At 42.3% G+C, this 144,179-nt stretch overlaps 2 long non-coding RNA genes across 22 annotated transcripts; one reads left to right on the top strand and one right to left on the bottom strand.

The window, feature by feature from the left end:
- The first annotated feature begins 29,847 nt into the window (after positions 1-29,847).
- Positions 29,848-135,049, top strand: LOC132374897 (uncharacterized). Of its 21 annotated transcripts, none has more exons than XR_009505804.1 (13): positions 29,848-30,310; positions 42,465-42,508; positions 44,184-44,218; positions 44,617-44,719; positions 51,100-51,600; positions 54,713-54,885; positions 71,797-72,200; positions 73,096-73,199; positions 83,887-83,977; positions 117,846-118,098; positions 118,351-118,503; positions 119,028-119,152; positions 130,962-135,049. It is a non-coding gene; the product is annotated as an uncharacterized LOC132374897 (long non-coding RNA). The 21 variants fall into 21 exon arrangements; XR_009505809.1 differs by having other exon boundaries at positions 134,035-135,036; XR_009505810.1 differs by lacking the exon at positions 130,962-135,049 and adding an exon at positions 122,266-123,209.
- LOC132374931 (uncharacterized) lies at positions 117,939-131,235 on the bottom strand. Its single transcript, XR_009505831.1, has 3 exons — positions 131,131-131,235; positions 119,939-120,053; positions 117,939-118,036 (listed from the first exon to the last, which is right to left on the bottom strand). It is a non-coding gene; the product is annotated as an uncharacterized LOC132374931 (long non-coding RNA).
- Positions 135,050-144,179: the final 9,130 nt, after the last annotated feature.

Raw genomic sequence — 144,179 nt, 5'->3', positions numbered from 1 at the left:
TAAAACCCGCATCACTATCAAAATGACAAAGCAGTTACCATTTATTAAGATCCCCCACATGCTGGACAAGGTGTCACATACATTTCAAGTTTAATCCCCCTGACAACTCTGTTGGGGGGTGTGCCCCAACTGACAGGCGAGGAAACGGGTCCCACAAGGGGAAGCCCACACACGGTAGCATCAACCAGGGCTTGGTCTTGGAAGCCTGTCTTCTTGGATAATGACCCTGTAAGGGAGGACGTAGGTTGAGGGAAGTGAACTAGTGTCTTCAGATCTCCTCGAAGAATAGAGAATGTTTCCATCAAGCTGCATGATTGGCATCCTCAGGAGAAGAGTGTCACGAGATAAAGTTGTAAGCCAGTGACTTGCTCAGGCTCCTAACTGGAGAGACACTGTAAAAGAAGGGCTCGGCGAGACAGCAAGAATTTAAGTGGTCCAGCACTGACTGGGGTGAGGACGATCTGCTCCTAAAGGGAAACTGTTGTGAATATACCTTCTGCAGGGGCAGGGAAGTCGCGAGCCACCCTGAATAACAATTAATAAATAACTTTTATTTTGCATCATCATACACATATCATCTCTGTCTCTTCTCCCAGCAATTCTGGGTTGTTCTATGATTATCTCCATCTAGCAGATGAAGAAGCTGAGGCTTAAGTAACCTGCCAGGGACACACAGTCAGAGACTGGTAGAGCTGAGATTCCAATTCAGGTCGTTCCAGAGCCACCTTTCCTCACGCTTCCCAGAGTGTCCTGCATCTCTCTCACCTAGTCTGATGGGTGAGAAGTCCTTCAGGACGGGCTGGCTCCCTTTGCTCAGGCTCTGCATTCGTGGGCATCACCAGGGGGGAATGGGTGGCTCTAGCAAATTGACAACACCAGCCTTAATGACAAACCCACACTCCCTGTAAATGAACATATTGGTTTTCTGTTTGCCCATCCACCTCCTGTGTGTTTGGTTGGCATGAGCCTCCAGATGTGAACCAACTCTGGTGACCTGAAAAAAACAAAAAACCAAGTTCTAGACCTGTCAAGCTAAGACAGGCCCTGTTGTTTTCAACAAGGTTCTGCCTCTGGGAGTTGGAGTGGTGGTGGGACAGAGGCTACCTAAAGAACTAGTTAAGGCTTGGAATGTGGAATCAGAGCTCCTTGCTGTGTGTCCTGGGGTTAGTTATTTAACTTCTCTGAACTTCATTTTCTGATCTACCTCGCAGAATAAAGGTATGTGAAATAATTCAGTGAACTAAAGTGCTTTGTGGTCTTCCCTGAGTTATCACTGCCAGCTGTGTGTGCCTGCCTGGCCACTTGCCCTGGGACCCTTCAGGGCGGGAATTGCAGTGGGGCCATGCTCTACCTAGATTATTTTTCCGCCTCCTTACTACTCAGTGTGAATGTCACTTCTTTCGGGCTCTGGGAGGGCAGGCTCGACACCTCTCTCTAGGCAGAGACTCCTTCAGGGCTTGTCACTGCGTGGGGATTGTCCAGCACCCATCCTGCTCTGCAAGCTCCTTGTCTATACCCTCGTCAACTTGGAAAGGATGGGCCCCAGTGGCCCTTCGGTAAGTGTTTAAAAGGGGATACCCTGGGCAGTCAGGAAGCTAGATGAGAACTGCTGACTGGGCCATGGGAAGGGACTCAGCAATTTGTCTACCTTGTGGTTAAAGTTCATCTTCACTGCCCTGTATGGCCACAGGCCCCTCTGGAAACAGCCTGATTTATCCTTGGTGGAATATCATTCTGCAAGCTGTTCTCTCCTGTGGTTTCCAGAGGGGAGGACAGTATCTCTCCCTCAGGCCAGGAGCTCCAGGGTAGAGGCTATGCTCCCCCCGCCCCTGCCCCCATCAGACCACCCACCTGGGCAAGTCCGTTTCTGGGGCTCAGCAGGTGACAGAGGCCAGGCTGGCTGACTTGACTTGAGCAATGACTTGCCTCTGGGTAAGACAGTGATCTGACTGAGCTTTTTGTTTTGTGTTTTGTTTTGTTTTGCCCTCTTGTCCAAGAACCTGAGGGTTGTTTTGCAACCCCTTGGCTCCTTTCCTCTGGCCAGAGAAACAAGGGAGACTTCCTCTGTCCTGGGCCCACGCTGACTTGGAGAGCAGGAAGGAGCAGAGGGTGGGGGGTTGCTGCAGAGGTCAGGGGCTGGGCTGCCTCCAAGGACTGTCTCCAGAGGCTGGCCGAGTGGGTTCATCCTCTTGCAGGGCCTACAGAATAACTCCTTTCTGGGCTGGACAAGGAGGTGAGTGGTTCTGGACTCTTCCGCAGCACCAGTAGAACCCTCTCCAAGCATAGGAAATGTCCGGCCTGGCCACTGCCTGGAGCCTGAGATGAGCTGACCAGAGAAGCCCCCTCCCACAGCTCAGGACAAAGCCCAGAGGCACACAGGGAATCCCCTACACTGCCAGTCACAGGCTTCTCTGCACTCAGCTACTTCCAAACAGACATGCCCAGAAGAAGTCAGATGATGGCTTGAAACAAACTCCATCAGCCATTTCAGACCTCTGGGCACCAGGTGCTTTTTCTGGGCTGCAAAGGACATACCTTGCCTGGAGCAACACCTGTCTTTCCCAACCCCCAGCCCCTCCCAGCCAGGGCAGCTCAAGGACCAAAACAGAGGCCAGGCTCCCCCTGCTGATGAGCCTGGGCACCCACACCACGTTTGGTGACATCAAATATCACCTCTGTACTGGATCCTATCTGGGATATAGAAACACATAACAGTTTGTGCCTCTCTCCATCTTCTTTTCTTCCAGGGGACCAGAAGTGATTTACTTCTGTTCATTCTCCCAAATGCAGGATTCACCTCACTATAGTGTGGAAGGAAAGATGAGGCTCAGAGAGTTTAAGTGACTCTCCCAGGATCACACAGCAAGTTGGGGCTGGCACCGGAATTGGCCTCCTCCACTGCAGACCAGTGGGGAGGCAGACGTGCCCACTGACTGTCACAAGGACCACCAGACTTCCGCAGGGAGACATCGCTGTGTCTTCTCATCTCCATTGACCAAGGCCTCCTTCTCCTCACCTTACCTCCTTATCTCCTTGGCCAGGCAGTGGCTAACTCTGGACTGCTGACACAGTTGAGCTACCTGTGACCCATATGAACACCAGCCCCTCAGACTCTGTGGTAGGAACAGTCCTCAGATGACGTGGAAAGTGCCCATCCTGTGGAATAAGTGCCTAGTGGGTAGAGGGTCCTGCTGTAGAAATCAGGAGCCCAGGAGAAGGGGCCTGCAACACCCTTCCATTGGGGAGCTCCTACTTACGGGGGAGATAGGCCAGATGAGTCTACCAAGAAGTAACATCCCTGCCCCAAGCAGGGAGCAGCGCTGAATTTACACGATGGAGGCTAGAGGACTCCTGAAGCTGAGGCCAAGCTGGTGTCTCCGGCAGGGAGTGGGTGCCCAGGCCTAGATCGTTACCTCCTTATCAGGAATCCCCTATATCACTCTCCTCCACACTCAACATCTCCAGGATTATACACGGCACTTGTGTGTCCTTCTAGTAGGGGGTCCCTCTTTCTCTCTTCTGGAGAACACATGGATTGAGACAGTGTCCATGTCTTTCTCTTCTTGGGTCTGGGCCACCTTGGCCTCAGTTCTCCTGGGAACCCCTGGACTTCAGGCTGAAATCAGCGCTCATGACTGACTGCAGCTCACAAAGTAGCTTTCCCTTTTCAGGGTCATTGACCAGGGGTGAGGGGCTCTCTCCGCTTCTGTCTGGTCCTGGCTCTCTGCCCTCGAGGCCAGGGCAATATGAGAAGGATTCCCAAGCCAGTCCCAAACTGGTCCCATGTTATTTGTTGAAGCATCTCTCCAGCCTCCCAGCATCTTGCTAGGTTGATTCGGTGGTAACTCCTGAAGTCAATGAGCCACAGTCTCCAAAGCGCCGTCTCTTCACCTAGGAGAGGGCTTCCTTCATCATGCCCCCTCCTTGCTCATTTCCCTGTGTGGCCAAGATCCCTTAGCAACAGGTTCCATCACTAGGTGGTGGGAAGCCCCTACTTACTTACATGATGATTACAGGATAAGGATTTAGAGCCAGATGGACCAGGATCTGAATCCCAGTTCAACCAGTTACCTTGGGCAATCTGCGTAGCCGCTCAACCTCAGTTTCCACATCTGTCAGTCCATATAATAGTTCATATCACATGGGGTTGTACAGGAATGAAAGGGAATGATGCAGTGACTCCAAGGGACATGAACACTGGGCTGAGAACAAGTGAAGGTAAAGGATCAACATGGTATATCTTGCTGGAGTGTAAATTTTACTAGAAGCATTTAGGGAAATATATTTTGAAGTAAACTATAGTAAAATGTAAAATTTGAACAAATTTTAAAGAAGGAAGAGAAGACTGAAAGAAGTGTTTTTATTTATAGTCACTTGCTCTGGGTTATACTCTAAACTTGGGGGTCAGGGATTATCTGGCCAAGGGTCACTCTCACTGCCTTAGAGAGTCTTTTGATAGAAGAGTATGAAACTGATGTGTGTGAGGAGCTGGTTCCTGCCCAGCAAGCCCCCTTCAGTGGAGCTGTCTTAGCTTTTTCACAGGCTTTTGCACATCTGGGATCTTTCCTTGAATTAAGTCCCGGCTCTCCTGGGCTTCAGCCACCAGTACCAGGACAAGAAACAGAGCTGGGGCTCCAGTGAGGGGCTGGGGCAGGTGTTGTCTTACAAAATTACTAGCAGTATCAGAAAGGTGAGTGGGGAGAATCTCTTTTCACAGATTCCAGGGTGGTAGGCATGGGGGTAAGGCAAGTCCCTACAACTTACTCTAGTACTTGGAGGCCCAGCTCAAAGCCCTGGTAAGCTGCAGGCTGACTCTGAGAGTTTGGTTGGGGATAATGCTCAGACACTGGCTACAGGAGCTCTGGCCACATTTTAGAGGATAAAAGCTACTGCCACACATTCCAGAATACTGGAAATGGGGAGGAGGAAAAAGGGAGGTTGTGCATAGTATGTTCCAGGCTCTGGTCTAGATGATTGGCATAGGAGGTTTCAGTTAAAACAACAATTTGTGTACAATGAGATAGCATCATCCCCATGTCCAGAGAAGTCATGAGACTTCTGGTAGAAGCTACTAGTGGTTCCCAATAATTTTCTACTACGTTATCAACGTTTTAGCCTAGAAAGAAGACTAAATTTCCCAGCCTACCTGTGTGGTTAGATGTGGTCATGTGACTGAGTTCTGGCCAGTGAGAAGTAAGTGGAGTGTCATGTGGTAGTTTCTAGGACTCTTCCTTAAGACACAGCCGGTGTTTATTCTGTCTCTTCTTCCTTGTTCCTCCCTCTATTTTGCTGTTTGGTAGGCGGGTGCCACCTTGAACCATGAGGATGAGGGCCACCCACTAGGAACAGCAGAATAGTGAGCTGCAAGGAGACTGGGACATCATACCAGCCCCAAACTCCTACCTCTGGGCTTTTATGTAAAAGGAAAATAAACTTCTACCTTGTTAAAGTCATTGTTGTTGTGGATTTTCTGATACCTTCACTTGTACCTCATCCTGATTAGATACCTAACCTAGTAAGTGATGGAGTGGGGGATTTGAATCTGAGTCAATGAGATCTTAAACCCACGCTTTCCCACCACAATGTGATGTTTCTGGGGGCCCTACATGTGCTCCTGCTGTACCTCCATCAGCTCTTAGGTGTGAAGCATTACTCAGAATTGTGATGGGGTGGGAATTGGAGGAGGGGAGCTTGTCTAATGCAACTCTTCATACTCATTCATTCCAAAGACTGCTCAGGGGTCTTTGATGGATACAGGGGCAACTTGGGGGCCAAAGCCCAGGACCCTGAGAGGGTGGTGGAGATGACGCCTCCCCTGAGATCCAGGAAGCCCCAGCTTTCTGCCACAGGACTTGCCACACAGCCGCCCCTTGCGGCAGATGAAGGCTGCACTCAGGTAGCCCTGGGTCCCCCAGTGTGCTCTGATAGACTCTGGTCTACTGGAACACTTCTAATGAAACTTTGCTAAGGAAAGCTGCTGAAACAGGTGAGCAATGCTCCAGGAGCATCCTCTTTCTACAGGGGAATTTTGCAGGACCTTTGTGAGCCCAGCAAAATGTCAGGTAGGCAAGGAAGGACTCCCTTCTGGTAAGCAGGTATATTTTCTCCTACCTGATCTCATAAGGGGTGTTTACCAGCTTCAGGGCTGAGTAGGAGTTTGAGTTAAAAGGGCTGTAAGATCCTACTGGTAAACTCTCAGAACCTGCACATCACAGAGGAGAGTCTGAGCTAGGACTCACAACAGCTGGCTATGTATCTGGGAAGGTGCTATTCACAAACAGACAAGACACATTTAACTGGCTGATTGATCTTGAGGAAGTCTCCTATCATGTCACTCTCCTTGTTTGTGCAATGGGGATGATAATCACTATCTCTCAAGGTTATTGCAACATTTAATGAGATACTGAATATGAAATGATTCCAAAATCTGTAAAGCATCTACAAATGTGAAAGATTATGATTCTGCATTTGTATAGTAGAAATAAAAATACTGTTGACACGTTCTGCCCAACCAGACTCCCTTTCTCATGCATGGCATATAGCAAGTGTTCAATAAATGTTAAATAGATAACATGTACTGAAGTTTGATTTTAGGGAACCTGACCCAAGTGTTCTACTTTATAAAGTTCCTGTGAGGATTAAATGATATAATATAGGTAAAGAAATTAATCCCATGCCTGGCATATAGCAGATGTTCAATGAATATTATAGATGGTTATCCAAGAGACTTCAGCATCAGAAACCTCTTAGTGTGATAGTAAAGGGTAGAAATCTGGTGAGTTTGTCAGTGGATTGAATTTTACCTGCTAAGGGAATGAGATGAACAGAGAGGGGCAGCTGAGTTTTCTTGGTTCTCTCAGCTTTGGGCAGTGAGGGTTCTTATATAGCTGATGAAAAAGAAATCCAGTCATATATACAGTTACCAACAGAGGATGCCATTTCTTTTTTTTTTTTTTTTTTTAGTATTAGTTGTTTTGTTTGTTTGTTTGTTTTTTTATACTGCAGGTTCTTATTAGGCATCAATTTTATACACATCAGTGTATACATGTCAATCCCAATCGCCCAATTCAGCATACCACCATCCCCACCCCACTGCAGTTTTCCCCCCTTGGTGTCCATATGTCTGTTCTCTACATCTGTGTCTCAACTTCTGCCCTGCAAACCGGCTCATCTGTACCATTTTTCTAGGTTCCATATACATGCGTTAATATACGATATTTGTTTTTCTCTTTCTGACTTACTTCACTCTGTATGACAGTCTCTAGATCCATCCACGTCTCAACAAATGACTCAATTTCGTTCCTTTTTATGGCTGAGTAATATTCCATTGTATGTATGTACCACATCTTCTTTATCCATTCGTCTGTTGATGGGCATTTAGGTTGCTTCCATGACCTGGCTATTGTAAATAGTGCTGCAATGAACATTCGGGTGCATGTGTCTTTTTGAATTACGGTTTTCTCTGGGTATATGCCCAGTAGTGGGATTGCTGGGTCATATGGTAATTCTATTTTTAGTTTTTGAAGGAACCTCCATATTGTTCTCCATAGTGGCTGTATCAATTTACATTCCCACCAACAGTGCAAGAGGGTTCCCTTTTCTCCACACCCTCTCCAGCATTTGTTGTTTGTAGATTTTCTGTTGATGCCCATTCTAACTGGTGTGAGGTGATACCTCATTGTAGTTTTGATTTGCATTTCTCTAATAATTAGTGATGTTGAGCAGCTTTTCATCTGCTTCGTGGCCGTCTGTAGGTCTTCTTTGGAGAAATGTCTATTTAGGTCTTCTGCCCATTTTTGGATTGGGTTGTTTGTTTCTTTAATATTGAGCTGAATGAGCTGTTTATATATTTTGGAGATTAATCCTTTGTCCATTGATTCGTTTGCAAATATTTTCTCCCATTCTGAGGGTTGTCTTTTCATCTTGTTTATGGTTTCCTTTGCTGTGCAAAAGCTTTGAAGTTTCATTAGGTCCCATTTGTTTATATTTGTTTTTATTTCCATTACTCTAGGAGGTGGATCAGAAAAAATCTTGCTGTGATTTATGTCAAAGAGTGTTCTTCTTATGTTTTCCTCTAAGAGTTTTATAGTGTCCAGTCTTACTTTTAGGTCTCTAATCCATTTTACGTTTATTTTTGTGTATGGTGTTAGGGAGTATTCTAATTTCATTCTTTTACATGTAGCTGTCCAGTTTTCCCAGCACCACTTATTGAAGAGACTGTCTTTTCTCCATTGTATATCTTTGCCTCCTTTGTCATAGATTAGTTGACCATAGGTGCGTGGGTTTATCTCTGGGCTTTCTATCTTGTTCCATTGATCTATGTTTCTGTTTTTGTGCCAGTACCATACTGTCTTGATTACTGTAGCTTTGTAGTATAGTCTGAAGTCAGGGAGTCTGATTCCTCCAGCTCCGTTTTTTTCCCTCAAGACTGCTTTGGCTATTTGGGGTCTTTTGTGTCTCCATACAAATTTTAAGATGATTTGTTCTAGCTCCATAAAAAATGCCATTGGTAATTTGATAGTGATTGCATTGAATCTGTAGATTGCTTTGGGTAGTATAGTCATTTTCACAATGTTGATTCTTTCAATCCAAGAACATGGTATATCTCTCCATCTGTTGGTATCATCTTTAATTTCTTTCATCAGTGTCTTATAGTTTTCTGCATACAGGTCTTTTGTCTCCCTAGGTAGGTTTATTCCTAGGTATTTTATTCTTTTTGTTGAAACAGTAAATGGGAGTGTTTCCGTAATTTCTCTTTCAGATTTTTCATCATTAGTGTATAGGAATGCAAGAGATTTCTGTGCATTAATTTTGTATCCTGCAACTTTACCATATTCATTCATTAGCTCTAGCAGTTTTCTGGTGGCAGTTTTAGGATTCTCTATGTATAGTATCATGTCATCTGCAAACAGTGACAGTTTTACTGTTTCTTTTCCAATTTGTATTCCTTTTATTTCTTTTTCTTCTCTGATTGCCGTGACTAGGACTTCCAGAACTATGTTGAATAATAGTGGTGAGAGTGGATCCTTGTCTCGTTCCTGATCTTAGAGGAAATGCTTTCAGTTTTTCACCGTTGACAATGATGTTTGCTGTCGGTTTGTCATATATGGCCTTCATTATGTTGATGTAGGTTCCCTCTATGCCCACTTTCTGGAGAGTTTTTATCATAAATGGGTGTTGAATTTTGTCAAAAGCTTTTTCTGCATCTATTGAGATGATCATATGGTTTTTATTCTTCAATTTGTTAATATGGTGTATCACATTGATTGATTTGCGTATATTGAAGAATCCTTGCATCTCTGGGATAAATCCCACTTGATCGTGGTGTATGATCCTTTTAATGTGTTGTTGGATTCTGTTTGCTAGTATTTTGTTGAGGATTTTTGCATCTATATTCATCAGTGATATTAGTGTGTAATTTTCTTTTTTTGTAGTATCTTTGTCTGGTTTTGGTATCAGGGTGATGGTGGCCTCATAGAATGAGTTTGGGAGTGTTCCTTCCTCTGCAATTTTTTGGAAGAGTTTGAGAAGGATGGGCATTAGCTCTTCTCTAAATGTTTGATAGAATTCACCTGTGAAGCCATCTGGTCCTGGACTTTTGTTTGTTGGAAGATTTTTAATCACAGTTTCAATTTCATTACTTGTGATTGGTCTGTTCATATTTTCTGCTTCTTCCTGGTTCAGTCTTGGAAGGTTATACCTTTCTAAGAATTTGTCCATTTCTTCCAGGTTGTCCATTTTATTGGCATAAAGTTGCTTGTAGTAGTCTCTTAGGATGCTTTGTATTTCTGTGGTGTCTGTTGTAACTTCTCCTTTTTCATTTCTGATTTTATTGATTTGAGTCCTCTCCTTCTTTTTCTTGATGAGTCTGGCTAATGGTTTATCAATTTTGTTTATCTTCTCAAAGTACCAGCTTTTAGTTTTATTGATCTTTGCTATTGTTTTCTTTGTTTCTATTTCATTTATTTCTGCTCTGATCTTTATGATTTCTTTCCTTCTGCTAACTTTGGGTTTTGTTTGTTCTTTCTCTAGTCTCTCGTTGTTTTTCTGGGGTTTTTTCTTGTTCCTTCATCTGGTATATAGCTCTCTGCCTTTTCATCTTGTCTATCTTTCTGTAAATGTGGTTTTTGTTCCACAAGCTGCAGGATTGTAGTTTTTCTTGCTTCTGATGTCTGCCCTCTCGAGGATGCCATTTCTATACAAATAAGTGAGTTCTTTTCCTCTGCTAATCTGAACCAGGTTTCATCAAGGCAGCCCAGGTTGGTAGGTAAGATCAGTTATGTGGCAGAGCCAACTTAGGAAAGTGCCTTAAGACCTGCATAGATAATAGGAGAAGGCAGAACAGGGAGAACACTTGAGTCAAGATGATGGGGAAGCTTTCCAGGAAGTGAGGCTTGAGTTGGACACTCAGGAACCTATGGAGTGAAGGGAGATAGCATTTCCAAGGGAATTCTTAGGCTAGGTGATCAGATCCTGGATAGAGCAATGGCAGTGAGGGTGGCTAAGGGAGGCACATGAAGGACACCAAAGAGGGAAAGAGGACTGGGATTCCAGCCAAGGGGTATTAGGAGAACAGTGGACCTACTGACACAGGGCAGAAATCAGAAGGGACATGGTTTTTATGGATCACCGACAGCACTTTCTCCAATTGGTTTGACTGTCTGTTATATATGACTTCTTCTGCAGTGACCTCACCCTACATAGCACTTTTCCATCAAGGTATAATTCTGCAGGATTCCTGCTCTGTGCAGATTCCAGAAACAAGTGCAATATTGAGATGTTATTAGCAAAAAGATTCCATTGGTTCTTTCCATTCTGAGTAGAGAAGGCAAGAAATTCCCCATAGCTTTCCCTTGCCTCTGAACCAGTGATTATGTTTCGGTCACAGTTGAATTAGGAGAGAGAAATCACATAGTCATTTGAAAACAGAAGGTTTGATATAAAAATTAACTATTTTCAGGGAATTAACTACACAGTGGGAATAAAAGAGAATGTTAAAAAATTTCCTAAGGCTGATGGAGAGTACAAAAGAAGGAACACACTTGGAAGGGGAGAGGATCTCCTCAAGGTTGGGTTTCAGCCTTTGTTAGGGAAGGTGTGGTTGCAGCCTACTGGATGGCAGAGAAACTCTCTGGGTTGTCTTTGGACAGAACTGGTCCATAGTCAGAGATCCAAGGCTGGTGGGCAGACAGCTGCAGGCTTGGGCTGCCAGCTGGAAGCTTCCTGCTGGGTGCCCACAAAATTCCCCAGGAAGCTGTTTTGGGGGGATGCTGCTGAACTCATGGTGAAGCCACCTAGCGCTGCCACAGAACTCATTGAGAAACCTCTTTGGGAGGAAGCTGCATGCTGGACTTTCCAGGGAACTGGTTGAGTCACCCTTGCCTTTCATCAGGAATCCACCCACGAGGGTGCAGCTAAACTTGCCACTGGGAAACCAGATGGGACACCCACAAAACTAGCCATTGAGACGCCATCAGCAGAAGTGCTGCTGAAACTTGCTAGGAGTTAGCTCCACCAGACTTCAGTCCTGGGGGCAAGTCAGAAGCAAAGTGCAAAGGAACCAGGAAGATGTTCTTTTTCTCCTGTCCCTCCAGCGCCCTCTACTGATAAAGCATAACATGTGCCAGGGAGAAGATGTTCCAGACATCTATAAAGGGTGCATTTGGAGCTGAAAGGTAATAAATTGATAACTGGTACAGGATGTTTGTGGGCTCATTTGGAGGGTTGGGGGATTTTTCATAAAACCTTTTTGAAAAATATAGTTTTAGGAAATATTCCTATCAGCTGAGAAATGAATGAAAATGAAGAACCCAAAAGACAATATAGTGTAAAAGGCAAAGAAAAATTAAATCAATAGAACTAATGACTATGTAAGCTAAATAATTGTGATTAATATGATATAAAACTCAAGATAAATGAGGTGAAAATAATTCTTACAATTATATATAATAAAGACTTCATAATTATGAACTGGGATTTTTATATCACAAATTACCTTGACAAAAACTGGATGGTAACAAAGGAGAGTGGTTCAATTTTTCATCTATCATAAGAGATGCCAATAGCTATGGTTTTATTCTTGACATTAATAAATTAAAGAGATTTTAAAAATAAGAAGTATCCATCCACAAGTAATCATAGTAAATATGAATGTTTTTGTAAGACACACTTAAAGCAAAATGTTTCTCATTGGGTAAAAAATAAGAGGTTAGGCAAAATATATGAAGTAAATGAAAATATTTTTTAAAAAACCAGAAGAAGTAGAATTTAAGGCAAAAAAGCAGGGAGTGGGAAATAGAACACATAAAAATATCCATCATTTGTATATAATAGTTAAGGCATTAAATAATATTATATTAAAATCTATAATATATTAAAATTCAGAAATTAATAACATCACAAATGGTATGGAAGAAGAGAAATTTTAAAACACTGCTTTTGGTTTTTGGAAGATTGAGTGAGGAATAAACTGAGATAGATACGGCATCTTCTGCTAGTGACAAATTTGGTAATTTAGGTCAACCATCCCACTGAGAATAACTAGAACTGTACAAAAGAATAAAACACCTGCTTGAAAGCATAGGAACACTAATAAATTTCTAAAGAATCATGGGCCAAGATCTGGAAGAAAACGTATCTGCTGAGAGGTGAGCCCTGCATTTGGGCCACTTTTGCCCAATCAAGAAAACGCAGATGAGAAGCTAAGTTTTTTTTTTTTTTTAATTTTTATTGTAGTATAGTTGCATTACAATGTTGTATTAGTTTCTACTGTACAGCAAAGTGAATCAGCTATATGTATACATATATCCCCTCTTTTTTGGATTTCCTTCCCATTTAGGTCACCACAGAACACTGAGTAGGGTTCCCTGTGCTACACAGTAGGTTTTCATTAGTTATCTATTTTATACATAGTATCAATAGTGTGTGTATGTCAATCTGAATCTCCCACTCTGCCTTTTCCCTTTTAACAGCTTCATGGGGCTGGGGGACAGAAGTTGAAGTCTAGAATCCACCAAGGATGTGGGCCTTGGTAATGTTACCTCCCCCCACACCCCAACACACACACACACACACACACACACACACACACACTTTGAGTTGGAATCCAAAAGTGCTGCATCATAGGTGTAAGTCTTCTAGCTCTTGTACACTACCGCCCAGTTCCAAGTCATCTGGGTGACCCAGAAACATTTCAATTTCTGAAACTGAATTATAGTTTTTCCAGACTCCTAGGTTTCCTCGGTTTGGAAGAAGCAAATAAACTGGGAGCAGGAAAGGAGAACTGAAGTAAACTGCTCAAGAACAGGCTGGTCTTTCACTGAATACACTGCCTCAGCACTCCAAGGCTAGGGGTGGGGAATCAGGATAAAGAGAGTTCTCCTGAAGCTCAGAAAGCCAGGCGTTAGAGTGCAGAGCAAAGAAAACTCTGTAGGGATGCAAAAGCTAGTGGCCATTTAAAAAAACAAAGTGATATATTCCCACAGTTCAAAAAGGTATCAGCTGGACTGTAAAGCACAAAGAAATTTCTGGAAACTCACTGGTACCTGCTGAAGGGAAGGCTCTGATTCTGCCTTCAAATCACTTGAAACCAGTGGTGAGCTGAATCAAACTAAAGCTACAACAAGCCCAGACCTACTTCAATTACATCTCAGATTAACTCAGTCCACCACTTTAATAGCCTGACAGAGGAAGGGGCATGCCATTTTCTAAGTATATATTTTATTTATTTAAGGCTACTGTTCTTTTACACAAAACGTCGGGCATTTAAAAAGAATTATGAGCCTTTCAAAGAAGAAAAAATATGTGACACATCATCAGGAGACAAAACAGTCAATAGAAGCAGATCCAAAGATGGCCCAAGTGTTGGAATTATGAGATAGGAATTTTTAAATAACTATTTTAAGTATTTTAAAGGGTCTAGTGGAAAATGTGGAAATTATACATAAGCACATGAGGAATTTCAGCAGGGAGATAAAAACTATAGAAAAGAGCCCAAAGAAAATCCTAGAAATAATAAATATTATATCAGAGATGAAGAATTCATGTGATGGGCTTATCAGCAGACTGGAAACATTGGAAGAAACGAGCATGTGAATTTGAAGACAGGTCAATGGAAGTGGAACAGAATGGAACACAACAGAGTTCTGAAATAGACACCCACACATATGGTCAAATAATGTCCCACATAGGATACAAAAAACACTAACAATGAAAGAAATTCTTCTTTTCTGAAGTTTTAATCAAAATGAAATATGATTTACTCAAAATTAAAGACTGCTATTCATCAAAAGACTCAAGATTATAAATAGTCAAAACCACATACTGGTAGAAAACAGTTGTAATACACATATCTGAAAATGGACTTTTGTCCATAGTATATTAAAAATTCCCATAACTCAGTAATAAAACCAAACAATTCAATAAAAATATGGATGACAAACTCAGACACTTTACAAAAGAAGACATATAAATGGATAATAAACACATGAAAAAGTGCTCAGCATCATTAGTCAGCAAGGAAAAGCAAAACCACAATGAGATATCATTACACGCCCACCAGAATGTTTACAATTTGAAAAACTGAAAACAACATGTATTGGCAAGTATTTGGCATAATTGGAATGCTCATACATTGCTCTTAGATGTGCAACATGATACAACTACTTTGGGAAGCTGTTCGGTAGTGTCTTATGAAATTAAACATATATCTCCCCAATGACCCTGTAATTCCACATCTATGTATTTATCTAAATGTTGTGGACTAAATGCTTTGTGTCCCTCCCAAATTCATGTGTTGAAATCCTAGTCTCCAAATCATGGTATTAGGAAGTGGAGGCTTTGGGATGTGATTGAGTCATGAGGGTGGAAGTTTTTTTGCAGAGAGCTGAAAACTACATAAAGTGAAATAGCTTATTTTTAAAAGATTCAAATATAAATTATAAAACTAAAAAAATAAAATAACTGAAAGTAAAACTCAAAAAAAGAATTTAACAGCAGATTAGATGCAGCTGAAGAATTAGTGAGTTGTAAGATAGATCAGAAGAAAATATCCAGAATAAAGGATAGAGAGGCAAAAAAGCTGAGATAAAACAGAAGATAATGTAAGAGACATAGAGAACATAGTGAGTGAGAAGTTTTAACATATATTTAAGTGGATATTTAGAGGGAAAAGAGAAAAGGAATGGGGGAAAATATATGAAGAGATAATGAATGTGAAACTTCCAAAAATAGCTGAAAGATATGATCCATAGATTCAAGAAGCCCAATAAATATCAAGAAGGGTAAATAAAAGGAATTTCACTATTAGATATATGTCAGAGTAAATTGCTGAAAAGCAAAAAGAAAGAAATAATCTTGAAAGCATCCAAAGAAGTAAGAAATAGAATGGCAGTCATAGTCTCAACAGGAACATGGAAGCTAGAAGAACAATGGAATTATGTACTCAGTGTTCTAAAGAAAATAACTGCTAACATAGAATTCTATTCTCAGCAAAAATATGCTCAAGAATAAATATGAAATAAAGACATTTTCAGATAAAGAGAAAATGAGAAGATATTTCACTGGCATGCTTGTAAACTAAAGAAAATACTAATGGACATTTTTGAGACAGAAGGAGAATAATCCGAGATGGACACTCAGAGATTGTGAAAGGATTTAAAAGCAACAAAAAGTCTAAATTAATTGGTAAATCGAAACTAATATTGTATATATAAGACAACAACAACAATTTTTTAGGGTATAAAATATAGAGATAATTAAAATTCATTAAGTTGTGAAGGGGTTTAAGGGAGTTAAATTGTTATCCATACATTACTGGGAAGAGGATAAATGCACCAACTAACTTCAAGATGTAATATTGTAATTTCTAAGAATTATAAAAGAGCATATAACTTCTAAACTAATGGAAGAAAAATGAAATAATACAAATGTTAAATCCAAAAGAAGGGAAAAAGGAACATAGAATATATGGGACAGAAATAAAGCACATTGTAAAATGGTAAATATAAATCCACATACATATATAATTATATTACATGTAAGGGGTGTGTTGGACTAAATTTTAAAATAACAATTTTCTGTTTATAAGTACATCTAAAACATAAGAATATAGTAAAATTGAAAGAAAAAGAATGGATCAAATATACTAGGCAAACACTAACCTCTCCAAAACTTGTGTCATTGTATTAACATCAAACAAAATAAATTTTAAAGCAAATATATTTCTAGAGATAAAGAAGAATGCTTCATAATGATAAACTGTTTAATTCACTGGGAATATATAGTAATTCTAAGTTTTTGTGTTTATCTTATTTATTCATGGTCTCAAAATATATAAAGCCAAAATTGACTGAACTTGTGGTCAGTATACATACATATGTGCTGTCCACTGAGAGGGCCTAGAAGCAAGGATGTTCAAGAACATGATATGATGTGATGAGAATGGCACTTCACCTGTGTGTTCTACCTTCCCCAAGTCCATAGCCCCTGTCTAACTGAGGTAGGAGATATATAGGCCTCTGGGCAGAGCAGCTGGAGTTTGTCAAGCGGAGTAAAATTGGAGCTTTGTTTTCCCTGACACTCCAAGGACAAAGTTAATGGCAGGAGCTGAACTCTGCTGGAGTAAAGAGATAAGATGACCACTCCTGAGGTCAAGGAGAACTCCCCGACTGCACAGGTGCAGAAACGCTCCTTGGGGGTCAAAAAGGACAGGGCGTCACCCAATAATAGGTGATGCCAAGCCTCCCACAGGCCTCTGTGCTGGAATCCATCTTGGCAAAAAGATGTGCATGCATGTTGGGGAGTGTCTTAGAACAGGTTAGATGTGGGAAAAGAAATGAGATTATTGGCCAAAGGTAAACAAAGACCTGGAAGAACTGCCCTATATAAATGATTTAACCGCCTCTTTACTGTACTCCTCCTCATTAGGGAGAACACCCACATCCTTTCTCTCCGGGTGTGTATCTCTGCCTTGCTTCTGTCTTAAATAAACTGTTCCTCTGTGTGCTCTTCCACATGTTGTGCTGTATCTCTAATAATAAACTTTTTGCCTGTTTTTACAGTTTTTGCCTCCTTGTGAAATTCATTTTTCAAATTTGCCTCTAGCCTCTAGCCCTTGGTAGACTAGCAGCTAGGATTCCTGGTTTTTCACCCAGGCTAGCCAGGTTCAATTCCTGGGCAGGAAACTAAGATCTTGCTTCGAGCCACCACTCACTGCTGTCTCTCCAAGATCATAACCATGAGAAAAACAGCAGACATACCCAAATTGAAGGACGTGCTAAAAAATACCTGGCCAGTACTCCTCAAAACTATTAAGGTCATCACACACAAAAAAGTCTGAGAAACTAAATATCATAAATCAGAGAAGGCTAAGGAGACAACTAAAACAGAAAAGTAACTTTAAGGAAAAATCAGACGTCCAAATAAAGTACAGAATTTACTTAATTTTTTAAAATACAGGACTTCCCTGGTGGCACAGTGGTTAAGAAGCCACCTGCCAGTGCAGGGGACACGGGTTTGATCCCTGGTCTGGGAAGATCCCACATGCCGCGGAGCAACTAAGCCCGTACACCACAACTACTGAGCCTGCGCTCTAGAGCCTGTGCGCCACAACTGCTGAAGCCTGCATGCCTAGAGCCCGTGTTCCACAAGAAGAGAAGCCACCACAGTGAGAAGCCTGAGTGCCACAACGAAGAGTAGCCCCTGCTCGCCACAACTAGAGATAGCCCATGTGCAGCAATGAAGACCCAACGCAGCCAAAATAAATAAATAAGTAAACAAACAAACAAATAAATAAAATTTTTAAAAAATTAAAAAATAAAAATAACTGAACTGCAAGGAAAAATAGGTTAACCTACAATCATAATTGAAAATTTAAACATACCCTCTTTTGGTAAAAGATTTAGGCAAACAAAAAAAATCAGAAAGAATTATAAAATACTGAAGAATGCAATTAACAAACTTGATCTAATTGACGTATACAGGACATTACATCCAATAACAGAATGTACATTGTTTCAAACATCCACAAAGCATTTACAAAAATTAACTATACCCTGAGCCATAAAGCAAGGATTGAAATCACACAGAGAATGTTTCTAACCACAATGCAATTAAGCCAAGAATTACTAACAACAACAACAACAACAAAACATAAGAAAATTCCATATTTTTAGAAAATAAGAACTACAATTCTAAAAAAAACTTTTGGAGCAAAGAAGAAATCATAACGGAAATTAGAAAATATTTTTAAGTGAGGCATAACAAAAAACTATACATCAAAATCTGTGAGGTCAGAGTTGCCCAGAACCTGAGGTGTGTGCTCAGGAGCTGCCAGCCCACTGGGAAAAACAAAAACAAAAACAAAAGCAAACCAAACTTGTGGGATGGAGCTAAACAAGGTTTAGAGGGGTATTAACAATGTATGTTTTATATAAGAAGGGCTGAAAATTAATGATCTTGTATCCAGCTCAAGAAGTTATAGAATAGTTAAATAAACCTAAAGTGGAAGAAACTGATAAAGAGCTGAAAATTATAAAATAGAAAACATAAATAAGGATAGTCAACAAGGCCAAAATTTGGCTCTTTGTAAAGGCTAATAAAATTAATAAACCTCTGGCAAAACTAAGCAAGATTAAAAAGGGAAGTGACACAAAATAATACAAATCAGCAGTGTAAAGGGCACATCATTACAGATCATAAAATCACTAAAAAGATAAGAAGATATTACATTTGAAAATTTAGGTGAAATGAGTAAATTCCTTGATAAAATACAACTTACCACAACTGACATAGAAAGAAATAAGAATGATGACTAGTTCTATAACTAACAGAAAAATTAAAATTCTGTAAAGAAAAATTTTTCCTCAAAAAAGTACAAGTGGCTTAACAGGCAAATACTACCAAATGCCAAACTTTCTTAATTTCTCCCAAGGAAGAGAAAATGGGAAACTCATCCCAACTCATTTTATGAGGCTAGCATGATCTTGCTAGTATGACCTAGCAAGATACTATGAGAAAATAAAATTACAAGAACACAGAAGCAAAAGTCCTAAAGAAACTACCAATAAATTCACCCTGCAACATGTGTTAAGAACCCTCCTGCCCAGGCTGGTATATTGCAGTGATGTGAACTCAGCTAAACAGTAGAAATTGATCAGTATAATGCACCACAGTTACAGAGTAGAGAGGAAACAAAAAGTATGATCATCTCAGTAGATTAGAAAATGCATTTGATAGAATTTAGTATCTATTATTTGAAAAAAAAGTTTTGACAAACTAGGAAAATAGGGAAACATCTTTAATCTCATAAGGGTGTCTACAAAATATCATTCTCAATAGTGAAATGCTGAAAGATTTAAGATTGTGAGCACAACCATGATGCCCTATACGACCACTTCTATTTCCACTGATTTTTAAAAATTAATAAATTTTATTTTTTAGAATAATTTTATTTTTTATTGAAGTATAGTTGATTTACAATATTATATTAGTTTCAGGTGTACAACAGTGATTCAATATTTTTTATAGATTATACTCCATTTAAAGTTATTGTAAAAAATTTGCAATATTCCCTGTGCTGTACACGATATCCTTGTATCTTATTTGTTTTATACATAGTAGTTTGAGAACAATTTTAGATTTACAGAAAAAGTAAGCTAACAGTACAAAAGAATCCTCATATCCCCTCTCCTGCCACAGTTTTCCCTATTATTAATATCTTGCATTTGCATGATACATTTGTTATAATTCAAGATATATTACTATTGATAATATTGATAATATTGGTATATTACTATTAACTAAAGTACATAGTTTGTATTAATAGTTCAGTTCTATGGGTTTTGACAAATGTGTAATGTCATGTATCCACTGTTACAGTATTGTACAGAATAGTTTTGCCCCCTAAAACTCCTCTGTGCTTCACTTATTCATCCTTCCCCCTCTTCCTCCTGAATCCCTGGCAACCATTAATCTTTTAACTGTCTCTATAGTTTTGCCTTTTCCAGAATGTCATATAATTGGAATTATACTGTATTTAGCATTTCAGACTGTTTTTAGGCTTATTTCATTTAGTAATATAAACTTAAGTTTCCTTCATGTCTTTTTGTAGCTTGATAGCTCAATTCTGTTTATCCCATTTTATGGATGTACACTGTACCACAGCTTATTGATTCACCTATTGAAGGACAACTTGACTGCTTCCAGTTTGGGGCAGTTATGAATAAAGCTGCTGTAAACATTCAGGTTTTTAACATCCAGGTGTTAAGTTTTCACCTTAATTGGGTAAACACCTAAGAGCATGATTGGTATTTTAAGCCTGTTTTCTTTGTAAGAAACTACCAAACTCTCTCCACAGTGACTGTACTGTTTTGCATTCTCACCAGCAATGAGAGTTCTTTTAGCTCCGCAACCTCACCAGCATTTCATATTGTCAATTATTTTTTTGTTTATGTTGGTTTAGCCATTCTAATATGCATGTATTGTTATCTTTTGGGGGGAACCACTTCATATCTTTACTTTTATTATTTTTTAAAAAAATTTTATTTTATATTGGAGTATAGTTGATCGACAATGGTGTGTTGGTTGTACAACAAAGTGATTCAGTTATACATAAACACGTCTCTATTCTTTTTCAAATTCTTTTCCCATTTAGGTTACTACAGAATACTGAGCAGTGTTCCCTGTGCTATACAGTAGGTCCTTGTTGGTTGTGTATTTTGAATATAGCAGTGTGTACCTGTCAATCCCAAACTCCCAATCTATCCCTCCTCCCCACCTCTCCCCCCTAGTAACCATAAGTTCTTCTCTATGTCTGTGAGTCTGTTTCTGTTTTGTAAACAAATTCATTTGTATAATTTTTTTAAGATTCCACATATGAGCAATATCATATGATATTTGTCTCTCTCTGTCTGACTTACTTCACTTAGTGTGATAATCTCTAGGTCCATCCATGTTGTTGCAAATGGCATTATTTCATTCTTTTTAATGGCTGAATAATATTTCATTGTATATGTGTACCACATCTTCTTTATCCATTCATCTGTTGATGGACATTTAGGTTGCTTCCATGTCTTGTCTATTGTAAACTGTGCTGCAATGAACATTGGGGTGCATGCATCCTTTTGAACCATGTTTATCTCCAGATATATGCACAGGACTGGGAATACTGGATCATATGGTAACTCTTTCTTTAGTTTTTTAAGGAGCTTCCATAATGTTTTCCATAGTGGCTGTACCAATTTACATTCCCGCCAACAGTGTAGGAGGTCCTCTTTTCTCTACACCCTCTCCAGAACTTATTGTTTGTAGATTTTCTGACGATGGCCATTCTGACTGGTGTGAGGTGACATCGCATTGTAGTTTTGATTTGCATTTCGCTAATAATTAGTGATGTTGACCATCTTTTCATGTGTTTTACAGTCTGTTGGACTGTAAACTTTATGTAAGGAATCTTGGAAACAGTTGTAACAAGACTGAATTGGAACGAGCTTTAGGCTATTATGGAACACTCTGAAGTGTGTGGGTTGCTAAAAACCCTCCCGGCTTCCCTCTTGTTGAATGTGAAGATCCCCGAATTGCAGCCGATGCTGTCCGAGAACTAGATGCGAGAACACTATGTGGCTGCCGAGTAAGAGTGGACCTGTGGAATGGGGAAAAGAGAAGTCGAAATTGTGACTGCCTCCTTCTTGGGGTCGTCGCCCTCGAGATGATTATCGGAGGAGGAGTCCTCCACCTCCCACACATCTCCAAGACAGAGAAGCTTCTCTGTCAGCCAGAGCAGGTCCCTTTCTAGATATAGGAGAAGAGAGAGATCACTGTCCCAGGAGAGAAATCACAAGCCGTCCCGATCTTTCTCTAGGTCTCCTAGCCAATCTAGGTGAAATGAAAGGAAATAGAAGACCACTTTGCAAGAGGAGTGGTGTACAGGCAATAGCTTCATTTGACAGGAGTATGTACAGAAAATTCAAGTTTTGTTTGAGACTTCCGAAGCTTGGTGCACTTTTTAAATGTTTTAGCTGTTCACATTTGTTTGTCTCTTGGGACAGTGACACATAAAGGTGTCATTCTCTATGGTTTGAAATGGGTCCTATGAGGCATGTAATGTGAAGAATTGTTACCTTAAAATGTTCCCTAAGCAAAATTGAATTTGCTTTGAATTTTTGGTCTTGCCTAGACTGATAATAAAACTCTAACTCCTGCCCAGCTAAAGTGTGATGTTTACTATTATGGAAACAACACTGGCAAACATTGAAAAGGCTTTCAGTAGCTGGGATATGGTAGGCAGCTGTAGTTAAGCAAGCAGTCTTTAAAAGGTGCTGTGAACACAAGCCAGCAGGTAAAAATGAAAGCTGCACCCTTACCCTAGATTAGAGGTTTAAAAATTCCACTAGTCTTCACACCGGACAAGAGGTTGTCCAGTGAGTTTAGAATCTAAGAAGTTTCAAGGAAGTTAATTTACCTTTGATTTAGGTCATAAGTCCCCTGTGTGATTGCTGTACATGAATACATAGCTCTTTGTAATATTTTTTGGAAATTTGAGATTATCAAGATACCAATGTCCTGCCACATTAAGAGTATATTGTAGAGCTGAACTTTGAGTTACTGTGCAATTTTTTTTTCACGCTGTCATTTGTAATATGTTTTGTGAGAATCCTTGGGATTAAAGTTTTGGTTCCAAAAGAAAAAAAGAAAAGAAAAGAATCTGCCTGCCAATGCAGGGGACACGGGTTCAAGCCCTGGTCCGGGAAGATCCCACGTGCTGCAGATCAACTAAGCCCGTGGGCCACAACTACTGAGCCTGCGCTCTAGATCCTGGGAGCCAGAACTACTGAGCCCCCGTGCCACAAATACAGAAGCCCGCACGCAACGAAGACCCAATGCAGCAAAAAAAAAAAAAAAAAAAAAAAGACGATACTGGCCAGGTGATCAAGGGTAAAATCGTTTGTCATAAGTCCCGTTGATGGTGTGTATCCTTGATGTGACCTGAGGAGAATGGCATTTTTATCTCTGTCTGGATCTTCCACCCCAAACCCCACAACTCCAGACCAACCATAAGAAAACATCAGAAAACAAATAGACAAACAAATTGAGGGACAAAATACCTGACCAGTCCTCCTCAAAACTTTCAAGGTATCAAAACCCAGGGATGTCTGAGAAATGTCACAGCCCAGAGGAGACTGGGACAGAAAAAGGATGTTAGGGGAAAACTAGGGAAATTCTAATAAAGTGTGGACTTTAGTTAATAACAATGTATCCATCTTGGTTCCTTAGTTGGATAAACATGTCGTACTAAGGTACTAACGTGTTGGAAATAGGGGTACTGGGTCAGGGCCCACGGCACTCTGTACACTCTGTACAGATCTTGGCAACTTTTTTGTAACTCTGAGCTATTCTAAAATCAAGTGAGTACTAAACAGAGATAAGAATGTTATTTCCCTGATTTGAACATGCCTGGGTTTCTTTTCATGGTCACATTTTTGCTATCTGGATGTGTCTTGGAATCAGTAGCAAAGGAGAGTTGCCAGCCCCTGGGAAGATGTGGGTGGTTTGCAGGTGGCTTGCTCTGGAGCTGAAGACCACGGTGGGAGGTCTGCAGCCTCGGGCTGCACTTAGAACCATGGGAGGGGATGGGCCAGCTCAGTTAGGGATGGAACCTATAAATAAAACTTTTTTCTTTTCCATTATTGCTTATCACAGGATATTGAATATAGTTCCCTGTGCTAGACAGTAGGACATTGTAGTTTATCCATCCTATATTTAATAGTTTGCATCTGCTAACCCCAAACTCCCAATCCAACCCTCCCTCACTCTTTCTCCCCCTTGGCAACCACAAGTCTGTTCTCTATGTCTGTGAGTCTGTTTTTGTTTCGTAGACGAGTTCATTTGTGTCGTATTTTAGATTTCACATATAAGTGAGATCATATGATATTTGTCTTTCTCTTCTGACTTACTTCACTTAGTATGATAATCTCTAGGTCCATCCGCGTTGCTGCAAATAGCATTATTTCATTCTTTTTATGGCTGAATAATATTCCATTGTATATATGTACCACATCTTCTTTATCCATTCATCCATCAGTGGACATTTAGGTAGCTTCCATGTCTTGGCTATTGTAAATAGTGCTGCAATGAACATTGGGGTGCATGTATCTTTTCTTTCTTTTTTCTTTCTTTCTTTCTTCCTTCCTTTCTTTCTTCCTTCCTTCCTTTCTTTCTTTCTTTCTTTCTTTCTTTCTTTCTTTCTTTCTCTTTCTCTCTTTCTTCTTTTTTTGTCACACGGCATGTGAGATCTTAGTTCCCTGACCAGAGATGGAACCCATGCCCCCTGCACTGGAAGTGTGGAGTCTTAACCACTGGACCACCAGGGAAATCCCAGGGGTGTATGTATAGTTTTGAATTAGAGTTTTCTCCGGATCTATGCCCAGGAGTGGAATTGCGGGACCCTATGGCAGCTGTATCTGTTCCTGCACGTCTCACATCAACCACCTGCACTCCAGTCCTTGCTCTCAACGTCATCTTCGGGGAACCCAACCTGCGACAGGGACCTTGACAAGAAGAAATGGCTCAGGGAAAAGTTACCTGCACAGGGAGGAGATAGAGGCCATCACCCCTGGGGTGCGGTGGGGAGAGTGGGCACAGAGATTTGTCATTTCACCCCCGATACTCATCTCAGCCCTCCTGGCTGCCCCACTCTAGGTCACCTCGGGATACAGAGGTGACCCGGTTAGAATCCCTGCCTGTGCAGGAATCTGGGGGCACCAGCGGGTCTGAATAATATTAGTGCAGGGTCTCCCCCGCGGCACTGGGGTTATTCGGGGCGGGTCATCCTCTGCTGAGGGCCCCTCCTGGGCACTGTGTGGGGTTTAGCAGCATCCCTGGCCTCACCCATTTGATTCCAGGGGCCCCTCCCCCCCAGTTGAGACAACCACAGATTTTCCCCACACATCACAGAAGAACTGGGTGAGGCGGGGGCGGGATGGCCCTGGGCAAGGACAGCTGTGTTGAAGCAACCAGCCTGGCCCAGGGCAAGGTCTGCCCCAATCCCGTCAGCGCCTGCATTTAGAACTGCCCCTTTCGTCTCCCACCTCCCCTGCCCTGCAGTGGTCTCCGAGACATCATCCCCATGTAATAAATCACACCTTCTCAGTTTACTGTTTGCTGCCCTCGCTAGAACGTGAGCTCTTTGAGGACAGGGATGCTGTTATGTCCCAGCACCTAGAAGAGTGTCTGCTGTGTAGTAGATGCTTCATAAATACTTGCTGAATAAAGGAGTTGAATAAAGGGATGAGTGGATGAATGAATGAAGGTTACAATGGAAGGAGGGGGGAGATTCCCTTTGTGGCTCTCGGGGGTTGGGAGATCAAGTGAAAGATCCGTCCTAAATAGGCTGACCAGCCTTCTGGGGTTCCCCGGGACTGAGGGTTTCCCCAGAGTTCCAGCACGCAAACCTGAGCGGTCCTGGGCAAACTGGGGGCGGGTGTTAGTCACCCTGTCTAAACACAGTAACAATTCCAGCTGCAATAGCAATGGCCAGTGACCTCTACGGTCTTATTGACCATGCACAGTTCTTTACCTGGCGGGGAAGGGTGGGCCGGGATTGGAATTCTGGTGATCCAGGGCGGGTGAGGGCACCCTCCGGGCTTTAGTAGGGGAGTCCAGGAAGGTTCTGGAGGAAGTGACAGTGACACAGGAGGGAGGGAGGAGTCTAAGGAAGAACGTCCCACATGACATCGTGTGCCAATGGCCCTGGGCCCAAGGTCACACCTGACCAGGGCTTGCTTTTTTTTTTTTCCTAATTTACTTTTCCCCACATGGATATGCAATTGTCCTAATGCCATTTATTGAAAACTCCTTAATTTCCCCACTTTCTGTCATATCAAGTTCTCATATATCTGTTTCTGGACCTTTATTCTATACCATAGAGCTATACGTCCCATCCTTGCACCACTAGGGCTGTTTCATCACTATAACTTTATTTTTTATTCATTTATTTTTTTTGGCCGTGCCGTGCGGCATGTAGGATCTTATTTCCCTGATCAGGGATTGAACCCGTGCCCCCTGCAGTGGAAGCTCGGAGTCTTAATCACTGGACCTCCAGGGAAGTCCCCAGGGCTTGCTTTGACATCCATCGAATGGTGGCAGATGGGCACGGGGAGCAGCTGTGAGCCATCCTGTGTAGAAATGCAGGGTGGAGGGGAGGACAGATGGAGCGGGAGGGGAAGAAACGGAGGAGGGAGGGAGGAAGGGCGGGCGAGAGACAGACAGAGCATGAAAGCTGAAAATAGCTCCTAGTGCCGGGAGCCTTGGAGTCGGAGCCTGGGAGCCAGGGTGACTGGCTCTCCTCCCTGGTGTGTGTGTGGGGGGGTGGCTCTGGGCTTCTCAGGCTGGGAATGGGGTGCACAGAGCAGGGACGGAGCAGGGACCCTTCTTTTTGGGACCTCGTGGGCCATCCTCAGCTCACAAAGCTGAGCCACTCCTGGCCCTATGAGTGGGGGGCTTGTCCTCCCTGTCCCCTGGATCATAGCCCCTCACACACAGCTTCCCCGTGTGTGTTCCCAGCAACCAAGAGAATCTGTTTTTAAAAGATTTGACTGTATGACATAAATCACAGCAAGATCCTTTTTGACCCAACTCCTAGAGAAATGGAAATAAAAACACAAATAAACAAATGGGACCTAATGAAACTTAAAAGCTTTTGCACAGCAAAGGAAACCATAAACAAGACCAAAAGACAACCCTCAGAATGGGAGAAAATATTTGCAAATGAAGCAACTGACAAAGGATTAATCTCCAAGATTTACAAGCAGCTCATGCAGCTCAATAACAAAAAAACAAACAACCCAATCCAAAAATGGGCAGAAGACCTAAATAGACATTTCTCCAAAGAAGATATACAGATGGCCTACAGACACATGAAAGAATGCTCAACATCATTAATCATTAGAGAAATGCAAATCAAAACTACAATGAGATATCATCTCACACCGGTCAGAATGGCCATCATCAAAAAATCTAGAAACAATAAATGCTGGAGAGGGTGTGGAGGAAAGGGAACTCTCTTGCACTGTTGGTGGGAATGTAAATTGATACAGCCACTATGGAGAACAGTATGGAGGTTCCTTAAAAAACTACAAATAGAACTACCATACGATCCAGCAATCCCACTACTGGGCATATACCCTGAGAAAACCATAGTTCAAAAAGAGTCATGTACCAAAATGTTCATCGCAGCTCTATTTACAATAGCCAGGACATGGAAGCAACCTAAATGTCCACCGACAGATGAATGGATAAAGAAGATGTGGCACATATATACAATGGAATATTACTCAGCCATAAAAAGAAATGAAATGGAGGTATTCGTAATGAGGTGGATGGAGTTAGAGTCTGTCATACAGAGTGAAGTAAGTCAGAAAGAGAAAAACAAATACACTATGCTAACACATATATACGGAATCTAAGGGAAAAAAAAGCCATGAAGAACCTAGTGGCAAGACGGGAATAAAGACACAGACCTACTAGAGAATGGACTTGAGGATATGGGGAGGGGGTGGGGCGAGATGTGACAGGGTGAGAGAGTGTCATGGACATATATACACTACCAAATGTAAAATAGATAGCTAGTGGGAAGCAGCCGCATAGCACAGGGAGATCAGCTCGGTGCTTTGTGACCACCTAGAGGGGTGGGATAGGGAGGGTGGGAGGGAGGGAGATGCAAGAGGGAAGAGATATGGGAACATATTGTATATGTATAACTGATTAACTTTGTTATAAAGCAGAAGCTAACACACCATTGTAAGGCAATTATACTTCAATAAAGATGTTTAAAAAAAAAAAAAGATTTGGGGGAGGGGGGTAAACATACAAACAAGAGCAGAATGGATACTTTTTCAGAATGTGAATGGCTCTGTGTAAGCCCACCCCCAGGATAACCACAGTCCTGACCTCTAACACCCTTGACGAGTCAGCCTTGGTCTGGGCTTGCGGACCCACGGAAACTTCCTCATCCCCTCCTTCAGATCCCATCTCTCCCTCGGCATCTTTGTGAGAAGCACCCGGGGAAGTGGGACTGCTAGGCTGTACTGCTGCTAGAACTCCACCTGGGCTCCACCAGGCTCCAGCGCCCCGCCCTGTGCGCCTCTCTGACCCTGAGGCACCTCAACTGGTAGGAGCCGCATCCCCTTCCCTCCTGGGACTTGTGACACTTAAGGGAGACACCGAAAGGACAAGCCTTTGGCTCCCTGGCTGGCAAAGAGCAGGTACTCAATTGTCATAAGTGTCCGTATCAGTGAGGGTTCTCCAGACAAACAGAATCCATAGGGTGTGTGTGTGTATATACACACACACGTACATATGTACACGCATACAAAAATATACAGCTGTGTATATATGCAGTATGCATACATACATATACACATATAGTATATACAATACACACATACATACATACACACATATAAAATGCATAGTTTGTACATATACAGTATGTAAACATACGTATAACATATGCAATATACACACCTAGGTACATATATATCATACATATATACACACATACAAAGATATTTAGGTGTGTATATAGACAGTATATATACATACACATATAATATATGCAATACATACACGTACATACATATAGACACACATATACACCTACATATAAAAGCATATAGCATAAAAATATATATGTACTGTATATATAAATTCATCATATATATACATATATCATATATATAAGATATATACACATACATATATACAATGTATACACACACATACACACCTATATGTAAATATGCGCATGTACATACACATATAATACATACGCAAGTGTGTATATAATAGTATATACATATATACATATAATACCTAGAAACATATACACATACAGGTATACAAGATATATACACACCTATATATAAATATACACTGTATACATACATACATACAGTGTACATATACTGTATATATACACACCCATATATCAATATATGGGTGTGTGTATATATACAGCATGTTCACATTTATAATATGTATACTATATATATATATACACATACATACATGTATACAATATATACACACAAATATATAGGCTTGTATGTATACTGTATATAGTACTTACACATATACTACAAACGCACGCACATATAAACATATGTGTATACATATATATAATATGTATACACACATATACAAATTAATAGGCTTGTATATAGTCAGTATTTTTACATATATAGTTTTGTTTTAAGGGGTTGACTCATGTGACCGTGAGGCAGGCAAGTCAGGGCAGGACTCTGGGCTGGAGACACAGGGAAGAGCTGATGTCCCAAGGCCATTGGAGGGACAGTTCCCTCTTTCTAGGGAAATTCATTTTTCTCTCCAGTCCTTCAACTGATGGACGAGGCCCACCCACGCCGCGGGCATTGACAATCTCCTTTAGGCAAGGTGGACCAATTTCAGTGTTCATCTCTTCTGAAAAATACCTTCCTGGCCACATCTGGAATAATGTTTGTGGTTGCCGGGGCCCCACGCAGTGCGCACATGAGATTAACCATCCCCGTGGCGATGATGACACTTTATTTTCTCTCCTGACCATTGTCACTACTATTCCAATTAAAATGACAGCGCCATGAGGGCAGGGCATTTCCTTTTTTGCCAGTACTGAGCGTCCAGGGTCTGGTGCCTAGCATAGGCTAAATAAATACACGGCATTTTTGTGAACAGAAGCCGGGATTCCGGCTGTCATACTTAATGACGAATTATAGTCTTATTATTTGGGGGGTGGGGTGGTCACAGTACGTCAAGGCGGGAGTCGAACCCGCCACCCCAGGCCCCGAGGGGTCTCCCCGGGTCCCCACTTCGGGCCGGTGGGGGTGGCCGGGGGGAGCCAAAGACGTTCGTGCGTGCGTGCGTGAGAGCGGGCGAGTCCACGGGGACGGCGGCGCGTGCGCCGCGAGTGAGTGGTTCAGCCGGGCCTTGGCTCATTGTGCTCGCCTCACGCTGGCCCGAGTTGGCGGCAGCGCTGGAGGTCACGGGCCTGTGAGCACAAAGAGGGAGCCGGGGGCCAAACGGGAGCGCGGCGGCGGCGGCGGCGGCGGAGGGTGAGGCCCAGGCCAGACCCCCTCCCCTCAGCCTCCCGCCCGCCTGCCCCGCCGCCGCCGCCGGCGGCGCCCCGCCCCTCCCCCAACCGCCAGACTAGCCTGGTGCGGGGGCCGCGCGCGAAGACCTGGGGGAGAGGTTGGAGCTGAGGCTGGAGTCGCCCGTGGGGGCCGAGCCCGCCGTCTACCCATGGCTGCTGCTGGTCTACGTAAGTGCCGCCCGTCCCCTCTTCCCGGACCCCGCCCCTCTTCCCCCACGGCGCGCGCTGAGCCCACCGAGAAACGGAGCGACTCGAGTCGCCAGACCCTCTTTGGGGTCCCCCTTCCCGCCCCGCCGTGGTTCTCCACGGCCGTTTCCAGCCCCCGCGCGCAGGGTGGGCAGAGGGGAGCCGGGCCCGGCCGGGGGCGCAGACTCGGCCGCGGGGACCCCGCGCTTCCGAGGGGCGCCCGAGCCGGGCTGCCGTTGGCTCTGTAGGGCTGGGGACCCCGGTTTCCCCGGGCCTGGATTGCTGGCGGGCTTGCCCTTCCGTACTTTATGATCTGACATGTAGGGTTTCTTTTTCCTGGTAGTTTATCCTTAGCGCTGTCAATGTGCTTAGCTTTTTTATTTTTGAGGACACCCTTTCCTCCCTCTCTCCAGTTTTTTGTGTTTTTGTTTTGTTTTGTTTTAGTTAGGCATTTTGTCCCTCTGATCTTGAGTGGGTGGGCTGGCTGGACCCTTGGAGAGGAGGCGTTGTCTCCCCTAATTTGAGTGGGTGGGCTGGCAGGCCCCTTGGAACGGAGGCATTGTGTCCCGTAATTTGAGTGGGTGGGCTGGCTGGACCCTTGGAGAGGAGGCATCCTGTCCCCTGATCTTGAGTGGCCTTTGGAAAATGACACGCCGAACGGAAATTTACACAGGCGTCCGGTGATTCCAGAAATGCAGGGTGTCTGGGCAGGTGGACGCCCGGCCTCTCGTCCCCCATGGTGGCGTGGTGCGCGTGTTCTTGTCTCAGGGTTTACGCTTGGGCCCCGCAGCCCACCTTTGGGAGGGAAAGCGCAGCGGGCGCCTTGGGCCGGCGCCTTTGGGGCGCCCTTTCGTGCGCTCTGCTTGCGGGGGACCGGCCTCCAGGGGACCCGGCGGGGAAGCCTGCGCGACCCGCCCCTCGCGCGGGCTCCGTGTGTGTCAGTTTGTGGAAACCGTGTCGCGGCCGGGGGCGGGGGCGGGACGCTGGGACCACCTGGGAGCCGTTGTTGACTCTGGTCCCGGTTCTCCGCAGTTCTCCGAGGTCGGAGGGTTTCCAGCCCGCCACTGCGCACTGGCGCTTTCTATTTTTGCTCTTCCTGTGCCCAGAGGCGCGGCTGAGCCTGGGCTCTGGCTTTTCCGGTTGGGTAACTCTGGGTGGCCCGGGTGGGCGGCCTGAGCAGTGGGCAGGGCGGGGAGAGATCCCAGGGGTGGGAAACTGAAAGTGGGGAGAACCTTCAGAACTCCAGCTGATCCACTTGCCTCGCCTCCCCGGCCCTCTTACTGCACTTGTCATGTACGGGTTGTCTGGCCGGCGCATTTTTCAAAATGTAATAATTTGTTTATCCTTAGTAGCCGTGAAGCATAGTTCACTTGTAGTGCACAGTTGTAGGAGTTTTGACAGATGATTGCCGTCAGGTGGCAGAGCAATCGCGTCATCCCATTTGCTGCCCTTTGGCGCCAGCGCGCCTCTAGCCTCTTGGCCACTAATCTCCTCTCTGTCCCTAAGGTTTTGGCTTTTCCAGAAAGTCAGATAAACGGAACAACAGCATGTAGCTTTTTGATTCTGGCTGCTTTGGCTCAGCAAAACCTATGCGAGATTCATCCCTGGTTTGTTTGTTGTTGTTGTTGTTGTTGTTTTAAATATTTATTTATTTCGTTATTTACTTAGCTGTGCCGGGTCTTAGTTGCGGCACATGGGATCTTCATTGCCGCGTGCAGTATGTTTTAGTTGCGGCGTGCGGGATCTAGTTCCCTGAGCAGGGGTGGACCCCGGGCCCCCTGCATTTGGAGCACGGAGTCTTAGCCACTGGACCACCAGGGAAGTCCGTCATCCCTGTTGTTGCAGGTATGAGAAGTCACTCCTTTTTCTTGATGTGTTGTATTCCATTTTCCGTTTGTCCATTTGCCTGCGGGTGGCAGGACTTGTGGGATGTTTCCAGTTTTGAGGGGATCAGGAATAAAGCTGCTGTAAACATCCCAGGGCAGGTTTCCATGTGAACTTGGGTTTTTACCTGACTCGAGAAAATACCCAGGAGTGGGACTGGGGTCTGTGCTAAGTGTATGTTTAACAACCCTTCTGCATCTTAGAAATTGGTATTTTTGAGTATTGGAAGAGTTTAGAAATCCACTGTGACCCAGCACCCAGGCACTTGAAACGAAGTTGAAAGTTCATCTGGAGATGGTCACGTTGTCCCCATCACTGTCTTTTATTCGAGGCAGAGCAAGGCCACAGATTTGTAACCCTTGTAAGGGAGGCCTCGTGTGCCCAGGCCTTGGCAGGACCTGGCTTTCTAGTGGTGGGTGGTTCTGAAGTGGAGAGCGTCTTTCCCTTGCTGGCCGGACCTCGCTTGGCAGGGTGCGGGGTGTGCTGCCTGCCTGGCCGGGCGCTCTTTCTGCCGGTCAGCAGCCGTTCCTGGTGTGTCTGTCCTACTACCAGGCAGGCGGTCAGGGGCCCTAGTGAAGTGCTCAGCGAGCTGCAGCCTTCCTAAAGCTTTGCGGGTAACGTCTGTTACCCTCCCATTTCCCTGCTGAGGAATTTTGCTTTCTCATGGTAAGTGAGGGGGCAGTACTTTATAAGAGTTCATATTTTGTGATGACTTGATGCTGAATACATTAAGAAAATGGGCTCCTTCCAGAAGCTTAACTTCTGAGAAGGTCAGATTACTCATGTGACCGCACGTTTGAAATGAGTGAGCTTGTACACAGAAGTTCAGCTGAGGTGTAGTGCCCCGTATATGGGATCAGCTGAGTTCCCAGAGGGTGGGGCTGCCAGATTTTCCCTGGGGGAGGTGTGGGTGGCTTCTCTGAGGAGGGGACACCTGCAGGAGGAAGTGCAAACAGCCACAACCACCTGTACGCGGAAATGTCCAGCCTCCAAAATGGGCTTTTGCGCAATTGACAAATAGGAGGGCGGGGTGCAGGGCGAGTTTTGTTCCTTCCGTGACTGAGAGTTCCCAGATATCCACTTATAGCTCACGGTGGCATTTCTAAAGCAGGATGGCCCTTCTTTTGGTGGGAAAACCGGGTCTCAGCTCAGGAGGAAGCAGGTGGTATCTTCGGCTGCCTGATGGCAGGGCAGGAGCCAGCGAGGGTGTGCAGTGGTCCTTCCCCTCCGTGACTCACTGAGGCTGTGGGCGTGGAGCGGCCCCAGCGTGACTGTCCCCTCCTGCTTCTGGCTTCCTCCTGAGAGCCCATGAGTCTCTGATGAATGCCCGCTGAGCAGTCACGCCCTTCACTCGACTGTGAGTAGTAGCTGAAGTGGGCGGCCGAGTGAGCCATCCCTCCCTGTGACTCAAAAAATATTTTCTGATCTGACCTCTGCTGGTGTGAGTCCTGCCTAATCTGAGCTCAGGTGGAAGGCAGGTTAACCCTTTGACGACTTTCCGTGGGTGAAGTAGCCTCTTTAAAGAGGAAGGGATCACCGGAAAAGCCTGGTATTCCGTACGTATGTGGCTGTTAGCTTTCGTGCTTCGGTCCCTAACATCCAAATGCCCCTTGTATGCTCTGTTCCTGGTGGGAGGAGCCAGAGGCAGACGGCCCTTTGGATATTCACTAGGCAGGAGGTGGCAGAGCTGCAGGGGACCCGCCCCCAGTCTACCTCTAGGAGCTGCGTCCTTTTTTCCTTAATTAAATTAAACTTTTTATTTTGAGATGATCATAGATTCTTGCACAGACGTCAGAAATAAGTCAGATACATCCCACGTTCTCTTTACTCAGTTTCTCCCGATGGTGGCATCTTACAAAGCTACGCACCGATGTAATGATTTCATTGGCATTGGTACAATCAAGATACAGAGTGTTTGGTGTCCCTTTTGAATTCGGGGACCTGTAGGGTGCGACTGGCTGTGTCTGCGCATCCCTGGGTCCCGGGCCGGCGCACGTCTCCCAGGAAACCCCTCTCCTCCCTCTTTCTTTCTGCCGTGTCCTCCTCTCGTGGTCCTGGCGCTCTTCCCCAGTGCGTGCGCCTTGTCTCCCTGGCTGTGGGATGACAGTCCTGTTTCCTTCCTTCCATTCAGGGTGCTGCCTGGGGGCCTCTTTGGCATCTTCTCTGTCCCTTCAAGCTGTCCCTGCCGTTCCCACCAGCCGGGTCTCCTGCCGAGGCTGTTCACAGAGGACGTGCCGGGTGTCTGTGCGCGGTCCTCTGCAGCTCATGCGTGGCTCTGTAGTGCCTCCCTCACCGCCCGCCTTTCTCTTCCTTCCCGGACTCTCTCTCCCCACCCACGGCCGCTGTCGCGGTGCCTAGCCTGGGGCTCTGTTCCTCGGCGCACCCGTGTGGGACCGGGCCCTCTTCCTGTCCATGGCGCCTGGCAGGGCTGCCGAGTCACAGGTTCCCGTGAGCTGCAGTTGGGAGGTCGGTGGCTGTGTGCTTCACTGAGTATTGACCTTGGATGACGATGCCTCCTCATCTCTGAGGGGCTTCCGTTTGAATCCCCTCAGTTAGTCATGGGGTGCGTGGCCGATGCCCGGAAAGCGCGTCAGACTCACACCAGGTGCATGGGCAGCCGGTGTGTGAGAGAGGTTACCTCTGAGAACGCTGGTCCTTTGAAAACCTGACGCGTCTTTTCCCGGGTGGGGAAGGGGTTTTGCAGGCTGTGTGCTGGGGGGCGGGGGGCCGCCACGGTGTGGTGCCCACGGGGACGGCGGGAGTCGTGGGGCTCGGGGCGGGGAGCTCTCGGGAAGGATTTGCACATCGCGTGGTGGTGGTGACTCACGTTTCCCCTGGTGTGCAGGTGGCTCCCTGGCGTCTGCTCTGTGCTCACCCTGCGCGCTGAGTGAGGCTCCCACCGGGGAGCAGGTGCTGGGGCCGCAGGACACGCTGGGCCCACACCTGGTCTGGGACAGACACTCGGTGAAGGGGCGGGACAAGGGGAGGAGGAGCCACGCTGGGTCTTGTGGGTTTTGTGTCTTTTTAAATAACAGCTTTGTTGAGATCGCATTCACACACCAGAGAACTCAGCCATATGAAGTGTACAATTTAATGGCTTTTACTATATTCACAGAGCTGTGCAGCCATCACCTCTAATTCCAGAACATTCCATCAGCGCAAAGGGCCCGCAGTCCCCTGCCCCAGCCCCTGATACTAGGAACCTCCTCTCTGTGTCTGTGGATCTGCCTGTTCTGGACGTTTCCCATCAATGGAATCACACACTGTGTGTCCTTCTGTGTCTGGCTTCTCTCACTGAGCGTCGTGTTCTCAGGGTCCGTCCACGTTGTTGTGCGTGGCAGGGCTTCTCCCCTTTGTATGGCTGAGTGATGCTCCCGTGCATGTGGCCCAGGTCGTGGGGTCTCGAGGCCCCTGGAGAGGCATTCGTTTGGCTTGGTCCTGGGGTGGGGTGACGCCAGTTGCACTGATACGGTGCTAACAGGACCCCTTGCTGGAGTGGGAGACAGCTGGAAGGCTGAGGGTGCGGCTCGCCTTGGCCTTTGAGACCGTGGGGTGGAGGCCATGCTGCCGCTTGTCGCTCGGGGAGCGCCAGGCGAGTCCTTCTCCAGCTGTGCCCCCTTGGAAGGGCCTCCTCCGTCCCTGGGCTTTCCCTCCCTTCCCTTCCCGGCCTCGGCCTCGGCCTCAGGCCGGACTGCTCTGTGGCAGTAAAGCATTTTCTTTGGTGAGGGCGACAAAAGTTCTGGTGGTGAACTTTTGGTCGTCGTGTTCCCCCGTCCCACCAGGGTCACTCCACGACGGCCCCTCCACGCGGACCCCCGGCGTCAGGCGCTCAGCACTTGCAGCGGCTCCTTGGGTGGCTGGGCGGCCTGGGCTCTTACGGGTGGGCTAGTTTGGATTGAAGCAACTGAAATGGTCTTGTCACCCCTGGAGCCCCCGTGGCGCCCCGTCCTCCTGTGGACACACCCATGCCCGTCCTGCAGAAGGACGGCTGCCCGGACAGCAGGACGTCCCGGCCGGTCCTGGCTCTGCGCAGACTGGCTTCCGTGAGCTGCGGACCCAGGCGTGGAGCTCAGGCTCAGGGTCAGGTCTGGAAACGCTCCCGCAGGTGTGGCGGTAGGTGAGGTGGCACACGAGCCACGCGCGGCCCTCCTGGGAGCCACGTGATGAGTCAAAAGGAGGAGGCGAGGTACGTTTTCATAGCATTGTACGTAAGCGAGTACAGCTGAAATGCTACGTTTTCAACGTGCCATTTAAAGAGTTACTGAAGGGCACTTATACTTTGTGTGTGTGCGCGCGCACGCTCTTAGAAATCTGCGTGCATCTTGTGCTCACAGCACATGTCACTGGAGTGGGCCAGCGCACACCATTGCCCCTTGTCCAGGTGGCCAGGGGCCGCTGTGGGCACAGTGAGGCTCTAGACCCCTCTTCCTCGTGGGGGCTCCTTCCTTGGACCCTGGTCATCGGGGCCCCTGTGTGCACAGCGGGTCCCACCCACCCGGGTCAGGGCCACGGGCCCACCGTGTCCTGCACCTTGTCCATGCCCTGGGAGCCACGGGCCCGCTCCCTCTTCTCTCTTCCTCCTCTACCTGGACTTTGGCCTCATGGGGTCCCGGCAGCCCCTTCCTGTTTTCCCATGTTGACAGTTCCTTGCAGTGCCGGTCTCGCGGGCAGGGTTTTGCGACGCGGCTCGGTCCCGAGACCAGCCTGGTTTGTCGCCTGGCCCTGCGGGGAGAGGGCCGGGTCGGCGGTGGGAGGAGAGCCTCCTTCCTGGCTCTCTCCTTTGCATCGCTTTACCAGGCGGTTCCCCTCCTTGGCCTGGCTTGTCCTCCGGTACGGTCCTGGGGCCAGGCAGCACCCCCTTGCTGGGGGCCTGCGGACGTCCGGGGCGGACTGTGGACGGGACCCGTGTGATGCTCCACAGCCAGTCTCTCTGCCACCCCCGCCCCTGTGTGAGATGCACTCATTTTCAAGTGAAAACCTGTTCGCTTCTTGAATACTCAGGCCCACCGCAGGCGCTGGCCCTCCCCCTCCCCCTTCACCCCCTGCTCCCTCCCCTGGTGAGTGGGTGCTCCCCAGTGGGGCCGCAGGCTGAGAGGTGAGGCTGAGCGCCTTCGCTGGGCCTCGGGGCCCTCTGCTCACCCGCCTGGCTTTCCTCCCAGACGGAGAGCCTTCTGTGGATTTTCCACTCTTCTCTGCTCTCAAAGCCCTGCCACTGGGAGAGGCAGAGAGACAGCCGGCAGACCTCCCGCCGTGTTCCATCTTCCCTGCCTTTGACTCTTCCCGCTGTGCTTCTCCACTTTGGGAAACAGTGTGTGCATCCCACCCTGGCCGCTCTGTCCCACTTGCCTTGGCCCCCACCCCAGGGCTCCGGAGGTGTGCAGAGCCTCGGGGAAGAAAGTAGCGACCCCCAGCCCGCAGGCCGTGCCCCCTGCAGCCTGCTGGGGAGCGGGGACCGCGGGCAGAGGCCCAGCGTGCTCCCCCTCGGCACCTCCTGGGCACTCGTGCCCTCAGCAGATGGTGATAGAGAGTGTGGTCCCTGCTTACTTCAGGCCGGGGGCCCCTGGGCCAGCAGCTTCCCCACCAGCTGGAACTGGTTAGGAATGCGGGTTCCTGGGACCCAGACCTGCTGACTCTGAAAGTTTGCGGGTGGGCCCCAGAACTCCACTCTGACCAGGGATTCTGTTGCTCATCCCGCTGTGATGCCCCTGCCTCGGAGGCCCCCTGGGTCCCGGCGTCTTCCTGCTGCAAGTGGGAAGAGGAGGACGGAGTCCACGTCTTGTCTCCTCCCTAGTCTCTGCCCCCTGCCTCTCGCCGGGTCCTCCAGGGACGATGTCTCCAGATGTCGTGCCCCTGTCACCGTGAACCAGCCTGCGTGCTCAGGGGTGGGCCGTGCCCTGGCAGCGAGCACCCAGGAGGCCTCCTGTCCAGGCTCCTCACGCCGGGCGCAGGGCCTGCGGGGATGAGCGGGGGCAGAGCCAGGCCTGTGGGCGTCCAGATGGAGTTCCTGTTCCCACACCTGTCTTCACGGTCAAGGAGGAGGCAGGGGCCTGCCTAGTGGGACAGCCAGACTCCCCCGCCCCATGGGCGACCCCCGCCCTCACCTGAGCTGGGCAGGGGAGGGGAGCGGGCGGACGGGACGGGCTTGGTGGCGGCTCAGGCCTGATGACAGCTTCCGGCTTCCGCACAGGGTGCTTTTTCAGGCGGGAACGGTTGTGCTTATTGCGGTTGTTTTCCCAGGATCCCGGAGTGAGGCCGCCGGCTCTGTGGTGAGCAGCATTCCGCTAAGCCTGTGCGTGGCTTCCTGCGGAGGCTCTGACGCTGTTAATGAGAAGAGCCTGGGTTAGTCACTGACTCAGCAAGCAGCCAGCAGCGGGCCGGGGCTGTGGCTGGGACGGGGAGGCCGGGCGTCCTGTGCAGCGAGCCCAGGGCTGGCCTCAAACCCCGGAGTTCCAGGGCTCCCCCGGGGGAGGAGGTGCGGGTGCTCCTAAGCGCGGGCTTCCTCAGGGCTGTTCTCAGTCGGACCTTTCTGGGTCGGCTTCTGGCGTCGCTCTGTTCGGAAAGCCTGTGAAGCAGAAGAGACCACAGCCGAGAAGCTGTGAGAGCTTCTGAATCATCGATGGTGATCAGGGCATCTTAAATCATATGACTCAGGATGGTCGCTGGAAGCTGGCCAGTCCCTAAAGCAGCATCCTCAGATCGTAGGAGGCACGTCGTAAACTGTTTCCTTCTTTTCGTTCTGGTTGTAAAGCTTGGGAAAGCTTGAGTTCATCTCATCACAGATGAGACCACATTCCAGGCCCCTGTCTTCCCAGGTCGGCGTGATGCGGCCTGAGACGTGGTGGCTCAGCCAGGGCTGTGGCCCGCGTGCCGTGAGGGCCCCTGCTGCCCCTGCAGGAGGAGCGTCTCTGGGGCGCGTCCAGCCTCCTGGGGGCGCCGAGGGAGGGAGCGCAGTCCGAGCCAGCACGGGCCTGCCACGCGGCGCACGCTCAGGCACACGCGCCTGCTCACGGGGTCCTTTCAGAGCGCGCACGCTGTTTTGTAACTCCACAGTGGTGACCGGAATGAGACACTCCTGGGTACTGTCATGTCCTCCTGTGGCTCTAGGACTTGTTCTTACGGGCCGTGCTTGCAGGGTAGTGTATTGGCCTAAACGCAGACATGAATTTAGCAGCTTGAGATGACGCACACTGATGACCTCCCATGGTTTCTGAGGGCAGGGATTAAGAGCAGGCGGACCAGGGGATTCTGCCCGAGGGTCCCTCAGGAGGCTGCAGTAGGGGCTTCAGCGGGGGCTGCCCCATCCGAAGGCCGGACCGGGCGGGATGCCTGGCTTCCAGGAGGCCCCTCCCGTGGCTCCTCAGCACGTGGGCCCCTGCAGGGCTGCTGAGGCTCCTCAGTGCACGGGGGCCGGCTCCCCTCAGGAGGAGTGTGACGGGGGAGAGCGTTGGTGGAAAGTTCTAGACCCTCCTCCTCATGCTGTGACTACCTCAGCGCCTTGTACACTGTGCTGTGTGCGTTTGTCTCTGATCAGACCCTGCGGGACAGCGTGGCGTCTTCTCTGCTTTCAGTGGTTACAGGAGCCCAGGGAATTCAGGGCTGCCAGGACTGTCTGTCTGGACTCACTGGATGTTGTGGACCAGGAACAGAGTCTGTCGGCCACGTGAGTGTCTTAGATGCTCAGTATTTTACTGCTGAGGTGGAGGTACTTTTAACAATACCTTGCATTTCCTCCTGTAGATTTTGTTGTTGTTTTTTGTTTGTTTTCGCCACGCCGTGCAGCTCGTGGGATCTTAGTTCCCCAACCAGGGATTGAACCTGGGCCCTCGGCAGTGAAAGCTCAGAGTCCTAACCACTGGACCGCCAGGGAAGTCCCTATTGTTGTTGTTGTTGTTGTTGATAGCTGTTTTGAGGTGTAATTCCCATACTCTTCACCTCATCCACCTAATACGTGCCGTTCCCTGCTTTGTAGTGTATTCATTGAGTGCAGTCGTCACTACTACCAATTTTAGAACATTCCATCACCCCGAGAGGAAACCCCATCCCCATTAGCATCCCTCCCATCCTCCTCCCCAGCCCCTGACAACCAGGAACCCACTGTCTGTCTCTGTGCACTTGTCTGTTCTGGACGTTTCCCATCAGTGGAATCACACCCTGTGTGTCCTTGTCCGTCTGGCTTCTCTCACTGAGCATCGTGTTCTCAGAGTCCATCCACGTTGTAGCGAGTGTCAGTGCTTCACCCTTTTTCATGGATGGATAATATTTCAGTGTGTGGAGGGACACATTTGTTTATTCGTTCATCTGTTGATGGACATTTGGGTGGTTTCCACCTTTTGGCGGTTGTGAACCACGCCTCTGTGAACATTAATTTTTGGGTTTTTGGTGTGGTTTTTTTTTTGGCTGCATTGGGTCTTTGTTGCTACACGCTGGCTTTCTCTAGTTGTGGTGAGTGGGGTCTAGTCTTTGTTGCAGTGCGCGGGCTTCTCATTGCGGTGGCTTCTCTTGTTGCGGAGCACAGGCTCTAGGCCCGCGGGCTTCAGTAGTCGCAGCACGTGGGCTCTGTAGTTGTGGGGCATGGGCTTCTTTGCTCCGCGGCATGTGGGATCTTCCCGGACCAGGGCTCGAACCTGTGTCGCCTGCATTGGCAGGCGGATTCTTAACCACTCCGCCACGAGGGAAGCCCAATGTTCAGGGTTTTGTGTGGACGAATATTCTCGTTTCTCTTGGGCAGACACCCAGGAGAGGAATTGCTGGGTCATTTGCTAACTGTTTAACCTTTGAGGAGCTGCCAGACTGTTTCCCAAACCCAGCCGTCCTCACTGTTTTCTGCCGTTTGCCAGGAGTTCTTGGGGCCGATTGTTCCCATCAGTGGTTCTTCCCCAGGGTTTCTGGGTCAGCAGTGGCGCTGATGCTGCGGGTCGGTTCCCCCGTGTCGGGAACCACTGGTCTGCAGGGCTGTCCTGTGCTGGACCGCGTGTGCTCCATCTCCCGCCCCCGGCCTTGTCTACGTAATATGAGTTCAATGGATATTTACTGCTCCGTCCTTGGTAAGTTGGAGGATATTATTAAGAACGATAGAAGATTGTTTTTTTCCTTTGCCTTAAAAATAAGATTCTGGGCAAAAGGTCACATATCGTAATTCTATTTACAAACGTCCAGAACGGGCAAATCCACAGAAACAGAGAGTGGATTAGTGTTGTCAGGGGCTGAGGAGGGGATTGGGGCGCGTCTGCTAATGGGGTGATGGGATATTCTGGAACTAGATAGAGGTGATGGTTGCCCAGCTCTGAATGTATTAAAACCCACTGAACTGTATACTTGAAGCGGGGGCCCATTCTGTGTGAATTATATCTCAGTAGGGCTGCTGTTGCAAAGATGAGGCTTAGGACACAAAGGGTGTTTCTGGAGTTGTTTGACCTGTTAGGACCGCTGCGCCGTGGGGGGCCCTGTCCTGGGACCCTCCGGGCATCCGTGTCCTGGCCCGTAGGGGCTCTGCCCGCATTGCCGTCCTCCACTGTGAAGCATGGAAATGGTGGCCTGGTCTGAGAGGGGCAGTCGCTGTCCCGGGGCAGGGCTGGCAGCTCTGGGCCTGACCATCTCACCTCCGGCTTCAGCCTGTGCTCTTCGAGGCCCCTCCTCACCGCGATAGGAACCTTCACCGGCGGGGCGGAGGTGCAGTCTGGAGTTACAGACCGTCCACACGATGCGTCGTCCTCACTTGGTTTCTGCGGGGTCTTGGGTTAGCTGGCTGCCAAGACCCCGGCGAAAGGCCAGAGCGACCCCCGACGTACTCCTTGGGGAAAGCGGTGAGGCCAGGAGAGCGCCGCTGTGGCCAGGAGGGAGGACCGCTGCTCGCCCGCTCCCAGTGGTTGCATGAGTGGTGTTTCCCCATTTAATAGATGGAAACCGAGGCCTGCGGTGGTTCAGGGACTCAGAGGCAGGCCTGTGGCTTCCAGGCTGCAGGAGCGCCCGGGGGAAGTCCTGCGGAAGGAGGGTCGGGGGCTTCAAGTCCATCCCAGTCCCTTCCCCGCAGCCCGCTGGGTGGCAGGGCGCTGCAGGAACAGGCGCTCCCTGAGCCAGCGTGTCCCACGTGGCAGGACATGGCCCCAGCGCTGTGGGTGGAGCTCTCTGGTGGGTCCCGCGGGTCGGGAAATGAGGCGGGGAGTCCCGGGGGCTGCAGCACCCGCCTCATCTGGTCGCCCCCATCACCGGAGCGGGGAGGGACGGCTCTGAACCCTGTCCCGTTGTCTTTCAGGACAAACCTCACGATGCTGCTCACAAAATCAGCGAGACCATCCGGTGAGTGTGGCGCCTGCTGGGGCGGGGCCTCGGGGTGGGCCAGTCTTGAGTTCCCAGCAGCGCCCCAGCCGTGCGCTCCCCCATTCCTCCGTGCTGATCCGTGTCAGCATCGTCAGCATCGAGGAGGCTTGGGAAGTCAAGTCCTCTGAGTGTGACCCAGGACAGGTCTTGGTGCTTCGTGAGCTGGCTTCCTGTGGAAGAGGCTGGAAATCCTGAGTGGCCAGCTTCGCGAGGGACCCCTCCCCTCTCCCGTTATCATCTTGCTTTACTCTTCTCCCGTGGGGTTTGGTGTGACCTTTGGGTTTGGGCCGCTCTTCCCTCTGTGAGCCTGCCCCGTGCTGTGCAGAGGAGGCCGGGTGCCCGGGAGGCTGACCCGGGTGAGGTCTGGGAGGAGGGCCGCCTGCTGTGTTCTAGTGGGCTGTCTCGTCACGTGGGACCTGAGGGTCTGCGATGGCCTCCAGAGTGCCCTCGGGGGCCCATGAGAGGAATCCTGCAACCAACCGCTGTTGGCTTTAGAATGTTCCACGTGTGTGACCGTGGCCCTGGCATCTCACTGCATTGTGCCTTAAAATCCTTAGCTGTGTTGCCACTGCCTGGGCCACACGCCATTACATCTGCTTGAATCTGGGGCGGCCGGGCTGGCAGCAGTACAAAAGGCTGTTTAGTACATAGGGGTGGTACTCCCCCCTCTCCGTCCTGTCCTTCCTTCTAGAGGCGAGCATTTATCAGTTTCTTCTGTATTGTTTCAGGTTATATGTATGTATATATTACTGTAGTATATTAGTATAAAATCTATCTTAGGGTTCTCCAGAGAAACAGACCCAGTGATGTCTGTGTATATGAGATTAATTTAAGCAACTGAGTCACACGACTTCAGGCTGGCGAGTCTGAAATATGCAGGACAGGCCAAGAGAGGCAGACCCAGGGAAGAGTTGATGTTGTAGCTCAAGTCTAAAGGCAGTCTGGAGGCAGAATTTTATGTATACACATACAGATGAATTGCGTATAATATAGTACAGAGGGGTTCTGTGTAGTTCACCCAACTTTCTCCAATGGTGATGTCTCACATAACTGTAATAGCAAAACCAGAAAATGGACATCGGCATAATCTACAGACTTTATTCACTGTGCATGTATGGTCACGTGTATGCACGCATGCATTCTTGTAACCTCCACCTCAAACAAGACGTAGATCGGTTTCATCCCCACAATATTTTTATCCCTCTTAAATACATAAATACAGATATCCTGGAGTTGGCAAGTGTTGTGAACTTAGGGAAGCAGTGTACTAAGGTGTTCATCAGAGAAGAGCTGGTGTCCAGTTTAGGTTGTCATCATCACTTCCTGATGTGAATCCCAAATTACTACTTTGGTTTTTTTCTAGTATTAACAAATTCCTGACATGAGGTGGATCTTTGACTTACGTAGCATCACTAGATGACCTCTAGTGCGCAGACATGTGCCGGGCCAGCTCCTCGGGCCTCTCTTTGTTTTGAGGGTGGTGGGACATCAACACCAGACTGAAGGTTGCCCAGATCTCTCCCAAACCCAGATTACCCCCCAACCCCTGTTTTTAACCACATCAAATGTATTTATTTAATACTTTGACTCATGCTTTTGGTTTTGATCTTCTTTTGAAAGATTGTTTTTCTCTTTTTCCCTTCTCTCCACATAGGAGGAAAAGAGACGTAGAGTTACATCCAGAGAATGGTAAGAATAATAAAGCTTTTTGTTCTGTGCAATATGTAATCTTGATGACTGAAATTACTTTTCTGAAATCTTTTAAAAAGAAGAACTTTATAGTGAGTTGAGAGGGTGAACATAGATAGCTTAAGGATGCTGGGTTTGCGGTCAGGTTATTAACCTTGTGATTCAGGTAGAATTATCTTACAAAGAATGAATTGGGGGTAACTGGCAGTTATCAGAACTAGATCTAAAAGTTGTATTAAATATTAAATGTTGAGGTAATATGTGCCTTTCAGGGCTCCTGAGATGAAGATTGATTTTTGGTGGGGGGGGTGTGGGTAGGAAGGAAGACCTTTTGAAAACTGCCTCCACGGGAGGAGTCTGTGAAAGTCATCCTTAGGGTGTGTGATTTTGCTTGACAGAGTTGCTGGACCGCTCCCTGCAGAAGAACCGGGAAGAGTAAGACCAGGAACACACGTGGAAGAAGAAGAAAGAGATGATAAAGTAAAGCCTGGTCACCTCCAGGTTTGTCACTTCCACCTTAATCTCAGAACCCATTTGGTTTTAGGAAAGGGAGTCAGGGTGTGGGGAGCGTGTAGGAACAGAATGACTTTCACTAATGATCAAAATGACCTTGGATTTAGCTCAAATGCTCTTCAAACTCATTTTTCTGCTGGTTCTCTATGTGGAAGGTGTGTTACGTGGCTCTGGTGATAGTAAATCAGCGGTAGGCCTGGAAGTCAGCTGGACCTCTGCTACTTGATCAGTCAGTCACAGAGCTTCAGTCTGTCCCCTCTCCTGCCTGCGTCTCCTGCCCATGAGGTCTTTGTGAAGGTCTCATTTTCAAACACATGAGGTGCTAAAGTGCTCTAGTATCGTCCAGGTATAAAGTTGCATTCTTAACTGAGATCAGACCAGTTCTTTCCCCAGACCTCCAGCTCCTTTGTAAAATCAGAGTTTCAGGTTCTATGAAATACGGATGTACCCACTGAGCCCCCATGGGAGTTGGGGGGGGGGTAGGAGAAGGGATTGGGGATCTGTTACTGGAAGCGTTACCATTAGACAGCACTGCCCCATATGACAAGGGGCTGACATTGGTCGGGCACAGGTGGTAGAACAATAGCACATCCCTTTTGGTTTTATTAAGACGTTGATTAGAAGTTTCAGCTCAGCAGAGGGGCAGCACCCTGGGCAGGCACTGGGCCTCCACCATCTATGGATCCTCCCCTCCAGCACCCAGGCTAGATACTCAGTTACCAGCAGCCCAGAGGGCAGGAACAGAGATCTGCCAGGCTGGCCTTCCCAGAGGGCAAGTGTAAGCAGCACAGCCAGGAATGTGAGCGACAGGCTTTGCTGGGTTGTCGAGAAGGAGGGCGACGTCTGGTTCGGAATGGCTGGAGTCAGCGCTAGCCTCCCCTCGGACACGTGCACTGGGCCCCCTGGTCTCAGGCTCACACAGGCCTCCAAAGCCCTTCCCTCGGGATGGCGCTCAGACCCTCCACCCAGCCCACCCTCCCGCCCCAAACACCAGCAGGTCAAGCACCACTCAGAGAAGGGGGCCTTTAAAGGGCTTTAGAAAACCTTAGAATCCGGATATGGAAGCTACTATGTTTCACTTCTGGCTGAGAGCTCTGCTCCCAGAGCACAGGATGGCCGACGGGGGCGAGATGGGAGGGTCTCGCTGTGACCCCGAGGCACTGCTGGCCTTTTCAGCCACATGCCTGCCTTCCTTGGAAATACATTTCATTAACAGCCAAAGGGAACACCCTGAGAAACAGGAGGAATTATTGGTTCGTTTCAACCCTTAGCAACAGGGAGTTTTCACCACTGTGTATTTCCTCTGCTCTCTGCAATGCGCTGGAACTTTCCTTTGGGCTAAATGAGCCTCAGCTGTCCACGGCACCCTACACACTTGGCGACTCCGCCTGACCCGGGAGTGCCCTGGGCCCCAGGGACAGGGTCCCTCCTTCCTGACCACCCCCTCGTGGGAGTGCTGAGGCCTGTCAGCCCCCAGCTCTGGGGGCTCAGCGTCCCCTCGGAAGTGACTGCGAGTCAAGCTCCCCACCGACCCCCTCCGCCCTGGTCTCCCTCCCGCCAGGGCCGCTTCGTGCGCGGTGCCGGTCGCCCCTCCTCAGGGGGGAGGAGACCCGGGCCGACTCCGCTCCACTGACCTGCCGCTGCCCGTCCGGGACGTGGCCGAACAGCCAGTAGGTGTCGGGGAAGCCCCGAGGGCGGGCGCCCTCCCGCACCCTCACCACTTGGTGCTGCTCCGGGTGGAGCCCACGGCCCGGGGGGCAAGAGGCGCGACAGGGGTGGGAAGGAGACGGGGCCACGGGAAGCCCGGGCCGGGGCGCAGAGGCAGGAGGCGGCGAGGGGGGCCGGCCCAGCCGCGAAAACGGTGCCTCCGCCCCGCCCAGGCCCAAGCGGCCCTCAGACCTCCCTGCCGGCCCCTGGGCTCGGGGTGGGTGACGGGCGCGCCGAAGAAGCCGTCCCGCTCGAGCCGTCCAGAGAGGCTGGCCCAGGGGTTGTGCCTGTTCCCGGCGTGGGGCGAGCGCCAGGGCCTGAGGGTGTGGAGCCGTCCGGCTGCAGGTCACAGGCTTTGCCTGTCGGAAAGGAGGGCTGCGATGGGGCTGTGCCGACGGAAGGGGAGGTTGGAGCCGCCCACAGTCCCCGTTTGCCAGGCAGAGCTTCATCGCGGACCCTGTTCTCCGCAGCTGTGCGCAGCAGGGACACCCAGGCCTGGCGAGTCTGCGCCCCACCCAGGGCCGCTGGGTTCCTGCGCGGCAGCCCGGCATCTCCTGCTGAGAAACCCCAGAGACTGTGCTCCGTCCCCCGAGCCCACCGCAGCGCTGCAGAGCCCAAGGGGGCCTGGGCTTCACCCCAAACTTGAGGAAGCCACACCTGGGGGCCGTGGCACAAGCGGGGCTCCCACCTTCCCCGCAGGAGCAGACCCCGCGGAGGGTCTATCTTTTGGAAATAAATTTGGACTAACAGGTTTTACCCACAGAATCTTAGAGCTGGGAAAATCCTTTGTGTCATTCATGTAGCTTCATAAGATTTTTTTTTAATGAAAGGATGGATTTCCTTGAGCAAGAGTGAATTTCCAGGAATGGGTCCCTGGATACCAAGGACTGTTTTGGGGAAGAAAGATGAATCTATTCTGTGAACGCCTTATAGAACTTATTCTATATTGTAGTTCTGTCTGGAAACACATGTACCGTTGATCTTTGTAGCAGCCCTTAACATCCTCAAGAGAAGCTCTCATTTCCTCATTAGTACTTGTTATAGACTGAATATTTGGGTCCCCCCAGCGTTCACATGTTGACACCCTACCTCCAACGTGATGGTATTAGAAGGTGGGTCTTTTGGGAGGTGATTAGGATTTGATGAGGTCATCGGGATGGAGCCCTTATGATGAGATTCTTACCCTTGTGAGAGTCATGAGAGAGCTGGCTTTTTCTCTCTGCTCTCTGCCCTGTGAGAACACAATGAGAAGTGGACAGTCTGCAACTCAGAAGAGAGTCCTCACCAGAAGGCGATGATCCCGGCACCTAGATCTCAGACTTTCAGCCTCCAGGACTGAGAAATACATTTTTGTTGTTTACAAGCCCCCACCCCGCCCCGTTTATGGTACTTTGTGACAGCAGCCCAAACTGACTTAGCACTCTTTTCTTCAAGTAAATGGAAGAATTTGTGGAGCCCATCCATTTTACGATACAATTTCCCAAATAACCAAGATTCTCCCTGTACACTCTGATTTGTCAACTTTTTTATTTATCAAAATTGTTATAAAAAGTTTCCATATTTTTTCCTAATAAATTGTTTCCAATCCATGTTGTCACTATAATGGTTCTATGATATTAATAATTTGAGCCCCAATACCCTGCTTAAAATAATCATTTATTTGTGTTATGAATACGTTCAGGGTTCAAATGCAAAAGTTTTAAAAGGATATACTGTGTAAAACATCTATGTCATCACTCTGAAGGAAGGAAGGAGGGAAGAAAGGAAGGAAGGAAGGAAAAAACATTGAATTTGCCCTCAGTTTAGCTGCCACTTCCTAAGGGAAGCCCTTTCCAACTCCAGACCCCCAGGCATCACAAATAAGCTCTCGTGGGACACTGTCCATACTGTTGCACGTCATGTTTCCTGAAAAGCTGATTCTGAGACAAGGACAGACTTTCAGGAAGTTTCTTGGGGTGTGTATTTTGGGATAAACATAGAATTACCGTATGACTCAGCAATTCCACTCCTAAATCATTAAAAACAAACACTCAAACAAATCTGCATACACACATGTTTATAGCAGCACTATTCACAATAGAAAAATCATGGAAATAACCCAAATGTCCATCAATGGATGAATGAATAAACAAATTGTGGTATATACCTACAGTGGAATAGTAATTCAGTCATAAAAAGGAATGGAGCAATTAAATATCAAACAATTACACGGCCAAAAACATTTTTTTAAGAAATGAAATACTGATACATATTACAGTGTGGATGACTTGCAAACATCATGGTAAGTGAAAGATGCCAGACACAAAGGTCACACATTGCATGATTCCATTTATCTGAAATCTCCAGAATAAGTAAATCCATAGAGAAAGAAAGCAGATTGGTGGTCTCCAGGGCCTGGTAGAGCGAAGTAGTATCTTCTTAATGGGTACAGAGTTTCCTTTTGGGGTGATAAAAATGTCTGTGGGAAGAAAAAATTTTTTAATTGGAAAATGATTGATTAAAAACAGAAGTCTGTGGGGTATTTCTTGGTACTGCCTTTCCCAATTTCGATAGTAAATGGTCAAGTGCACAGTAAATGGTCAAGTACAGCAGCCATGGTTTGAGAAAGAAATGATGACCAGGGCTCAGAACACTCACTCAGGGACGAGGGTGAGGGTCACCCCACCAAGTAAGCCATCCATTTTAGCAGAGATATTATCCAAGGATGAGGGGACTTGAGAATGGATAGCACAGGAGGGAGACAATGACTATCAGTTGTGGCCTTGAGGCCACCTACAGTAACAGAGGCTATAGTTCCACCCACTGACCCTCCTTTCACTAGTAGTTCACCTCAACTCACCCTCTCCCCTAAAAACTATCCATGGAAACTATGAAAGAGTTGTTTCCAGAACTTATGCAAAGACATTGATCCAAGTAAAGGCAACAAAAGCAAAAATAAACAAGTGGGGCTATATCCAACTAAAAAGCACAACAAAGGAAACCAACAACAAAATGAAAAGGCAACCTACCGAATGGGAGAAAATGTTTACATATCATATATCCTATAAGTGGTTAGTATTCAAATTATATGAAGAACTCATACAAAAAAAATAGAAAAAATATCCAACTAAGAAATGGGCAGAGAGTCTGAATAGACATTTTTACCAAGAAGATACAGAGATGGACAGCAGATAATTAAAAAGACACCTAAAATCACTAATCAGCAGAGAAATGCAAATCAAACCACCAAGAGATGTCACCTCATACCTGTTAGAATGGCTAATATCAAAAAGACAGGAACTAACAAGTGTTGGCAAGGGTGTGGAGAAAAGGGAAGCCTGTGCACTGTTGGTAGGAATGTAAATTTTTGCAGCCACTATGGAAAACAGTATGGAGGTCCTCAAAAACTTAAAAATAGAACTATCATACGATCCAGCAATTCCACTACTTGGTATTTGTATGAAGGAAACAGAAACTCTAATTCAAAATGAAATCTGTACCCCCATATTCATTGCAGCATTATTTACAATAGCCAAGACTTGGAAACCCCTGTGTTCATCGATGGATAAATGGATAAAAGACATTAGGCATATATATATATATATATATGCCAAATTATTTATATATATATATATATAAAATTCAGCCATGAGAAAGAAACAAATCCTGCCATTTGTGACAACATGAATGGCCCGTGAGGGCGTTATGCTAGGTAAAATATGTCAGACAGAGAAAGAAAAATCCTGTATGATCTCACTTTATACGGAATTTTAAAAAAAGCTCATAGATACATAGACTGGTGGTTACCAGAGGCAGGGGGTGGAGGGTGGGTGAAATGGGTAAAGGTGGTCAATATGTACAAACTGGCAGTTATAAAATAAGTCCTGGGGATGTGACTATAGTTAATACCATATTGCATATTTAAAAGTTGCTAAGAGAGTAGATCTTAAAAGTCCTCATCACAAGAAAAAAAGATTTCTACCATGTATGGTAATGGATGTTAACTAGACATACTGTGGTGATCATTTTTTAAATTGAAGTATAGTGGATTTACAGTATTATACTGTAATAACAATATATTAGAACACAGTGATTCAATATTTTTATAGATTATACTCCATTTAAAGTTATTATAAAACATTGGCTGTCCTTATAGCTTATTTATTTTATGCATAGTAGTTTGTGCCTCTTAATCCCCTCCCCTACCCCTATCTTGCCCCTCCCCCCTTTCCTCTACCCACTGGTAACCACTGCTTTGATGTCTATATCTGTGAGTTCATTTCCTTTCTGTTACATTTATTCTTTATTTTTTAGATTCCACATACGAGTGATAACATACCGTATTTGTCTTTCTCTGTTTGACTTATTTCAGTAAGCATAATAGTGTTGCAGCAGAAATAGAAATGAAGTTTTTCCTCTCCTGAAAATAAGGAAAGTAAAGGAGACAGTGAACAGGCTAGAGAAGACACATAAACTGGCCTGAAAGGGTTAATCGATCCTAGTTTTATTTAAACTGTTACTAATCTGTAGTGTCTGTAACTAGATTTATCTTTCACAAAGCTAAATTACATTTTGTTCCTATCACTCCCTAGCTGTCTATGTAAATGACATCCTGCATCTGGTGCTTAAGCTCCCTGCCCTCTCTTGTAGCCAATCACCCTGTGTAGCTGTTTGCATTTCAGGAAGCAGATGGCAGGCAGATAACGCCGAGGCAAATGAACCCAATTACCGGTCCGCCGGACCCAATTACCGGACTGCCTGACGCCAGCGATGACGGTTTTGAAATAAGGCAAGAAGAAGAAGAATGCAGGACTTTTACCACTTTGCTCCTTATTGTGACTCCCTGGACTGCGGTGGCTGCCCGAGGGGCGGGGACGCCAGCTGGGATCTCCAGGCGTGTGTGGGCATCGTGTCTGCAGCCAGCGTCCCCGAGGCCACGCTCGGCCCATAATCACTCAGTGAAGCTGCGCCACGACAGCGCGGCCGACTTTTTCTGGCACTGTGAGGACCTGTGCGCATTGCAGGATTCTGTGCCTCTGCCCGCCTTGCGCGCCTCCCTGCGGGAGGGCCTGCTGGACTTCAACGCCGACCGCCTCCGCGGGGTGGACTGGGCGCCGCCCCTGAGCACCCTCTGCCCCCGATCTGTATCCAGAGCTTCTTCCAGCCACGACTTGGCGAGACAGGTTTGTAGTTCCCGCTTCCAGGGGTTCTCATGTGGGCGCTGCGAAGCGGGGTTTTAGATGGTGCAAGGTGGAGGTGGGCACTAGAACCGGTGCCCAGTGCCCGGGTGTGCGTGCACTAGACGGGGCGTGCGGCCTAGGACTCCTGCCAGCTCGGTGACCCCGGCCGAGTGCTTTAAGTCTTCTAGGTCTCAGTGTTCTCATCTGTAGCATGGGCTGAACAGGACTCACTCTCTGTGGTGGTTACAAGGTCGCATTCTGTTAATGCTTGTAGACTCTACAATGTAGAACACTTAGCGCAGTTTGGAGCATCGTTAATTGTTTGACAGATGTTACCTGGTCTGTTGAACGACTTTGCCTGGTATACGCCAAAGCGTTTAGGAAATGGATATATCCCAGCTTCATTTCCTTTCCATTAAAACAGGGCTCAGGAAAAAAAAAAATCTTTTTTTCAATAGTCGTATCATATAGTGGAAAGAGCACTGGTGTGAAGGCAGCTTAGGGTTTGAATTCCAGGGCTTATGCTCTCTGTGGCCTGGGCAGGTTACTTTTGAACTACAATCCCCACACTTGTAAAATGACATGAAAAACCACTCTTTCTGTGGGTTCTTAGAATTAATTAAGCAGGTTATGTGTGTATAGTATCCTGGCACTTGAATGAGTTGTCAGAACCAAGGGCTGCTGGAGACGATGCTTCTGCCCTAGGTAATCTCCCCTTCTACTGGGCGGCAGGTAAACACAAGCACAGTAGTCAGTGCTCTGGAAGAAGTGAGATCTGGTGCTACAGATTTTTTTTTAATTTAATTTTTATTTTATATTGGAGGATAGTTGATTTACAATATTGTGTTAGTTTCAGGTGTACAGCAAAGTGATTCAAAGTGATTCCGTTATACATATATGCATTCTTTTTCAGATTCTTTTCCCATACAGGTTGCTACAGGATATGGAGTAGAGTTACTTGTGCTATGCAGTAGGTCCTTGTTGATTATCTATTTTATATAGAGTCGTGTGTATATGTTAATCCCAAACTCCTAATGTATCCCTCCCCCCCACCTTTCCCCTTTGCAGAGCACAGAATCTTGGAAGGGAAAGTTCAGGGTAGGCTTCTTGGAGGAGGTGCCATCCTTTCTAAGGATATGTAGAAGCTCCTGGGGTGGCAGGAGGGAGCAGTGTGTGTCAAAGTTTGAGAAATATAAGAAAATATGGCAAAACTAAGGTACAGGACTGGAACTCAGGGTTTGGGAAGGAAATGAGAGTTGATACTGGAAACCTAGTGGGGCCCAACAGAAAGGGGCCTTCTTTGTCCTGTCAGAAGTTTAGATGTTTATCCTGAAGGCTGTGGGAAACCCTAAAGAACAGTGAGATGGACTTCTGGTTTAGAGACTCACTTGGACCTCCACGTGGAAGGCACTTGATTGGGTGCAGGGTGAATTGTAATCTAAGGGTCCCACTTACGTTATAAAAGGTTGGACTGGATTTTGCAGATCCGAGAGGGAATGGGTGGGGCCTGGTGACCAGTTAGAAAAGGGAGGGCAGCAAGTATGGGTGACGGTTTACAGCTGCATCTTTTTGTGAGATACAGAGCACAGTACGAAGGGATTGGCTGTGGGGAGAGGATCTTACTTCATCTTCAGTGCTTTAGAGGGGCCTGGTAGACAGGTCTGGGCCCAAGGTACAGATCTGGGCTTTTTGGGAGGACAGGTGTTTGATGGCATGGGAGAGACTTAGGTTACCCACAAGAAGATCCAAAGAATCATAGGTCTGAGGGCTTTTAAAATGGGTATATTGAGGATGTTTATAAGCTGAAAGAAAGTAGCCAGCAGAGAAAGGGTGTGAAGATCTAGGAGAGGAAATGATTGTTCGTTTGTTTTCAAAAAGCTGAATACTTATCGTGTGCCTGGCCCTTTTCTAGGATCTGGGGTTCTCGCCGTGTGTTATCTCTTCTGCAAGGACAGCTCAACTCATCCCCTGGTGAAGAGAAGTCAGATTATTCTTTGCATCCCATTCAGGTGTAGGAACTGTTCTGTATCTCTGAAGGGACTTTACTTAACCAGGGTAATAAGTTCGAAATCAAAAGAAATTAGAGCTGGAAGGGACCTTTAAGGCCACTGTACTTAATTTTGCCTAATATTTTATATTGATTGTAAGAAAAATTTATTGCAGAGCCCATTCTCTTCAGAGTTCCTTCACTGAACTTTCTTTATGTCTTTCATCCAGTAGGTCTAGCTTGTAGATATTGGCCTCCTCCTAAATTTGCTTCTTCATTCACATTACATTTTGCCTGGACTATGGCAGAAGCTCCTGGGTGGTTTCGCTGCCCCTGGACTCAGTTCCTCTAAGTTCATCTGCCTACTCGGGTTGAGTGATCTTCTAACATGAAAAGATACGCCTAAAATAATGCTGCTAATGGCTTGCCCACACAGAGTTAGTGCATACTAGCCGCCCAGAGTGTGCTCTGCACAGAGGCGTGTAGTCTGAACTGTGCTCTGCCAAGCCTCCTGGGGCTCTTTGGCCCTGAGGAAGGAGAGCTTTTTGTGATCACTCCCTTTATCTAATTGTTCCTGCAGCAGCGGGGCAGCTTTTTCTAAGCAGCGGAGGCACCCTTACGCAGCCAGTGGTAGCCCCAGGGCTCATCACCTGTGGGATACAAGCCATGCTGTCTCCCAGGCTTGATTCGACCAACATCTCTATTTTCTGTCCCCTCTCACACTTGGACCCCTGGCGTTTAGTTATCCCCACCTGCAGTATTTACAGTGCGCAGCAGGTGTCAGGCTTGAGTGTCTTTGCACAGGTGCTCCCTCTGCAGTTAATGCACCTCCTCCTAACTCTGCATAGCCTCATCTTTCTCGATTGTACTTCAGGGTTATCATGAAGCCGTCACTTAGACATAACTTTTTGCCTCCATAGGAACCTCTGTGCATAAAGTTTATGGTTCTTTATCTCATGTGATTGAAAAATTTGAGTTTATACATGGCCCTCCTTAATGAGGCTTTAAGGGCAGGAGTCGTTTCTAATCCTTAGCACAGAGCACATGCTTTTTTTTGTTTTTAGATGCTTTTTAACGATGATAAAATGTATGGTTTAAATCACTCATTTTACAATAATTTTGCTTTAGGTTCTGACAGAAATAAAGTCTCCAGAAGTTGTGTTCCTGCAATAAGAAATAAAGATGTGACCTTCCAGTTGTGTAAAGCTCTTAAATGCTGTGTAAGTGCGTCGGGTGCGCTAAGGAACCTGGAGCTAAATGGGCTAGTTCTGAGAGAGAGAGACTTAACTACATTAAAAAAGGTAAGCCTTCATTGTGTCCTGCCGACATTTAATAGTTGCTTTTATGGCAAACTAAACGGGTAAAATTTTAAACTGTTAAAGGGATTAAAGGGATTGAATAAATAAATTAAAGGGATTGAATAAATCGGCCACTTTGGGGCACCTGTGTCTTGCGAAATGTCCAATTGGAGATGGAGGTTTAGAAAGTGAGTTTCAGTCTTGTTTAAGTCTCTTCCCATCAGACTGGTCTTGTGATTTCCTACACACCATGTTACTTCCTGTCTACCTTTTCTTGGTGTTGTTCATGCCTGGATTGTCTCCTGTACCTGCTCAAACCTTGGTCCATTCTCATTTGTACCATGGAAGTTTGTCATGCCGGATACTGTCAGAACTAATTTTACTTAAGTTTGTGTTAAGCTGCAAAGCACACATTTTGTATATTTTCTGTTTTTTGTGTTTGTTTATATTTTTATGGTTTCTCTTCAAGAAATATTATGAGAAGGGAAATAGGAAGATGTAAAGAGCAAAAAAGTCATCATTCTCTTTAAATTGTTAGAACATCTATCTGCAATCATAATTAAAATGCACTGTGGTATGTGTTTAAAAAGGAAATATATGTAGTGTCCCATAGGAGCAGCAAAGTCGGTGGTGTCAGTGGGGGTGTGTCATGGAAGTAATCACAAAGCAGGTGACTGTTGGTTGGGGTCCTGAAACATTAGTGTGTGTTCCCTGTGTCCAGTAGTGGTCTGGAGGGGTCAGGAAGCCTACCTTTCAATTTGAGGGAACAGAGGGTTTGAGGTCCTCTCTCTTCTATTGCTCTAGTGTACTGCATAGCAGCTAATAAAATACTGGGTTTATAGTTGATATTTAAATCACTGATTGATCATCAAGATTGGGATGTATCATTGGAAATGAAAATAGGAAGAGTCTTATGCTTTTTAGGTTTTTCTTTTTTTCCTATGTCTCAGAAGGCTCTTTGACAGGGGACTTTTTATTCTCCCATACAATTCCATGAATACTTTTACCCTGGCACTTATTTTAATGGCATTTTCAATTTATAAATGTCTTTGAAACACATAAACTATTTGAGGGTAATGACCATGGCCATTGGTGGCACATCTTAAATGTGCATCGTGTTAATTTTTGAGTGTCATGTGGTCTACCATCAGTGCTTCCCTCTTTCACCCAGTTTTCTTCCGCATTTCCTTCTCCAAATTTGTCTCATTTTTCTACTTTCCGTTTTGCTTCTCTATTCTTGCTTTCTCTTTCCCATTGCATGTGTCATTCTTCTTCTTCTCCTTCTGACTTCATTATTATGGCCAACCGAAACCTTTTCTAGTATGTTCTCTATCTTTCTTGCCTCTTCATTGCCATCCACAAACTCTTACAGAATATTCGTGGTTGACTCCCTTACTTCCTAGCATACCTGTGTACTTCATGATCATTTTAGAACATTGAAAAGGGTTGGAATTTTTTAAAATAGGTGATTATAATCAGTCTTCTTTCACCTCTGGCATAAGACTCTTCTTCCTCAATCTGACCATTCTCAAATCTAGAAGTACTCCAGCTCATTGGTCTTCCTTACCCCCATGTCTAGGCCAAAGAACTTGTGAAACCTTAGCCCTGTTTAATACTAGAATTTATCAAAACATAAGAGAGCTAATTCTGCCTAAGGGCACCGAAGAAGAATAAAGATGCCACAGATAAACGTTTTAGTCCATATTTATAATGGACTCTTAAGTGCCTAGTTGAGTGCTAACCATTAACTCACTTGAACAGCAGGGAGCTCATGACAGAAACTAACATGTTAATTGTATAGACACTTCACTTCACCATTCCTCAATGTAGCTGATAAACTGCATCCAGTTAGCTTAAATAACATGAATGATGAATTTCCCTGTGTATATAAATTGGGAGTTTCTAAAGTTATCTTTTTCCCTTTGTACAACTACTGACTGCCACCTCGCTTGGTCACTGCAATAGAAAATGACGACTAAGAAACACGTTGTCTCAATATCAGTGGACATAATGTCCTAGTATTCTATAAAAATCTCAAAATTCTTAATCTAAAAGATATATCTGGGCTTCCCTGGTGGCGCAGTGGTTGAGAATCTGCCTGCCAATGCAGGGGACACGGGTTCAAGTCCTGGTCTGGGAAGATCCCACATGCCGTGGAGCAACTGGGCCCGTGAGCCACAACTACTGAGCCTGCGCGTCTGGAGCCTGTGTTCTGCAACAAGAGAGACCGCGATAGTGAGAGGCCTGTGCACCGCGATGAAGAGTGGCCCCCGCTCGCCGCAACTAGAGAAAGCCCTCGCACAGAAACGAAGACCCAACACAGCTAAAAATAAATAAATAAATAAATAAATAAATTTATTTAAAAAAGAGATCTATCTGCCAATATCTTATATCCTTATCCTTTGTTAATATAAATATCCAATCTGTGAAGGTCTCAGTTTCCTTACTTAGAATATGAGGTGGATAGATTTGCTAATATCTAGGGACCTTTCCAATTTTAATATTCCCTGGTTATAAGGTCTGAGCCAAATACAATGGCTCCCTTAATCATTAACCTCACTCATGATGAAAGTTATCAGCAAGTTCTACTTGTAAGTGATCAAACATTCATATCCATATATATTGTAGCACTTTGACTTTTACAGAACTCAAAGTAACACAATATAGTTACATTCATAGACTTAAGGTCACTGTGGTATACTTCACAATTTTTCTTTTCCCTAGGAAGGAAATGTAGATCCCTAGGAAGGGATTTCTATCTCTGCCTTTCAGTAAAGGAAGCCTTTTATGATCTCTTGGATCCTAAAAATGGGTAGGGTTTTGGCAGGTGGAGCTTAGGAGAGACCTTCCAGGTGGCAGGGACAACATGAGAAAGGGCAGAAGGAAGAATGGATTTTGAGAAGGACTTGTTATCTTACATGATGAGAGCAGCGTTTCACAATCTCTGTCCTGTGGAACACTGGTTTTAGATGATGTTGATGTAGTTACAAGACAGAAGCATTTGGGAAGAGCCGTACTCTACGTGCCGACATGAAATTCAAGTTTCACTTTGTTACATTACATACTCTGAAAAGTTTTGGAGGAAGGAATTGATTTCATTTTTTTAATTCAGTCTTACTCACACTTACTTGACAAACCTATATTCAGCTGATGGGACTGTATTTTGTGAAAGGCCAATCGGAGAAATGCTGAGATGGAGCTTAGGATATTTCTGTGTTGGGACAGGCATGTGATTATTTTTCTTATAATTCTTTACTGTTTGTCCTAACAATTGTTACTTTGCAGGATTTTTTTTTTTTTTTACATCTTTATTGGAGTATAATTGCTTTACAGTGTTGTGTTAGGTTCTGCTGTATAACAAAGTGAATCAGCTATATGTATACATATATCCCCAGGTTTCAGTTTTAAGCCTTCTGTTTTTACCTGAGTCATTGGGCCTCTTAGAAAGCTCAACAATTCGGGGGTCTTCATCTCTTATGTCGTTTCCAGAAGCTCCTGGCACTTACCACTATTTCCTCTTGATTCTTTTCCTCCGACTTCAAACTTCTTACGATTATGAGCTGATTGTCTTCTCAGCCTCTAGTGTCAAAACCAGCTACCTCGCTCATCTTCATTGTCTCAGTTACAAGGTGCAATATTTCCCATGTTTATATGTGTCAAAATATAAGTCAGGGATTGATACATAGCATATGCGTAATAAAAATTGTATTTCCATTTTTTCTTTGTTCAAAGGTATCCAAACACTGGCCAAGTTCTTAAATTGAAAGTAGAGTGATCTAATTTATTCAGCTCGTCCAACCATCAATATTGAATATTTGTCTTTTTTCTTACACATATTTCTTGTATTCCAATCGTGACATTCTAGAGCACAGTGAGCACATTTATAACTTATTACTGCATTACTACCTTGGCTATTCCTTGGCCAAAATTTACTTCATACAACTGACAGCCTAATTAACCTACTAGAGTTTTTTTTAATGTATGCATACAAACAATGAACACCAATTGCATTGCTAATAACTGAATTTTTACATCTCTATGCACCCATGTATCCAACACCAGGTCAAGATATTTTAAAATATTTCTAACACCCTACAAGGTTCTCTGTTACTTCTTTCTGTTCCATACTCCCCCAGGGCAACACCCAAGCTGACCTCTATCACCATATATGACATACATGGAAACACACAGTGTGTATTCTTTGGTATCTGGCCTTTGGTTACATATCATTATATCAGTAGTTTATTCTTTTATTGTGTTTTCCTGATTTTTTAAACCTAGACATTCATACAGTGTCAAAGTACCACTGATTTCTTAATATTATTATGCTGACCTCCATCTTCAGGGACTTTCCACAGTCTTCCATGTGTCTTTCCACCTACTTTCTCTTCCGTCTAATTATGTTTCATTTAACCCACCTCAGCCAGCCTTTCCCCCATATTCCCCAACACGTAACACTCCTGTGTTCAGCCAGTTTTGTTCCCTATTCCATAAGCCCTCTGTGCCATTCCTGACACTGTGCCTGTTCCCTGCCCGGAAGGCCTGTTCCCTCTATATACTTGTTCAAGACTCAGTTTAAATGCTGCCTGTTCTAAGAAGTCTTCTCAGAAGAAGCCAGTGCTTTTTGGAATCCTTCTTTAATGAAATCCCATAGCAAGTGTAATCTGTCCTCCCTGATCTGGTAATTAATTATCCATTGTTCCTATCATATAGTGTTTGTTTTTCTTATGTGCTGTTATTATTTATTGAAGCAGATTATAGTGACTTGAACCAGGAACTGGGTCATTTTCCTCTTCATTTTAGTGCAAGTTTCTGTGATATGAAGTTAAACTCTTTTTCCCTCACTTCCCATTCACCCTCAGCACTTGTTAAACATAAAGTACAAGTGAAACATATTGGTTAACAGGTTTTTGTGGTCCTTGATTCTGGTCCCTAGAGCTAAGCTGCACTTCTGTCGTGCTAATTTGACTGATTCCTTATTGTCACATAACTCAGGAATTAACTAAATCATTACAAATTTAGATACATATAAGATATTGTAAGAAACCCAGTGGATGTCACAAGTTGAGGCCTGTAGGAGAGTGTTGTATGAGGCCTAGTTCGGTGGGGCTCACACAGTGCTCGATCCTTCCGATATTCCATTGTAAGTAAGAAAGAGGTATGCAAATATATGCTTAATATTTAACAATGTTGATAAAAAAGAGAAGAGAGAAAGGGATGACAGGTACTTTGAGGGCTTTTTGGAATTCATGAACAATTATGATTGGATGGGGAAAAAGAAAAACCGAGGTCTAACCTCCCACAGATGAGCTCAGGAAAGAGAGAAGGGCTCATCTCGTATGCAGGTAGGGAGGTTTGACGTACAGACACTTAGAAAACCTCAACAATCTGAGCAGTGTTGGCAAGAGGCAAACTAAAGGGCTAATGAAAGTCTGCAAAAGTCTCACACAAAGAGCTTTGGCATGGTGTTCATCATGTAGCTAATCCTAACATGCAGACATTTATGAGAGTAAAGTCAGGTCTTTGCCAGAGTGGGTTCCTTATTTGGGCAACTGGGTCAAAGGAAGAAAGGCATATGTAGGCTGCCAGAGTAAATAAGGAGAGGAAAAACAAAAAGAACGAGACATACCATTCATCAGTGATTTCCCCCCAATATTCTTAGCCTCCACCTTATCTCCATCTTACTGGTAACACAGGAACTAGACTGAACAATCAGGTAAAAGGTCTCTACAGAAACTGAGGTAATACAGAAAATAAAACATAAAATTGTAAATTTTCTTCCTAGGGGTAATTGAGATGATAGTTCAGTAATAACATAAGATCAGTTGAAGTCTAAAGAAATTTTAGAAAACCTGGATAAAGTAAGAAAACATCTGTTCGCTGGCATCAGAATGCTAGAGAGACACCAAGACATGTGGGCCAAGTTCTGGAGAGAAGGGAAACACAAACGCAAGCTAGACATTTGGTGCAGCTTTTCTCCTTGGGGTATTTGCTGATTCAAATCTTACAGCCTAGGAGCTGAAAAGCCAAGGAGATCAAAAGACTCTAACCACAGAAGCCGAACGGCAAGAGCTCAAGCTAAAGGCAACAACTAAAGGAATGACAAGCTAAGTGTATCTTTAGTCTCGCAGGGCTGCAGGAACCATTACATTTAAAGCCTAACAAATACAAGGGTAGTTGGGAATAGGGAGAATCCAAACGTTCACATGGTAATCCCAAAGGGCAACATCCGTAGAGGAAGGACAAGACAGAAATAGACAAACCTTCACACAGACTGAAAAACAGCTTCGAAAGAGTTCAAACTGAGAATGGACTAAGGTTACCAGTCCCTATAGTGACTGTCTGCCATGGGCAAAAGGAAATCTTTTCAAGAGAAAGATAACAACATCCAGAATGTGGAGGTATCTTTATAGTTTCCTAAAATAAGTTAAACCCAATTTTAATATAAAAAATAATTTGACATACCAGGAAAAAGACAAAATTATCAAAAGCTCAAAAAAAAAAAAGAAAGAAAGAAAAAAGACAATATAAATAGACACAGGAGGACAAGAGTTAGCAGGCCTTTGTTAAAAACAACAACAACAAAACAACTATGATTAAACAAAGAAGATATACACATGGCAAATAAGCGTATGAAAAGATGCTACACATTCCATGTCATCAGTGAATTTTAAATTAGAACAATAATGAGATACCACTACACACCTATTCAAATGGCTAAAATCCCCAAACTGAAATACCCAAGTTGGTGATGATGCAGAACAATTGGAATTCTCATTTGTAGCTAGCGGGGTACTTGGAAGTTTCTTACAAAACTAAACGTACTTTTACCATACAGTGATCTAGTAATCATGCTCTTTGGTATTTACCCATAGGAACTGAAAAGTTATGTCCGCATAAAAACCTGCACATGGATGTTTATAACAGTTTCTTGCATAATTGCCAAAACTTGAAATCAACCAAGATGTTTTTCAATAGGTGAATGGATGAACAAACTATGGTATATCCGTACAAAGGAATAGCATTCAGCAATAAAAAGAAAAGGCTATGAAGCCATGAAAAGACATGGAAGAAGCTTAAATGCATATTGCTAAGTGAAGAAAAGCCAATCTGCAAAGGCTACATGCATATTATATGATTGCAGCTATTTGAAATTTAGGAAAAGGCAAAGTGTGGAGACAAACAAAAGATCAGTGGTTGCCAGAGGTTGTGGGGAGGGAGAAAAGGATGGGTGAAGCCCGGAATTTTAATGGCAGAGAAATTCCTGTGTATGGTTCTGTAATGGTGGATACAGGTTATTGCACATTTGTCAAAAATCATATAATGTACAAAACAAAGAGTGAAGTCTAAAGTAAAGCATGGACATTAGTTAGTAATAATGTATCAATATTGGTTCATTAACTATAACAAATATATTATGCTATGCTAATGTAAGGTGTTAGTAATAGGGGAAACTGGGTAGAGAGCTAAGGAGGTATGAGAACTCTCTTCTTTCTGCTTAATTTTTCTGTAAACCAGAAACTGCTCCAAAATAGTCTATAAATTTAAAAAACAAATCTAGACCTGCATACAAAACTTGCATGTAAATCCAACCACAGCAGTATTATTCTTAAGAGCCCCAAAGTGGAACTAACCCAAATGGCCATTTACTGTGAATGGATAAATGAAACACAGTAATATCCACACCATGGAATATTATACAGCCATAAAAAGAAATCAAGTACTGATACATGCTACAACATAGATGAACCTTGAAAACATGCTAAGTAATTGTATGATTCCATTTGTATGCAATGTCCAGACTAGGCAAATCTGTAGAGACAAAGTATATTAGTGGCTGCCTAAGGTTTGGAGAAGTGGGGGAGTGAGTGACTTATAATAGATTCTTTTTCTTTGGGGGGGTGGATGAAAGTTTTACAATTGATTGTGGTGGTAGATGCATAACACATTAAATTGTACACTTTAAATAATATGGAAAGTAAATTATATCTCAATGAAACTATTATTTAAAATTATGATTAATGTCTTCAAAAAGGACAACATATACAATTTAAGCAAAAATTATCTGCGAAGTACAACCAAGGGAAAGTTCTGGAATTAAAAAAGCTGAAATTAAACACTCAGAAGATCAGTTTAGCAGTACCTTAGTCAAACAAAAGAAAGTATTACAAATGTCAATTAAAAAATAACTACACTAAAATTTCGAGGGAGAAGCATGGAAAACAGAGAAATAAGTACATAAGACATATGGAGTATATGTAAAACACTGTGTCTAGCCAGGCCCAAGTCTCACAGCCTAGGGAGGAGACACACTGCCTACCTGAATCACAAGGACTTCTCCAAAGGAAAAATGAGGTTCTGATGCCAGAAGTGGAAGGAATGAATTGCAAAGAAAACGAACAATGGTACACTGTAATCTAGATATACATCCGTAAATACATAGGTTCCCTGGGGTTGTGATCTGGTACAAACAATAAAAAAATGATGAGACTCATAGTAGAGGCTGCTAGCTTCTGCTGAGGAAAATGTCCAGGGAAGAAGAGTTGATTTATTTAGTTCTTTTTTTAGAGTCCACATATAAGTGACATCATGCACTATTTGTCTTTGTCTTATTTCACTTAGCATAGTGTCCTCCAGTTTTATCCATGTTGTCTTAAATGATAGGATTTTCTTCTTTTTTAAGGTTGAATAATATTCCATTGCATATATATACCATATTTCCCTTATCCCATAATCTACTATGGACACTTAGATTGTTTCCATACCTTGGCTCTTGTGAATAATGCTACAATGAACATGGGAATACAGATATCTCTTCAAATAATGATGATGTTTCCTTTGGATATATACTCAGAAGTGGGAGGGAGGAAGAGCTTATGACACAAATTGACCATGTGTAAATAAAAGATGTTGTAGGAATGAAAAAGTCTGAACACCTAGGAAGAAAGGGGGAGCATGGAGTATTTGGAAAGGACATTGTTCAAGGTCATACATAGTTTCAAATTATGACATTTCAGTGAGCCCGTATGCATGAAGGCTTGCTTATATTTCGGTATTTGAATGCAGTGCAAAGAAGTGTTGCTAAATTTTCGATCAACATAAAAAATACGGTGGAAATGTTTTTTCTTTTATTATTAAACTGCAGGAAAGGCAAACCTTATAAGCAGCCTGAGGCCCAGTAGAATTTTCCCTGATGATAATGGTAATTTAGGAGATGAAGAAGGATCCAAGGCCATAGAACAATTTTGAAAGCAAAATAAGACTGCTGAGTCTTCACCCAGTGTATGAGATTAAGTTTTAATGGCATATGATGAAGTGGCCATGACACAGCCGGCAGAGCTCGTTGAGTTGTTGAAAATGGCTCTTCAAGCTACAGGAAATGGACAGTAGACACAGAAAAAGAACAAGGTAAATCCAAAAGAGTGGAAGGACAAAATTAATCAAGAGAAAAGTCAAAAATAGAGAAGAAAAGCAGTAAACTTGACAAATAAAACCAAAACGTTGTCCTTTAGAAAGACCAGGAAAATAAGCAATATTTGGCAAGTATGATAGAGATGGGACTAGCTATAAAACAGAGAGAATTTGTTTTTAATTACAAAAGAATACTGTGCTAGCTTTATACCAACACATTTGAAAATCTGGACAAAATGGCTGATTACTGATAAGTTATATGCAGCCAATATTTACTTCTATTTTGAGTAGAGACTACAAGTAGCTTTATCAAAATAGAAAATATAATCAAAGATATACACCTTAGAAAGACATCAGTCATTTTCCAATGTATTAAGAAAGCTAGAAGAGTCCTAATACAAAAAGCAGATATGGAAAATTTACCCAAAAAGTAACTAGAAATACATATCTTTTAAGATCTTAAGTTCTACCCCATATTAGCAAAAAGATTCCAGCAATATATTTTTAAAAAGTCATTATGATCAAGAGGGATTTATCACCATAAAGCAGATTTTTTAAAGTAGGGGAAAGTTGGAACGAAGAAAGAAATGTCCGTATCGAATATCAAAACACACTCCAAATTTCAGTAGTTTAAAAAAATCTAATGAGCTATAACAGTACACTAGTATATTATTAAAGCAGAATACGAACCCATGTATATATGAGAAATAAAATATAGGGTAAGTAAAGTACAGGCTGTCCTCACTGTGGAACTACAAAAATGATCATCCAAGCTGAACTGTGCAAAGTTGATCTTAATGATCGATGGGGAAAGTATTATTGTTCTGTGACCTTAAAATTTTTCTGACAAAAACACTAGAAACTTTCTTGTTGGTTGTGAAGTTATAGATAGACGTAAAAAATTAGTAAACCTTCAATTTAGTGCAACCTAAAACATTAGAAATATTGAGAATTAACATGTTTTATTCCATTGTAAAAAACTTATGAGACTTCTAGTTTTGAGTCCAGCATGGAAGGAGCTTGGAAGTTGCCACTCTGTCCTCAAAGGTAAATGTCTGAACACACTGAAAAATCAACAGTTCTTCTTAGATTCATTAGAGAAGTGAGGTGACAGGAAAAATCACCGTGCCCCAAATTGTAGAGGCAGATGGCAGATACAGAGAATAACAACTTACTGGGACAGATACCCAAGAGCAGAAATCTCTGTGGAAAGCAATAGTGAGGTAGGAAAACCTGAACTGTATTTGACGGCTTGCTGGAGGCTTGTGTGGAAAAGTCTGTGAGGTAAAAAACTCCGGGGAAGCCCCTATCCTTTTGTGAGTTTTGTCTCTTGAGCTCTACCAGGTTGTGACTACCAGGTGAAGGTCAAAGGAAAATCCCCTTGGAATTCTGGCAGGGGGAGGGTGAAAGGAGCAATTTTGAAATACACCAGAGCATTCTGCTATGCTTCTTCATAAGGCCTGCCCTCAGGAGAAACTGTTTTACCAGAGGCCTAACCTATGGGGTTTTGTCAGAGCCTAACTGACCTGGGGGAAGGGAAATATCCTACCCTGACCCCTGCCAGCCATTGTGTTTCATCTAAGGTGAGGGAAAATACTGAGAGGCACTTGTGACATTCATAGCTGAGGAGCACATGCTCATTACCAGACTGAGACCTAATCATAAGACTATGCAATGCTTTTATAACACCACATCACTAAAGGACTATGTACTGCAGTGAATTTCACCAGTACATCATGTCTGGATTTTCAAGGAAGAGAAAAGTGAATCATATAAAATGCTTGATTAAAACCAGAAATGGCAGAAAAAGAGTGGAATGTAAAAAAGGAACAAAGAACAATGGCAATAAATATGAAACAGTAACAAATATGGTAGATATTAAGTCAATGATATCAATAATCATTTTAAATACCAATGGTATAAATACACCAATTAAAAGACAGAGATTGTCACAGAGGATTGATAAATAAGATCCAAATATAAGAAATCTACTTTAAGTATGAAGGCACATACAGCTTAAAAGTAAAGGGTTGGGGAAAGCTACATCATGCTAACACTAATAAAAAGAAAGTTTGAGAAGCTGTATCAATTTCAGGCCAAGCAGAGTTAAGAGCAGAGACAATTATCAGGCACAAAGAGGGCATTATCATTCCATAATGATAAAGGGGTCAACTCTCCAAGAAGACATAACAATTCTTTTTTTTTTTTTTTTTTTTTTAAATGGCTGTGTTGGGTCTTCATTTCTATGCGAGGGCTTTCTACAGTTGCGGCAAGCGGGGACTACTCTTCATCGCGGTGCGCGGGCCTCTCACTATCGCGGCCTCTCTTGCTGCAGAGCACAGGCTCCAGACGCGCAGGCTCAGTAATTGTGGCTCACGGGCCCAGTTGCTCCGCGGCATGTGGGATCTTCCCAGACCAGGGCTCGAACCCGCGTCCCCTGCTTTGGCAGGCAGACTCTCAACCACTGCGCCACCAGGGAAGCCCAACAATTTCTTAATGTTCATGTGCCTAATACCGAAGCATCAAAATTCGTGACACAACAACTGATAGAACTGCAAGGAGAAAGAGATAAATCCACTATCATAGTTGGAGATTTCTACACCCCTCTATCATAAATGGACAAATCCATCAGGCAGAAAATCAGTACAGACAAAGCTGAATTCAACAACACCGTCGACCAAACGGATAGAATAAACATCTGCAGACTACTTCATCCAACAACAGCAGAATACACATTATCTCAAGCTCACATGAAGTATACACTAAGAACACATTCTGGGCCATAAAACACACTCTCATAAATTTGAAACATCAGAAATCATATAAAGTCTGTTCTCAGACTGCAGTGAGGTCAAACTGGAAATCAATAACAAAAACAAAGCTGGAAAATTCCAACTTGAAGATTAAATGGTTCTATTCTAAGCAATACATGGATTTTGCTGTCTGTATGTGAACTGAGTAACATGCACAGTGAGCAATGACCTACAGACTTTCAAAGAAGGGACCTGATTGTTCACTGACCATGATACACATCTGTTATATCCCGGGTGATTTGTGGAGTTAAGAACTAGCTGTGAAGTTTGTATTTTCTGCCCTTCCTCACAGTTAATATGGCAGTAACTGAAATTTGATTGTTTTGTTGTGGTCCTGGGATTGTTTAACTAAATCATGGCAACTGAAATTCATGCATGGCTAAACTGTTCAGAGCGAGGACTGCATGTGTAGCATACATTTGGTAATATTCCATTGCAAGAAACAAATACCTAGAAGAATGTAAAATAGGATGAGAAATCATACTCTTGTTATGAGAAAGTCTGTCCCTAAGCAGAACATGAAACTGAGATATCATAAAGAAAAAGGAGGGTTGATTTGACTTCATAAAAATTAAAGAATTCTTCACGGCAAAAGGCAACCCAAACATTAAAATAACTGACAAACTGGGAAATGTAATATAAACATTTGACCGTGGTTTTGGCCAACAACTCCTTTTCTGCACAATAGTATGGGAGGGGAACTCTCAGTGAGCCAAACCTCATGAATCAATAGATGAGAGGTTAGACTAAAGTTCTCATATGGTGTGGATTTAATTTTATGGAATGCAAAGTACCTTCCAACAGAAAATGTGGAGTATTACCAGTCTTATCCAGATCCTTGGCAATGCAAGTAGAGAAACCTTGAGTAACTGTGTGATAGATGAATCTCTTTTCTGTTCTATAAGAGAAGGAGAACAATTAACAGAATGTCTATTTCTCCAGGGCAGAATTCCAATATTGTCTCTGTACCACTGAGCTTTGCAAAACATCGAAACGCACAGTCTTTAGCAAATCACTCTTAAACTATCAAGAGGGAAAGAAATGGAAAGGCTAATGAACGTGCCAATTACCTTTGTAGCCCTGACTGTTGAAAATAGCGATGATGGGAAATATGTGATGCCACGTATGTGAAACTTAAAGAGCACAGATATTCAAATGGAGTAGAGTAGGGAAGAATGTCTCTGATAACCCACCCAAGTTGAATTATTTATAGTCTCAACTGGGAAATGTTGATTAAGAAATGAGAGGAAACAGGCAAGAGCAGCCCCTGAAATTGTGCCTAAATACCTCCAGTATTCCTAAGGAATCCCGCGGACAACTGTGTCAGAGCGGAGCTGACAAATGGAGTATAGTAAGCGCAGAGGTCATGGCCTTGTCAGCCAGCATACGGAGAGCATTACTGATCCTCAGAAAATCATTACTGATCCTCAGGAAAATGTACTGCGACTGGGTCTAAAACCTGACTGGAATTTTCCATAGATGTGTGATACTGGAGATGGGTTTGCAGCTGCACTTGCCAAATCACCTTTGCAAAGCACAGGAGGCCACAGCCAGAGGAGCAAAGGCTGCTCTGCTCTTTCTCAAGCAGAAAAGGATTTTAGAAGTGCCCCAGTTCTGTCCCACAAAGGATGGGGATAGCAGATTACGAAGTAGTGATTAGTACAATATCTGTGATCCCTCGGCTAATTTCCGTCTTGAAGCTGGGATATAAAGACTCAGGTGTTGGGTGATGAGCCACAAGCCCTCTGAACAGGTGCTTAATCAGGAGTGGATAGGAAGAATTCAGACCTGGGCATCTGGCATCTGGTTCCAGCCCTTTTTCTGGCAGGTTGCCTTTAGACATGTCCCTGACACCTTTGCATCTGTAGCTTTTCGTTGTTGTTGTCTGGTTGTTTAAATACGTAAAATGGCGATAACACTATTTGGTGGCATATTTTATTTTAAAAAGCCTTCCGTTACTCCGTGCACATCAAACAGTAAATGCTTTCTCTTAGTAAACCCGCATAACAATTTTCTGAACTCTTCTGCTCTGGGCAAGATTCATGAATACACAAGGCAAATAAAGTGAAAGAGGAGACAGTACATAGTGTTGTATTCAATTGGGTCTTGATACCTAAGTGTGACTCTTAACCGAGGATTATGCAGTAGTTAAGGACATAGATTAAAGTTGTTTACAGTGTGTCCTAAAGTCTCACGGCCAGAATTTCAGTCTCTACTCTGGAAATTGTAGACCTGAGACAAATTACTTCCCTAAACTTCATTTCCTGCATCTGAGAAAGATGATAGTATCTACTTTGTAGTAGATTGAATAATACCGTTGCCCCCAAATAGCCACATTCTAATCCCCAGAATCTGTGAATGTCACCTTAAGCGGCAGAAGGGACTTTGCCAGTGGGATGAAAGTAAGGGTCTTGGGATGGGGAGATTCTGCTGGACTACCTGGATGGGCCCAACTGTAACCACTGGTGTTCTTGTAAGAGAGAGGCAGAGGGAGTTTTTACTCCAAAGAGAATGTGATGATGAAATTGGGGTTGGATTGATGTGGCCAGAAGTCAAGGAATGCTGGCAATGAAACAGTTTCTCCCTTAGAACCTCTAGAAGGAGGATGGATGGCCCTGTCAACTCCTGGTTTCAGCCCAGGGAAACTGGTTTTGGACCTCTGTCTTGCAGAACCATAAGAAAATAAGTGTGTTTTGTTTTAAGCAAGCACATTTGCAGTAATTTGCTACAGCAGCCATAGGGAACTAATGTGTACCTCATAGGAACTATTTCTCCAATTAAAATGTGTGACTGGAAACACACTTAGTGGCATGTCTGACACACGGTAGGTATGCTACCGTAGGTCGTTCTTGGAAACTGAAGCCTTGGTTTTGAGGGATCATCAAAACCAGTACAATGGTTGCCATGTTTCTCCTTGTTCATCCTTGTGACAAACCTGTAGAGAGAGCTCCATCCTTTCCCACAGGATGCCCACCCCTAGTACTTAGAGGGAAGAGGTTATGTCTCACTTAAGGCACCTTCTTCTTTTCCTTTCTACTTTTTTTTTTTTTCATTAATCTTCATCCAACTGGCCTTTCTAAATTTTAAAGAAAACAAAACCATTTCTCAATGGATTCAGATACTACCCCAAGTTAATATTCCAACCAAGTTCTTGTTCTTCCGGGTCACATCACCAGAAATTTCTGGGCCTAAATCCTGTCTAGTTTCTAGGATCACTCATTTTCTCATTTCTCCCTTCTCCTTTTAGTTCAGAGTCTTGTCAATTTAGTCGCTTCCCTAAACACAACTTATAATAAGGGGACACAGCAAAGTGATGAAAGTCTAGACGGTCTGGTTTTAATCCTGGGTTTTTGCCACCTACTTACTGTGTGACATTAGACAAGCTATTCATCCTCTCTGGGTCTCAGTTTCCTCCAAAAAAAGGTGAATATTATGAATAATACCTACCTATAGGGTTGCCATTATGAGGATTAAGTGAGTTAATATTTGCTAAGCACTTAGAATAGTACTTGTTATAGTCTAAGCACTACAATTGTGCTTGTTAAGAATAATAAATGCAATTCCAAGCATATAAGTTACTCAACTTTCTGTCATAACTTTGAGATATTTATTTGGTGAAATCAATAAAATCATGTTTCAAGGGAAAGAGAAAAGTATTTTTGAGAGATTGTTCATGTGGCTAGCTTAGATATTTCACCACAGTCAGTGTTTCCAAGTTTCTATACAACAGCCTGGGCGAGTCCTGTAGCAAACTAGAAACTGCTGGAGCTCGTGTTTTGAACCCTTTATCTCAATGTCCCCCCCAGCCCCAACCAATCCCCATATCTGTAGACATAAACTTTCATTTGTCCTTTGTCTTGTGAAAACCTACTTCTAAGAAACTCTCTGATCTCCAACTTAGTGTGAATTTAAGGCAAAAGTACTATTTACCTCAGAGAGACAACTTTTCAAGAGTGGTTTTGTTTGGTTTGGTCTTTCTGTCTCTCCCAGCCCCTTAGCCTTGGACAAATCCAGGAGATACGTATTATGGCTCTACCACTTAGCACCTGTGGGATTCTCCGAGCCTCGGTTTTCCTACCTGGGAGGGGCATCTGAAAACCATCTGGATTTCAACCAGTACTCCAGGTAATTCTGGAGCAGGTAGTCCTTATTCCATATTGAGCCAAATACACTGGTCTAGGCCATCAGTGAGATCTCACCAAGGGCCTCATGTGTCTTGTAAGATTAAAAATTTTGTATGGCACTACTTCAGGCTAAAACTCTGGTTAGTAATAAGCAGGGTATTTTCCCTGCATGTGTCTCTCAATAATTAGAGAAAGTTCCTGTCCTGGGACTGCTGAGAGGACCACGCCCAGGTCTGTCTCAGGTAAAGTATGAACTGCTGGTCAGGCAGCCTCACTACATCACATCAACCTGGGTTCACGGCAGTGACTGGCTCAGGGAGGGCCTGGGCAGTCTCATAACAGTCAAGGGCTGTTTCTAGATCTCTAAAAAGAAAATATTTAGGACAAGAAAGACATGCATCCATGAGTCTGAAATTCTCAAATCTTCCCCAAGCCACCTTCTAATTCTTGAGAGACATGCAGGGAAAATACCCTGCTTATTACTAACCAGAGTTAACCCAGGACTGAGCAAAACTTAAATAGTTAATATAACTTCTTGGTTTTCAACCCTTGTTGTCAACCTGTAGATAAAACACAGGACCGGGCTTCCCTGGTGGCGCAGTGGTTGAGAGTCTGCCTGCCAATGCAGGGGACACGGGTTTGAGCCCTGGTCCGGGAAGATCCCACATGCCGCGGAGCCACAGCTGCTGAGCCTGCGCGTCTGGAGCTTGTGCTCCGCAACGGGAGAGGCCGCGACAGTGGGAGGCCCGCGCACCGCGATGAAGAGTGGCCCCCGCTTGCCGCAGCTGGAGAAAGCCCTTGCACAGAAACGAAGACACAACACAGCCAAAAATAAATAAATTAATTAATTTAAAAAATTAAAAAAAAACAAACAAAAAAAACAAAACACAGGACCATTTGCTGTGATTGCATAAGAAAATGTAAATGGGATCAGCACAGACAAACGAAACAAACATGGTATTGACAGAAGGTGAGCTGTACAAGGCGAGAGGAAAGACAGAGAGCTGTGGGGACACAAATAGTCTCAGGCAGAAAGAAAATGAAGAGATTAGGGGGAAAGTTGATACCATAAGAAAGTTGAGAGTATAGCTTATATACTAGAGCTAATATTTCTTGAGAGCTTCTGGGTGTTGGATACTAAAGGCTGCAAATGCCTTATTATTATTTGCCATGAGCAACTCCGTGCGATGGGTATCATCCATTTCCTCGGTTTACAGGTGAGGAAACAGAGGCCCAGGAAGGTTATATGAATTACTCAGGATTGCAGAGCTAATTAACTGAGGAAGAAAGCTTCCAAGCCATGTGGTCCATGTCCAGATCCAGTGCTTTTAGCTACCGTGCTACCACTTCTCCCATCAATAAAGCTAGCAAAACTCCATGAAGTTACAAAAGAGAAGCAGCATGAGTAATGACATGAATATTATGTATTGGAAAAGAAGAGTGATGAGTAGTAGTGGGGGCAGGAGTTTATCTTCCTCCTTCATGTTAGGGTGTTAAAATGGATCTAAAATGGATATAGCAGGATAAATATAATGTTTAGAATTATGGGGGTGACATTGAAGTAGCGAAAACCTGTCTCTGGAGAGGGGAACTGGGGTTAGACGGGTTGAATTTCAGTATTATTTGAGTTGCTATCATGTTCATGTATTATTTTCATAAAAAATACTTTATTTAGAAATAGCTTCAACTGTGTAAATGCATCAAAAAACATGAAATTCAAAATTATCTTTAAATCTCTCATACATTTGTTAAATGCTTGCCTTATCAGGATCATTCTTATCAGCTTTGAAGGCCATTTTTTAAAAATAAAAAGCCAAGAAGTATGAGTTTTTAAAATTAAAAATTGTCCCTGATAATATTGCCAGGCACCCCAGAGAGAAGGTGTGGAACTATTAGAAGCAACCTGGATATCAACCCTGCTTCTGGGAGGCAGTTCTGACTACAAGGGCAGGAGATTCTCTGAAGCCAGGTAGCAGGAGTTTGTTTTTTATTTTAACATTTTATTGGAGTATAGTTGCTTTACAATGGTGTGTTAGTTTCTCGTTTATAACAAAGTGAATCAGCTATACATATACATATATCCCCATATCCCCTCCCTTTTGCGTCTCCCTCCCACCCTCCCTATCCCACCCCTCTAGGTGGTCAGAAAACCCTAAGCTGATCTCCCTGTGCTATGCGGCTGCTTCCCACTAGCTATCTGTTTTACATTTGGGAGTGTATATATGTCCATGCCACTCTCTCGCTTTGTCCCAGCTTCCCCTTCCCCCTCCCCGTGTCCTCAAGTCCATTCTCTACGTCTGTGTCTTTATTCCTGTCCTGTCCCAGCAATCTCACTACTGGGCATATACCCTGAGAAAACCATAATTCAAAAAGGGTCATGTACCACAGTGTTCATTGCAGCTCTATTTATAATAGCCAGGACATGGAAGCAATCTAAGTGTCCATCGACAGATGAATGGATAAAGAAGATGTGGCACATATACACAATGGAATATTACTCAACCATAAAAGGAAATGAAATTGAGTTATTTGTAGTGAGGTAGATGGACCTAGAGTCTGTCGTACAGAGTGAAGTAAGTCAGAAAGAGAAAAACAAATACCATATGCTAACACGTATATATGGAATCTAAAAAAAATCAAAACAGAAAAGGTTCGGGAACAGGAGTTTTGATCCTCTGGAACCGTAACAAACAACTTAGAGTAAATGAATCAGGAGCCTGGGTGCCTGGAGGAGTCTGGAAGCCTCTCTGTGATGGTGTTCTTTGTTTTTACAGGTCTAATCTCATAAATGTTGCACTAGGCTCAGTGCTGTGCATTTTTAGGCTGTTATATTTTTCCACCTGTGTACTTCATAAAAGTAAGCACTTTTATGCTCCCTTTAAAAAGGGGATCTCCCATTTGAATTGCCAAGTGAAAGCTTTAGAAGGAATTCATTAAGCATACATATATGTGCAGTATCTCCATCTGTCATTGAAGTGAGTATGAATGTATGTATATCTATCTATCTATCTATCTATCTATCTATCTATCTATCATCTATCAATCATTATCTCCCTGTTTACCTATCTGTATCAGTCTGCTTAGGCTGCTATAACAAAATATCATAGACTGAGTGTCTTGAACAACAGTCGTTTCACACAGTTCTGGAGTCTGGGAAGTCCAAGATCAAGGCAAATCCAGTTCCTGGTGAGTCCTCCTTTTTTGGCTTGTAGAGGGCCACCTTCTTGCTGTCTCTTCACATGGTGGAGAGGGAAAGCTCTGGTGTATCTTTCTCTTCTTATAAGAGCTAATTACATCATGGCAGCTTCACCCTCATGACCTCTTCTAAACCTAATTACCTCCTGAAGGCTCCACCTCCTAATTCCATCATACATAAGAGGATAGGGTTTCAACATATGAATTTGGTTGGGGGGGGGCACAGAAATTCAGTCCTTAACTTTATCTATCTATCTATCTATCTATCTATCTATCTATCTATCTATGTATCTATCTCTCTCTCTCTATCTCTCTATCTCTGTATCTATCTATCTATCTATCTATCTATGTTTCTCTCTCTCTCTCTCTCTCTCTATCTCTGTATCTATCTGTCTGTCTATGGATCTATCTATATCTATCTCTCTATCTATGTCTCTGTCTATCTGTCTGTCTATCTATCTATCTCTCTGTCTATCTATCTCTACCTATCTATCTGTCTATCTATCTATCTGTGTATCTATCTATCTATCTGTGTGTCTATCTAACTGTCTATCTCTCCATCTCTCTATCTATCTATCTGTGTATTTATCTATCTCTCTATCTTTCTCTGTGTTTCTCTCTATCTATCTATCATCTATGTATCTATCTATCTATGTATCTGTCTATCTATATCTACCTGTCTATCCATCTATCCTTATGTATAGAACAGTAACAGAGGCTTGTAAGTCACTTCTCTACATTATTTTATCCTTCCAAAACTCTTGAGAGGTCAATAGGCCATAGGAAAAGCACTGAGTTCAATGAAACACTTGAAGGTTGAATTAACTGTTTGTGATCACTCAGTCAATAAATGGTGATGCAGGGAATTCTACACACATCTCCTCTGTCCTCCTTTCCTCCTTCCCTCCCTCCTACTTGCTGACTCTATTCCAGCCACATTATTTACTAATTCTTCCCTGAGGACACTGGCATCCTTCCTCTGGGCCTTGCAGAGGTTATTCCCATGATCTGGAATGCTTTTCCCTCAGATGTCTGACTCATCTGCCTCCCTCTAGACTGTTCAAATTCCACCTTCCCAGTAAGACTTATCCTGTCTACCGTTTACGTTGAAAGTCTTGCTCCTCTCTGCCCACAATCTCTCCTCATCATATACTGCTTAATCTCCATAGCGTTTATTCCTGGCGAACCTACCAGATAATGTACATGGGTTTCTGTTCTCCCTTCCAACTAGAAGATAGGCTGCACAGACTCAGGAATTTTGCCATTATTAAACCTAGTGGAGGCCCAGTAGAACTCCAGGGCCAGCCAGAACTGGGCACAATTGTCACTCTTGTGATTTGATATTTTAGTGGGTTAGCTCAGAGCCAAGCCAGTTATTAAAGAGGATCTTTTCTGCTATTTTAAGCAACATGGTACATTTGAGGTCAACTTAAATTTTCAGTAATTACAGAGCAGGTATGAACTCTTCCTTCGTTTCTCTAGACACATGAACCTGGATGCCAAATCTGTCCTCTCTGTGTGTAAAGGGAATATATGAAGTTGACTGGCCTAAGTCTCAATTGAATAAAAAGATGCCCCAAAAGACATTTCAACATTTTCGAAAAGTACAATCATTAAGTGTGGTTCCTTTTCACACATCAGGGATTCTCTAGCCTCCAGTGTGGTCGGAGTGGTGAGGGGACAGAGAGACATATAGAGAAGTCAGGGTGAGTAACCCCATCTCTCCCTCCTCTGGACCTTAGTTCCTCCTGATTGTCACTTGTTACACTGAAAACAGATTTCAGGAGTCAGCACATGCAGCCATAATGTGTGCCTAATTCCACATCCCAGTCACTGGGACACAAAATTTTGGTGTCTTAAGTCTGGCTCACACATCACCACTCACATATGTCAGTTCTTCCTCTACAGCTGAGTCAGTGAGTAAAGACACATAAACAGAAGCAGATTAATATGAACAAGGTTTTATTGACATATATATATATATATATATATATATATGTACATAAAGCTGGGAAAGAGAAGGGCCCATTGAGGCAAATGCATAGGGGGAAGGGAAGCATCTGAAAACAGCAGTGGGCATCCTGCCAGTTCCAAGTCTAGGGAAAACTGGCCAGGAGCTTGGGTCCGCCAAGTTAACAGTCAAGCCAGGGATGGCACAGTGGATGATACAGCCAGCTCTCTTCCATTCTCCTAACTGGAACTTCTCAAGTCTGGTGTAGTTCTGAAGTGAGCTCATATGCTCCTCACCCTCCAACACACACACACACACACACACACACACACACACACTCTTGCACACCCCTGAGGTGTGGTCCTCCAGCTTGCTGTAGGAAGAGAGGAGGTTAAGTTTCACTTAAAGGGGCTGAGCCGCTTTCCAGTGAGGCAAAGTCCATTCATGGTGACACACAGTTTGCAGAATAAGATCTGCTCTTCATTTGTTGAGTTTCTTCATAGAAGAAAGGAATTAGCTGATGGCTCCTATGAAGCCCTGGGCAGGTTATGAGGCTGCCAGACTCCTATGAGCACAGGCACAGCTGCCCTGACCAGGAGCCTCCAAACACAATGCTGGCTCGTCTAAGTCAGAGGGGTGTCCTAACTTGGGGACCCCAGTGTTCTTCCTGAGAGTAGAGCTTCCTCTCTAAATATGGATGGTGCTATCCCCCATGGCACCACCTGGGTTTTGACCGGGCGGGTGGGCAGGTGCTTTGTATGAATGTGGCACCAGAAGTGTATCCAGTCACAGCAGGTGTGGTGCTGTCCCCCATGCCCCCCCACCCCCCCTCAGTTCTCAGCACAGATGGGTTCCAAGTCTGATGGCAGTTATTGACACAGGGCCTCCCAGCACCGGTGAGATGTTGTGCCCTCCATCCGCACCACCTGTGTATTGGCCAGGTGGATCCCAGTTGTAAGCGGGAATACCAGGTCCTCCAGTCATGGGCATGATGTTGTTCCCTCCTAGATGGCCACCACCTGGGTTGTGGGCAGGTGGGCCCCTTGTGTTTGGAAATAAGGTAGAACTAGAAGTGTGTTGAAACCCACGGGTGGTAAGCACACTTGCAACGGTGTGCTCTGTTGGAAGGTGGAAACTGACATGTCCATTGAGACAGATTTCTTCTCCTTGGTGATGGAACTTTTAAAAGTAGATTTTCTACGTCCAGATGGGCCCTGTGTGCAGTGACGGCAAGTGGAAACACTAGGGCCTCCCATCGTGGGGATGGTGTTGTCCCCTGCCATCACCGTACCACCTGTATTCAGCCCAGGTAGGCCCCAGGTATTTGGATTTAAGGTGGAATCAGGTATGTTCCCAAATGCTGGGATGGTGCCTGCCCCTCCTACTGCAGCAGCCTTGCCGTGGTAAGGTAGATGGCAGGTTGTCTGGCCCAAAGTAGGAACAGAAGCGGTGCTGAGTGCCCCACTTAGTCCTGCCCCGAAGTTAAGTGGTCTGGATGCCTCTGAATGAGTGAGGCCTGGGGCTGACACACCGACTCCAAGGCTCCCACCGGCCGTAGGGGCTGCAGGTCCCCTGAACAGTGGGCCCGGTGTGGTATCGGCAAAGAGCGAGCTACTGTCCCCAGTACTGGGCATCCTGGTGGCAACTCCAAAGCCAGTAGCAATGGACACAGCCCTGGGGAGAATGCCTGGGTTGTCGCCAAAGGCCGGCTGCGTGTTGCTGGTGGTGGCGAATAGGGAAGCTGGCAAAGCTGACTGCATGATGCTGACTCGTGGTGGCTAGGCTGCAGGAGCGACTAGGACTTTATCTTGTGCTGAGGCTGCTGGGTTTCCCAATAGAAAATTATCGTTAGGCCTCTGCCCATCGTTGGCCCCCAATGTGGCCTGAGACGGGAGACCTGGGTCTAAGGAAGCTTGAAGTGTTGGTCTATCTGTTGGCCGGCGTTGCAGGTAAATGAGTCGAGGCATGGGCTGAGGCATTGCTACCACTGGGTGGTGTGTTCCCAGAACTAGGAACAGCCCTGTGAAATGCCTATTGCTTCTGCCTGGAGACAGGGGCAGACTGGAAAATGACAGCCTGGGAAGGAGGTGTGGTGTCCATAGGTACAGTGTCAGAGCTGCTGCCTGCTGAAGCACTGGTGACAGCCGAAGCCGTAAATGGGGGGCTGGGGAAAACAGGAGCCGAATGGAAAATGACAGCCTGGGAAGGAGGTGTGGTGTCCATAGGTACAGTGTCAGAGCTGCTGCCTGCTGAAGCACCGGTGACGGCCGAAGCCGTAAATGGGGGGCTGGGGAAAACAGGAGCCGAATGGAAAATGACAGCCTGGGAAGGAGGTGTGGTGTCCATAGGTACAGTGTCAGAGCTGCTGCCTGATGAAGCACCGATGCCGGCCGGACTCGTAAATGGGGGTCTGGGGAAAACAGGAGCCAAATGGAAAATGACAGCCTGGGAAGGAGGTGTGGTGTCCATAGGTTTGGTGTCAGAGGTGCTGCCTGCTGAAGCACCAATGACGGCCGAAGCCGTAAATGGGGGTCTGGGGAAAACAGGAGCCGAAGCTGTAGATGGGGGGCTGGGGAAAACAGGACCTGAAGCCATAAATGGGGGGCTGGGGAAAACAGGAGCTGAAGCTGTAAATGGGCGTCTGGAGAAAACAGGAGCACCAGGGAGAGAGGCCCTCTGCTGCCCATCAGAGATCCCAAATATGGGCTGAGGGTTGGTTTGGGGGCCAAAGGGATGGTTAAAAATTGGGGTGGCGCAGGGGACCATCGGCACAGGTGGGGTGATGGACACTGGTACCCCTGCAGGGTGCCTCTGCTCCACCCTGAACCTGGGGGAGACCTAACAATGACAGATTGGGAAGGGGCAGTAGTGTCCATGTAGACACTAGGCTGCAAGGTCAAACTTCCAGATGCCGTGACCATGCTGGTGGAAGGGATTGCCACAGAAGTCATGGGCTGCCCAGTTAAAATAGGGGGATTGATGGTAGGGACTGGAAGAGGGGTAGGTAAGTATAAAGGAGGGGTAGAATCTACACAGATGGGTGTAGGGGGTTCTTTTTCATGGGACGGTGGCTGGACCTTCCTTATATTCTTGGGGATCTTTTTCCAGCGACACTGAATGTTCTTCTCCAAGGTGCCTGGGTTTTTGGCAGCAGCTAAGCACAGAAGCTTAGGAGGAGGGGGCAGCTCACCTCGATCCCATGTCAGTGCCTCGTTCCCCGACGGGGGTGACCTCAGCCTTGGCAGCGGCAGAAAAACCGGCAGGGGAATCTTCCGCTTCCAGGGCCTACTGCTGGTAGATAGCAGGGAAGAGGAGCTTCTTGTTGAGATGCGTGAAGACTCTTCACGCTGCAACTCCTTCCCAGACATCGGTGAGCCTGGTGATTTGGGCCGGTGGTCTTCACCCAGCACTTTTTTTGTTGGCTTCTCCAGCAGCAGGGAGCAGCATGCGGTTGGGGCAGAGGACACCATGGCATGGGATGGGACCTTCACCTCCCTCTTCTCACCTCCTTCCCAGGCTGTCATTTTGCATTCTGCCCCTGTTTTCCCCAGCCCCCCTCTCCTCAGTGGGAGGTGACTGGATGGTACCAGCTTCCTGACGTTGACTCCCTGCTCAGGGCAGATGGCAGGCGCTGGAGCAGCAGGGTGGTCCTGGTCAGATGTGGCAGCCTCCCAGGAAGGCAAAACCAGCGGGTGACAGCCCACCGGGGCCCCACGGCGGGGCGGGCGGTGGGGCCGGCGGCGGTGGCGAAGCCAGGTACGAAATTTGCATAGTAAATTGCCCATGTAGGACCGGTTGTGCGCCAAGCGATCCGAGAACAGAGTGAAACTGGGAGAGCTTCTCCTTAGCTTCACCTCCTCTCAAGGTCTAGCACGCACTGGACACTGGATGGCTCAGCCTGGCGCTTGTGACATGTCCATTGTACCCGTCACAGAGAAAGGGTGGGTGGGGCAGGGGGTGGGGCGGGGGGCGCATGCAAGCCCAGCCCGTGGAGAAACCCCGGCCCAAGGGCAAAGGGCGGGGCCCCCATAGCCCGACCCCTTCTGGACTTTCTAGTGGCTGGGACTTCTCGCTGTGGGTGGCAGGTGTTTGGCACCGGATGGGCCACCATGCGGAGACTGTTGGGGACTGTGGAAGCCTTCTCCTGCAGAGCTCACCCTGCCTGGGCACCGGCTCTGCAGGCCCCTCAGCCCTGTGTATGTATCGGCCAGCCCTTCCCCCACAAGGGGCCCAGGGGCCAGAGCCTGTTCAGAGCTGAGTGCAGGAGGCACCCAGAGCTTGCCAGGCTGTGGCCAGCCTCCTCCAGGGACCTCCCCCGCTTCTCTGCGAGGCCTGATGACGGGAACACCTTCTCCAGGGCTGCTCAGCTGCCAGCATCACCATGAGCCAGGTGGCGAAGGTTTCTGAGCAGGGGATGCAGAGCCCTGACCCGACTGGATGCTGCACCCCACGATGTCCCTTCCTGGCAGATAGGTTCTTTCTTCACTTCTTTTTCGAAATTTGGTAAAACAACATTTAAACCTTCGACTGTTCTTCAGGGTATACAGATGGTAGTGGCTTAGCCGGGATTCGAAGCAAGCCTGTGTGATTCCAGAGTTTGTGCTCTGGACTGTGGCGCCTCCTTATCATATATGCTTCATGTGTTGCTTTTTTTTTTTTTTTCTTGTGGCCCTTATGGTACTTAGCCCTAAGTGCCATACATGTGATGAACACATACACTGCCCTGTAGGAGGTCTTCTTTTGTTCAACGCATGAATTGCTCATCCACCACACTGGGTTCTAGCCTCAGAAGATACAGGTCAGGGAGCACCAGTTGTCAGCATAGCAGCACCCCACATTTCTAATTGAGGCTTGCAGCCCAGATTTTCCCTTTGGTCTAGTTTGAAGGATCCAGATATGTAAAGCTTATATTCTAGATAAATCATGGGCTATCCGGAAAGAAATTCACCAGTAAGTTATTCCAGTTTCTCTGGCCTTCCTGGAGTATATCCAGTAAGGCATCTCATTCATGTCTGGAAAGCAAATATATCATTTATTGCAACTTCATCGTGGAGCGACGTATTGGTTTAAAGTACGATCAACACAATTTGGTCATTGTGAGTATGCCAGCTGGGTCCACTGTTTACTACACATATGTAACTCTAGCGATTCTTATGCCCAAGAGAGGAGACATACTCTTGGGTGTCTAGGGCAAGGGAAACATGTGTTGTTATTCAGGAGCTGGAAGCTTCAGCATGACAGGAAAGACTTGAAAAATCCTGGTCTACACATCACTTTACCTTGTTTGAAACTTGTTTCTTTGGCTTGCTTCATTGGAGTGTTTTCTCTCTCCTGGGGCTGACATTGTGTGTTCTGTATCACGCATGTGACATGTAGAAGTTTCAGAACCCACAGTCATATAGATGAGTAAAAATTTATTTATATATTTTAGTTTAAAATCTATTGAAAATAACACTGGGCATAATTCATATATTCCAAAATTAGTTTGACCCTCTGCCCATGAGATTCTTTTTATGATATGTGACAGCTAATTTGGACTTCCATCCCCAATAAACTTTGAGGTTTGAGGACACAAAAGGTTTTGCTCAGACCTAAATTCTGTCTGAAAAAAAGGGGTAAATATTATAAGCCCTTTCTAACCTCTCCAGGAGCAGAAATGATTTACAGCTGTGGCATTGAACCATAATTCCTTGATCTCATTTGAGAAGAGTTCAGTAAGAAACAATGTCCTGATTTTTGTTTGTTTTGTTTGTTCCCTGTTTTCTTGTTTTGCTTACCAACAATCCATTGTAATTCATGAGTTTGTATGGCAGCAGGCTGAGTGTTCCCTGGAGCTCATTAAATGAACTTTTGTTCCTAAAATGATCTTTGTCTCCTTGTTTTCAGCCCCTCTTCTTTCCTCTGCCCTTGACTATAACCAGAGCTCAGCAAAAGCTGACTGGCTTTGTGCAGACCCTACTTAGGGTAGTCTTTTCTTAATTATTTTATTCATGGCTCCTCCATTTAATTGTTTGCCTTCTCAAAATGTGTTGAAATCTTTCTGTGGTTGATGACTTCCACAATGTCTTGGCTTTTATTGGTTGCTTAATTTTGGTATTTCTGCAGTTTTATTTAAATATGGTTTCAGGAGGAACAGAAAGTAAAGGTTTCCTAGTCTGCCATCTTGAGCTGAAAATCCCTGTTGATTTTAGCATCCAATGTTCCCATTGGAAAAAACCCAACCTTGGCATTAATAGATGTAACACTCAAGATTTCAGCTTTTCTTGAGCAATCACTAAGGATTTAATATGTGGTCATTTCTAATGGGAAAATAATAACTATCTCATGGAGTTGATTTGAGGATTAAATTAGATAATGAACATGAAAATGCTTTGTAAGGTTTAAAAATCTATAAAAATGTTTTGTGTTATTATTTGATTTGTTGCTATTTCAACTTTAGCCGACAGTTGTTTATGACCTTGCTTATGTACGAAAATGCCTTCTGGTTTATTGTTTGGAAAGCCAGAATATATTTTTCAATAGCTGAATGGAAATGGCATCATTTGTGAAGGTTAAGGGTGAAGGCATAAATGTTTCTTGACACCTATCACTTTACAATGTTTTCAGGAACTAATTGACTCATGTATTCCTCTTCCAAATTTTGCTGAGGACCTCCTACCAGCCAGATGCCTTCCATCAGGTGTTGGAAAGCATTTTCTGGATTTTAAATGTCTTAGGCTTTGTGGGCCATATACAGTTTCTGTAGCTTCTCCTCCCCTTTTTTCTTCAACAACCTTTCGAAACGTGAGAACCATTATTAGCTCCCAGTCACACAGATCCAGGCTGAGCGCCTGATTTGATTTGTGGCCAGTATTTGCCGATCCCGGCTCTGCGTCCTCACTGAGGAGGAGGCGCATTTTTGAGTAAATCACTTCTTTGAATCAACTGTTGGTCTTCTGGGGCTTGTCCTTATTCTCCTACACTCTCTAATCAACATGGCATCCAGAGAGATCCTATTAAAACAGGTCAGATCATGTCACCCAAGTCTCTTCAATGGCTTCTTCACAGGAAAAGCAAAGTCCTCAAAGTGCCTCCACAGCCCTAGAAATCTGGGCCTCTGTTTCCTCTCTGACTGTTTCCTTCTCCTCTCCACTTTGCTCCCTCTGTTTTCCACACACTGACATCCTTTCTGCTCCTTGGATACTCCAAACCCACTCTTGCCTCATTGCCCTTCCATCTTACTGTTCCCTATGCTTGTACTATTCACTTCCCAGATATGCACCTTGCTCCCTCTCACAACCTTAAGTTCCCTCTTAAATTTTATCTTCCCCAGAAAGCCCTCATTGATCACTTACTTTCAGATCGCAGCCTCCTCCTACCAGCTAACAATCTCCATCTCCCTTCCCTGCTTGCTGTTTTTCTCCAGCACTTACCTGATATACTAGTTATTCTACTCATTTATTTAATTTTTATTTACATATTTAAACTTATGATTTTATATTTGCTTCTTTACTTTTGTCTCTCCCCTCAGCTCGAGAGAGGCTATATTCATCTGTGTTGATCACTGCTGTGTTTCCTGAACATGCCTATAAAACATACTGAAGAAGGGTGCCTGAAATTTGGTAAGGGATCAATCAATTTTCTTGGCTGAATGAAGAAATATGTTCATAAATTAATGAACAAATCTCTGGGGTTTCTGAATTAAGGACTAATGGGGAGAGGAAGGCAAAGGGTTGGGACAGGGTACTGCAAGAAGTAGTATTTGGAGTACTCTGATAGCTATCCTAATAGATAAGATTTTGTTCATTTAAGTAGTTTTAATGAGAGAGCTGGGAACTAGGGACACACAGCATCAAGGTTTTTACAATGCATTCTGTAGAGTTCTTTTTAAGTGTGTACAGATATCATCATTGAAAATATATGCATGCATATACACCTCAGTTACTTTATTTAGTGCTTTACAAGAGCCCCTCAGTGAAGGGGTAGTAGCAACTATCAGTATCCTTCCTTTATGATGAGCTTAATTTGTTCAAAGTTACATCATAATTTATTGGTAACTGAGAAACTAGACTTAGTTATTGAGTAGACCCTCCCTAGAAACCTATGACGTTAATAAAACCAACAAAAATTTGTTCAGTTTCCAATGATACACACACTACAGACTCAATTACGGGCCATCCATTTTAATGAAGGGAAGAAGTGATTTAACAAATACAGAGCAAACAGAATATTAAGTTTTGTCCTCCATTAATATTAGTAACGGATAAAGTAGGCTCCAGCGCCTTCAAGATAGCTTGAGACCATCATCTCTGTGTCATGGGCAGGGGGATGTTCAGCCAGGATGTCTTTCTCTGTCACTGAGAAAAATTTCCATAATATATAATGATACTTACTGAAACAGATATGGGGCATTTGGGTAATTAGGAATCCGTTAGCATATTTTTCCGGAAGCCTTGACTACAACATGAAGATAGCAGATTTGGACACTTTCAGCTATGAAGAAGTTGTTTGGGTATTCATCTTTATGCCAAATGAAATAAGCTTATTTCATCTCTGCAGCTTCCCATATACCATTTTCCAACCTCTGTTTTGTGTTTGGAAAGACTTTTAGAAATTAAAAATCAAGTTAAAAAGTGAGTGACAACTTAAATGGTATATGGAATATTTTGCTGACTTACAGGAGCATGCAGAATTAAATATGACCCAGTTGAAATGTTAATTTTATTTCAATATGTATGTTGGGGTGGAGTCTTCAAGGTGCCAGAAAACAAGAATTCACCCATCCTGTTTGGAACTGCAGCACACACACACCTTCAGTTACCAGTTCTGTTCATTCCACAGAATCATCTTGAGAATACATACTGTGTTTTATGTACCTGGTATATATCTCAATTAGTTTGAAGAATTTCCCAGATACCTGTTAATATGTAGTTCTCCAATTCCAATCTTGCCACGTCCTGTACCAGTGACACAGCACATAGGAATTTTATTTCTCTTTCTTTCTCTGGGTTGTTCAGAACCCAACAAAAGAACAATGGAATGGCATCAAAGAGATCAGGGTTCTTGACCCAGATTTACCATAAAATAATTGTGTCCTCTTGGGAAAATTATAGTTATTCTAGGCCCCTTTCCTTTTCTTTACTTTGACAGAGCTGCACTAGATGACCTCAAATAACATTGCACTCTTTCAGTCGTAGCTTAGATGTTATTGGTTTTCTGAAACAAATGAAGACAATGACACATGAAGCTGTGCAACATCTCTGTGACTATGTTTTCTTAGAGTTGCCTCCATTTTACAGATGATGAGATGGCTGAGCCCAGAAGTAGATGTTTTGACCAGAAGTTCCAGAGTAAATGGAACTAAACCACAAGTTTCCTTTTTTCCTGATGCTCACTTAGCCAAAACATAGGCTTCTGAATATTAAGCTGTAAAGCATATTATCAGTATACTTTAAAAGAAGCTGTTCTTCTAGGATTTCCAATTAATAGCAGGAGGTTTTGAAATTCTTAAAAGATCGTCTAATTTTGTGAAATTTACAGCTCTATTTTCCTGTCAAGTAAGTTGTATTAGTGCCAGACAATCATCTGAGCTTCTGGATGCTTCTCTGAACCTCTTGAATTTTTCTTCTTGCTATCTGAAATTCATGCCAGATAAGCCTTTTTGTAGAGAGTATGTACAGACTCTATTTTCATCTAAGAAAGCGATGCAGTGAGTCAGGATGGAGGTTAAGCCCTCATTCTCAGAGTGGTATTGAGCTCCTGGTGAGATATAATCATCATTTCCTCAGAATCGAAAAGCAGTTATCTCAAGTTTTTAATGCCATTAACTATTTATACATTTACGTATAATACATATATTTATTGTACCTACGAGGTGTGTTCTCTTCGGGAAGTACAAAGCTATTTGAGACATAGGTTGTTCATTTTTTTGTTTTCCCACAAATACTGTGACCCTTTGAGCAGGAAGGTCTATATTTTACTAACATTTAGAACAAGCAGCTAACATGGTGTCTAAGATGTAGTCAATAAATATGAAATAGATAAATGAACACATTTTTAAGGAAGGGCCAGGACATGAACAAATAGAAAATTTTCATGTTCAGTCACAAAGCCACAACAGGCATAAAAATGATACAGACAACAAGTGCTACGGTCATTCAAAGAAGGCATAGAATAGATACAACAAGGATCTCCTCTATGGCACAGGGAACTATACTCAATATTTTGTAATAACTTATAAGGGAAAACAATCTGAAAACGGAATCACTGTGCTGTACACCTGAAACTGACACGACATTGTAAATCAACTATACTTCAATTAAAAAACAAACAAACAGACAACAACAACCAAAAAAACCCAAAGAGATCATAGAAGTTCTTATGAGATTCCATAAGAGAAGAGAAGACAAATGAGGACAGGAGAGAAGGCTTTTGAATCAGTTCAGAGGAGCAGTCACAGAGGAACTAGTCTTTGACCTGAACTTGAGATTAAGATTAAGATGAATTAATCTTAATTAATTAAGATTGCAACACAGGGATATTACAGATGAAGGTAATCACATAAACTTACTATACTGAAACTTGCAGAGGTTATGAGTGTTGTTCAAGATCCCAGCGCAAGTGCATTGTGGAATCAGAATTTTAAGTGAGGCCTAATGAACTAAAAACAAACACAAAAACAAGCCCTTCCTGTGATAACCACGTTGCCTTTGAAGTCTTTTTTTTGATGGGTTGGTAGAAACTGGTTCCAGTGTTTTGCACAACTGTACAGTGTTTCTTGCAGGAATGACTAGTTCTGTCCCCCCGCGGCCCCCCACCCCCGAGTTGATCCTCAAAGTTTCCTTTAGAATGGACTTGCTAAAATGCAGACATGCAAGTATTCATGACACCTGTGTCTAATCATTTCTCCTGCCATTGCCTACTTCACTTCTGGATTATATGAACAATTCACTGTCTTCATTTATGCTTTTCCCTCCTCCAAGAATTCCTTTCTCCCTATGGGGCATCTGGGAAACCCACTTCATTTTTCAAAACTCAATTTACATATTATGTCTTTTGTGCACTCTTCTTTTTAGTGTTGTGATCACACACTCCTTTTTGCTACCCTTGCACTTCTGCATGCCTGATTGTTGCACTCGCTACACTGTATTGTGACGGTATTTTTCACATATCTCTGTGTTCAAGGAATGTTCTGGGCAACATTCCTTGGGGCCAGGGACTACCTTTTCTCATCTATTGATGCTGCCTTAGCATGTTACTTGTTGTGAAGTAGTTAGTTATAAAAATGAGATTTGAATAAATTAAAAATTGTTATGTACGTATTACTTATTATCACTTTACAGATATAACAGGAAAAAATATTAATGTTGGTGCTGAAAGTTCACTTCTAGTAAATGGTGGTGGTACTTGACTCTACTTATAATATTTTCCCCACTATTTTATATCTTTCTACCTGATAGCTCTTCTTTATTTCCATCTATGTTTCTTTATCGCTAAACCAAGAAAAGCAGGTATGAGGGTAGGGCTAGGCCATACTTGGCTGGAATAGTAAAGAAATTGTGTGGGGTTTTGGTGAGAAAATCCTGAAGCATACAGGTCTGCATCTTCCCTTTGAGGCATGTGGAGGGGTCTGCTTCTAAAGAGTTTTATTAGCAACTAATCAAGATGCTTTTGCACAAGGCTCCTGATTAGCTGTTGGTATACTGAGAGTGAATCAGAGTTAGCGTAGTTTCTGATTTCTTTTACATTGTCAATGTGGATGATCATTTTTTACTGCTGGGGGTGGTGGTGGTGGGGAGTGAGGGAATGTTCCTTTCCTGCTCCTGATGTTTCAGTCCTGTCAAGAGAGCTCTTAGGGACATTTCAGCCCTGCTTCTTTACTGACTCTGCCCCAGGGTGATCAAGTGTCTTATATAGAAAGCTTGAAAAGAATTAAGTGAGCATGCTTGCCTTGACTAATTCTGTTCTCTCCCTTGAGAGTGTGAGTGAGTGTCTTCTGTTTCTCTCATTCTGCGTATTACTAGTTAGTAAATCTCCCCAATTCTGGGGTTCTGTTATGTGATCATTTCATTGAAACTGGATTCACTTGAAACCCTCAAGCCAGGGTTCTCAACAGTAACAGGAGTATTCGGCCCTCCGTCTTTTCTCTTTTCTCTTATTTCCTAATTTATTCCAAACCAAATGGAATTAAGGCATTGTACTTGCTGGAAGGTAATTAAAAGACCCTAACATTTGGTGCATTACCTGGGAACACTGAGAAATAAAAAGAAAGGAGCAGACATTTTGGAGAGGAAAATGTCCATGTGGAAAATATTTTGGTACTGCCAAGGAAGGTAGTCTAGTGCCTTGGTCTTTAATGTATGGTGGGAAGTTGAGACCTTTGACTGTTTGAAAATATTTAGGTTTGTGCAGTAAACTGCTGAAGCCTAGAAAAGGTTTAATGCATGCTGTATAAGTGTCCTCCGTGCTTGCTGGGAGACTAATTAACTTGGAGGCTTAACACAATAGAAATTTACTATCTCACAGTTGTAGAGGCCAGAAGTGTGATATCAAGGTGTCAGCAAGGCTGCTCTCCCTACAGATGCTCTAGGGGAGATTCTATCCCTGCCTCTTTCAGCTTCTGGTGGTTGCCAGCTTCCTTGGCTTGAGGCCACATCACTCAGTTTTTGTCTCTGTCTTCACATCACCCCCTTTCTGTGTCTGTATCTTCTCTTTTGTCTGTCTCAAATGTCCCTCTGCCCTTCTTGTATAATAAGGACAATTGTCATTCTATTTAGGACCCATCCAGATAATATAGGATGGAAATCCCATCTCAAGATCCTTAATGAAATTTGCAAAACCTTTTTTTTCAAACGAGGTAACAGTCAAGGATTAGGACATGGATATATCCTTTTGGGGGCCACCATCTAACCCACTATACCAGACGTAAGATACTTTGATTTTGGCTGATGGCTGCAGCTTATGGCGTGGGAGAGTGGCTGTTTCTTTAGAGCCACTTAAGTAAAAGTCTGACATAAAAAAAGGGGCGTTAGGGAGTTGTAGGTGACTGAGCAATACCTGGAGCGGAATGAATAAGGCACCTGGAGGGTCTTTAGTATACAGAGACCTTTACCTGGCACTTGACTTGAGAGTGTGCAGGAGTTTACAGGGCAGGAAAGTCTCAGGCTGCCGTCCACCTTGCCTTACTCTTCAGGTACAGTTTTTCCCAAGCAGGCTTGACTGAGACAAAGACTCAATTGTAAGGAAAACATGTTTTGTAGAACTTGTTGGCATTGACACATATGGTCTACCGTAGGCTCAAGTGACTCCCTTTACATGTGGACCCAAGCTGACACTGGATTTGTCCATTATGTTGGAGAAAGAAATGTTCTCTTAAAGGCAGCCGCCTTTGGTCTATGCAGTTCCATAGCAGGAGGCAGTGAAAATGGCCATGGCAGCATAGGACTGCCAAATCTACGCATCAGAACTGGAGGTGTAATGTCACTCGACAGAAGCCATAATCAGTTCAGTACTGCAGTGTGAACCACAATGTCATCAAGGAGGAAGGATAACTCAAGAGTCCATGTGTGACAGATGCACAGGGCTGTGCACTGCACATGGCAAATTCATAGTGACAAATCAACGTCAGGCTTCGAAGATTCCTCCTGGTTCGAAGTTCGCAGGTCAGAAATTTCAAATAAAGGGCATAGACTAATGGACATCCTAGTGAGGCTAAAACGAAAGAGACTTTATCTTTCTCTCAAATGCCATTGAGTTTCTGCTATGTTCTTTGGTCAAATTCTGTACTGGATTCTGGGAACAAAAATGTGCCTAGTTTCACTCTTCTAGGAGTGGGGGATTGGCTTGCTTTTGAGATTGTTTTTAAATTTTGGGGATAGTGCTGTAAAATCAAATTGTATCTTAGTAACTCTTTAGACTCTTTAAAAGCATGGTTCATGAGAGACTTGATAAACTGATAAAACAGCCAAGGCCCTAAGAGACCCACACCCGTGTCAGTGACAGAAGTCCAAGCTACAGATACTGAAGGAGCCCTCAGTCCCATTCAGGCAATGAAAGCCCTGTCACTGAGAATGAACCAAATGTACATTTGGGAGGATTGTTTATGGACATTTAGGACTTTGGATTTTTAACCCACAGTAACAAGGAAACTTGATTTCAAAATTGGACTTTAATACTTTGGGACCTTAATTCATAAGAGCATTTAATGTGTGCCCTTTTAATTTCTCTGTGAAGAATTTGATACTGGCAAAGGTGTACTTCCAAATTTGCAACATTTCTATGATTTCTGAATTGTATTACTGGATGCTTTTATGTATTTAACCTTAGTGTGTCATTTAACCTCATCAACTTTCTGTGGTTAGCTGTGCTGTGGATGGCTGGTAGAACAAAGAGTTGTTTCTGATCATTGGATATGAGTAGCCCTGGAGTTAGCTTAAATTAATGCAATTTCTCACCCATATCGGAGACTTCTGGGATGAAACTCTTAAGTCGTCCACCAGCAGTTCCCGGAGGCCACTCAAATGAGTAGCCCTATAAAAGTGTGAGCAGGACTGTCCTGATAAAGGTCTATTCTTTTTCCTGAAGGGAGAGCGATATTCCGTTAATTACAGGCTTAAAGGCATAGTTGAGTGGGTTAAGAGATTGAAAAAAACAGGGAAGCATTAGTGACAATTTCCCTTCTCGTTCCTAACGGTACCTCCATATGAAGGGAATTAGATTAGTATAACTTTTAACCTCCCTGCTCTTATATTCACTGACACTGGCTGGGTGAGGTGACCTACTTGACTGGCAAAGTTAGGAAGAGTAACTGGCCATGCTTTGCTAAGCTCTTCTTTCCTTCATCTTGGGAGTGAGTCTGGTGATAGAGAGACAAAAGTTCTCTGCTCCACTGTGGACATGCCCCTTTCACATGGGTTTGCCTGGAACCAACTTGCTGCAACAAAGTGGGTAAGTCTGGATAATTCTAGAATTCAGTTGACAGACTCACTTGGCTGTCTCATGAAGCCCCTTTTTCCAACATGGGCTCTAACAGTAAAAAGTGACATAATGTGTGGGCTCCAGTGCAAAATGAAAATATAGTGCCTCTTGTTCAAACTGCAAAGAAAAAGTGTTGTTGAAAGTATTTGCACTGGGGTGCATAGTGTCCTCCCCAAATTCATGTTCACCTGGAACCTGTGAATGTGCCCAAGTAAATTCTTTTTTCAGATAGAATCGAGATAAGATGACATCATACTGGATGAGGGTGAGCCCTAAATGGGTTCTATGGGTTGTTCTCTCTTCTCTTTTTCATATATGTCATCTTTTTCAGCAGAAGTGTTTGGCTAATATTGGGAAGTGACACGAGTAAGAAAGTATATGATAAGATTCCTTGGACATTCTTGTTTCTTAAAAAACAACTGCTTTCTTTCTGTGTTAGAAGTAAGTTCCGATTCAAATGGAAAGCATGGCCTCCCGGAGCTGTTAACACCTTCACTTAGTCTTGGATGTGACCAGTAGCACAGAATTCTGGTGGAACTCAGTAAGACTCCAAATGGGTACCAAATAAGCATGTCATGGAAAGCATACCATAAGCAGGGTGAAAACTAGATGTGAATGGGGCAGCAGGAATGGTGGCAGTCACACATATTGCACGTCTCCTCTGCTCATGCGTATATTTTATTGTCCCATAAACTTTACTTACGAAACGTAAGTTCAAAGATAAAATCATTAAGAATTTCAAGACAGCAATAGCAGAGCATGAAAGCAAGCAAGCGTGGGGCCCTTCTGAGCATGGTTCATGCGGGACTTGATCAACTGGTAAAAGAGCCAAGGCTCTGAGATACCCACACCATGTCAGTGACAGGAGTCCAAGCTAGAGATATTGAAGGAGCCCCCAATGCCACTCAGGCACTGTAAGCCCTGTCACTGAGAATGAACCAAAATGTAAATTTAGGAGGATAATTTATGGACATTTAGGACTTTGGATTTTTAACCCACAATAACAAGAAAACTTCACTTCAAAAGAAAGTGTGAGGTCTTCAAGTTTGCTTTGGTTATTGAGGGTCCTTTGTGGTTACATATCAATTTTGGAGTCGTTTCTTCTATTTCTGCAAAAATAGGGGATTTTGATAGGCATTGCATTAAATCTGTAGATAGTTTTGTGTAATATGGACATTTTAACAATAGTTCATGAACATGAGATGTCTTTCCATTTATTTATGTCTTCCTTAATTTCTTTCAGTAACACTGTAGTTTTCAGCGTACAAGTCTTTCATGTCTTTGGTTAAGCTTATTCCTAAGTATTTTATTCTTTTTGATGCTATTGTAAATGGAATTGTTCTCCTAATTTCTTTTTCGGATTGTTCATTGTTAATGTGCAGAAATGCAAGTGATGCGTATATGTTGATTTCATATTCTGCAAACAAACTTTGCTAAGTTGTTTTATTAGTTCTAATAAATTTTTTGTGAAATATTTAGCATTTTCTACACCTTTTTCAATAGCTTCCCTTTCAGCATAAGTGTATCCTTCAATCTAGGGGACATTTTGATCTCCATCTTAGGCTTTCATCTTATTTCTCAACTTATTCAGAGTCTTAGTTGGTTAGTGTTCTCCTTATTGTTTGCCACTTTGGAGAATCCAACAAAATGTTCTACTCAAGGTGAGACCTCTTTTCTCTTCCACCTCTGAACCTGAATATCACTTATTACTTACTCCATTCTCTTAGAACTTAGCATTCCAAGTTTCAATGGTGATCTTTCTTAAAGGAGGTCAATATGCTCACCAAATTCAAGACCTCTGGTGAGTTGTGTCAAGTGTGTAGGAATCATATTAACTTGTTGGCTGTTAGCACCCCTGGAAACATTTCTAAAGTGGCGTTTGAGCTTGATATTCAGGTTTATTGGACACCACATTAAAGAGTTTACCAGAATAAGAGTAGGCTGGTCTTTCCTAAAGCAGAGTTCATCCAAGAGTGACCTCGTAGCCACCTGCATCAGGCTCATCCCCGTTGAGTCACTGAGTGCCCTCAACCCCCCTAAACTGTAAACTCCTTATAGACAAGAATTATGTTTTATAGCTCTTGTTCCCCTTCCCTATACCTAAACATGCCTGGAATAGAAGGTGCCTCTACGAACAGGTGTTGCTTTATTTTAAACTATATTAAGTACATGTATATGTTCATTTCCCTGTGGGAAAGGAGGCTACATTCCACAGGATTCAAATATCAAGCCTTTAAACTTCCTTGAACCCATAGATATATAAATAGTTGCATAACTATCCTCCCTCTATACAACTCTAAGATGATCATATCAAAGTATGGTCATTAATTGTGTTTCATTGCAAACAGATAATAAGCAAAGTGAAAGGAACTTCTTCCACCAAAGTAAAGGCCAAAGGTCAAAAAGTCAAATTAATATGGGATTTGTTACTATTCTAAATAGTAAAGAACACTGACAAGAAATATCACAGTGCTGGTTGCTATTATCATCTTTTCATTTTCCATTACAGTTGTTTATATTATCTTCATGGGATGTCACTGAAGTTATCAAGGTTTTTTAATAGTCAAATTAAAAAGCGAAATCCCTTGAAATGCCAATACAAGGAAAAATGAGTCAGAACATGAAAAAATGTTTTAGACAAGTTGACAACATATATTCTTTGCTCATTTCTCTTTTTGAGACAAGTTCCATCTTATTCACACCCACATGTACAATAGACTGAATAAAATACAACCCCATCACTCGATGGTGATAAAAAAAGGAAAGACAAGCTGGTTCCAGAAAATTCCTCTATTTATTCCTAGTGTCTTGTTGCATCTGGCAAAAAAGAGCATTTTGAAATATTCTCTAAAGTTTTGTATTTTATTTTATAATAATTTGCTTATTTATCTCAATGTAAATATTAAAAACGAATGAGAAATATTTTAACATTTGGCATTTGACTATTCCTATCTATTTCCTTAATGTTTCCTTTGCCTCGTATGATGATGTTTTGGGATAGACAGCACATACTACTCTCATACTCCCCAGACTCTACAGCCCCATACACACGCAAAATAGCTCGTGGGGATGTGTTAACATACACTTGGTTGAGGCAGGAAGGCTGTAGAATACATCGTTTTTACACCTTAACATTCTAAGTGTTTTTGGAAAGTAACCCTAGTTTGAGTGCAAGATCCATCGATTTATCAAATGCATTTCAGGTATACCTAGGTATGTCCAGTCAAATGGTAAGGCTATATTACTGGGAGACTATTTACATAAGCAAGTGAAAAGACATCAGTGAAAGAATATATTATAACCAAGAGTCAGATATAATACGTCAGTCAAATAGAATGTAGATCCCAGAAACATATCCACACATATAAGGACAATTGATTTTTCAACAGAGGTGCAAAGCCAGTTTTGAGCAGAAAGGATAGTCTTCCTGACAAATGGTGCTGGAAACATATAGCACACGGATATTGTGCATAGATAGCCATATGCAAAAGTATGACCTTTGATCCCTACTTCACACCATATAAAGAATTAACTAAATGTAGATCAAAACATAAATCTCTAAAACTTGGACAGAATCTTTTTGACCTTTGTTTAAGCGAAGATTTCCTAGAGATGACACCAAAAACAAGATCCATAAATGAAAAAAAGTGATAAATCGGGTTTCATCTTTGGAAGCCATTATTAATAAAAGAAAAGCCACAGGTTGGAAGAAAATATGTACAAATTATATACCTGAAAAGACTTGTGTCTCTAACACGTATAGAACTCTCAAAACTCAGTAATTAGAAAATTTTTAAAAAATTAACAATATGGGTAAAATATTTAAAAAGAGATCCTGCCAAGGAGGTGTATGGATGCAAATAAGCACATGAAGTTGCTCAATGTAATGAATTATTATCTAAATGAAAATGAAAGCCCCAGGAGATGCCACTACACACCTATTGAATGGCTAAAATTAGAAAAGTCCAAGCACACCAAGTATTGGTGAGGCAGTGTAGGAACTGGAAGTCTTTTGCACTGCTAGTGGGAAGGAAAATGGTACAGTCACTTCAGTCAACAGTTTGGCTGTTTCTTTATAAGTTGAACATACACCTACCGTATGATCCAGCCTTTCTGCACCTAGATATTTATGCAAGAAAAATGAAAGCATATGTTCATACAAAGACTTGTACGTGGATCATCATAGCATGTTTATTTTTAATAGACAGAATTGTAACAACCTCGAGCACCCATCAACAGGCGAATGAATAAACATACTGTGGTATACTCATACAGTGAAACACTACTCAGCAAAACAAAGTGATAAACTATTGATACCCACAAAAATATGAGTTACTCTCAAAATGATTACATTGAGTGAAAGAAGCCAGATAAAAGAGTCCTCACTGTGTGAATCCATTTATATAAATTTCTAGAAAACTGCAAACACATCTCTAACGATAGAAAGCATATCAGTGGTCACTTGGGGGTGTGGAAGGGTGGAATGTGAGGGGAAAAAAGGGGCTTTATGAATGAGGCATAAAAACACTTGCAAGTGATGGATATGTTCCTTTTCTTGATTGTGTTGGCAGTTCCATGGGTATATGCATATTTCAGAACTTAAATTGTGTTCTTTAAGTATGTGCAGTGTACTCTGTGTCCATTCTATTTAACAGAGCCATTACAAAAAGGCTAAGAACAGACGTTTGTCTCAACAAATAAATGTAGCAAAGAACAGAAAAGTCAAGCACAGTATGATCGCTGTCAGTTGAATTTTCCTATAGTTTATTTCCCTCAAAAAATATATCCCAGTTCTTAAAAGAGATGGGACTCTTAATAAAAGGTAAAAAAAAAAAAAAACCGGAAAAGCCATCAGCAGAGTGAGCTCCAGCTACTTTTCAATTGTGAGACCCTAGGTGCACGGTGCAGACATGCTAGGATGTTTGTTCTTCCTGCCCAATATTTTAGAAAGGATATTAAACACCCCCGTTAAATGCCTGCAAGTGATGGCCAGAGTGGAGTTTGGAGAATGATGGCTGTGATCTTTAATATGGTTGTGCCTTTGTAAAGAGTCTCACTCAGAATTTCCAGGGTAATTTTGGAGTCAACTTTTTTTTGTTTTTTGGATGATATATATGTCTAACTCACCTCAAGAATATATCCACGTAGACTTGAAGTTAGGGACCAGCTGGTGTAAATTTGTGTGGTTATCTCCTGACCTAACCTTTTAGCTTCTCTTTGTTCCTTGACTGTAGTTAAGCTTCATCTTGCCTCAGGGCCTTTGTATTTGCTGTTCCCATGTTTTGGAAATATTATTTCCAGAAAAATTGTCCATAAATGATTCCTTTCTATTCTTTGGCACTCATCTCTTATAGATATTTTTTCCTTGATTGTCCTACTAGCCTAACTTAGTCCCAATTTATCAGATTACCTTACTTCTTTCACAGAATGATAATAAAAACAAATATTATCTTTGGTGTCTCTTTGTATTTAGATGAACTTCTTCCCAAAGAACTCAAGTCCCACAATGACAGAGGTTGTTACCTTTCTTATCCCTTATTCTGTTTCTTAGAACTGTGCCTGGCATGTAGTAATCACTCGAGGCCTGTTGACTGTGTAAAGAATATGTGAGTAGATGAACAGATTTGGAGTTATTTGAGGTCGCTCTTAATGATGGCTGGTGTTGGTGATTAAATTAAAATTGTAGGTTTTAGAGTTGGAAGTGATCTTTCTGAGTCTCACAGCTATGGCAAAACTCTCCCTACTGTAGCATCCCTGACAGATGATCAAGTCTGAGCTTGAATAACTGTATATGAAAGACCCTAGCCAGGGCAACCTCCTAGCTTTCTTCCAAGCAGGTCACAGCCTTCCATGGGAGTTTGCTCCCTATTATTCAGCTGTAATTAGGAGAAAACGGTTTGATTTACCCAGAATCATCTTCTCTCAGTCTCCTTGTTCTAGTTCCTAGAGAATAGACAGGACAGAGTTTCCTCTAAATTACATCCTTTGGGTTTGCATTCCTGCTTGTAACAAAATCAGCACCGTGCTATGGCAAAATTCCCCTTGATTGTCTGCCACTTGTTGCTACATTGCTTGTTAGTGTTTAGAAATAATTTGTGTTAATGTTCCACATTATAATTGATGGAGTACAGAAATAAAAGAGATCTCGGGGTTATGTCAGAAGCAATCAGACAGATATTTTAACTTACCCTTTTAATGCATTTAATGCTGACACTGTGAGGAATTGAGCGGTATAGTCACCGCGTTATTGCCATTGCTGAAAAAATGTATTTATGGTGAAATTTATGGTAATTTTGAAAGCATTAGCTGATGGGGGAATTGTCAGCTACATCTTAGAGCTCTGAGCATTTCTCAAAAAGTTGTGATACGAAACACCTCGGCCTTTTCTTGTATTTCTGTTATGTTCAACTACTTCACAAAAAGCATTCTTCATATTCCTGAAATAATGATGGGCTTAGCTGAGATTCTTTTGGGTCCTAAGGGAACAATATGTGTGCATAATAGTGTCGAGTTACACAGAGCCTGGATGTTTGGCTCCAGACTGAAAGCCCCATGGAGTCGTTTTTTCACATCTGTTCACCAATGTGTATGAATGGGAGAAAACCAAAGTTCTGGTTTGTTCGATCAAGGGGAGCCACACTCCTTTTACTTTTGCTGTGACAAACAAGTAAAAAGGTGTAAAATATCTGAAAAGAGCCTTTTCGTGTTTGGTAGAACGCTTAAGTGGGATGTAGAGAATATACAACAAAAAGAAAAGCAAGTGAGTACTGCTGGCAAACTTTTTCAAGGACAGCTAACAAAATAATAATAGTAGTAACAAAAATAGTAAGATTGATTTTAAAAGCCTTAAGAGTGGCATGGATTCCTAAGCACTCTACCTGTATTAACTCCACGCCACAGCTCTGTAAAATGGGTGAGGTTATTAAGCCCTTGTTTTTCAAAGAGGAAGCGAAACACAAAGAAGTAACACTCCTGAAGTCCCACCACTAATAAGTGGTGGAGCTGGGGAAAAAAGATCCAGGCAAATTAATTTCAGAGTTAGTGCTCTTAACCAGTAGGTTATGACCCACAGGTAATATTTGCACATTTTGAAATCACTTTACAAATACTATTTTTACCCCTAAAGTACACGGGGAATACCCAGGGAAATTGGCATTATAATTATTTTTATATCTTTGCCAATAATCTGATAACTTTTGGCAGTTCAGTATCCTTCCCCAACTTCGTAAAAATTCAACCTACAATCCAAAACAATAAGGGCTAGTGAAAATAAATGTCTTGTAAATCCAGTTCAAGAGAGCAACTAAAGGGGCTTCCCTGGTGGCACGGTGGTTAAGAATCTGCCTGCCAATGCAGGGGACACGGGTTCGAGCCCTGGTCTGGGAAGATCCCACATGCCGCGGAGCAACAGGGCCCGTGAGCCACAACTACTGAGCCTGCGCATCTGCAGCCTGTGCCCTGCAACGGGAGGGGCCGTGATAGGGAAAGGCCCGCGCACCGCGATGAGGAGTGGCCCACGCTTGCCACAACTAGAGAAAGCCCTCGCACAGAAATGAAGACCCAACACAGCCATAAATAAATAAATAAATAAATAAATAAAATAAAGTAGCTATTAATTTAAAAAAAAAAGAGAGAGCAACTGAAAACTAAGGACCCCAAGGATGTAAAAGAGAAAGCAAAAGAAAAGAAGAGACAAGAAGCCCAAACCTTATGATTAAGCTCCACGTTGTTAGGTAAAGGGGCATTTAATTAATGCTTCTTTAATACCTTGTGCACAGAGGCATGGCTCTACAGAAGCCAAGGAGTCTCCCTTTCATCACTGATTCATGGTATGCTTCTGGCAGGGTCACTTCCTTCTTTGAGCCTCAAAGCTTTTCATCAAGACAGTGAGGGAATTGGAACAAGGTTAGCTCTCACAAGCCAGCTCTCATGTTCTCTCATGTTACCTGTGAGTCTAGGTAAGTGCCGAATGTCTTTAACATGACAGATCATATTTTTTCTTAACCATTTCTCTTCTCCTGATTTTTACATACTTTCTAATACATAGTAGAATAGTAGAAAAGAAAAAATACCACACTGAAAAGTAACTGATACACTAACTTTCCATTCTCATTTCACTGCCAATTCAGCCAAAAGCCTTCTGTAGAATTCTGATGCAGACCATGAAAACACACTGTAAGTGTTCCAAAGTCTTTTCCATATTTGGTAGTCCTGTGATTTCCATTGGCAGAACTATCTTGGACTGTCATCTGAAAATCTATCAAAAAGAAATTAAGTAATAGGAATTCATATCAATGATATTGGAGAAAGAAATCCTTGAACTTATCTTACTGTGTGAACCTTCATCCATGTGCAAAATCAACAAGAAAGGTTAAACTTTAAAGGCAACATAGTCCCATGAATAGAAGGGAGAACATAACACAAATAATATACAATGCTAACATTATGTACATACACATATATAAAAGTGGTCTTGAAATATATTCCCAGATATTAATTGGATTAAAGTTTGGGGCAATAAAGCATTTTTTCTCATAGAGAACATTATTCTGTAAGGCACATACAGGCACACATATCTGCTCTGTTGGCCTCTCACAGTTTCAGCTGATTCCAGTCATGTCCCCAGTTCATTTCCCCATATATTTATTCTCGGATTAGTGATTTTTGAACAGGTGTTCATCTCTTTAGAAATACCTGTGCCATGACCGCAGAGTACTCAGATTTCTTTTTGGCATTTGGTGGCATATGATGTGGAAAGTGACGAGTTGTATGACAGGAGAGGTACAAGGTGAACCTTAGAGTAAGTAAGACTTTATGCATAGTTCTTAATCCCAAAAGGAAAAGAGAAGGATAGCAGCGAAAGTCATTGGAATAAAGGACCTCTCAGATGAATCAGCATTAGGATAATTCATTGGTTACCGACTGTCCAGTCGTTTTAGGTTATAAAGTATTCCTGAGTGACTGCGTCACTTTATGAAAGGATCTACCTAACTATAGCTTTCTTTTGCTGGAGTTAGTTTATATGGCAATAATATGCTTAGAGAATGGCAATTGTGAATTCCCGTCTTCCCCAAATTGAAGACACTCGTTAAGGTACAAGTTTCCCCAAGACTGCAAATGATTTATCCGTACTATACTGACTGAGACTGTGTCTTACCATTCTTGTTTGTTAAAGGAGATAACAAGGCTAACTTTGAGTAGAGTAATAGCAAGATACTTAGAAAATACTTTCAGGTTAAGTTTTGTATACAAAGTTCAGTGGTTACCCACCAAAAGGAAATCAGCTCATTTAGTATTGCAGGAAATGCCTTCATACTTTTTCATTGCCACTAAAGGAATTTAAAACACCTGTTGGATATATTCCCTCCTAGAATGCCATTTGTACACTTATTCCTAATAGGACCTGTTATTTTAAATGCAAACTCATATTAGAAGGCTCAGAATTGATACTCAGTATTTTTAGTGATCACATGGTTTAGGGTTCTCAGATTTGGGCTCAGACTTGCATTTCAAGCATTGCAATCTGGGCTTGTTAAATGATTTCCTTGCAACCAGGAAAAATTGTTTATCTGAATCTAAAGTCCAATTAAAGAAATGTGATAGTGGTGATAGTGGTTGATGAAGCAGACTAGCATAGCAGCTAGGGCAATTATGGACAAGTTACATTTAACCTCTCTGTGCCTCAGTGTCTTCCTCTGAAACTGAGTTTCTTCATCAATGGTGATAAATATTGGTAACCAATCTGACAGAGTTATTGTAAGAAATGAAGGAGTTCACAAATTTCCTAAAGGCTTAATGTTTGGCTTGTCATTACTAAATGCTGGTAATTATTAGTAAAACAATACCCCTCTATTATTTATTATATCAAAATAATAATGATAAGGGCCTGTTATTTTAGTAGTTCTATTTTTTGGTCATATAGTTTAGACTAACTCATATTGTTTAAATGTGAAACCAAGAAGAAAAACAGTTTTGTTTTGTTTTTTTCACCTGGTCAAGGAACCCAAATCACCTAATTCAGAAATGTTTCTAACTTGGCATCTGCTTTGAATCTGTCACAGCCAGAGAAAGTTTATTGTCTCAGAAAGTGACAGCCTTGTATTTGTGTAGCATAAAAAAGAAGATACATGCTAGATAAAATATAGACCCCTTATCATAGTCATGCCACATAGAGTGCAAAACTATTCCTGCTGGGTTCAAACATTGTGATCCAGAGCCTGCCATTGCCTATTATCAGGAGCAGGAAAGCGTAAGAACCGTATGTGTTTGCCCTTAAGTTGGTCTACAACACAGATACTGTCAATCAGCCTCTGATAGTACCCTCCCCGTGGACAACCTTCTGTGCTCTTTTGAGCATGCTCAGATGGAGTCTACCATCAGTGTGGTGGGAGTTCACTTCGCTTCAAGTGTGTCCATGTTGAAGGGTGAAATGAACAAATACTAACCAAATCTGTGGCTGTCCAAACTAGGAAAATAGTTAAAGAATCAGGACATGAATCAAGCAAATACTCATTTGGCATCAACCCAATAAAAAAGCTTCTTGGTGAGAAAAAAGTTGCCAAAGATGAAAGCCCAGAATAGTGCTACTTTAGCCTAACCACAGTGTCAAAGCAAATAACACACATACACACAAACGCAAGAGGAAGCCCTCTTCACACTAATGCCCCAAAGTCCTTTATGGGTCTTCAAACTGAGCAGATTAGGTAGGTTGATGGTTGTCCTTTACGGACTGGGTCCACCTAACAAGACTGCTTACTAACAGAATATCTCTGTTTTGTCATTTAATAGACATCCCAAACTTAATATACCTTGCAATCAAATACACACATAGTCACTCATGCTTTTCCTGTAGACTTTCCAAAGCAGAAAAGGGCAGCTCCATTCTTCCTGGTGCTCAGTTACAAAATGTGATTCATCTTTGACTTTTTCCTTTCTCTCTCCTTTCACATCCAATACAGAAGCAAAATGTGTCGGCCCTATCTTTGAGATAGAACCAGAATTTGACAGTTTCTCGATTTTTCCACTATTATCACTCAGGATTAAGATTTCGTTGTCTGTCATCTTAATTATTATCCCTCTGAAATGTGTCCTTAACACAGTGGCCGGAGAACCCTTTGAGAATCTAAGTCAGAAGAATTATGTGACTTCAGTGTCTTCCTCTTCATTATAGTTGAAGCTGAAGTTCTTAAAATGCTGGAAAGTTGCTACATGATTACCCTCCACATTATATATTTGATCTCATCTCCTCTACTCCTTGCTCACTCTTTTCCAAACACCTTATACTCTTTAGTCCTTGATGTTCAACAAGTATAGTAGGCAGACATTTTCACTTGCTGTTCCCTTTACCTGAATTGCTGTTCTCTTTACTATCTACAGTACTTATTCACTCACTTTTATTTTTTCACGCACACACACTGTATTTTATTTTTACAAGAGATAAATAGACTGACACCAAGCATTGTACATGGATGACCACAACAAAAGCAACAATGATTGCAATTACCACACATGAAACACACTCATACTATGTCATAATATTGACATTCAGTCCAGTAATCCTCCACTGTAACAGCTCCTTTACTTTGCAGTGAAAATTGATTTGTATATTCTTTGCCTCTGAGTCCTTGTGGGATGTTTTTTTTTTAAATTCAAACAGAAAGTCATGGGGCTTCCCTGGTGGCGCAGTGGTTGAGGGTCTGCCTTCCAGTGCGGGGGACGCGGGTTCGGGCCCTGGTCTGGGAGGATCCCGCGTGCCGTGGAGCGGCTGGGCCCGTGAGCCACAATTGCTGAGGCTGTGCGTCTGGAGCCTGTGCTCCGCGACAGGAGAGGCCGCAATGGTGAGGGGCCCGCGCACCGCGATGAGGAGTGGCCCCCACTTGCTGCAACTAGAGAAAGCCCTCGCACAGAAATGAAGACCCAACACAGCCATAAATAAATAAATAAATAAAATTAAAAAAAAAAAAGTTAAGGATGTACCTCACATATCTTATAAAAAAAAAAAAACAGAAAGTCACAAAAATTATACTCATCCTCATCAGTTCACTCCGTCCCATGTAATTATTTTTTTTTTTCATCTTGCTCTTTTGTTAGCACTTTTATGAGCTCGTCAGTTTTTCATTAGAGTTCTGAAAATGCTTATTCATTCAGTTCAGTAGTACAGTCAGTTACCAGAAACCTGTACTTGTCAGAGTCTTTTCCATGAATTTCTTGAAGATGAAACCCTTTTATAGGAACATATTTGCAAAAGCCTCAGAGTACACCCAGAACTGTCTGTAAATGACAAAAGACTTAAAAATGACCACGGTTAAAGATTTGATGAAAGTTCATAATAATGCAGTTGACAAGAAAATTAGTTATTTCTGAGATACACATTTTAAAGTAATAACTAGGATTATGACTTATAACATTATACCAGAACATATAAGATTTTTAGAAATTTCATGTAATGTCTGAAACATTTATATTAACATATTTCCATACAAATAATCCAATGAAAGTTTAGTATTAGTTGTTTTGTTTGTTTTATTATAATGCAGGTTCTTATTAGTCATCAATTTTATACACACCAGTGTATACATGTCAATCCCAATCGCCCAATTCAACACACCACCATCCCCACCCCACCGCAGTTTTCCCCCCTTGGTGTCCATATGTCTGTTCTCTACATCTGTGTCTCAACTTCTGCCCTGCAAACCGGCTCATCTGTACCATTTTTCTAGGTTCCACATACATGCGTTACTATACAATATTTGTTTTTCTCTTTCTGACTTACTTCACTCTGTATGACAGTCTCTAGATCCATCCACGTCTCAACAAATGACTCAATTTCGTTCCTTTTTATGGCTGAGTAATATTCCATTGTATGTATGTACCACATCTTCTTTATCCATTCGTCTGTTGATGGGCATTTAGGTTGCTTCCATGACCTGGCTATTGTAAATAGTGCTGCAATGAACATTCGGGTGCATGTGTCTTTTTGAATTACGGTTTTCTCTGGGTATATGCCCAGTAGTGGGATTGCTGGATCATATGGTAATTCTATTTTTAGTTTTTGAAGGAACCTCCATATTGTTCTCCATAGTGGCTGTATCAATTTACATTCCCACCAACAGTGCAAGAGGGTTCCCTTTTCTCCACACCCTCTCCAGCATTTGTTGTTTGTAGATTTTCTGATGATGCCCATTCTAACTGGTGTGAAGTGATACCTCATTGTAGTTTTGATTTGCATTTCTCTAATAATTAGTGATGTTGAGCAGCTTTTCATCTGCTTCGTGGCCATCTGTAGGTCTTCTTTGGAGAAATGTCTATTTAGGTCTTCTGCCCATTTTTGGGTTGGGGTGTTTGTTTCTTTAATATTGAACTGAATGAGCTGTTTATCTATTTTGGAGATTAATCCTTTGTCCGTTGATTCGTTTGCAAATATTTTCTCCCATTCTGAGGGTTGTCTTTTCGTCTTGTTTATGGTTTCCTTTGCTGTGCAAAAGCTTTGAAATTTCATTAGGTGCCATTTGTTTATTTTTGTTTTTATTTCCATTACTCTAGGAGGTGGATCCAAAAAGATCTTGCTGTGATTTATGTCAAAGAGTGTTCTTCCTATGTTTTCCTCTAAGAGTTTTATAGTGTCCAGTCTTACATTTAGGTCTCTAATCCATTTTGAGTTTATTTTTGTGTATGGTGTTAGGGAGTGTTCTAATTTCATTCTTTTACATGTAGCTGTCTAGTTTTCCCAGCACCACTTATTGAAGAGACTGTCTTTTCTCCATTGTATATCTTTGCCTCCTTTGTCATAGATTAGTTGACCATAGGTGCATGGGTTTATCTCTGGGCTTTCTATCTTGTTCCATTGATCTATGTTTCTGTTTTTGTGCCAGTACCATATTGTCTTGATTACTGTAGCTTTGTAGTATTCCACTCACTTTTTTAGGTCTTTTCTCAAATATCACCGTCTCCATTATGAGGCCTTGCTTGGATTCCCTGTAATAACCTGCAGCCCCACTAATACACACTACCTCCTTAGAAGCCTCCCTTCTGCTGTAGAATCTGTTGAATGAATGAATGGAGTGGGCTATGTCTAATTTCCAAAAAAATAAACATCAGCCGTAAACACTTGTTGAGAGACGGGTTCAGGGTATAAAGAAGAAAAGAAGTGTAAATTCAGGCCTTACAGTTCACTATCCATTCCCTCAGGGTTCTCCTATGGTGTATCTTTGAATAAAAAGCACAATTTGATAAGACTAATTAATAGCTTAAATTCGTTAGACTCCCAAACCTTTTATAGTAGAAATGTGATAAGAATTGTGTCAGAGATTCTCAACAAAATGTTAACAAGTTGACGCCACAAAAGTATAAAAACAATTATATACCATGACCAAATGGGATTTGTGTCAGTTAAGTAAGGCTGGTTCAACATTGGAAAATTAATTAATATAATCCATCCAAGACAAAAAAAAAAAACATATAAATACATGCGGAAGAAGCATTTGACAAAATCCAGTGTGTACTCATGAGAAAAACTCTCAGTAAACTAGGAATAGAGAGGGACTTTCTTAACTTGATAAATACGATCTACAAAAAAACCAATAGCTAACATCATACTTACTGGAGAGAAACTCAATGCTTTCCCACTAAGATTAAGCACAAGGCAAGGATGTTCTCCTTTATTATAACTTTTCAGTATTGTGCTGTAAGTCCTTGCTAATGCAATAAGGCAAGAAAAGGAAATAAACGGTGTACAGATTGAGAAGGAAGACATAAAGCTGTCTTTGTTCACAGGTGACATGATCATCTATGTAGAAAATCTTAAAGAGTTGACACAAAACTCCTGTAACTAGTAAGTGATTATAGCAAGGTTGCAGGATCCAAGGTTAATATACAAAAGGCAATTGCTTTCCTATATACCAATAATGAGCAAGTGGAATAGGTTTAAAAAAAACCCCACACTATTTACAATAGCACTGCCAAAAATGTAATACTTCAGTATAAATCTAATAAAATAAGTACAACCTCTATAGGAGGAAAACTACAAAACCGTGATGAATGAAGTCAAAGAATAACTAAATAAATGGAGAGATATTGCATGTTCATGAATAGGAAGACTCGGTATTATCAAAATGTCAGTTCTTTCCGACTTAATCTATAGAAATTCTGTGCGATCCCAATCAAAATCTCAGCAAGTTATTTTATGGGTATTGGCAAACTGATTCTAAAGTCCATATGAAGAGGCAAGAGACCCAGAATAGCTATCACCTCATTGAAGAAGGACAAAGTTGAAGGGATGACACTACCCAGCTTGAGGACTTATTATGAAGGTGCAGTAATCAAGACAGGGTGGTATTGGTGAAAGAACAAATAGATCAATGGAACAGAATAAAGAGCCCCAAAATAGACCCACATAAATACAGTCAACTGATCTTTGGCAAAAGAACAAAGGCAATCCAATGGAGCAAAGATCGTCTTTTCATCAAATAGTGCTGAAACAACTGGATGTCCATAGTAAAAAAAAAAAAAAAAAAAAAAAAAAAAAAACTAGACACAGACTTTATATCCTTCATAAAAATTAAGTCAAAATGAACCACAGACCTAAATGTAAAACACAAAACTGTAAAACTCCCAGAAGATAACATAGGAGAAAACCTAGATGACTTTGGGTATGGCAGTGACTTTTAAAATATAACACCAAAGGCACAATCCATGAAAGAAAGAATTGATAAGCTAGACTTCATTAAAATAGAAAATTTCTGCTCTGTGAAAATCACTATCAAGATAATGAAAAGACAAGCCACAGAGTCAGAGAAAACATTCGTAAAAGACGCATCTTGGGCTTCCCTGGTGGCGCAGTGGTTGAGAGTCTGCCTGCCGATGCAGGGGACACGGGTTCGAGCCCTGGTCTGGGAGGATCCCACATGCCGTGGAGCAATTGGGCCCGTGAACCACAACTACTGAGCCTGCGCGTCTGGAGCGTGTGCTCCGCAACAAGAGAGGCCGCGAGAGTGAGAGGCCCGCGCACCGCGATGAAGAGGGGCCCCCGCTCGCCGCAACTGGAGAAAGCCCTCGCACAGAAACGAACACCCAACACAGCCAAAAATAAATAAATAAATAAATAAATTTATTAAAAAAAAAAAAAAAAAGACGCATCTTGTTAGGATAAAGTGGCAACTTGCAAGCTTCTTACATGTGCAACTGGTGTAATTTATTTTGGTATGTAGTGTGAGGTACAGACTTTAGTTTTCAATGGGTGTGTACTTTTCTAGGCATCAATTTTAAAGATTATAACTTGACTTTATCACAATCAAACTTCCCAGACATACTTAGAACTATTTGTGGATATTCTTTTCTGTTTAATTTGTATATGTGTTCATTCATGTAGCAATGCTACAATGTTTGAATTGTAGTGGCTTTATAGTTAAGTTATATAGCTGCCTGCTAATTAACAGATACTCAACTTCTAATAAAACTTATGACTTGTACCTGAATGCCTCCAGATTATGTTCTTCAATCAGACTCTTTACTATTCACTCAATATAAATTCAGAGCTGATATACATTAAAAACTGAACTAAGGTGGCTAACATTTTTTAGTTTTCATCTATATTCCTAGATTTAAAATCTGAGAAAGTAATAGAGTGCAACATTTTTAAAAACCTCTAATGACTCACATTTTGTATCTCTAATTAAAACAGAATACCCTGTGGAATATCTTTGCATCATTTACCCGGTTTCATTAATTCTGGCTGCTGAAGTTAATTTAAATTCACTCTGGTAAAATGAGAGCTCAGTATAAGCTTTTAGCATACTCAGTGAGACTTACAAATAGTCATCTGCTAGGTGGTAAACAGTAAACAGTCTTGTTTATTGCAAATAATCTTAGCCAATAAATGTTATTTATGCTCCATTTAAGAATAAAGATGTTAATCTGAGATCACAAAACGATCTTTTTGTTAAAGCTAAAAGCAATTCTGCTTTGATTAGTTGCAAATGCAAATATTACCCAACTTCTTTCTCTTTCTTTGATAGTTGTATAGAAATAAAACTAAACATAAGAATGTAAGCCAAACCCACTACAAGTGAAACTGCACTACAGGCCCAGTATCTTCAGTGATTTCTAGATGATTTCTATGCTCAAACCTTCATTCTATCCTCTCTTCCTAAACAGAATTGGTTTTTTTTCTTGTTTTGTTTTTTGGTTTTGAGTCACTTTTATTACACAAGGGATTCATATTCTTTATAGAGAAATCAAGTAATCAAATAATCCAAAAATAGATTAAAAAACAGCCATAATTCCACCTCTCAGATATATTATCACTGTATCTATTTTATAGTATAGCTTTCATATATATATTTTTAACATCTTCATTGGAGTATAATTGCTTTACCATGTTGTGTTAGTCTCTGCTGTATAACAGTGCATCAGCTATACGTATATATATATCCCCATATCCCCTCCTTTTTGCGTCTCCCTCCCACCCTCCCTATCCCACCCCTCTAGGTGGTCACAAAGCCCCGAGCTGATCTCCCTGTGCTATTTGACTGCTTCCCACTAGCTATCTAGTTTACATTTGGTAGTGTATGTATGTCCATGCCACTCTCTCACTTCGTCCCAGCTTCCCCTTCTCTCTCCCCATGTCCCTAAACAGAATTTTAAGAAGATAGCCAAGATAAAATGAGAAACTGATTTAGACTTAGGTCCCAAATTTACAGCTTCAATGATTTAGGAAAATTTCTTGACAGCTATACTGAGCCTCAGTTTTCACATTTGTAAAAGGGTAAGGATTAAAAAAACTGATACTTCTGGAAATGCCTGTCATTCTGATTGGATATTTTTTAAATGTTAACTGAAATTTAAATGTATAAATTATAAAAAGAAGATGACAAAAAGGCCTATTATCATTTTATTACCCAGATAAACCCTGGTGGTCCACTGATAGGAGAAGGGGCTTCTCTAAGTAGTTTTCTTCATCCTGATTTCTGGACATTCCCTTCTTTAATCTGCTTTTGGAGGCAGCGGGGGACATTTTGGCAAGTTTTATTCAATTTCTTTATGCCTTGCTTTTAGGAAAGAAGAATAGTAGCTGTGCTGAGCTCTGCCAGGTCAGATAGAAGTTTGGAGTATTCTTTTTCTCTCTTGTAGACAGCCACTGTCATTTGGTAAGCCATAAGCCTTTCTTTGCTTTGACTGTGGTTAGTGTGTTTGCTGGATTTCTAAAATATATTTTTAGTGTTTACTTGTTTAGATTGAAAAGATTGGGCTATATTTTTAAAAGTTTATCCCTTCATTTTGGAAGGCCTTTTAAGTTGTGATATTGCATGCAAGAGAGCTAACAGAATTCTGGACTCCATATTTTCGTTTTTACCTTTTTTTTTTTTTTTTTTCTCAGACTTTCAACCAACAATGGCTAAGAATGAAAGGAACTCAGACCGAAATATTTTTTTCCCTTGTAAAGCACAGAGAATATGGGAAAAAATGAAATTGAGAAATTGTTTTGCTCTCTTCCTCCTCCTTTTTGGTCAGTTACCTTAGTCATCCACCTCACTTTGTATTTCTAGCCTGGCTTCAGAAAGACCTGAATTTGATGAACTACACACTGTTGGAGTAGTAGATTGCTAGAAGGAACCAAGATCCAGACAACCTTCAATGGTGGCTTCATGGAATTATATTCAAGAAGGATGGTCCAGCCAATTTCCTCACTTCCATTGTGAAAGGAGTTCCCTATTCCTAAGAAAATGGACCTATGTCCGACTGACACAGAAGATGGAGATTTATCCCAGCGCATTTATATATGTATATATATTAAAATTATCTATATTTATATATATATATATAATGCCTAATGGAAATATCTCAGATGGTCTATTTTGTGTTTTTTCTTTAATTTTACTTATAAAATTGTGACCATTTTTTAACTCAAAAGAGGAGAACCTTAAAAATTAATTAAAAAGACATTCTCACTAGTCTAAGGTTCAGAGTGACTTGGCAGAGAAAATTGCTGAATGGTTAGATAACAGTGCTGGTATGCTTGGCTATTGTAACACTACATTTGAGTTTCTCTTCCTTGGAATTACAAGAACTATATGACTCAAGAGAAAGATTGATAATTAGGAATATTCTGCTTGCTTTTTATATAGCCAAATGAAGAACATTTTGATTAATTATTTGGAGGTCATAGGAAGGAACCTTCATGATCTAACTTTTGAACAAGTAGTGTTGCAACACAAAGCTATGACTTCAAATTAAAAAGGAAATTTGAAATGACCTATTTCTTTTGGCATCTCAATCCAGATATCTGTCAGTAAAATGAGTCACTTTTCAGTCAAATGGGTGATCAGCCATATAATTTTTTATTGGGAAGCTGAAAGACACCATTGCCAAACAGAGCATCTGCAGTGTTAACATCTATATTTGAGCATCTTTCGTTTTCCCAAGGGGTGCAGGTGAGAAGAAGGAAGGCAGAGAAATGCACTTGAATAAAGCTTTTCAAGATGGATAGAACAGAGAGCATTCCCAGAGGCAGGTCAAGTTCAACACAAGAACAACTAACTCTCTCAGTGCTTTCACAACTAGTTAACTCAGCTCTCAAATCAGTAACTCAGCTCTCAAATCAGTGCTGAAATCAAGCAGAAGGTTGTTAATATTGATACGGTTAACATACATCAAATAGGATTACTGAATTTTCTGAATCCAAAAGTTCTCCACAGTGTTGACATTTCCTCACTGAACTCCCAGGATTGTTTGGTTTCAAAGGCTGTTGGGCTCAAGACGCATTTTGTTTTAAATAATCCTTCATAAAAAGTTCAGCTTTCAGTCTAATATGATTGAAACCCAGCTTGAGTGTGTTTTATAATGCACTGAACTGGAAAGACTATGGGCATTGAATTATTCAAAACATGGTAGGCAAAGGAGTGATATGTGGGGAGGAGGTGATCAAAGAAATCAGTGAGACTTGATATGTCATGTTATCTCATTTTATTTAGCTTTTAGAACTCTTCCAAATATTAGAGGAAAGAAATCAATATCAATTTTCACCTGTCACGTTCCACACTTCAATTATTAATGAATGTCAAATTTGACCACAGTTTTCTGTACCACCTGCTCTGCAATAATATTTCTGAGCCTTTATTAAAAATGTAAAATTGTCATTGAATTTCCAAATATGATTCTGCAGTGGCTAATTCAGCTTGTTTTATTAATTAGCAAGTTCTGATGAGTAATACTAATTTAATACGCCTGCACGTAAGGTTAAAGTGTAAAGTATTCCTGCCGAAGGTAATGAGATATGACTGCGATGCGGTGGTAGGGCACTCACCTTCCTGAACGAACCCTGCAAGCACACAGTTCTTGGGAGAAACCAGTACTTCATATAGTAGCAAATCTGATGTTATTTTGCATGTCTCCTGTAGCAGTGGAATGCACACACACACACACACACACACACACACACACACAAACATGATCACGGGTGAAAAAATACACATGCGCACCTTAGATGCTTGCATTAATTTCTGAATATAGTTCTCCGGAAAGAAAAAGCTTTACTGATGATTTGTATTTTTATAGTTTATTACTTTATCCATACTAAAACACTTCATGAAATCACTTACTGTTTTGTTGTCCATGGAATCCTTTCAATTTTGAGATGCTAAATAGAAATCGAAATAATGATTATAGTCCTTGGCCATGAAAGACTTAAGTTACAGAGAGCCCGGTGACTGGAGGTCAGAGCTGCCACGGAATTATTCCCTGCTCCAGAGACCATTAGAATATCACTGTGTACCCACTTAAGGATAGAATGCTGCTATTGAGAAACTAGCTCTCTTTTATTTATGCTAAAAGGAGAGAACAGTAGGGGACCTTGGCTGTGTGAGTGTATGAAACTTTCTCTGTTTTGTACAATAAGCAAAAACTATACATGAAATAGCCTCGGGCCTTTTGTCTTTTGTCCCCAGCTCTTTCCTGTATTGCTCCTGATCAATTACACTTAAATCAACAAGAGTTGCTTGAACATTTTGACAGTTATGTTCCCCATACCCTGAAGCATTTTTAAAGGGTTACTGAGATAAAGCTATTTCAAAGAATACTCCCTCCAAATGTTTTCAGGGTGGCATCAATGAAAGTAACTTAGAGGAAGAAAACTCCACCTTGAGTTCCTGGCCTACCACTCTAAGGCCAGGCAAGCATAAACCTTCATAGCAAAACCTAAGTTTGCTCCCAGTTGAGAATTTGGTTTCCATGGTCTTATATGAAAAGTATATGGAGACTTTAATTCCCTATAAGCCCTTTCCAAAGAGTAAATACAGTTCATCATTCGTAAGAGATGATGAAAATTACAAATTTGTTGAATAGGTGGAATATATATTATATATAATATATATTTTTTTAATATATATATAAAATATATAAAGTTATTATTCAGAGTCCTAAAACATGGATTTTTCTTACTTACCAAGAAGGAACGGTAACTTGATCTCTAAACACAATAAAGCACCTGGTCATAGCAGAATCATAACAAATATTTGATATCAGAATGAATTCACTCTTCAGGTGTAAAGAGGGAATACCTTCAGCTTTCCTCTTTCTTGTACCCCATTATTGCATCCTGGACAGAGGGGATTTTTCTTGATTTTAATCTAAAGGAGAAATGTTCACTTTTGTTAAGATGGAAATTGACAACCTCAGTAGGCAGAGGCACTGTTTTTATTTGGCTGAATTCCTGTTTCTAGTGATAATTCAAGGTGTAATAGGGTTTTCTCTGCCACTCCAAAATCTGAAAATGATAAGCATCTCACCAGAGTTTCAGGACGGCCCGTTACCTATTCTGTGGAAAGGGTATTCAAAGTACCATGCTTCATCAGTGTCTTCTTTGACTTATTCATCAATGGACAACTACTGAGTTAAGACAGTGTCTTATCCTTGCTTCAAAAAAACAAAAACAAAAAAACCCCACAAACACAAAAAAACTGTTAACGATGAAAACTTACTATGCCAGGCCTTAGTATGGCCTGATTTGGAAATTTAGTTTCAGAGGCTTTTGTGAATATACCAAGGAAAGAGGACCTAGGTGTATCTTATTCCCACAGGCTGCCAATAAATATTTGCTTAATGAAGAAAAAATTAATATATAGTACAGGAGAGAACCTGACAGATGCTTAACATTATTGAGTGATAGCAATGCCCAAACTCATCTGTGAGCAAACACTATGAAAGTATCCTCCTAAGGATAAACTGATTACAAATAAGAAGTGAACATTCAATTATGGAGATACTTTCAGTTTCAGCTCTGATATGCAAAAAGCTTGGAAGTTGTCACTGTATCTTGTCCTTACAAGATAATGCTGTACAAAATGAAAATCAATGACTTTTCTCAGACATGATTAATAAAACATGTAACTATGAAAGAATTTTAAAACTGTAATTATGTATGTGTATATATGTGTCTCTGAAAAATCTGTGTCAAAGAAAACTGAGGCTATCAGTATAAACTCATTTAACTTCTATCTCTTCTTACCTTTATTTCCTCCCAAACTTACCAGTATCCATCCAACTCGAAGGATACAAGTGATTTTTATATACTGTGCAAGGTTTTTTTCTTATTCCTATGTCCATGTTTCCCCAGTTCTCTAAATTATTATCGACATCTTCAGGATCTCCTTCATCGGTTCCTTCATTTCAACATATAAAATATAAATACTTCTCATTCTGAAAAGTTCTTTTTTGCTAATTATTTTCTCTTTTCATCCAAACTCCTTCAGAGTAGCCTATTCCCACTGTCTTCACTAGCCCCGCCTGGCCCCCACAGGCAGCCCTACACCCTCAATTTATCGCCATCTGGCTTTCTCGTCCACCACTTCAATGAACTGCTCTAAGGTCACTGGGGACCTAACTGCCCAAATCCAATGGACACTTACATTCTCTGAAGGATGACACTGTCATCTACTTCCTCCTTCTTGAAACTCTATCTCCTCTCTCCTTCCCAGAATTCTTTCTCTGCTTATTACTTAAACGTTGTCAGTACTCACAATTCTCTGAAATCTCATCCATTTTCATGATTTTAATGACTGCTAAGTGCTGATGACATTGAAATTTTTATCTTTCCATGTCTTCACGTGCAGGTCCAGTTATCTACCAGTTTGTCTCCTGAATTCTACAGGTGCTTTAAAATTCAACATGTCCAGAACTAAAGTCTTTTCCCCAATTCAGTTCTTTATCCCCTATTTCCAAACTCAGTGATACCACCACCCAAACTTAGTCACACAGATGGGGGTACAGCCTCTGCCTCCTACTTCTTCCTTACTTCCCAAGATCAAGTCTTGCTTGTAATTTCCTAAATACAATTAGAACTTATTTCCTCCCTTCATCTATACCTTATTTCAGACCCCTTTCTTCTTGCTATTACCTGGTCTAGAAGTTACCAAATTGCTGTTTGCTGGAACCAGTTGTTAGACACTTCTATTAAAAAAGGACTCTAGAGTCAAATAGCTTTGAGGATGGCTGTGTACCATACGCCTGCTGTGACGATCCAGAATGAACATTAGCCTACAGCAGCCCCGAGAAGCTGTGCAGTAAAGAAACCTGATTACCTTTACTTAAGCCAGGTTCTCCCTTCTGCCGGCCTATAAACCTTGCAGTAGGGACAGGAGAGGAGGTGGCAGCGTGAAAGTCCCACTCGAAAATAAAAAACACTGCTCCTCAGAAGACTGGGGCATAATTGTCTCCAGGCTTCTTCAGATTCCTCATCCATACTTACGTCAGTGGTCTAAAATGCCACCTGAACTTGTCCTTTCCATTCTTAGCTGTTTTCTGAGGAAACCAGCTCCACGCACATGGATGGCTAAGACCCACTCTCCTCCTCCTCGTTGCCTCCTTTAGAGGCGCTTGCCACTGCCTGGTGACACTGCACTGATGCTCCAGAGCCTGTGCCTGTGGCTCCGTAACACACCCCTCGCACACTCACGGCTCTGGACTTCCGCTGTCCTCTCTGCCTTGAGTGTCCTTCCCTTCACCGGCTGACTCACCAGTTTTTCACGAGTCCTTTAAGACTTAGCTTAGGGACTGCCTCTTTCGATGACTTTTCTTTGCCTCACAGCTCCCCCTCTTCTTCCACAAACACTGATGAAACGCCCTGAATATGTCCGTCACAGCAGCATGTCACGTGCAGGATGAGACATCTGCTGTGTGTCTTCCCCTCTCACTCCACTGCTAAAGGGCCAACGCTACATCTTGCTCATTGTTTCGCTCCTCTAACACTCAATCCATGACTAATGAACTAACTAGTACTGTAGTAGCCCTCTTAGTAACAATCAGGCAGGAACTTCTAGAAGAAATCTGACACTCCAGCTCTTCTCTGATCTCACCTTTCAGTCTGAATGAACTAAAGACTTATCTGTACACATTTTACCAGGGAGACATAATTTAATCCAGAGATGTGTCATCACATACTCTTACATACTCTGCCGTTTAAAAATTTGGCTCACGATGGGGGAAGGAGACAGGTGTGCTTTCTGATAGCCCCACTCTTTTGCACCTCTAGTGCTCACTGGCTTCTCTCTCGGTGCCTTCCTTAAACCCTTCCTCTCGTAACAAGGAAACAGGATAACAAAGTAATTAAGAGCCTGGGTTCTGCCTATCTGTGAAACAGAAACATAACCAAGGACATAGAGAATAGACTGGTGGTTGCCAAGGGGGAGGGGGTGGGAGAGGGTTGGATTGGGAGTTTGGGATTAGCAGATGCAAACTGGTGTATATACAGGATGGATAAACAAAAAGGTCCTACATGGGACTTCCCTGGTGGCACGGTGGTTAAGAATACGCCTGCCAATGCAGGGGACACGGGTTCGAGCCCTGGTCTGGGAAGATCCCACATGCCAGAGAGCAACTAAGCCTGATGCCACAACTACTGAAGTCCATGCACCTAGAGCCCGTGCTCTGCAACACGAGAAGCCACCACATTGAGAAGCCTGCGCACCGCAACTAGAGAAAGCCCGCGTGCAGCAACGAAGGCCCAACGCAGCCAAAAATAAAAAAATAAATAAATACATTTATTAAAAAAAAAGTGGATGTATTTAAAAAAAAACAAAAAGTTCCTACTGTAGAGCACAGGGAACTATATTCTATATTCTGTGATAAACCGTAATGGAAAAGAATATGAAAAAGAATGTATATAAATGTATAACTGAGTCACTTTCCTGTACAGCAGTAACTAACACACATTGTAATTCAACTATACGTCAATAAAAAATAAAATTTAAAAAAATTGCCATAAAAATCATCACATAAGGGGGACTTCCCTGGTGGTCCAGTGGTTAAGACTTCGCCTTCCAATGGAGGGGGTGAGAATTTGATTCCTGGTCGGGGAGCTAAGATCCCACATGCCTTGTGGCCATAAACCAAAATATAAACCAGAAGCAATACTGTAACAAATGCAATAAACACTTTAAAAATGGTCGACATCAAAAAAAATCTTTAAAGAAAATAATCACATAAATCAGAAACAAATGAAACATAATAAAGTCTGTACATTTAAAAAAAAAAGAGCATGGGTTCGGGACAAATTGCAGCTTACCACTTACTTATAGCTGTGTAATTCTTGGCAACTCACATAATGTCTCCTCCGACTCCTCATCTATAAAATGGGGATGGTAATAGTTCCCAACTTCATAGCGTTGCTGTAATCCATAAACACGGTTAAGTGCCTTGGTAAATGTTTGAGGCTTTCTGGTTATTGTGAATTAAAATACATGGCTTCTGGCCATGTGATTTATAATAGTTTGACATTTAACCAAATGGTAAAACTGTTCCATTTATTATTCCCATCTCTTTTTACACCTTACCCTGTTTTGTTGTTTATGTTTTCTCCCACCACAGAGTGCTAGTTCCAGGAGAGTAAAGGCTTTATTTTGTTCACTGCTGAAAGCAATGGCACCCAGAAAAGTACTGTACATATGAAGACCTCAGAAAACACTAGCTGAATGAATGGTGCAAAGTGTCACAAGGAAAAATACACCAAAACTATCATTATAATAAAAAAGTATAGATAAATCTTTCTCTAATGGCTTCCAGTCAAGTAATTGAAAACACCATATGCTATAATAAAAACATAAGTAGTTTATTAAAATTTGAAGGCAAAAACATAATTTTAAAAGATTTAGTCCTATGTTAGGGGTGATAGAGTATGGATGCTTTCTTAAAATTCACAATCAGATCCAAGAGTATCACTTTCAGAATGTTCTAGTAGACTGAGTTTACTTTTAGTTGTCTTTGATGAAACAGTCACTATTCTACTCTCTTTCTTAACAGAAATGTGTTTTTTCAAAGACTCACTTTTAATTGCTTTATTAACCAAAGAATTCTTTTGCCCAATTCCTTTGCTTTTCTGCTTTACAGGTGAGTCAGAGCAGGAATGCAGGTCCTTCCCAGGTTGTTTCTTAGCAGAGTATTTTTTGGTATATTCACCTGCTTTGCTCATTTTCTCTGAAGAAGACCTGCTATTTCTAGATAATTCCTCCTCTTTTCTTTGACTTCCAGTTCCAGAAATGACATCTGCTGAAGGGAGAACATGTTCTAGCAATGAAATCTTCAAAAGACTCCTGCCGCTGCTCTGTGACTGGGACCCCTAGGTTGTCTTTGGAAGTTTCTAAGGCCTCCTGAGTAGAGACTGGGACATGGAAGGAGTCGAGAGGCAAAGGAAGCCCAGCATCACCTGTAATTTTCTGAAACTGGAGGGAAAGACAAAAGACAAGACAAAAATTTAGTGATGAACAAAGCCAACCCTTAAAAAGTAGAGTTCAAAACTTCAATGTTATTCTGTGATCTTATTATTAACATAGTAATTGATTATTCAGATTTCAGAGCCAGTTTTTTTCTAATTCTATCTTGCCAAGTGATTCTCAACTTAACCTAGCTATATCCAAGGCTATGTCCGCTACATTTTCAGACTTTGGTGACTGGGGTAGTTATTACCCATTTCCTTTCCCTCACTAAAAATGAAACCCTACTCTGTAAGAAAATTAATTTCTTTTCTATCCTCCAGGCACATGTAAACAGTATATTGTTTGTGACCAGACTGTGTTCTCAAGTTGTCAGTTCCCAAGACCAGTCTGAGATTGGCTGAGGTGGGCGAAGGGGGCTCTAAGTAAGACTAGAGGAAAAGCTGATATGTTTCCCCTCCCATTCCCATGACCAGGTGAGTCACTATAATATCTTACGTATTAGCTATGTCAAGATTACTTATTTTAAAAATTCTGTCAATATGTGTACCTTCATTAGTGTTCCTTCATTGTAAGCTGACTGCATACAAATAGAAACCTAGATAAAATATGAATAGAATAGACATTTATACAATTTAAAATTTGGAATAGTTTCTGTAATGTTTTCTTTCTTCATTAAGGAGAGTTTGCTTTAACTCATAAATTTTCTAAAGAACTTCCAGTTTTCTTATGTACAACAATACAGTATCATGAAATGGGCCCACATTTACTAATCTCAGATTTGGAGAGGACTCCACAGTCCTCTAGCTCCCGAGCATGTGAACTATTAGAGACTGACCATTATTATTTTCTCTCTGACTTGGTCATTTCCTTTTTGCTAATCACTCTTAGAATCATTAAGTGCTGTCCTGTCCACTTACTTGGAGATTTTGCATTTGTACTGGGGCACTCTGCTTTGATTCTGATTTTTCTTCTTCAAGTGCCTTCTTTTCTTCTTTAGGTGGACTACTAACAGTAGAATTCATCTGGGGACGACCTAGTAAATGAAAATCTGACTGATCTATACCAGCCATTGTGGCCAGCTGCCCAAGCCTGGACCAGAGGAGGAAAGGAGAAAAGACAAAGGTTATTATAATCACATAAGAGCAGTTTAGATTTCCCCGGACCTACAATCATGAAATACTTCTAAAATCTTAAAAGCCAACATCCTACTCCAGACTACAAGCCTCTCTCTCCCCCAAATTCTCAGCCCTTTCCAGATTCATCCTCTAGGAGACATCCCACTGTCTCACTAGCAGCTTCAACATGTACCACCCCGTCCACTGCCTGTCACACCTCCACTCCCACACTTCTTTACCACCTTTCCTCCAGTTTCCAAGAATGTGTTTGTTCCTTCCTTCCCAACACCAATTCATTCACTGACAAAACACCACTCCATCAACTATCAATCTCCACTTCCCTCTTTCAGCAAAATTGCTCCTGGTTGAGAATCACTGACCTATATCTTCCCTGAAGATTAATAATAATTTTTATGTCTAAGACAAAAATAATTTTAATGCAAACTTATCAAACAAGCAAAATAAATGAAAGATAGGAAAATTCTTATCCATTCCCGAATATTTTCAATGAAAACTGCCTTCAATTTAGTCTTTACAAAAAACTATACCTACTAATTACTCTATCTACAGGTTACTCTTTTATAATGGGCTCCCCACTCTACCAAGGCAGGCTCCCCTATTTGCATTTCTTAATAAATTTAATTCCTCATTTTAAAACGTCAACTATATTACCTATAATTCCCCTAAATTTGGCTAAATATGGCCACGTAAGTGATGAAAATTGCTCCAGTTCCTCAGCAAACTACCGTTATAGTCGCAAAGAGAAGAACGCCATGAAGAGAAATGAACTAACCCAGCATCTTTAAGGAGATCCAAGAAAGCATGGAACTTCTGAAAAGAATTCTCAGTGCTGCCCAAAACACCTTCATCATCCAGGATCATGCTTGTCAATGAGTGGGCATGAAGGCCTTCAGACAAAGAGAAATTTATATTTCTTAACTGGGCATTTTCATGTTCCAGCTATAAAAGAAGACTGAAAATGTCTGACATGCTTTTTTCTCATTGTCATCAAAAGTAGTCTTGTCTAGTTTCAAGGAACAAAACTAAAACACTCAAAATGTAATTAATCTGTAATTAACCTAACTCTCCACCAGTAAAGACAGAGACCATATCACATAATAACCAAAACCCCCAGGCACCCAACAAAGTTTCCTATATAACAGGTGGTATATAAATAAACCAAAGTTATCGTTTTATTAATGACCTTTCACAAAAGATCACATTTCTAACTGGTTAAATTCATAATGAAGCCTCATTCCACATTAGAAAATTACCTGCTTTAAGTTTCCCTTAAATTAGAAAGTGAATTATAGAATCTGATTTGAACAAAACATATTACAACTCTGCTGAATGTTAAGAATTAACTTTAGTGAGCAAAATATCTAATGCTTACGTTTAAAAGTCCTAAATCATACCCAACCCAATTTATTAAATGTACGATCACCAATATTTTCTTTTGCTTCTTGAAAATATTCACTCCCGTGCACTCTTCCCCTTCCACTCATCACCTATGCACTTAAAACCCCCTATAAGCTCAACTCTAGTATTTCTCAGAAAGGCTGTTATGTTCATGATGCCCCTTTTGCCTTATATAAGCAGATGCTCAACATTTATTGAATGAGTGTCTGCCAATCCAATGGATGCACTTTGAAAAATTCCTCCCTACGTTCAACCTATGATAAAGTATATTTAGATGGAACTTTTTAGATTATGCCCTGCTTTCATGCACATTACCTAATGTAATTCTTATAGTATATATTTTTATCTTGCATTGCATTCGTACAAGTTTTCCAATGTCTTAAATTTATTTAAATGATTCACTTTCCTAATTCATTGCCAGGAGAGTCTACTGTATATACAGTATATGCACAAAAAGTGCTTTTTTGAATCAAAGAATCATGAACAGAAAATAAGCTAGTGTCATATGAAAGCACACACACACACACACACACACACACAACGAGATTTTCACATTTTTAAAAACATGCTTTCTGGAATATAGATCATATGATCACTAAATACCAGTAAATGCAAAAGTTCATATGATACAACCAATTTGCAACATATTACAGTTTTAAAGTTTACAAACTACGTGTATATGGCTTAAAATCAAATCAAAATAAAACGAAAACACTCTCAAAAGTATAAGAAATTGTTTGCCTCATTGACTCATTTATCAACCTTAAGTCTTATTACTCTTTCCTCCTTTAACTGCTTTAGGCACTCCTCCAGTTTTTCCTAAACAAACAGAGTAAATATTATAACTAATTCGTAGTATAATATCCAAAAGCCTTTCCAGCTATAGGACTCATGAGGATTTAGGGGCAGAGCCAGAAGTGAACTCAGGTTTTAGTCTGCTACTGGTAATATCATACCATGCTAGTGAAATGAATTATCAAAATCTATCAAATTAGCATAGTAAAGATTTATTTAAATTCCACTTTTTCCAACATAAATTTGTGGCAGCCCACCATAAAAGGCATATGCGTATAACATAGCAAGTCAGAAATAAATAGTTAAGACCAAGAAAGAAAACTTCTATTTTTATTTGTGGGTCTCTTTATAGTAGGAAGTCCTATTAATGAACATGCTTAATATACCTGAATTGCATAATTGCAGATTCAAAAGCATTTTTTAAAAAGTAATCACTTTTAAAGCAATTTACAGTCAAGCACTGTTCCTGGAGTTCCCTGGGCATTAAATAATCTAATCATCAAAACCCTAAGAGGGGGGCTTCCCTGGTGGCGCAGTGGCGCAGTGGCTAAGAATCCGCCTGCCAGTGCAGGGAACACGGGTTCGAGCCCTGGTCCGGGAAGATGCTACGTGCCGCGGAGCAACTAAGCCCGTGCGCCACGACCACTGAGCCTACGCTCTAGAGCCCCTGTGTCACAACCACTGAAGCCTGAGTGCCTAGAGCCCGTGCTCCGCAACAAGAGAAAACACCGCAATGAGAAGCCCGCACACCACTACGAAGAGTAGCCCCCGCTCGACGCAACTAGAGAAAGCCCGTGAGCAGTATCAAACACCAAGCGCAGCCAAAAATAAATAAACAAAATTAATTTATTAAAAAAAAAAACCCTACGAGGAAAGAACAATCACTAACTCCATGTTATTTTACAGATGAGGGAAACGGAGGCAGAGAAGTAAAGTAGAGCAGCACAGCCAATGTGACACCACTAAGTAGCAGAGCCACACTGTGGACTCAGGAAGCTGGGTGCCGTTCCTGTTCACGGAGGTGGTAGTCTTCCCACTCACCAAGGTCAATCAAATAAAATGAACACTGATAAGCTCTCTTAGGAGTTTTAGGAACTAAGACACTTCGGTCCTTGAAGTGGGGACACTGCTTGCAATAGGCAGAATTCTAACAGAGCCCCTAAGACTCCTACTTACTGAAGTACACAAACCTTCCACTTAAACAATCAAACCCTAAATCTGGGTGCTGTAGTGAAGGAATTTTGCAGACGGAATTAAGATTCAAAATCAGTTGATTTTTTAAGATAGGGAGATTATTCTAGGTGGATGTGACCTACTCGGGCACCCCATGAAAAGGACTTGAACTCTCCCTGAATTGAAGTACAAAAGGGACAAGAGGGAGACTCTCCATTGCTGGCTCTGAAGAAGTCCAATGTTGCGGCAGGGAAGGCAAGCGAGAGGCCTCTAGGAGCTGAGACCGTCCCCCGACTGACAGCCAGCAAGGAATTGGGGACCTCTGTCCTGCAACTGCAGAATCTGAATTATGCCAACAAGCCAAAGAAGCTTGGAGGCATTCTTTCCCAGAGCCTCTGGATGCTAACACAGCCAGACTGACATCTTGATTTCAGCTCTGTGACCCACACAAACTATGGTGAACATCCAACCTTTGGGGCTCAATGTTTACACTTAAATTTCACGTGCTTTAACACTCTCAAGAGGGAATCCACATGTTCCCGTGTGTATCTGAGCAGGAAACCCAGTCACGCTGTGCCTGGACTTCTGACCTGCAGAACTGTGAGCTAGTCAAATAGGTATTGTTTTCAGTCAGTGAGAGTGTAGTAAAAGAATTAATATTCTACTCAACCTCCAGGTTCGTGGACAAAATAAACGATTGTCATTGTTTCGGGCCACTGTTTCGGGGTGGTTTCTTATGCAGCGATAAACAGTCAGAATACCTATACTTATGAAAACAGTAAGGTATATTTATACATTTTAACTGCTTTGAACAATCACTTAAAGAATGAGGAACTCTATTATATGCCATCATTGGGAGAGGAACTGGTATCACTTTCTGGAGAGTAGCTTTTGGTACCTAACAACAATCCTACATCAGGAGTTTACCCTAAGAAAATTAAAGATGTGGGCAAAGATTTATCTACCAACATGATGTCATAAGATTGTTTATAACCAAACCCTAGAAGAAAGCTAAGAGCCTCCAAATTGGGATTGGTTTCAATAAAAATAGCTCACCGTATGAAGGAATGCGCTGTGAAGCCACTAAGAAAAGAATGACAAGAGGTCTCAACCAGAGTTAATGAACGGGCTTCAGGAGTTCTACATTCAAAATATATCTGTGCGTTTCTCCTGGGAGATGATGCATAAGCTTAATCAAATTCTCTGATGTAGAAGAGTATTTAGTGACATGGCAAAATATTTTTGATACTTTTTTAAGACAAAAGAGCAGATTAGGTGTGTGTACATGCAGAGGTGGCTTTTATTTCCTTCAATAAGTTGTTCACTGTTTTCAAAGATTTGCTCAATGAACATATATTTTTATATTCAGAACATGTTTAAAAAATTGAGAGTCTAAGAACTTCAGATTCTTTAATGTTTCATTACTAAAGCCAGTCAAGTTTTCAATGGGGAAAAAGGGAAAAAAATTGCAAAATTCCTCTACTTTTAGTATAATGGTTTAATCAATCTTCTAAAACTGATTTCAAAGAAATTCTAAGCAAATAAGCAAACAAACAAAATATCCTCACCACAGTCAGAGGAAAGTAGACTAAAATTCCTGACTGGTTCTAAATAGCACATCAAAGTGCAATTACATGAAATAGTTTCTCCCTCTAACGGAGGGAATTAGAACACAGTGTGAAATTTTTGTGAAAAAGTGTACCCTCCTCCTACAAAGTATTAATAATTCATGTCCCTTACATGGAAATATGGAACCAAAAAAGTTAGAAAGTAAAATTGCTTGATATTCTATTACTTAAGTAAGACTAATGATAAGGCTTTGGAATAATTTTCCTTCCTGTCATCTGCTCTCCTTCATCCCTTCTGTACACTGGCTAGGGTGATTTTTCTGGGACAAAGCTCCCATCATATTGGATATCAAATTTTATGTTCAACTTTTCTCCATTTAACATTGAAATCAATCATTTCTCATATAATCAGGGGATTCATAACCTTGATTTTTTTTTTTTGTGGGCTACAAAATATTCCACTGAGTGGGTTTACTGGTTAACCATTTTACACATTTAAATTCTTTCCAACTTTTCAGTATTATAAGACAAAATAACTGTTTTTATGCATGAAGGTTTTTTCCATATTGAGAAAACCATTCTTACAATAAATCCATAAAAATGAGTTTGAGATCAAAGCAAATGAATATTTTTAAGGCTCTGAGGTACCTATCTCCAAACTTCTTTCCAAAAGAGTTCTGAGATTTTATACTGCCATCAGCGATGTATCACTTGGTATATAACCTCTACTATAACTGTTGGCTTACTTCCTCACCTAGAGTGCAAGTTATTTGAAGATAGGGGGTGTATTTTATTAAGTGTTTATCCCCAGCACCTGTGCCTAGCACAACGTAGCCGGTCAATAAATAATTGCTTAATAAGGAAAATCCTTACCAATACAAGATGTACGTGTGTGAAAGACAGACTGTGTGTTTTTCTCTAACTGGATAGATGAAAACTTGTCTTCTTTAATGTGCAATTTTTTGCTTATAATTAGTAATTAAATTTCTCTTTTATATTATATTGTAAAAATTCAGATTCTCTGAGGCAAATGGACCTGGCACTACCCATTAGCTATATAACCTTGGACAAGTTCTACAACTCTAGGCCTCAACTTCCTCATCTATAAAATGGAGATAAGCTCCCATATCACAGAGCTCTTGTGAGGATTACATGACTTAAAACACATATAAAATTAGAAGAGTGCTTGGTACACAGCATATGTTCAATTAATGCTGAATGAATGAACATGTGAACGCAAGCAGTAGTGAAGGGCTTAAAATGAAATAGTCTCATCCCACTCCCACATCCAGCACTCAAGAAGCGACCGATTCTGTATGCAGGTTTTTTTTTTTTAATTAATTAATTAATTTATTTTTGGCTGTGTTGGGTCCTCGTTTCTGTGCGAGGGCTTTCTCTAGTTGTGGCAAGCAGGGACCACTCTTCATCGCGGTGCGCGGGCCTCTCACTATCGCGGCCTCTCTTGTTGCGGAGCACAGGCTCCAGACGCGCAGGCTCAGTAGCTGTGGCTCACGGGCCTAGTTGCTCCGCGGCATATGGGATCCTCCCAGACCAGGGCTGGAACCCGTGTCCCCTGCATTAGCACGCAGATTCTCAACCACTGTGCCACCAGGGAAGCCCCTGTACGCAGGTTTTTAATTGTAAAATACGATATGTGTACTGAGAAGTGCACAGGACAAAACTGTCAATGTGACAAATAAAAAGAGAATACTTACATAACCACTACTCGAATCTGAAAGTATTGATACTTGTCAGCATCTCAAAAACCCCCCATATCGTTTTCTCATCACAAGCTCCTTCCCTCTTCCCGGTTAAACACCATCCTCATTTCTCGACAATCATTTCCTTTAACCTGCATGCATCCCTAACAAAAGAGTTTAGTTTTGTCAAAATCTAACTTTATGTAGAGGATCATAGTATATGAAGTCTTTTCTAACTTATTTCTTTCACTCAACATTGGTTTAAAAAATTCATCCACATTGCAGCCTGTAGCTCTAGTTCATTCAGTTTTATTGCTTGATAGTTTTCCCACTGTACGAATACACATAATTTATTTAATTTTTGACTCTTAATGGATATTTGGTTTGTTTTCAGTTTGTGCTAATGCAAATCATGGACAGGAATCCTGCTGTACTGGTTATTCTGGTGCATTTACACAGGGCGGGGGTGAGGGCTGCTGGGTCACAGGCTATTTATATACCTTCAGTTGATGGAGAGTGCTAAATGCTTTCCAAAGTAGTTGTGTCGATTTATACTACAGTATAAGCAGGGTAGAAGATTCCCATAGTACTCCAGGTCCACAATACCTGATACTACCAGACTTTATTTATGTATTTGTCAATCTGATTGGCATGAAGTTTCATTGGTTTTGACTCACTTTTCTCTTATTACTTAATGAAGTCGTACACTTTTCTGTGTTTACTGGCTGTTTGGATTTCCTTTTTTATGAGGTTTATGTCAACAATTGTTATTTTTTATTCTTATTTTTTAAATTACTATTTATTTATTTTTGGGTGTGTTGGGTCTTCGTTGCTGCATGCAGGCTTTCTCTAGTTGCGGCGAGTGGGGGCTACACTTCATTGCAGTGGCTTCTCTTGTCGTGGAGCACAAGATCTAGGCGCGCGGGGTTCAGTAGCTGTGGCACGTGGGCTCAGTAGTTGTGGCTCACAGGCTCTAGAGCGCAGGCTCCGTACTTGTGGCGCACGGGCTTCGTTGCTCCGTGGCATGTGGGAATCTTCCTGGACCAGGGCTCGAACCTGTGTCCCCTGCCTCGGCAGGCACATTCTTAACCACTGCACCACCAGGGAGGTCCAACTATTGTTATTTTGAATTCTTCTCCATTTCCAAGTAATACTCTTACATGACTATTTTCTGACTAAATTTGAGGCATTATCTGTTCACTTTCTGATTTACTAAGTAAGGGTTTAGTTCCTTTACACTCTTTCCTATGTCCACACTGCTCAGTAAAGTTATGTCATCATTAGTTATTCCACTGCTCATGATCTCTTTGACTTGTAGTGATATACTTAAAAACCTACATTGTTGATCCACTATAAACTCTCTCAACGTCACGCTTTGTAAAATGAGGACATTCATACCATCTTCCCTTTTTTCTACCTCCTGTCTACCTTCCAAACCTAGCTTTTACGTTGTCAAAGTTGAAATTTATATTTTGTTCTATGTGCAGTTAAGTCTTCTGTTATTTGAGAGTCAGTAGGGAGTAAGGTTTAAGAGAACAGGCAGAGAACCTAAACTCAAAGCCTCGATCCAACCCTAAGTTCCGTACAGCCTGGGCAAGTTCCTTCCCTGTCTTAGCATCCTTTTCTCAAAAGTGGGAATGATATTAGCACCAACCTCATAAGGCTATTCAGAGTATTAAATGAGTTAATATATGCAAAAACACTTAGAGCCTAACATATACTAAGTACATACTAGTACACAATACATTTCAGTACATACCAAGTTAATACTAATACATACTAAGTATAGTTTAGGTTAGTTATTTGTTATTACATGCAAGTTGACAATAAAAGCAGCAAACCAAGACAGTATTGCCATTATTACAATTAAATTAATATTGCCCACTACAGATGTACTGTGTCTTTGTGTATAGACTACACCTCGTTCCATACTGTGTCAGTGTCACTGCCCTTGTGCAGGGTGACCGCATACCCCAAGCCACCTTGGGCTGTTCCAGTTTATACCTGTTGTCCTGATATTACAGCATTAGAGTGCCTCCTTACACTATTGAAGTGTAAGGAGTTTGGACAAGTTCTGGTTTGGACAACAAATTAGATAGGTGGTCATTACCCCTGTGTGTCACTGAAAACGGGGGCATCTATAGTGTCAAGTTTAAGTGGATTTTTCTCTTCCTCACCAATAGTAGGTTAAAAATCAACCATAGTTTAGTTTGCTTCATGTTTATGTCAGTATAGCCTTTTCTCCTCTGGAGTTCAAGTTCCTTCTCCTCTTCCTCTCCCTCCTCCCTTCCAACAGTGCCTAATACCTAGTAAGTACAATATGCCTCAAGGTGTTTCTAAGCTCTCAATCACACAATCAATAGAAGCCTCTCCAATCTAGACTAGCTGCTCTCTGCACTGAATCCCCTATTACCTTCCTTCTTGGTTTATTGCCTCATTTTGCTGGATTATTTCTATAAATAGCTTAAGGTGTAGCACAGGAGGTAAATTTTTCAAATTTCTTTGTGTACAAAATATCTCATTCAGCCTCCACTTATGACTAATAGTTTGGCTGGATACAAAACCCTAGGGTGAAAACTATGTGCTGGAAAAATTTGGAGATATCTTTCTAATGCCTTCCAGCATCCATGGTGCTGATGACAACTATGATAAAGTCAGATTTTAACTTTTTTTTTTAGGTGACCAGTATTTTTCTCTCTGGAATGAATGTATCCTCTCAGTATTTTATTCTATTTTAATTTATTTTTTCAGTATTTTAAAGTTTCACAATGCAGTGTGCCTAGGTATGAGTCTATTCTTGTTCATCTTGCTCAAAACTTGAGTAACTATTTTCAATCTGAGGCCTGATGTCTACTTTCAGCTGTGGGGAATTTTGTTGCCCTTTGACAGCTTTCCTCCATTTTTTGTCTGGGTCTGGAGTTTCTAATAGTAACATGTTGGATCTCCCAGATGCAGCCTCTCTAACATATTGCTATCACATTTTCCATTGTGTCATTCTTTTTTTTTTTTTTTTAAACTGTGACAGCTTCTATTTTTTTTTTTTTTAAGTATTTGTTTATTTATTTATTTATGGCTGTGTTGGGTCTTCGTTTCTGTGCGAGGGCTTTCTCCAGTTGTGGCAAGCGGGGGCCACTCTTCATCGCGGTGCGCGGGCCTCTCACCATCGCGGCCTCTCCTGTTGCGGAGCACAGGCTCCAGACGCGCAGGCTCAGCAATTGTGGCTCACGGGCCCAGTTGCTCCGCGGCATGTGGGATCTCCCCAGACCAGGGCTCGAACCTGGGTCCCCTGAATTGGTAGGCAGATTCTCAACCACTGCGCCACCAGGGAAGCCCCCATTCTTTTTTATATACTGAGAAATTTTTTAAATTCCTACTGAATTTGTTTCAGCAACCATATTTTCATTTCCAAGACACCTCTCTTGCTTTCTGACCATTCTCTTTTTAATTAACACCCTAGTCTTATTTTATAGTTGCTAGCTCTTTTTAAACCTCTCTCAGGATACTAATTAGGTTTTTTGCTTAAATTATTTTGTTCCCTAAATTGTCCCCGGTCCTACCAGGATATGTTTTCACTCTTTTTCCCCCTCTCTCGTGTTGTAAGCTTTACTCAACTATCAGGCAAATGACAGTTATTTTCTATTTAAGAATGAGCGCAGAAAGCTCCCTGAAGTCAACGATTGATTGGCTTCTTATGCAGGAAGAAGTGGGGAGTGACTGTAATAGGATCCCCCCCAAACACTCTTTTCTAGGGTGTAAAAACTCACACTAGCTGCCCTAGTTCTCCCCAGTTTCACTGTTTTCAAAATGAAATCATCTCATTTCAGGAGGGTGAGGGCGGGGCTGGGAGTCCACTCCTCCAAACACAACCCTTCAATGAGCTCCCCTATTTCAGTCACACTTTTAACTAAATCTACCCTCTCTCCTACATGCGCATCTGAGCATGGGGTTACTTCTGCAGGTGGGGTCAGAATCCTCCTCAGTTGCAGGTGGTCCCTGTGCATATTCTAGGTGATGCTTTTCCTCTGTTCTACTGCTTCAGTTTCACACTCTTCCACTTGTCTTCCGCCTTTCAAAACTATGTTGAAATCTCTTGACTGTTGTTGGCTTATGTACTTAAACACTTTGATACCATCCTTGTAGTGTCTTGTCAAAACGGAGAAGAGCTGCAAGGGTTCTCAGTGCATTCTGAATCTGCTATTCTGTGGTCCCAGTGTTTAAAGTTCTTGGTCTTCCCCAGTCTATCACTGCTTTTAGAAATACAATCTCCTGATCTACTCATGAAGGAAATGAATACAACGCATCTAAAATGACAAGGAATGCGGGTTAGATGCTCTAGGGTCTTGTCGTACTCTGCAATTTACTAAGAAACCACTTATGTGCTACAAATTGTAGGTGCTCATTTATAGAACGAAAGGCGGTAACTCTACATGAACTATAGATTTCTCCTACTGTAACATTTCATAATTTTCTAAGTTTTCTTAAAATTTCTCTATATTATCATTAATTTTAATTAAAAACATAAAAATCTAACTTTCTCTTTTGAAAATCAAAGAGTAATTACCATAGTCCTACAATAAGGGGATAATTAGTTCTGAAACCTGTCAAGTTTCATGTTTCATACGAAAAGAGAATCATATTAAATAATTTTAAAAAATTAAACATGGACTTTGTAGCACAAAGACAAGGTTCCCCCAAATGGTATTCCCTTATTTACTAGAAATGTTCAGCTCTGCATTAAAGTTGAAATAAAACAAATATATTATTTTTGAGGTGCAAAAGTTTCTCATGAAAATCAATTTTTCTTTTCTGTCTGTAGAAACAAAAGTATGGAATCACATTAGATGTCGGGTTTATTAGGGAATATAATGTAGCTTCTTGATATTTTTTATTTTAGGAAAGGAGAATATTAACATCAAAACTTTTTTCAACCTTACTTTTATTTAAAATGAGGCCATATTTTCCTCTTATAAAAAGAGAGTTCAACTAGAACTGTCAATTTTCTCATTTGTAAAACAAGAGCACTGAATCAGCTGACTATATTCATTCAGAACTCAATTTCTTTATCTTATGATCACTAAGTTTCTCCCTAAATCGAATATAATAAGGTTCTAAGGAAAGGAAACTATATTACTAACGACATGTTTTGATTTTTATTTCTTAGAGTTCAAATGTCCACCATTCACCTTGGTGTAAGCTTAAGGAACCATTCAAGGGGATACAATGCAGATGGGAGGAGAAAACAGAACCCTCACTCAAGCTGTGCAGTGTTGCAATCAGGCTTCCATTTGAAAAATAATCTTCTCTATAGCTTTAAAGTGATAACTTTGTACCTGCAATGCTTCTTGTTTCAAACTGATTTTCTCTGGCTCTTCCTGAACACTTTCTGAGGAATCTTCGACCTCTTCAATTTCTGAGGAGGAAGGACTCTCTACTGTCACAGTACAGGAAATTCTGATGGACCTGAGTGTCACAAGAAGATAGGAAACCACAGAGTTGTTAAACTGAAGTGCAAAGAAAGAAGACAAGATTGTATAAAAGATAACACAAGCCAGATACCAAATATCCACATATTAGAGGACATTTAACAAAAGTAATCTGAGGTATCATTATTTATAAATGTCTCTCACTGCTCCTTAGTCTAAAACAGGCAATGACTAAGTAAAAGTACAGTAACTTATTTTTGCTGGGTTACTGTACAGACCTCTGTTGTACATGGTTAGGATTAGTAATGGGAATTGCCCATATTATTTTATTAAGTTTCTTTCACAGAAGCCAAGTGAAGAGCCAAGGTAAACATTTTTTCTCAGATCAACTTTATACTGCAAATGAAAAATGTATTCTTTACCATCAGACGAAAACAGTCTGGAAGAAAATGTAGTTTTTCGGAGGAAAATACATCAGTAAAGGGACTGATGAATAATCAGAAAGTCAACATATCTAAGCTGTGAATAACAGACGTTTGAATTTTAAAAAATAAATCACATACACATACACAACTAAAACTGACCCATCAAAAATTTCATCTTCTCATCACCCTTAAGCCAAAACTAGGGTAACAGTAATACAATTCTCCTATCAAGCGTCACTGCCACTGCAATGTTGTTCCATAGGACATTTCCAAACATTTAAAAACTGACCTGGCCACAACCCCGTAAAAGTCTACAGATCATACAGAAGTGTGCTGGGATTATATAACTACGCAGAAGACAAGTCACTAGGACATCATTTTCACAACAAGCAGCAAAACTGCAGCATGGGAAATTCCCAACAGGAGAACGAGGCGCACACCCCTCCCTCTGGGCATGCAAGGGCAGGACTGACACCCAAGGTGCTCTTCTCTCGATCTCAGCAGTGGTGCCTTTCACAGAGCAACTATGCAGTCTCCCAAGACCACTGGGAAGGAGAATGGGATACTGACAGTATTAGCTTGCCATGAGGCCATAAGCGAGGGAATGTGTGTGGCCTTGGTGAGAGAGCAGAGGTTTGGGAGATGTTGCTTTATATTGGCTTTCAGATCAGGAAGTTGTACATATAGCCTGCAAACAACATTTCTTGAAAACATATGAACATTCTTGAGTATGACAGCTCCATGTGAGGGGTCAGCAATGGCAGTCAGGTTTGTGTCACTTGGTAACAGCTGATTTGTGGACTGAAGAACAGGCTTCCTTGTTCACAGACATAACCACAAGGCTGCCAGTTGTGTGCAAAATCCACACAACTACACAGCTGCATTGGGAGAGCAACCAGACAAGTTTTACATGGATTTACTTCAGAGAGGGAAATGCTTCTTTTAAGGCTCTGTCAGTTTAAAAAGCAAAAAGAATGACCACCCACCTTTCCCAATTCGACCCCTACATGTCATAAATATGATAGCTATATACCTGCACCTGACTACATACATCACGAGTTTGATGAATGGAAAGCCCCTAAAAGGATATCAACAAAATGAAGTTAGATCTTGATGTAAATACATCACCAGTTAAATCCAGTTAATACAACTATTTAGTATTATGTACAGTATCCATACAGAATTGTGTATAAAAATAAATAAGCTCAAAAGAAGGACCTGGAGGGCTCTGCTACAGAGAAAACTGAACAGAATTCAGCCGACTGGCTTGGTGATAACTCTCTGAACTGCTGAGAGGCCCCTTCAGTTCCTATGTTCAGGATGGTTGAGATTTCAGTCTCACTTCTTTAAATGGTGATATTAATCGTTCTCTAATTTACCACTCTGTGTGACGAGGATGGACCTGAGATTAAGTGTCTCACCAAGAAGATAGGAAACCACAGAGTTGTTAAACTCAAGTGCAAAGACTGGGGATTCAACACTATAGTTTATGCAACAGCAATTCACATTACCATTTGCAAAAAATTAGTTGGTTGTCCAACAGGGATTATAAACATCCATTTAACATGAGCTACTGAACAGATACTTTACACAGTAACTCCTTCAAGTACTATTTAAAATCAATTCTCTTTGTTTTCTTAAGCAATTGTTAACCTCCAATTTCATGAATACTACCAAGTAAGTCACTTGAAAATCATCCAGAGCAATCTATTTCACTTAGCAAGCCTAAAGCTATAATTCAACAATTTTATTTACTGTTCTATGACAAAAATTACTATGAACAGCTATCCCTTGGATAAGCAATCAGCTAAAGCTAGCTTGACTCACTAAATCTGATTTACTGAGTTAATAAGCCAGTTGATTTAGAATAGGTCTAATGAAGATTTCTCATCCATTCTGCATTAAACTACTTCCCATGCCTAAAATGTCTTTCTTCCCATTCGTACATATCCAAATTCCTACTTCTGTGCTGTAGGGCTTGGCTCAACTACACCTGCCTTTAGTGAAACTTTTCTCACCTGCACAATTGGAGATAATTTTAGTCTCCTCATGACTCCCACGGGGTTACCTCTGTTGTGACACTTGAGAAACAACTTGAAACTCCCAATTACTTTCTGTTTTTCTTCCTTAGAGGGCTCATTAGGCAGAAGCCATGTGTGAGTTATCTTTTTTCCTCTATAGAAAGCACCAGACACCGCCCACGTAATAGAAGTTCCAAAATAAAGAATTCTGAACGACTGAAAAAGACAGGGAATGCAAACACATTACCTGTTGCTTTTTGCACGTTCTGCAGTACACCATGGCAGGAAACCAGACACACCAGGTGGTAGAGGTTCAGGACCATAACATTCTTTACAAGCAGAGTGTTTCCTTCCATTACTTACAGGTTTCTTTGTGGCCAATCCTATGTTTGACAAAGCACGAAAGAAGGAATCAAGATGCACCAAAGGGGGCTTCCGTGGTGGCGCAGTGGTTGAGAATCTGCCTGCTAATGCAGGGGACACGGGTTTGAGCTCTGGTCTGGGAAGATCCCACATGCCGCGGAGCAACTAGGCCCGTGAGCCACAACTACTGAGCCTGCGCGTCTGGAGCCTGTGCTCTGCAACAAGAGAGGCCACGATAGTGAGAGGCCCGCACACTGCGATGAAGAGTGGCCCCGCTTGCTGCAGCTAGAGAAAGCCCTCGCACAGAAACGAAGACCCAACACAGCCAAATAAATAAATAAATAAATAAAGATGCACCAAAGGTCTACAGAGCAACTCTCAAACGTGTACAGTTTGAAAGGAATCAAACAGGCACTGGACAATGATGCCAAGGCCATTAAAAAAAGGATCGTTTTGTAAAAAGGTTTTACATAAGCCAGCATTTTTTAAAAATATAAGTTCTCTACAGTAACAAGTTATTTTAACTAAAACAAAAGTATTGAGATGTGCAGAAATGGAAAAATAAATTTTTTAAAAATCCCAAAGTATGATACATTTTATGTATCATACAGAAACACTCAAGTTTATTGAATCTTAGAACACCTTTGGCATTTCTGAATCTCAAGGATAGCGAAACACAGGTACACCCATGACTTCTGCCAAACAGAATCTTCAGAATTGGACCAAAATTTCAATTTAAGATGAATTTTTCTATGTAAAAACAGTAAAAGTTATAAGACTGCAAGTTGCTGGGTGGTAGGTGAGTCAATGTTACTCTCCTATAAGCCTGTCAACCTTCACTGCCCCTTTGATGTCATATAGAAAACACACAAAAAAACAAAGGAAACCCACTGGATAAAAGAGTGAAATGTGGAGACTTATCGTATATTTCAGTAGTAAAGAGGCAAGTATCTTTATATGAAATATTTGGTTGCAAAAACTAGACCTACGTGTTAATATTTTATTTAGAACAAGCCATATATTAAAATTCACATTTAAATATTTAATTTGAATTTACTGAAAACAAACATCATAGGTTAAAATGGTTGTATTTATCCTTCAAATCTACTATATTTCATGTTATTTTATTTATTTATTTTAATAGATCTTTATTGGAGTATAATTGCTTCACAATTCTGCGTTAGTTTCTGTTGCACAACAAAGCGAATCAGCCATATGCATACACATGTCCCCATATCCCCTCCCTCTTGAGCCTCCCTCCCACCCTCCCTATCCCACCCCCTAGGTCATCGCAAAGCACCGAGCTGATCTCCCTGTGCTATGCTGCTGCTTTCTACTACATTTTAGCAGCATTAGAATGGAGTGTAAAATAGAGTGTATGTGGTAATATAGGATAACTATTTCGTAGAGTGTAGCTTATTGATAATCACCACATGATCCTGTGTGATTTAACATGCCTCTTAAAATATATATAGGAGCTCAGTTCATTTTGTGCTATTTTATTTTGTTTTTTAACTTAATTACCCTCCAAAAAAATGTCTGTATGCATGTGGTTTGTATGTGTATACCCTTCCCTTACTTTCAGAAACTAATGCAAATACACTTGTATTAAAAATTTTTTTAATTACACCTTTCATGTTAGGAGATAAAAAAATTTTTCTAATAAAAGTTCCCATCTTTTTTAGGCATACATAATTACAATATAAATGTGACACAATTCACACCATTATCTTACCCCTATACTCACCTGGATCTAAGTATATACCCAGCTATTGATTTGGCTTACCTCTATGTCTCCAAATAACTGAGGCAAATACAAAAAATAGCCCAAGAAATAAAATTACTCTTAAAATAGCTCAATGAGCTTGTATACTTCAGTTACATTTCCACTTTGTTTAATCATGCTAAATAAAAAAAAATTTTTTTTAATTGTTTTATTCTCATTCCATGATGCCGTATTATATACCACCAGGTACTAATATTACAGAATTCCTAATATGTTTTACATATACATGTTTTATTTATATATATTTCCATTTCTAATATTATAGCAAAAGGCAACTTAGCTATTTTAAGAATGCTTTACAGATCATATAAATTTTTAATGATAATATGTAATTAGTGTGATACCACAAATCTTAACTTCTTTGTATGTACTATTTGATTATTAAAATATCACTGTCTTGAAATAACAATTGGCAGACAAATCATAAGCTTTTTTTTTGACTTCATAAACGCTCTTAACACCTTCTATTTAATACACTATTGTCCAAGCAAGTTGATTAATGGAGAATCAAAAACATACATCTTTAAGTAGAAAAAGAAAAGTTGTATTTATGAAGATGTTTACAATAGTTTATTTTAGGTTATTTCTAATTTTTCACCAATTTAAAAAATGGACCAACACAATGAAACCTTCTGAATCCAATGTTAAAAAGTATAACTATGAATCATAAAATTTAAATTTAGTATGAAAAGATAAGAATGGCAAATTATATTGAAGCTATGTGGAATTATGTTTATAGACAACAGGAAGAGAAAATAAAAATGTAAACATTGGGAGGAACCAAATTGGTGGAGTAAAAGGATGTGCTCTCACTCCCTCTTGCAAGAACACCGGAATCACAACTAGCTGCTGGACGGTCATCGACAGGAAGACACTGGAACGCACCAAAAAGGATACCCCGCATCCAAAGACAAAGGAGAAGCCAAAATGATACAGTAGGAGGGGCGTAATCAGAGTAAAATCAAATCCCATAACTGGTTGGGGGGTGACTCACAGACTGGTGAACACTTATACCACAGAAGTCCACCCACTGGAGTGAAGGTTCTGAGCCCCACATTGGGTCTCCCAACCCGGGGGTCCGGCAATGGGAGGAGGAATTCATAGAGAATCAGACTTTGAAGCCTAGTGGGAATTGATTGCGAGACTGGAGGAAAAAAAGACCCCACTCTTGGAGGACGCACACAAAATAGTGTGCACATCGGGACCCAGGGGAAGGAGCAGTGACCCCGGGGGAGACTGGACCAGACCTACCTGCTAGTGTTGGAGGGTCTCCTGCAGAGGCAAGAGGTGGTTCTGTTTCACCATGGGGACGGGGACCCTGGCAGTAGAAGTTCTGGGAAGTACTCCTTGGTGTGAGCCCTCCCAGAGTCTGTTATTAGCCCCACCAAAGAGCCCAGGTAGGCTCCAGTGTTGGGTTGCCTCAGGCAAAACAACCAACAGGGAGGGAACCCAGCCCCACCCATCAACAGTCAAGTGGATTAAAGTTTTACTGAGTTCTGACCACCACAGCAACAGTCAGCTCTACCCACCATCAGAGCCTCCCATCAGGCCTCTTAGAAAGCCTCAACCACCAGAGGGCAGACAGCAGAAGCAAGAAAAACTATAATCCTGCAGCCTGTGGAACAAAAACCACATTCACAGAAAGACAGACAAGATGAAAAGGCAGAGATCTATACACCAGATGAAGGAACAAGATAAAACCCCCGAAAAACAACTCAATGAAGTGGAGATAGGCAACCTTCCAGAAAAAGAATTCAGAATAATAATGGTGAAGATGATCCTGGACCTTGGAATAAGAATGGAGGCAAAGATCCAGAAGATGCAAGAAATGTTTAACAAAGACCTAGAAGATTTAAAGAACAAACAAACAGAGATGAACAATACAATAACTGAAATGAAAACTACACTAGAAGGAATCAATAGCAGAATAACTGAGGCAGAAGAACGGATAAGTGACCTGGAAGACAGAATGGTGGAATTCACTGCTGTGGAACAGACTAAAGAAAAAAGAATGAAAAGAAATGAAGACAGCCTAAGAGACCTCTGGTGCAACATTAAACGCAACAACATTCACATTATAGGGGTCCCAGAAGGAGAAGAGAGAGAGAAAGGACCAGAGAAAATATTTGAAGAGATGATAATCGAAAATTTCCCTAACAGGGGAAAGGAAATAGCCACCCAAGTCTAGGAAGTGCAGCGAGTCCCATACAGGATAAACCCAAGGAGAAACACGCTGAGACACATAGTAATCAAATTGGCAAAAATTAAAGACAAGAAAAATTTTTGGAAGCAGCAAGGGAAAAACGACAAATAACATACAAGGGAACTCCCATAAGGTTAACAGCTGATTTCTCAGCAGAAGCTCTACAAGCCAGAAGGGAGTGGCATGATATACTTAAAGTGATGAAAAGGAAGAAACTACAACCAAGATTACTCTACCCGGCAAGGATCTCATTCAGATTTGATGGAGAAATCAAAAGCTTTACAGACAAGCAAAAGCTAAGAGAATTCAGCACCACCAAACCAGCTCTACAACAAATGCTAAAGGAACTTCTCTAAGTGGGAAACACAAGAGAAGAAAAGGACCTACAAAAACAAACCCAAAACAATTAAGAAAATGGTCATAGGAACATACATATCGATAATTACCTTAAACGTGAATGGATTAAATGCTCCAACCAAAAGACACAGGCTTGCTGAATGGATACAAAAACAAGACCCATATATATGCCGTCTACAAGAGACCTACTTCAGACCTAGGGACACATACAGACTGAAAGTGAGGGGATGGAAAAAGATAGTCCATGCAAATGGAAATCAAAAGAAAGCAGGAGTAGCTATACTCATATCAGATAAAATAGACTTTAAAATAAAGAATGTTACAAGAGACAAGGAAGGACACTACATAATGATCAAGGGATCAATCCAAGAAGAAGATATAACAATTATAAATATATATGCACCCAACATAGGAGCACCTGAACACATAAGGCAACTGCTAATAGCTATAAAAGAGGAAATCAACCGTAACACAATAATAGTGGGGGACTTTAACACCTCACTTACACCAATGGACAGATCACCCAAAATGAAAATAAATAAGGAAACAGAAGCTTTAAATGACACAATAGACCAGATAGACATAATTGATATTTATAGGACATTCCATCCAAAAACAGCAGATTACACTTTCTTCTCAAGTGCGCATGGAACACTCTCCAGGATAGATCACATCTTGGGTCACAAATCAAGCCTCAGTAAATTTAAGAAAATTAAAATCATATCAAGCATCTTTTCTGACCACAACGCTATGAGATTAGAAATGAATTACAGGGAAAAAAACATAAAAAACACAAACACATGGAGGCTAAACAATACGTTACTAAATAACCAAGAGATCACTGAAGAAATCAAAGAGGAAATCAAAAAATACCTAGAGACAAATGACAATGAAAACACAACGATCCAAAACCTATGGGATGCAGCAAAAGCAGTTCTAAGAGGGAAGTTTATAGCTATACAAACCTACTTAAAGAAACAAGAAAAATCTCAAGTAAACAATCTAACCTTACACCTAAAGGAACTAGAGAAAGAAAAACAAACAAAACCCAAAGTTAGCAGAAGGAAAGAAATCATAAAGATCAGAGTGGAAATAAATGAAATAGAAACAAAACAATAGCAAAGATCAATAAAACTAAAAGCTGGTTCTTTGAGAAGATAAACAAAATTGATAAGCCATTAGCCAGACTCATCAAGAAAAAGAGGGAGAGAACGCAAATCAATAAAATTAGAAATGAAAAAGGAGAAGTTACAAAAGACACCGCAGAAATACAAAGCATCCTAAGAGACTACTACAAGCAACTCTATGCCAATAAAATGGACAACCTGGAAGAAATGGACAAATTCTTAGAAAGGTATAACCTTCCAAGACTGAACCAGGAAGAAGCAGAAAATATGAACAGACCAATCACAGGTAATGAAATTGAAACCATGATTAAAAATCTTCCAACAAACAAAAGTCCAGGACCAGATGGCTTCACAGGTGAATTCTATCAAACATTTAGAGAAGAGCTAACACCCATCCTTCTCAAACTCTTCCAAAAAATTGCGGAGGAAGGAACACTCCCAAACTCATTCTATGAGGCCACCATCACCCTGATACCAAAACCAGACAAAGATACTACAAAAAAAGAAAATTACAGACCAATATCACTGATGAATATAGATGCAAAAATCCTCAACAAAATACTAGCAAACAGAATCCAACAACACATTAAAAGGATCATACACCATGATCAAGTGGGATTTATCCCAGGGATGCAAGGATTCTTCCATATACGCAAATCAATCAATGTGATACACCATATTAACAAATTGAAGAATAAAAACCATATGATCATCTCAATAGATGCAGAAAAAGCTTTTGACAAAATTCAACACCCATTTATGATAAAAACTCTCCAGAAAGTGGGCATAGAGGGAACCTACCTTAACATAATAAAGGCCATATATGACATCATTCTCAATGGTGAAAAACTGAAAGCATTTCCTCTAAGATCAGGAACAAGACAAGGATGTCCACTCTAACCACTATTATTCAACATAGTTTTGGAAGTCCTAGCCATGGCAATCAGCAAAGAAAAAGAAATAAAAGGAATACAAATTGGTAAAGAAGTAAAACTGTCACTGTTTGCAGATGTCACGATACTATACATAGAGAAACCTAAAGACGCCACCACAAAACTACTAGAAGTAATCAATGAATGTGGTAAAGTTGCAGGATACAAATTTGATACACAGAAATCTCTTGCATTCCTATACACTAATGATGAAAAATCTGAAAGAGAAATTAAGGAAACACTCCCATTTACCATTGCAACAAAAAGAATAAAATACCTAGGAATAAACCTACCTAGGGAGACAAAAGACCTGTATGCAGAAAACTATAAGACACTGATGAAAGAAATTAAAGATGATACCAACAGATGGAGAGATATACCATGTTCTTGGATTGGAAGAATCAATATTGTGAAAATGACTATACTACCCGAGGCAATCTATAGATTCAATGTAATCCCTATCAAATTACCAGTGGCATTTTTTATGGAACTAGAACAAAAAATCTTAAAATTTGTATGGAGACAAAAAAGACCCCGAATAGCCAAAGCAGTCTTGAGGGAATAAAACGGAGCTGGAGGAATCAGACTCCCTGACTTCAGACTATACTACAAAGCTACAGTAATCAAGACAAGATGGTACTGGCACAAAAACAGAAACATAGATCAATGGAACAAGATAGAAAGCCCAGAGATAAACCCACGCACCTATGGTCAACTAATCTATGACAAAGGAGGCAAGGATATACGATGGAGAAAAAACAGTCTCTTCAATAAGTGGTGCTGGGAAAACTGGACAGCTACATGTAAAAGAATGAAATTAGAACACCCCCTAACACCATACACAAAAGTAAACTCAAAATGGATTAGAGACCTAAATGTAAGACTGGACACTATAAAACTCTTAGAGGAAAACATAGGAAGAACACTCTTTGACATAAATCACAGCAATATCTTTTTTGATCCACCTCCTAGAGTAAAGGAAATAAAAACAAAAATAAACAAATGGGACCTAATGAAACTTCAACGCTTTTGCACAGCAAAGGAAACCATAAACAAGACGAAAAGACAACCCTCTGAATGGGAGAAAATATTTGCAAAAGAATCAACAGACAAAGGATTAATCTCCAAAATATATAAACAGCTCATGCACCTCAATATTTAAAAAACAAACAACCCAATCCAAAAATGCGCAGAAGACCTACATAGACATTTCTCCAAAGAAGACATACAGATGGCCAAGAAGCACATGAATAGCTGCTCAACATCACTAATTATTAGAGAAATGCAAATCAAAACTACAATGAGGTATCACCTCACACCAGTTAGAATGGGCATCATCAGAAAATCTACAAACAACAAATGCTGGAGAGGATGTGGAGAAAAGGGAACCCCCTTGCACTGTTGGTGAGAATGTAAATTGATACAGCCCCTATGGAGAACAGTATGGAGGTTCCTTGAAAAGCTAAAAATAGAATTACCATATGATCCAGCAATCCCACTACTGGGCATATACCCAGAGAAAACCATAATTCAAAAAGACACATGCACCCCAATGTTCATTGTAGCACTGTTTACAATAGCCAGGTCATGGAAGCAACCTAAATGCCCATCGACAGATGAATGGATAAAGAAGATGTGGTACATATATACAATGGAATATTACTCAGTCATAAAAAGGAACGAAATTGGGTCATTTGTTGAGACGTGGTTGGATCTAGAGACTTTCATACAGAGTGAAGTTAAGTCAGAAAGAGAAAAACAATATTGTATATTAACGCATATATGTGGAACCTAGAAAAATGGTACAGATGAACCAGTTCGCAGGGCAGAAATTGAGACACAGATGTAGAGAACAAACGTATGGACACCAAGGGGGGCAAGCGGCAGGGGGGCGGGGGTGGTGGTGTGATGAATTGGGCGTTTGGGATTGACATGTATACACTGATGTGTATAAAATTGATGACCAATAAGAACCTGCTGTATAAAAAAATAAATTAAATAAAATTCAAAAATTCAAAAAATAATGAGCTATATACACAAAGCTTTGGCAATGCTAATTAAAGAAAAAAAAGAAAGGAAAACTCAAATGCCTAGAAATGGGAAGGAGAATTATAAACAAGTATATATGGGCACAATGTACAATGAGTCTTGCTGGACCAAGCCCAGCTCAGTTCAGAGCCTGTGATAGCACATCCCATGATGATATTGGGGAGCTCACGGGAGAGGAAGCTGATACTTATAGAGTCCCTCAGTCAGCAGGCAGTGAGTAGGTGGAAGCACCCGAAATAGAAGCCTGTGCACCGCCCCTGAGTGGGAGATGAGATTTCATATTAATGGGGCAATGGGCCAGAGCCAAGATGCTCCCAAAAGGAGCCTTTTTTGACCAGCCTTCCTTGCTAGGCTCTCCAGAGGCCAGGTGGAACCCATCTCAGGGGGACCAGCAGACCCTGGCCCAAGGCCCCAAGCTAAAGTCCACTGCCCTTGCACATTTAAAGCCTTGAGTAATGAGGAATCTCAACTTCAACACGTTTGGGGGAAGATAGAAAAGGCTCAGGGCCCATTGTGGGGATGGAAAATTCTCCCTGCCACTGAGAAAAGGTTGAAGCGTGAGTGATTCTCAAGGGGATTTGCATTTTGAGAAATGACCCCAGTGAGAAGCAGTACTTTACTTAACCTTGTAGGCTGCAAGCTCCACAGGCACAGGGGCTGTGAATTCATCTCAGGGTCCCCAGTGCCTGGCACAGTGCTTGTTATCTAGAAGGTGTACAGCAAACAGGTAGACTAAATTTTTTAAAATAGTAAAAGTAAAAAAGTAAAAGTAATGTGTGCTCATCATTAACAGTCAGAACATAATTGTTTGAGGTTAGAAAATCAGAAGCCCTCACTGCCACTCACTCTGGTTTCTCCAAGTTCCTTTTTTCTTCTGTTTGTTTGATCTATCTTTCATGTAGGGACTCTTTCCTCAAATGTCTGGTGATCCTGCATTTCTTCCATCTGCAATAGTGAGTCATCGCTACTGGAAGATCCAGGGGCTTGGTGGCTTTTTATCTAAAGGCCCCCACTTTGGGGTGATGGGATAGGGACATGGCTATTCCATTCAAGATGTCATTTGAGTTTCAGTAGTCTGAGTTTTGGTAACTTTTCTCTTAGGCTGGTTTGTTTTCCTGAGAGGAGTTAATGCTCTGCTTAGGGCTCTAGTGGAGGGAAGGGCTGGTTGGTCTGACCATCCCAGAGACTTTCAGAGACTTTCATTTAATTCCCCTGTCATCAGTCTCAGTCTTCAGTCTGGCATCCCCCTCACCCCATTCCCCTCCACTCTCTGCTGGGCAACGTGTTCCCAAATCTACAGTCTGGTTCATCTTGTGTTTTATGGGGATGGAGAAGAAGATCTGGGGGTCTAAACAGTTCACTCATACCTACTGTTGTCAGCTTCACTCCACTTCACAATTTTCTGCTAACTCCTGTGCCTTTCCAGGGTGCCTTGGCATGAATCCCCTGCTTCCTGTGCATTCCCCACCTGCTGGCTGAGGTTTCAGCTTTTTCAGGTCTGCTGAGTGAGTTCCACTTGTTCATTCTGTTTCATCTTCCAAACAGCTGTTGATATCTCTCATCTATTTTGGTCCCCTCTTCCATTTACTTCGTCCTAGTTGATTTATACCATTTTAATCCTTTAACTGCTATTTTGCGGGGGTTTCAGAAGAGAGTGGAGATAAACACCTGTGTTCAATCTACCATGTGCAAT

The sequence above is a fragment of the Balaenoptera ricei genome, chromosome 1, assembly GCF_028023285.1.
Source record: "Balaenoptera ricei isolate mBalRic1 chromosome 1, mBalRic1.hap2, whole genome shotgun sequence".
Lineage (NCBI taxonomy): Eukaryota > Metazoa > Chordata > Mammalia > Artiodactyla > Balaenopteridae > Balaenoptera > Balaenoptera ricei.
Note: the sequence above shows the minus strand (reverse complement) of the source record. Positions and strands in the feature narration are given on the sequence as shown.